The 144179-nt window shown below is 46.0% G+C and overlaps 3 protein-coding genes across 5 annotated transcripts in view; 1 reads left to right on the top strand and 2 right to left on the bottom strand.

Annotated features, from left to right (window-relative positions):
* Positions 1-30767: 30767 nt before the first annotated feature.
* LOC146858798 (uncharacterized) lies at positions 30768-65181 on the bottom strand. Its single transcript, XM_085647124.1, has 3 exons — positions 64921-65181; positions 62995-63962; positions 30768-30791 (listed from the first exon to the last, which is right to left on the bottom strand). The coding sequence occupies exons 1-3, from the start codon at positions 65051-65053 to the stop codon at positions 30768-30770; spliced, it is 1125 nt and encodes a 374-aa protein (XP_085503250.1). The 5' UTR covers positions 65054-65181.
* Positions 65182-76852: 11671 nt separating this feature from the next.
* Positions 76853-82382, bottom strand: LOC146858797 (uncharacterized). The gene is made up of 2 exons (XM_085649375.1): positions 81704-82382; positions 76853-79037 (listed from the first exon to the last, which is right to left on the bottom strand). The coding sequence occupies exons 1-2, from the start codon at positions 81942-81944 to the stop codon at positions 78487-78489; spliced, it is 792 nt and encodes a 263-aa protein (XP_085505501.1). The 5' UTR covers positions 81945-82382; the 3' UTR covers positions 76853-78486.
* Positions 82383-119457: 37075 nt separating this feature from the next.
* TRIM37 (tripartite motif containing 37) overlaps positions 119458-144179 on the top strand; it is a 1106152-nt gene continuing 1081430 nt past the window's right edge. For all 3 annotated transcript variants that reach the window (XM_085649381.1, XM_085649379.1, XM_085649380.1), the window contains exon 1: positions 119458-119904. In XM_085649381.1, the coding sequence (XP_085505507.1) occupies positions 119725-119904 (180 nt within the window). In that variant the 5' untranslated portion in view covers positions 119458-119724. The remainder of the gene's footprint in view (positions 119905-144179) is intronic.

Here is a 144179-nt window from a genome sequence, read left to right as displayed (position 1 = left end):
TGTTCCACTGGTATGTCCATTTCCTGCAGAAGACTAGGGAGGACGCAGCTGATGATTAGGGGAACTCAGTGCATAAATAAGGGGTGATCTAAGAGCAGACAATGAGAGAGGGGTTTGGCAGAAGAAGTAGAAGTAGGGGGAGCTGTAATTTTACAATTGCTATACTCAGTCCTTGCTGTTGCTCGGAACACGTGTAAAAGTGGTGTATGACTGCATGGTAATGTTCTGGAGCTGTGTGTCATAATGTTGGCAACACTTCAATTAAAAGATTTGATCCTAGAATGTTGTTATTATATTAGCTTGTTTTCCTGGGACAGGCACCACCCTGATAGTATCTCTCTGTCCATAAAGAAATGCCAAATATCTTTAGCTCGCTCTGCTAACATCAGGGATTCATAATCCCGGTGAATCATACATTAGACTGCTGATACACAGTCCATCTTCTCAAGATACAGTTGTCTACTCTGCCTAAAGCCAATGCTTTCACTACAAAGGAGCCTGCTGATAGTTCTAGACAATGTATGTGCAGCGGTAACTCTTCAGGACCTTTTGTGGCTATGTCTCTGTAACGTGCACCCAAGCCGTATCTGTTGGTAACTGTTAGATTTGGGGGTCTCTAGTTTGCAGAGGTAGGTACCTTTGACAAATATTGACCCTTGTGTCTAATCAGGGTAAGGGGGTACACTCCCAAAATAACCCCTGCTCACCCCCTTGGTAGCTTGGCACGAGCAGACAGGCTTATCTCAGAGGCAGTATGTAAAGCATTTGTGAACACATATAGTAACTCAGTGACAACACTACAGATGGACACCACACAAGTTGTAGTATAAAAATAAGTATTCTTTATATAGACTTATCACAAGACCACAAACGACAAAAATCCACAATACTGTACTTAAAATGGCAGAATTAGCTTAGTTCTGTTTAGATGTTAAAATGCCACACTTTGAGTTCAATGTACCTTAAGATGCGTAACGCTATACAATGAAAGTGTTGCAGGGAAGGTGATGGGTCAGTTCCTTACACGCAAGAACGGTGATGCTTCGGGTCCCTACTGCTGCGTAGGGGATGTGTCGGTTCTTCTCTTCAAGGGGAGGTGATGCGTCGGTTTCTTACTGCGCTTCCATGGCAATGCGGCATGCAACGCCGTGATGCAATGAAGATCCGGTGCAATTAAACAAACATGGCATCTTTTTCTTGATGCAACACGATGCGGACCGCAACAGGCACTGCGACACGCTTCTCGGTGATGGGGCGGCATCTGCTGCGACATCGATCCTCTTCTCCGGCGATGCGATACACTTTGGCAACCATGCGAGCCGCAACAGGCCCTGCGACACGCTTCCCAGTGATGCAGCGGCATCTGATGCGACGTCGATCCTCTTCTCCGGTGATGCGAGGTGCTTTGACAACGATGCGAGCCGCGACAGGCCCTGCGACACGCTTCCCGGGCATGCGGCGGCGTCTGATTCGATGTCGATCCTCTTCTCCGGCGAGGTGCTTCGGTGACCCTGCGATGACTCAACGGTTCTTCTGGGCTGCGACAGGCCCTGCGACATGCTTCCCGGTGATGCGGTGATGCGGCGGCGTCTGATGTGACGTCGATCCTCTTCTCTGGCGATGCGAGGTCCTTTCTCGTTATGAAGCGGCAGTTCGGCGACACGCTTCTTGCTCGTGAGTCACGCTTTCAGCTCCTTGCGACACGCAGTCCCTCAGAAAGCCTCGCAAAACAGCAGGCACTTCCAAAGATCTCTGGAGAGCTGGTTGGTGAAGTCTGTTGTCCCTGAGACTTCAGCAGGAGGCAAGCTCTTTTCTCAAGCCCTTGGAGATCCTTCACAAGTTGACTAAAAGTATACACAAAGTTCCTTTCTCCTCTCTTTGGCAGTCAGGCAACCACTGCAGGCCAATCCCTCAAGCTTAAGGATAGCCTCTCCTCAGTCTCTCTGGTTCCTCTCCTCAGCAAAGGTTTCTTCTTATTTCCCAAAGTGATCTAAAGTTCTTGGGTTTGGGTGCCAGTATTTATACTCAGTTTCTCTTTGTTTCTCTGAAGGCAGAGAGGCCTTTGCCTAGTCCAAACCAGTTCTGGTCAGTCCTGGAGCACTCTGTTTACATGACTCCTTCTTTCCTTTCACAGTGCAGGGCAGAGACATCAGACGCACCACAGGAGGTGGAGGCAGCATTGTTGAGGGAAGGCACAGCCCTATGCAGGTCCCAGGTGCAACACCTCCCACCCATCTACATGCAGATCTCTCTATTCAGCCCAGTGCTGACTCACCCTGTCTCCTGGAATCCCCCAGCCTCTGTCACTCAAACTCCAGACAAGAAATATACAACCTAGCACAGGCAGGCTTGGATGGTTAGAAAAGAAAATACCTACTTTCTAAAAGTGGTATTTTCAAACACAGAATGTTAAAACCAACTTCACTAAAAGATGTATTTTATCATTCTGAGTTCAGGCATACTAAACTTGAATTTCCACTTAGTTCCCTGAGTCAGTTAGGATTATAGGATGTAATAATCAAACTGCCCATTCTGGCCTATGGGGAACCAGGTAGCCTTGCAATAGTGAAAAACGAAAATGGCTGTAATTCAATATTAGGACATGCCCACACACACCTCCTACCTTATACTTACAATGCACCCTGCCCTTGGGCCAACCATAGGGGTGTCTGATATGAATAAAAGGGAAGGACCAGACTGCACTCTGCAATGGCAAGCCTTGGACACACTTTAACAGGCTGCTTCTGGGGATGGCACAAACAGTGCTGCAAGCCCACCTGCAGCATTTGGTTTACAAGCCCTCGGCACTCCTGGTGCACTGTACTAGGGTCTGACAAGTAAACCAAATCAGCCAATCATGGAATCACTAATCCATACATTTACAATAGGGAGCACTTGCACTGTGGCACTGGCCAAAGCATCTAACACCAGCAAAAACACATGAGGCAACAGCAAAAAAATGGAAGGGAGACCCACGCCAAAGTGCCAGGTCTAACAGTAACTAAGTCTATTATTAGTTTTAGCAGGGACCCAAACTAGCTCTCCTGTTTTACACTTCTATGTGTTCTAACCACCTCAGAATCTCAGTTTTTGCTTCATTAATGCAATCTTCTCTATATAGGACAGAGCTCTTAAAAGGTCCTTAAATTTTAGTACTCTGTACAGCCAACTCACCTGCATTTGTCGGGTATCATTCTCTTTTTACCCGTCTCACACACAAAAGGTCTCCTTAGACTTCAATAGAGGCACAAACTTTGCAACTTTTATCACCCTCCAATAAAGTGTCCATTTTCCACACACCTTAGTAGGATCACTCTCTTAACACTAAACTTCACCTAATTTTTTAATCAAAAGATTTGACAGCGACATTTTAGTCTTAACAGATCTGATATGAAAACATGCTGTTTATATGTACTACATGTTTTGTGCCATAGATTTTCCAAAAGAAAAGTTTAAGTTTTAAATTAAAGTTAAACGGAAAACTACAATAGTCCATAATTTATTATTTTTTGTTGCAGCAATGTGTCCTCTGCTCCAGGACACCCTAATAGAAACTATAAATGATGCTGTATATGACTCAGTATGCAGGCTAGCTGCGCACACTTCCAGATGTGTGTGCGGCTAGCTGAGTATACAGAGTCATAAACAGCATCTTTGACAGTGCCATAGATTTTCAAATATGCAGCCACAGGCTTCATTGGTTTCATGAAGGCCCATGACACTGATGAGAGACCAACAGAAAATCATAAATTTCCTTGGCAGAAATTCCAAAGGAATTTTATTAACTAATAGTGTGGTTTGAATATCAATTAACGTCTATTGAATTTATTTGCTGTATTTTGCTACTAATATTAACATTGCAGGATCTACTCCAGGTGTAGCTGTCACCTTACCATCCACTGAAGACCTGCCTGGTGTACTTCGCTGTGATGCGATTTATTACCCTAGGCCTTATGCAGCTTGTTATCCACATACTTTTCCACCCTGGGAATTAGGGTCCATTGAGATGATCTGGGTGACAAATCTTCAGAATTAAACACTGGCACCCCATTTGATCCTTCCCCTTGGTCCATCACTCATCCCGCTTATTGTCTGGAGAATATCTTAGTTCTTTGACTCTGACAGAGTGTTTCATAGGCAGAGATAACACTTTCTTCCTGTGTGCCCAATGTAACTTCCTGAGGAGTTTATTGTGATCAAATTTGTCCCCAACCGTACTGCATAACATTTAATGCTCCACAGTCAAAGTATGCAATTTTCCCTGCTCCTGGACAGCAATCTTGTGAAGATGTTTACTGGTTGCTGAGATGTCATTCTTTATCGTGCCTTACAATCCACCGTGGGTGTTGGGTTTGACTCCAACATTGCAGTGCTTCATACAATAAAGTACCCTCATTCAGAAACAAAAGTGCATTATTTATAATGTCGTTTAGATCGAGAAGCAACACTGATATTCTGGAACAGAAGTAAATTGTGTGCAATGCTGGTATTCTAACATCAACAGTGGAGCCATGGGGCGAGTTGGATATTGTGTTTGGGAGTTGCTGCTTGAGGGGTTGCCTCTAAGTTATTGACCCAGAGAAGCAGAACTTTTTCCATTACAAACTTGGCGACGAGCTTCAGGCAACACCGAGCTTTAGCGATTAGCTTTGCTGCTGATTAACTGCTGGGCACCACCCTCCAAACTGCATCCCACGGAGAAGGCCTCTTGCAGGGGTTATTCGCTACCCTGTCTCACCTTCATCCTGTGTGTGGTTGACAGCTGTTCTTGCTATTTTTCTTGCTTTCTGATCTACCTCCATCAGTAGCGTCGTACTTACATTACTATCTTGCCTTTCAATGTAAGCGTGAGTGTTCTTCTTGCAGTTTCTCCCTCTCGAGTTCATCCTCATTGGTGGATCTTCTTCCCTGCAGCGTCATCACGCATCTCATTTTGCCGATGCACTGTAAGAACCATTTTGGTTTGGGTTAAAGGAACTCCACAAACCAAGAAACTTCATTTATCGACGTTATGACGATTGTGGATTGCTTTGAACAGGAACTTTTGCCCCAGGTTACACTTCTGAATTTGTGCACCTCTGAGGGAGGAGTGATTCATCCCTCAGCACTGAGAAGTAAGATTATTGCAATTTATAATGAGGGTCATTTAATGATTATTAAAACTAAAAAAAAACATGTAACAAGCAGGGATCCACCCAAGCAGACAGTGATGCAGATGCTGACAGACTCATATACGCTCTGATGCCTGCAGTAGTACTCCCAGGTTTACAGTGATATGTTTCCTAGTCGTACACACTGCATACTTGACCACCGGTTACTTACTGAACACGGTACTAATTGATTGAGCCTGGACACATAATTGTGCAATTTCGGGAGCAACCGTCAAATGCAAATGACCTTATGATTCACATAACTGTATTTACAAAATGTGGCTTGAAAATTAATTTTTAAAACTCTGACGCTACTACTGACAAAACTATACGGCTTTGTCATCAGACAAGTGTGGATTTTTTACTTTCTCTGTGATGGCGTGGAGATTTTTGCCTTTATATTCTGTTGTGCCCTGAACAAGCCTTTTGTAGGGGAAACACATTGGCTGTGTTTTTCTGCTTATCTGGGACGAAAAGTACAAATAAAAAAATACATACAAGCAGAGGATTGACTTGTCTTGCTTATATATTGGTGTATATTGTATAAGTATGTTTGAATATCTGATTTTTTGCCTTTCGAATATTGGTAAAAAGCACAGTGATATGTACACATACACACCCAAGTAGAAGAGTGATGGATATACTAACAGAGTCAGGAATATTCTCATGCATACACTAACACACCAAATGACATACTTATCCATACACTGTCATACCCAGACACACACTGATCCATACACTGATACACCCAGGCAGACACTTAAGCATATATTTACACACCTAGGCATATACTGATGCATGCGCTTAGATACCCAGACACACCAACCCATATGTGATACACCCAAGCATATACCGATGCATACATTTATACACTCAGTCACACACTGATGGATACGGTGACCGCAGGCACACTCTGATTTAAATATGAAAAGTAAGAGACTTAGAGTGCCTATAACATGACTGTTTCTATTAGAACTTAAATGCTTACAAAATGTAATTTAATAGTATGTAATTAAAAGATAAATATATTGATTTTTTATTTTATTTCAGAAATATATTTGTGTACTAAAAAAAGACAGTTATAATGCCTAAAAAACAGAAAGAAGAAAGAAACAGAGAATATGATACTATCTATTTTCAACTGAGAAACAAAAGGGACAGAATGTGGTCAATGTGGCTAAAGAGAAAAGAGCTTTTTTGTTACTTCTTCTCTTCATAGATAACACTGTTTTATCCAGTGTTCTCCTGCTTCTCAGAATCAAAATAAATTGCTTCCTCTTCAGGGCAAATGCATTATCAACTACAGCCTCAACATGTTCCTTTTGTTTGACTGCTTTTCTTCTCCTTTTATTCTGCTCATAGTTCGTACGAGATTCTGAATTACCCTACTACGAAACATTCTGACTCTTATTTCCTTAAACTGCCTGTGTTTTCTTGTTAAATTTGGAACAGACAGTGATAAGTCTGTACTTTCTTGCATAGAACAGTAGGGACATGCGCCATCCCAAAAGACAGTGGTGAAAAATGCCTCAAACAGCAAGTTTTGCACTTTCAAACACATAGTTGTGGCAAGTAATGCAGTCGAAAATACAGATGCAAAGGAACATTTTACACAAGATGTTGTTTTGAATTTCCACAACCTGTCATTTCCCAAGGAAGAGTAAACAGATTTTGCAGTCAGACATACACTGACACTAAAATCACCGAAGAACACACACAACCTCAGAAGTACAGAGGTCTTCAAGTATTATAATGACTATGACTCTGGGATTCTCAAAATGTGGAATTCTAATATGCTAGACAACTCCATGGCTGTTGCTCGTTATGTCACTACATATATTACAAAATCAGACAAGACGGGGGTGTGGCCTAACCTAACACGGCGCCTGACGTGTAAATCCCAAGCTCCTGCTGCCACTGGGCCCTAAAAGCCTACATAAGCCTCTTTTCCAACCAATACTGGCCCACGGTGGTACAGAGCCTCTACTTACCGAGATTCACCCGGCGGAAGAGCTGCTGAGCCTTGCCCATCTTCTGGACCCACCGCTCTGCCACAGTCACCGAGGATGAGGCCTGTTTCCGCCATTTTGCCCTGGATGGTCCTGGATTGCCTCACCACCGGGGAATGCCTGCCCAGACCCCGTGGTGCCTGAAGGCCTCTGTGACACTGCGGGGATCACTTGAGAAGTTGTCGCGGCCCTCTGGGCTCCTGGACCTCTGGTGTGACTGTTCCTTTGGGGACCGGTTCCACTGCGGACGTCGCCCTGCTTGACCGACCTGGAGGCCCGGCCCTGCCGACTCAGTGGGTAACCGGCCTGGGTCGCGTACATCCAGGGGTCTCCACTGTGCTGCCGGTGTGTCCTGGGGTGCTGCCATTGCTCCCTGGGCCTCTGGACCTCCTGCCTGACTGCCTCTTGACCCTGCCGGCAGCCTTTCCGGCATCTCCTCCTGGCCGGTCCTGGGGCGCACTGCTATTAGTGGTGGATGCCCGCTGTGCCATGCTGACCATTGGCTCTTCAAGTGCTGGGCTGCTCTGCTCCCGATCCCCACACAGCGGCACCGGAGCCCCCACCCTCTTGGACCATTCCGGCAGGGGCATCACTGCGGCTCATCCACCTTCCAGCCTCAATGCCCTGCTTCCACATTTGTGACTGTTTGGCCTGTGGCCTCCATCCAGCCCTGGCCTATATGGTGATCTGGGGGCATCTGCCTAGGCCTGATGGTGCTCTGGTGGGCCCCTCCCTCCATGTGGAGTGGGATGGATCACTGGTGTTACTGGTGGATTTTGGAACATCTGGCTCTGAATGGCCTGGGGCACGGCTTCTCCCAAAGAGTGCCTCGCCTGCGCTTTCATCGGGGCCTCACCTGCTGTGCCTCCTTGGACCCGTGGATCCCACACTCTGCTCTGCCCTGGCCACCCGCCGGCTGCAGAAATGTGTACTTCCTCTTGTTCGCCCCTGAGGGCCTCCTTACCAGGTGTTGCCCCATGCATTACGCTGCTGGTCGACTACCCTCCAGCTCCCAACTTTCAGACTCCTGCTGCCTGGCATGATCCTGAGGCCCCAGGCAGAATTGGCCTGGGGCCCCATCTGTGACTGCAAGAGGGAGCTAACCTTGGGGCGCTGGGCCCCACTGCTCCCTGGTTTTGAATAGCAGGCCTAACAGGAGGACTTGGAGAATCGAGAATGACGCAAAAACCTCAGTATGAGGGGCATCCCTCGCAGGGTGGAGGGTGAGGACATCAATACTTTCACCTGGGCCCTCTTAACAGCCATTCGGCGGTTTGGAGGCAGGCCCCTCTCATCCTGGACAGGGAGCACCGGCTCGGTGCCGCTCTGGGGTGCCCACAGCCCCCCCGAACTTTCTTACCAGGGTCCACTTCTTCCAGAACAAAGAAGCAGTGCTTAGGGCGGCAAGGGGCAAAGCGGACCTGGTCTTCCAGGGTCACACCATACAAATTTTTCAGGATCTTTCCCCCTAACCTTAAAGAAGAGGCAGTACTTCAAGCCCATACCTGAGCACTTATGCTCTCAAATTGTCAAATACCAATGGACCCACCCTTCTGGCCTGCTCATCACCTGGAAAGACAAGCACTGCATGCTCAGCTCTCTCGCAGGGGCTAGGTCACTCTTGGACCTCCCAGGGGTCCCAAAGATGGGGGCCCCTGCTCCTCCTCCTCCACACACTCGGATTCCTGGTGGCCCAAATGGCACATGGTCCATCGGCGGGGTCGTTCTCGCCCCACTAATTCCACTCAAGCCGCAGAGTCAGCGAAAGCAGACATCATCGCACACCTCCAGAAGATGAAGCCAGAGGGGGCAGACACCCCAGCCAAGGGGGAGTGACTAATGCACCCAAGCCTGGTTTCCTGCCTGCTGCTGCGCGGCCAGCTCCATGGCTCTATGGGCAGTTGCTCGTTCAGCCGAGCTCATGGCACGGAGACCAACCTACTGTTGCTTATTGGTTGGTGTTTCTCACTGGTTTCTTTCCCTTTGCAGGATTGACTTCTGGACCACACTGCCTACCCGACTTGCCATGGGCCACCCCCACACACATCGAGCTCTCTACCATTGAGGCTTACTCCTCTTCCGGGCCTGATACCCTTTTCCTGGCCCCTTATGGAGTGGCTTGCCTGGTTGGGCCCTGTAGGCCCTTATACCCCTCTCCTGTGCCCTTGCATGCCTTTCCAGTCCCCTCAAGGTCTCACTTCCACAGCCCTACTCATGTCCCTTCTTTAGGCACAATAAGGCCCCCCCCCACCCTCAGCCTCTGCCTCCCCTACCTCTGACAAGCTTTCCGTCTCTTGGTCCCCTCACATAGTCACAACACCTGACCTCAAGCTACTCTCGCTTAATGTATGGGGGTAAACTCCCCCAGAAAGCGGTGTGGCAATATCTCCTACAACAAGACCCAGACATTATCTTTTTGCAGACCCACCTCATTCATGCGGTCTGTCACCGTATGGCTCATCCAAAATACCTACATCAACACTGGGCATACACTACACCAAAAATTCTGGGTTTTGCCATTTGAAGCAAACAACTTGCCTACACGAAGGTTCTTAAACTCACCAGGGGTCCAGATGGGAGGTTTATCACTCTCACAGTGGATAGGGGACGGGACGCCCTGACACTGCTTAACCTCTATGCCCTTAAGCTCGAGACACTTTCATACGTCGCACCCTTTCGGACCAACTTGGTGCAGCGAGCGATGACTTAGTATTGGGGGGCAATTTTAATTTGGTCTTGGACCCTCTGCTAGACAGAAGCACCCCCCCACATCCAGGGTACTGGGGCGAGATCCGGAACACTCAAGAAAAACATTTGGTATGTATGTCTGGTGGACGCCTGGCGCTACTTTTATCCGGCCTCTAAAGACTTTTCTTTTTACTCGCATGTGCACCTGTCCTGTTCCCGCATCAACCACCTATTAGTTTCCTCCTCCTTACTGCCTGCTCTTACCTCAACGCATATATACGACATTTCCATCTGAGATCATGGCCACATCGAGGTCACGACCTTGCACTGGTATTTTTGCCACAAACTCCTTCCAGACCCAGTTGGTAGGACACCATCACGGAGTATTTTTACCTCAACACAATGCCTGAAACCACCCCTCATGTCCTGTGGGATGGCTTCAATGCCACCATAAGCACGGTGCTGGTTTCCATCTCCATAGCCAGGACTCGGGAAGCAAGCCTCCTTAAAACCAAGCTTGAAGTAGACATTGTCCCCCTTGAGTGCACTGACAAACATAGCCCGACGCTACGAGCAAAGCGCCAACTGGCTATCCTGAGGGGCCAGCTTCGGGCCCTCCGGGTCAACAAGGTTGAGCGCTCACTCCTCGCCCTTAAGCAAAAGTACTACGAGGGGGGGAGACAAAGCAGGCTCACTCCTGGCATGCAGGCTGCATTACCAGTGCACGCTCTCCCTCATTGCCAAACTTCAGAAAGCAGACTCTGCCTGGGCGATCCGGTAGGCAAACAGACAAGAAGTCTTTCAGGACTACTATTGAACCCTCTATGCCTTGCGGGGAGAAGAACCCGCCGAGATAGACAACTACCTCCAGAACTGTCCCTGGCCCTCTCTGGATCCCTCCCACACTTTCGACCTGAAAGAGCCCTTCTCGGCCACCGAAATCCGCAGGGTGCTCCAGGAGCTCCCTAAGGGAAAATCTCCTTGTCCCACTAGCCTCCCGCCGTCCTTTTATATGACTTTCCTACCACAGCTCCAAGCTCCCCTGCTCCCCCTTTTTAATTTTCTTACTCTTTCCACCGGCCTTACACCCACCATGTCCAATTCTGAAATCGTTCTGATCCCTAAACTAGGCAAGGACCCTATCCTATGTTCCTCCTATAGCCCGATTGCCTTCCTAAACACTGACGTGAAGCTTTATGCCAAGATTCTGGCTAATCGATCTGAGGACCTTCTTCCTGGGTTAATAGAGCCAGACTAAGTGGGGCTTATAAAGGATGGACAAGGCCCTGACAATCTCCACCGCTTGGCTCACCTGGTCAAAAAGGTGCAGCACCACTCCATTCCCCCTCTCCTCCTTTCCTTAGAGGCACGAAAGGCCTTCGACAGGGAGAGCTGGGCCTTCCTCAGGGTGGTGCTGCTGAAAATAGGGCGCAGCCTTCTCATGATAAGTAAGATCATGCCTCCTACATGGCGCCTACTTCCTCCATTCGCATTAATGGCATGACTACCAACTCTTTCTCGTTATCCCGAGTCACACGTCAGGACTGCCCGCTGTCCCCTCTACCCTTCACCTTGGTGGTAGAACCCTTGGCTATTCAACTCTGATGCTCGGTTGACATCAGATGCATTCCCTTCGCTGGTCAGGAACACAAGGTCCTGCTATATGCTGACGACCTCCTCCTGGTGCTAACAGAGCTGGATACCTCCTTCCGGGTGGTCGTCCAGATCTTGCAAACTAATGAGCGTGCTTCCGAATATAAGATTAACTTAGCAAAGTTGCAGTCGCTCAACCTCACCCTTCCGCCGCAATGCCTCTTGCACCTCCAGGCACTCTCCCCCTTTCAATGGGCCTTGCACTCCATACTGTATCTGGATATCACCATCACAGACTCCTTCTGGACAAGGGCAAATTGGGCACGCTTTCGGAAGGCGATTCGAGAAGACCTGTGTCAGTGGAGGCTGCTCCATATCTCCTGGCTGCGTCACCTCAATGTGGTTAAGATGAATATTCTCTCCAGGCTTCTCTACCTATTCCAATTGTTCCCCACGCCCATCCCCACCGAAGACATCACCAGGCTTCAGACTGATCTCCTCTCCTTTATCTGGCAGGGAAAGCATCCTCACATATCTGCAGCACTTCTAATGCTTCCCCGCAACCGTGGGGGGCTGGCATACCCCAATCTTCTGGACTTCTATTGGGCAGCTCACCTATGCTTCATCTCTGAATGGTAGCGAGAAAGTGAAAAGCATTGGGTATGCATGGATATAACGGTGGCCTGCAGGCCACTGTGGGACCTTGCTTGGCTGCCCAAACACTCCCGACCATGCAGCGCTTATGCCACTACTCCGACATGTGCTGTTTTGGAGATCTGAAACAAACTGGCTATAAGACACGGATTGACCTCATTCCCGTCGCCATACACCCCCATAGCACATAATCCCGACTTCTCCCCAGCTCTCACCCGGGTGTCTGTCCCGTGATGGGTGTCGGGCGAAAGTAGGCTACTACTAGATCTCTTTTAAGGCCGGACCATCAAGTCCTTTGAACAATGCATGTGGGACTTGCATCTGTCCGAAATTGCTTGTCACAAATATTTCCGACTTCGGCACTGGGCTCTTCATCCCCCCAATGCTGAGGGTGCTACTTGCCCCCTCACACTCTTCAAACAACTTGTTCACAACTATACAGGCTCCCGGGGATGGGTATCTAAAACATATGCAGTCCTGCAACAATCACGCCTTCTCTCCCGCCATCGATATCAGTGGAAATGCTCCCCGGATGTCGCGCCCATCATCACCCAGAAACAGTGGGAGGAGCTTTGGCAAGACATCCCGTGCATACACAGAAGCCACACAGAAGCATTCCCCAGCAGGTGGCAGTCTACAAGGTGATGGTTCAATGGTATTATACCGCCACCCGTTTACACTCCCTGCTGGTGCTGCGGGCCCCGCGAGGTGACTTCCACCACATATGGTGGGCATGCCCTACCCTGAAGACCTTCTGGAAGTAGATCTTGAGCCACATCAAGGGCACTCTGGGATATCCAATACCAGACGACTATCATACAATTATCCTAGGTGCTCGCCCCACATCCCTGATAGCGATGACCCACGCAGACTGGTACCTGACAGGTGCAACTAAGCAGCTCATAGAATGTTCCGGGTGCTCCCCATTGTCTCCCCCCACAGCCTCCTAGTTCACACAGCTCTGGCATATCATTGCACTGGAGCAGATGACGCACAACCTCACACACACTGACAAGAAATTTCAGCGACTCTTGTCACCCCATTTCCACTGCCTATCGTGCTTGGAGTACTCCTTAATCCAACTCCCTAGGTTACGAGCTCTCCATCTTTTCGAAGATTAGATGCAGAGCGCCCCCTCCCTTCTTCATGGCCCGCCGGAGCAGTCCCAGCAAGCTACTGTTTTGCGTACAGTAACACCCCACTAGTATCATGTATAATATTTAGCCCCCCTTCCACTCCTCCCAGGTTTATCCCACTCTCCTCATTCACTTGCCCCCTGTTTGGTGTCCACAGCACTTAAAAGACACTTAAGCCCTGGCACAGCTCCTTGGCGGGTTGGACCTTTCTCCCCCTAGGTTTCTCCTATTCACTCCGGACTCTCAAATAGATATGTCAATGTTGCATGCACGCGCTGTTGTGGCAATATGTCTGCATATTGAATGATTTTTTTTAATGTAATGACACCCTATTTTGTTTTGCAAAACTCAATAAACAGAATTTGAGCAAAATCAGACAAGACACAGATGAAGGAGATGTAAGAACTAACGCAGGACTCCTGAGGCGAAAAGCCGGGAGCGTGGATACTTTGTTTTTTAATTATTTTGTGTGATACTTTGTTCTTAACTTACCCAGCATACTCGCACTCTCTGGCATTTCCTCAAACAGCGCGCTGACGCTGCAACGAACCACCTCATCCTGGTCGCCATTCTCGAGGGCGAGGTGTGCCACGTGACACGCCCCCTCGGTTGGCCACGCCCCCTTACCAGACCTATATATAGTGCGCGCAGCTCTCACAGCGCGACACTAACGCAGGACTCCTGAGGCGAAAAGCCGGGAGCGTGGATACTTTGCTTTTTAATTATTTTGTGTGATACTTTGTTCTTAACTTACCCAGCATACTCGCACTCTCTGGCATTTCCTCAAACAGCGCGCTGACGCTGCAACGAACCACCTCATCCTGGTCGCCATTCTCGAGGGCGAGGTGTGCCACGTGACACGCCCCCTCGGTTGGCCACGCCCCCTTACCAGACCTATATATAGTGCGCGCAGCTCTCACAGCGCGACACTAACGCAGGACTCCTGAGGCGAAAAGCTGGGAGCGTGGATACTTTGCTTTTTAATTATTTTGTGTGATACTTTGTTCTTAACTTACCCAGCATACTCGCACTCTCTGGCATTTCCTCAAACAGCGCGCTGACGCTGCAACGAACCACCTCATCCTGGTCGCCATTCTCGAGGGCGAGGTGTGCCACGTGACACGCCCCCTCGGTTGGCCACGCCCCCTTACCAGACCTATATATAGTGCGCGCAGCTCTCACAGCGCGACACTAACGCAGGACTCCTGAGGCGAAAAGCCGGGAGCGTGGATACTTTGCTTTTTAATTATTTTGTGTGATACTTTGTTCTTAACTTACCCAGCATACTCGCACTCTCTGGCATTTCCTCAAACAGCGCGCTGACGCTGCAACGAACCACCTCATCCTGGTCGCCATTCTCGAGGGCGAGGTGTGCCACGTGACACGCCCCCTCGGTTGGCCACGCCCCCTTACCAGACCTATATATAGTGCGCGCAGCTCTCACAGCGCGACACTAACGCAGGACTCCTGAGGCGAAAAGCCGGGAGCGTGGATACTTTGCTTTTTAATTATTTTGTGTGATACTTTGTTCTTAACTTACCCAGCATACTCGCACTCTCTGGCATTTCCTCAAACAGCGCGCTGCCGCTGCAACGAACCACCTCATCCTGGTCGCCATTCTCGAGGGCGAGGTGTGCCACATGACACGCCCCCTCGGTTGGCCACACCCCCTTCAACGCCCCGACCATTTAGCATAAATCATGTGTCTTGGGAGGAAGCGCAGCGGACGAGCGCAGCGGGCGCGACGATTGCGCGCCAAAGGCGCGCTTAAGGCAAGCCCGTCTGCGCCCGTCCGCGACTGGCCGGGGCTAGGGGCATGTCACTCTGCCCCGCGTATCACCTACTCCCCGGACCAACTGCGCAGCCTCCAGGGACCCTGGCCCATTATGGCCTCCACACGCTCTCGCATCTCTTTCCTTGGTCTTCCCCCCACTTTCTCCCTTTCCATCCCCCCTCCCACAGTTGCCCCCCCCCTCTCGCCCTGCCGCACAGTTCCTACGTCAACCCCTAAAGCTCTTACGGCCTTCTATCTTAACACCCGGTCCGCTGTCGCCCATGCGCATGAGCTTGCGGTCCTGTTGGATCTTCATGCCCCAGATCTTCTTTTCCTAACAGAGACCTGGTTCTGCGATGACTCCCTCCCTGCCCTATTATCCATCTTACCGGCCACTTACTATGCCCTCAGGGCGGATCGCCGTCCTCGCAAAGCCGGGGGCGGCGTAGCGGTCATCGCACGTGTCGATCTACTTTTCCAAAGCATATCCCTGCCTGACATTGCGACCTCCGAATTTCTGGTGATTCGCACCACCTCTACCTCTCCTCCTCTGACCTGCTTTCTCACTTATCGTTCTCCTCAATCTCCTCTACAGTTTCTCTCTGATTTCCTGGAAGTCTTGGCCACTATCACAATTAATAACTCCTCCATTCTGGTTCTTGGCGATTTCAATTTCTGGCCATCCGACCCCGCTGAATGTGCGTCCTCTAAGGAATTCTCAGAAACCCTCCAATCCCTTAACTTTACATCCTACGTTCACTCACCCACTCACATCAAAGGTCACACACTTGACCAGATCTGGTCCCTGAACTGCCCTGTGGAATCTCTTTCCATCTCGCCTTGCTCATGGTCTGATCACCACTTGATTTCTTTTTCCCTTCCTATCCATCCCCCAACTAAGCCCCCCCGCCCCAAAAACACCTGGGTTCGATCGTGGGGCCGAGTTAACCCAGAAAGTCTCTCCTCCCTTCTCAGTTCCTCCCTCCCTCCCCTGCACGGCCTCTCCACCCTCTCCCAGGTGGATGCCATAGATCAATGGCTTTCCTCTGGCCGCGACTCCATTGCCCCGCTCAAACGCATCACCTCCAAACGTGAGAAGGACGCCAACCGATGGTTTAACGTCGAGCTTAAGGCCACTAAACTAAAAGTACGTCGCGCTGAACGGGCATGGAGGAGAAGCTATTGCCCCACGCTAAAACTGGAGTATACCAACATTCTTACCCAGTATAAAATAGACATCTTGGAGGCCAAAACATCATACTTCTCCTCCAAAATCTTAGCCGCGGAAAACCAGTCAAAGGAGATATTTACAATCGTCCACAGCCTGGCGTTCTCGGACAGAACAACCCTCAAGCCCGCCCCGTCCGAAGAACTCTGTCTTTCTCTTAATAACTATTTTATTCATAAAATTGCTACCATCAAGGCCAACATTCCCCCCCCTTCTCCCTCCTTTGTGGACCCCCAATGTCCCCCTCCCAAGGGTGAACTCACCACCCTCCCCCCTATCACTAGAGAATGTCTGACCTCCTTAGTGCCTTTGGTCAAGTCTGGCTCTCCTCTTGACCCCTGCCCGGCCCACATTCTCCGCCATATTTTTGTTACCTGCCCAGACCCCCCCCTTCACCTCCTCAACAGCTCTCTTGCTCAAGGCGTAGTTCCCTACCCCTTGAAGTCGGCGGTTATTGTGCCTATTTTGAAAAAACCCGGGGCAGACCCTTCTGTCCCTGCCAATTTCCGCCCCATCTCCCTCTTGCCATTTCTGGCCCAGGTGCTCGAGCGCCATGTCACCTGCGCTCTGAGCTCCTTTGTGGAGACGCATGGAGCCCTTGCCCCCCGCCAGGCCGGCTTCCGCCCCGCACACTCTACGGAGTCCGTTGTCATCTCGGTCCTGGACAACCTCAGGGAGGGTATGGACACCAACCAGCACCAGGCCCTTGTGCTCCTCGATCTCTCAGCCGCCTTTGATACGGTAGATCACACCATCTTGTTATCCCGTGTCAAGGCGGCAGGAATCGGGGGGACTGCCCTGGTCTGGCTATCCTCCTTCCTGAGCGACCGCACCCAGGCCGTTCGCCTGGGTGACTTTACAGCGGACGTCCGGAAAGTTCAGTGCGGGGTTCCCCAAGGCTCTTCCCTTTCCCCTCTCCTGTTTAATCTGTATGTCGCCCCCCTTATCTTTTCCCTTCAACAGATGGAGGTCGCCGTATTTAATTATGCGGATGACCTCCAGCTTGTTTTCAACCTATCTTCTTCTCCCTCCTCTGTTCTAAACTTTCAATCTGTCATGCTCCATATCAGGGATTGGATGAACCACAACCACCTCAAACTCAACCCCGACAAGACCGAGCTGGTCTTGACGGGTGGTTCATCCAGCCCCTGGTCCTTCCTCTTCTGGCCTCCCTCTCTTGGCCCTTCTCCTGCACCCTCCTCCTCTGTTAAAACCCTAGGCATAAAAATCAACTCTCAACTCACCCTTCACTCCCAGGTTAGCTCTGTGGTATCTTCTTCTTTCCTTTTCATGCGCACTATACGCAGAGTGTCTCGCTTCTTTACTTTCTCTGCTCTCAAGCTTATAATTCTGGCCATGGTGGTGTCCCGCCTGGATTACGGCAATGCTCTATATGCCGGCATTCCTGCTTATAGCTTGCGGCGCCTACAGCAGATTCAGAACCAGGTGGCCCGCCTGGCCTTCAAACTTCCTAAATCTCACCACTCTACCCCTCTTCTGAAATCTCTACACTGGCTCCCCGAGCGAGCCAGAGTCCAATTCAAACTCGCCACCATCACCTTCTTGGCCCGACTTGGCCTGGCTCCGGCCTTTATCTCTTCTGAGATTACCCCATACGTTCCCACCAGGGAACTACGCTCGTCCTCCCAATCCCTCCTCACCGTCCCCCGCTTCCGGAGAAAGAAGTGGGGAGGTTCTAAATTTGCCACCCTTGCCCCGACCCTTTGGAACTCCCTTCCCCTTGAACTTCGTACCATTACTCTTTACTCACAATTCCGTAGACACCTCAAGACTTATTTTTTCACGAAGTCTTTTGAATAATCCTCCATCAACCCTCCCTGCCTATTAGCCCCGGATCCGGTTAGAGTTAGCGCCAAGAAACCGCTGGTATACGTGCGCTCTAGAAATAATTTAAATCAAATCAAATCAAGAGGATATTTCTGAAGGAAAGACTCTAACCAAGAAATTGTACAGCTTCAGCTTGAAAATGCTTATCTATTGAGAGATTCGGTCCGATGAATGTTATGATTGTTTGAGCTTGGCCCGTTTGTTCTCGAAGTCAAAGCAAATTGTTTGGGTAAGTTTAGTAAAAAGCAATCACACAAAATAGAGTGTTGAAGTCTTTACCGGAAATTCAGTCTATAGCAGAGTTTGACCCGGAAATTACAAATAATGTGAAATCAAATATGTTGGACACGTACTATCCAAGAAGAAGTCCGCATCTGCTAAACATGTGCCTTTATGAAGTACTTCAACACTACAGATATAGAAGCAATGTAACAAAAAACAGAAGAAGGGAAATATTCAGTAGTTGGATGTGACAGGTGTTTGGTGACACACAAAAGGAAATCTAATGAACCACAGAATACGTAGTTGCCAAACTCCAGACAGAAGAGATTGTTTTCAATTTGGTACTTCTACAACTCTTCAAGCCTTGGCATGCTGAATCGGAATTACTCGTTAGACTATGACTGCTATGAAGATTCTTTTTCAGTGCTGCAAATGACAGCATTCAGATTACAGTCTTTCCAAACGATTTGCAAATGTTAAATGATTAGATTAATAAAGCTGAAGAGAGATCACATAGCAGCCAAAGTTCTATACCACAGAGTCAAGATCCTGTCGGACAACCAATTATTAAAATGAATTTGTAATAGCCATGAATGGGGTGGAAAGTGCAATGGAACAAGCAAGACAGTAAAGATTTGATTTGGAACAGCTAGTTGGACAACTGAACGACGAACAGAAAGAAATGTATATGGAGGTAAAAGAAAAAATAGAGCATGGATTCCTCAACGAGAAGAGAGAATGTGAATGCTCATCATTTGAACAAATACTTTTGTAGATCAGTGGTCAAGCTGGTACCAGGAATAACTTTTTAATTAACATTCTCACCGCTTATCCACAGAGGTCTACAGAATCACATATATTATGTGTAGTAACAGCACCAACTGGATTAGCGGCACACAACATTAAAAAAATTACTTTACATCCACTAGTTATACTACCTGTTGAACATGACAATAAACCGGAATACCAGACGTGATGTGGGGAAACTTCTCATGCAGTCTCAAGAGTACTGTAAAAATTGAAGCTTTTAATCATCAATGCGGTGAGCATGGTCTCAAACTTAATGCATGCCTTTGTACTCTTGAGAATGAAACAGATTTTTAAAACATAGTATGACGTGCTGTTTTGAGGAAAGCATTTAATTGTCTTTGGCCAGCTACTGCAACTTACCCCCGTAAAAGGACAGCCTGTTTTCAAGACACTTCTCAATGAAGAAAGTAGGAATTCTTTGGAAAGTATTGGCAGTGTAACATTTGGCTAAACTTCCTACACAAGGAACTACTGAAGAATATGGTAAACAACCTTTACAATGCAGTCATTACATCGCACTACATTTACAACGCAGTCATTACATCGCAACATCCTTTACAACGCATGTCACTACAACACAGCCATTACATTGCATGTCACTACAACGCATGACGCTACAACTCATGTCACTACAACGCAGGCATTACATCGCATGTCATTACAACGCATACCATTACAACGCATAGTACCCCTACACTATCCAACACTTACCCTACTGTTGCACCCCCTGGAGTTAGAATAGTAATTTTTACCACTACACTACCCAACACTTACCCTACTATTTCACCCCCTGGAGTTAGAATAGTAATTTTTACCCCTACACTATCCAACACTTACCCTACTGTTGCACCCCCTGGAGTTAGAATAGTAATTTTTACCCCTTCACTATCCAACACTTACCTTAAAATGCAATGTAATGGTATGCGTTGTAATGGTATGTGCTGTAAAGGTATAATGCGATGAAATGGAATGCGTTGTAAATGTTGTTTTAAAAAATTTGTTGTAATGGCATGCGATGTAAATGTATACATTGTAAAGGATGTTGCAATGTAAAAACTGCGTTGTGAATGCATGCGTTGTAAATGTATGCGTTGTAACGTCATACATTCGAAGAAAATGCATCAAATATCTGACATGGAATACGTAAATATTCTGAAGGACATTAGAGTAGGAATTTTGACAAAGGAGGAGAAATGTACCTTGGAAAGTCAACTTATTAAGAAATTATTTTCCGCTAAGAATACAGCAGCACAGCTGATTTTCAATTTCATTGAAGAAGGGAAATCCATGGTCTGTTTAGTGCCTACACTACAGAGGAGTGCTTCAATTTTAACAAACAATTACTAAAACTGGAGAATGAAGAAATGTTGGAAATTACAAACAATCGACATAATGGAACACCAGGGGTTGACAGTACTGCTAAGTGGAAAACTACTAGCAAAATTGGATTAATTCGATAAATCTGTATTCATGACTGCAGGATTAGAAAAGTGTTTATGTGTTTGCAAACACTGTAGAGAAATTTTGCAGCAAAAATTCCATGTTTAGGAAGAATTAGTACATGGTGCTATTGTTAAAGTGATTGATTTAATTAATTTTCCAAGTAGGGATGAAGTTGAATACTTAGCGATACATTTTTATCTGATTGATGGCGTGAAGCAGATTGGCCAAAGTGTTGTATGTTTTTTGCATCTATCTGGCAGCAGTAGTTCCCTCTCTAGCGTGTGCTGTAACTATCCATAAATCTCAAGGTTTAAGTGTAGGCGCAGATTTTATTAATATTGTTAGTATTGTATTTAAAGAAGGTATGTAATTTGTAGCATTGTCTTGACTAAGAACATTGTCCGATTTGTTTTGGTTGATTTTTATGATACCAAAGTTAGTGCAGATGCAAGTTGTGTCAGAGAATACAATCGGTTATGAAGTGTATACGCTCCTCATTTAGGACAGTTTCCCATTTGGTATTCAGACAGACTATTGAGTTGGAAATGTCGACTTACACAAATATCGAGCTGGAAATATCATGACACAGAAATATCGAAAGCAAGAATATCGTGGTCAAGAATATCGAATTTAAGATAAGAAAGATCATTTTCAAAAATACAGAAGTCATTAATATAGTTTGCAAAAATATAATTGTTTGAAATATCGTTTTTTTAATTAGTGTTATGTATTTTAGTTTATGTTTTAAATGTATTCGATGTATGGTTTTTTGTATAACTATTGTTTACCTTTTTTAAAATATGTTTTAATTTTTGAGTAGTTATCGATTTCATTTTAATAAAATTTAGCATTTTTGAGTTCCGTAGCGGGTTGTGGGTTTATAAGGGAACAGAGTGGGAAGTAATTTAATTATGATAAATTCATGATTATTATTATCATTTTTTTCAATTTTCTTTATTTGAGATTTGTAATGTACAATATTACATGTAAAGGTCTATGAAGATAAATGTTTTCAAATCTTCCAGAGTTGGTCATTAATAACAATTAAAAAAAACAACAATAAAAAACAAGGTACAGAGTTTTTCTCACATAATAATGACAGTCTTTTCATCAAGACAGTTCATCCAACTAGTCAGTTTCACCGTTCTCCTTGTACGTGAGATATATTTTCATCTGATCATTTCTTTTATGCCGTTAGGACCATGAGTGGAGAATGGTTTCTTACTTCCCCGATCAGGCGACCTCCATCATTCATCTACCTCATCGGACCCGAAAGTGGACCCATCAACATTGTCAATATATCTTAAACATCCAGGATAGTCTCACTGAAAAAGGAGTGTATCCTACCGCAACCCAGTCTACCTGTTAGTGTGCAGGCCAAGGTGTGTACTCTGTTAACTCTGCAGAAGCGTCAGTCATTTTCCAGGGGGTATGTCTGTAAATATTTTTTTAATGGCTGCCAGATGCCTCGTGAGCGCGAGGTTGGTGGCTGTAATGTGGCATATATTTCACTCGTGGTGTCGCAATAAACCAGGTCTCAGAGCCAGGCCTTCACTGTCGTGCCCGTCCTCTGCCCCAGTGCAGAGAAACCTGACGCTTCGCGATCAATAGGGCAATTGCGGCGAAACGCCTTATACTTTTCTTCAGGGGCTGGACATTTCCCAGCAAGCCATCAGTCGTGCAGCGTGTAACGTGTGCTCAATCATTAATGACAAATGCCGTAATGGGTCCGCAATTCCAAGCAAGATGCGAGAAATCAGCATTAGCGGCGGCACACCTGGCACACATATTTGAAGCGTCAGGATCCATTTTGGCTAGAAGGTGTGGCGTGATGTATGCTCGGTGTAAATATTGAAAGTGAAAGAGTTTATGGCGGTGGTTATTTGATACATAACTTGTTTGTTCGCAGCAGTAAGACTACATCTTGTCAGTTAATGGTAGACCTAAATCTTGCTCCCCGGCTGTACCTGCTTTTGTTCCGACTGCAGGGCGTAGAGTCAGAGATAAATGATATAATCGTGATACCAAATGTGCCCGTCCGGTGCAGTTATGACCAATGTAAGCGGGGGAAATCAGCGGGTTCCGTCGTTGCGTCTTGAAGTGCCCCCACCAGGGAGCAACGGTAGGAGGAGTCTGCCCATATATGATATATCTCAATGGGGGTGAGCTCCCCCGTAGTGCACAGCTGTGAATCCTTACAGAAATCTGCCACCTACCGCAACCCGTGTCTAGCCAGCGTGTGCTTAGTAAGGGCCTCTGTTGTGGGGGGTAGCCAGGGGTTATGTGCGCAGAATATAGGAACTCTGCTTGTAGATATCGCTGTAGTTTTGACCATGCCCAACACGCAGTGGGTAATGTCTGAATTTCAGTGGGGCTTCAAGGCAAGCCCTATGGTAGTTTGGCCGATAATAGAGAAGGATAAATCTGGGATTGTTCTGATTTTAAATACTGGAGACGGGCATCAGGGTGATACCAATATGTGAAGTGGATTTGAGCGACTAGATAATATAAATAGTAATCAGGGAGTCTAAATCCCTCTCGTTCATATGGCAGGGTACCCCAGCTTATGAGCGGCTGCTTGACAGCCTATATAAGTCGGAAAAGTAGAGTCCGTAGTGTATCGAAGAATTTCGTGGTGAGTGCAATGGGAATGTTTAAAAAAAGGTATAAAAAACAGGGAAGTACCATCATTTTCATGATGGTGAATCTACCTGCCATAGACAGAGGGAGCTTCATCCACTGCTCAACCTGCGTTGTTAGATTGTCAATCGCCAGCCCATAATTGAGGCAAATCACCTATGGCGCACTGCAGTGCAGAAAAATACCAAGATATTTAGGGGGGGTCAGTGCACCAATTTAGCGGGAATTTAAAATCCACCTGGGTGGTGGCCGGGGTCAATGGGAAGATCTCTGATTTGGCCCAGTTGATAACCAGACCTGAGTATACTCCGAAGTGGACCACCTGCCGTAACAATGGGGACAGGTTAGCGGCTGGCTCCCTCACAAACAGCATCACGTCATCGGCATAGAATGAGGCCACAAGGGGGCCCACATGAAATTGTTCTCTGCGATGGAGATGTCTTTCCTGGATGTGTCTTAGTCCATAGCTATAATAAATAATAGGGGCGAGAGGGGGCACCCCTGTCTGGTGCCCAGCGTCAGGGGAAACGGAGAGGTTATCTCACCATTCAGTTTCAGGTGGGCAACTCGAGCAGCATATAGCAGTCAGATTAGATAAACCAACTGGAATTCCCAGCTTCTCTAATACGGCGTGCAGCATCGAGTAGGACTGCGGCAGCTGGTAGGGTGGGTTCCAGCTGATTCATAACAGCAAATATGGCACGCAGGTTGACTGCAGTGGATCGGCCGGGCACAAAGCCCTCCTCAAAGGGGCACAGAATTGTGTCAACTAGTAATGATAGGCGGGTAGCTAAAATCTTGGCCAGATTTTATAATCCTGGTTAAGTAGGGACATTGGTCTGTAGGATGTGCAGCTGCAGGGGGTTTTACCAGGCTTGAACAGAAGTGTGACTATGGCTTACCGCATCGTGGGACCCCTCTGCAAGGCCTCATCGTATACTTCCAGCAGACGGGGGGCCAGTTCACTCTGATAGGCTTTGTAAAATTCTCCTGTTAGGTCGTCGAAGCCCAGGGCTCGATTACTGGCTAGATCCCTAATCACTTGTTTGCTTTCGTGTTCATCTATTGGGGCGGCCAATAAGTCGTGTTGCCCTTTCTATATCCACACCATGGCCACCTCCTGTAGCTAATTCGTTAGAGCCTGCTTCACAGGGGGATTGCGCGTTTTATATATATGAGTGTAGTAAGAGAGGAAAGCAGCAGTGATTTTGCTCCTGTGTGTCAACGTCACGTCGTTGTCGATGTCTAGATGCGTAATGTATGCTGACTGATAATGAGGGCAGATCAATGAACTCGGTCAGCAATATCGCTCGGTCATGTAATGATCGGGAGGAAGCAGCCGCCTGCGTAGCTGTATCTATATCTCTAAGCTTCCCTTCCACAACTTCTAAGTCTCTTCATATGGAACGTAGTACCCCAACGTGATTGGATATGCATACCCTTTTGTAAGCCTTAATGGTGTCCCACAGTGTAGATTGTAAAGTCACTGTACCCTCATTCCCTAATGGCCTCCCCCACCTCAGCATGAAAAACCGAGTCGAGCAGGGATTCAGCAGGGAAACTCCACAGGTTATGTGCCCATGGTATCGTGGACAATTCCATCGTGAGAAGAACCGGAGAATGGTCAGATAGTGTGCGGGGTAAATATTCAATTGTCTGGACCGCCAATAGAAATCGGGGTGTAAGGTACCAATGGTCTATTCGCGGCCAGAACCCATGTGGGGCTGAAAGGAGTAGTTTTGGTCAGTTGGGTGTTTAGCACGCCAGGGAACCATCAACAGTGCAGAGTCTAGTAGCGAGATGAGGCCCTTCATTGCATGTGGCCTCATAATATGTCCCAGTCCTGTTGTATCTGTCATGGGATCTAAAGTAAGATTATGGTTCCCCCCATGAGTATGTTGTCTACGTTTAGTTGTGTGATATGCATAGCTATCTTAGGGAAGAAGCCTGTCGTATCTACGTTTGGTGCATATATATTAATTAATAGAAGTGGTTCTCCACCCAGCGTGCCCGACACCAAAACAAACTTGCCCTCTTCGTCTGTCACTACCTCCTTGGCCAGAAAAGGGAGTGAGCGGTGGACGAGAATACACACTCCGCGGGAGTATGTACTTTAACTGGTAAAGAAGCAATTACTGCCCCATGACGATGCAAATCCGTGCACTGGGAGTGGTGCGTAGTGTATCTCTTGTAGGAAGAAAAGGTGATAGAATGCCCTCCTTTCTGCATCATTACTTCCGCTTTGCTTAAAGTTATTTAACTGTCACGTGCAGCCTGGACCAGCGTGCTCTGCCCTTGTAACACGCAAACGTATAGAATCCACTGAACCGGAGAGTTATTGCGCTCCCCTGCCAGATGCACAGCTTAATTTGTGACATTTCAAAAAAGTGTCGCAAATTTGTCCTTGTTTAACATTATTTATTTCATGTATTGCAAAGTTCTTTTGTCATTTATTACTCCATTCACATGTAAGATGCTTATGTTTTCCAATGTTTCCAGTGCAACAGATATGCCTATCCAGGCCTTTCTCTGGGGCGCGCAGGAATACATAATTCATCCCTGGCAGTTTGTTCTGTTTTTATCCGATGCATTTCGGCCTTTCATTGCCCTTCTTCAGGGGTTCACTATGAGCTGCCATTAGATTTATGTTCAGACCTGTATTCATCCAAATTCATTTTACATGCATTGCGTTCTGTAAAAAAGCTCCTACCATGTTTTAAAGCCATCTAATGAACAGCACTTTCCCTCTGCAAACATGTTTTTAAGCGCATCCAAAATGTGACCAAATTTGCAACACTTTTTTGAAAAGTCACAAATAAAGCTGTGCGTCTGGCAAGGGAGCGCAATAACTCTCAGGTTCAGGGGATTCTATTGTAGGAAGGCTAGTTGGATATCGTGTCTGGATATATAAGCTAAGACTTGACGTCCTTTTCTGGGGTTTGAAAGTCCTCTAACATTCCAAGATAAACATCTGAAATGCAAATCAGCGTTGCGTGCATTTTGAGAGCTCATGTAACAAAGTGTCCCAATTCACAACATATTGCAAATTTGTGATATCTATACAATTATCGAAGCAAAGAAACATTACTCTGTACCAAAAATGAATAAAACTACTAATACCCACAAACATTTAACGCACCACCCCCCACCCACATCGGATACACACAAAAAAGCACCCAGTGAATCCCATTGGAAATCTTACAGAAGGAAAAGAGAGGGGAAAGGGGGGTAGGAGGGAAAGATAAACAGTAGGAAAACTTCCTGAGGGGGTAAGGCAACACTCCTAAGGGGCCGTCTATTAAAGGGAAACAAGATAAATAAGTTCAGTTCCGCCAACTTGAAACCAGTTATGCGACTAATAAAGTTTGTTTTTGTACACGCAACCATGATGTGTTTATAACTCACAGACTGTTCACATTGTTCCATTATCGCAGATGCGGCTAACGCACATGGATCGTGCTTGTGCTCCACAGGGTGAGGGGACAACCGCAGCGGTCCAGAAAAGCAAGAGCCAGTTGCTGTTCATTAGGAGTCGGGTTCCTTGTCCTCTCCATGTTTCTGAAGCTTGTTCGTGCTTTGATGTTGTCTCAAGAATTTTGCTGACTTGTCAGGGGTTTTAAAAATATGAGCGGTACTGCTCATTTGGATATGCAGGCGAGCTGGATACAGCATTGCAAATTTGATTTTCGCCTTTTGCAAGGTGTGCTTGATATCTGCATATTTGCGTTGTGCTTCTTGCACCATTGGTGTAAAGTCTGGGAAAAACGCTATGTTTGACCCCAGATAAGGGGGGGAGACACGCTCTTGGGCCAGTCGTAGCACCACATCCCGGTCTTGATAATTAAGGATTCTGGCTATTATCAGTCTCGGAGTTGCTACCGGTGATGGGCATGACCCCAAAGTTCGATGCGCCCTCTCCACTGCAAATGTATTGGAAAAAGCATCTCTTCCAAAGATGTCCGCCAAATTTAGCCATGAGGTCAGTATTCGTGGATTCGCCAGGCCCGCAATCTGGAAATTATTTCGGCGCGAGTGTGCCTCTAAATCCTCTGCCTTGGCAGTCAGTGTCTTGAGCAGGTTCTCAGTTCTCTCTAGTCGCTTGTGAACATTGGGCTGTGAGTCTTCCAAGGCTGAAATTTGTTGTGCAGCCTCTCCAATGCGGGTGTTCTGGGTCTCTAGGCGCCCGTGGATATCATCTAATCGGGTGGTGAGGGTATTCAGGCGTGCGTTGATAGCCTGGAACCTGGCCCTTAGCTCAGCCATAATTGCGGCAGTGCCATCTAGCTGTTGTGTTTCAGTTTCAGTGGTGCCCTCTGTCTCTTCATGTCTGGGAGTCCTCCCCGCTTAAAAATTGAGCTGGTGCTGCTTGGGGTCCGTTTGCCCCATCGTGGCTGGCCACACTGAGCTAGGCCCGTAAATTCTGAGCCGAGATTGCTTGGCAATAAGATGTTTGGTGTAATGTTGTCGGCGCAATCTCTGTGCGCAATCACAGATCAACCCCTCCAAGGTCACACACCGACATTTACCCGCCCGGGAGGGGGCACAAGGCGCAGATGTGGCTCATAGTCACTCTCTGTTGAGAGTCCCATTAATATCGCTGAGGATTTCGAAGGGAAAATGAATTGGGGCTCTCGCTGCCGATGGCGCCATACAGACGCGCTTGAGACCCTCCAGGTTGTCAGGCACTTCCAGCCACTCACGCCCTCCGCAATATGCGCACTCACTTGTGGACGGGTGAAAAGTTCAAAAGCGGGTCTCAGCATACCCACTCCTCCACTCAGGCGCCATCGTGCTCCATTATTTGTTCGCGCTGCAGGATCAGCTTCTCGGCCCGCTCCGCACTCCTCAGGCCCCGCCCTCAGGCTCACCCAAGACACCTATCGTCTCAGGGTCTCCGTAGGCCGCGCCAGGCCCAAGAGCACGTCGGCCCCAACTCGCCACCTCGGTCATTAATCAGTCCTGCGGGCAGCTCAACCTGCCACCGCTCATTTACGCAGTCATCTCCTGTGCTTTCACGCTCATCAGTCGCCTCTAAGGATGCGGTGGGCAGATACACGTGGGCGACGGCTCCGGAGCTTCAGAGTCAGGCGGCCATCTTGGTCGCCGGCTTGGCCATGCCTCAATTCATGATTATTTTTCATTTATTAATATTTATTTATTTGAGATTTTATAGTGTTAATTGTGGGAAGTAATTTATTTGTAATTAATTAATCGGTTGTTAATTAATATTAATGTATGAATTGGTAATTAATTATGTAAATTTGTAAAACAAATTGGGTGCAGGTTGTGGGGTTTATAGGGGTAAAGGGTGGGAAGTAATTTATTTTTGATTATTTAATAATTAGTTGTTAATTTATGTTAATTAATTGATTGTAAATTAATTATGGATATTGTGTAATTAATTTTATGTGCTGGTTGTGGGGTTTATAGGGGTAAAGAGTGGGAAGTAATTTATGTTTGATTAATTAATAATTAGTTGATCATTAATATTGATGAATTAATTGATATTTAATTAGGGTAATTGTTTATATTTTTTTGTGTGTGTGTTTTACTTTTATAGGCGTAAAGGGTGGGGAGTAAATAAATGTTACTTACTTTATAATTGGTTGTTAAATGCTATTAGTTTTTTAATTGAAAATAAGTTCTAATTGTGTGATTAACTTTTTTTACAGTTTAATTTTAGCTGCGGGTGTGGGGATTATAGTGGTAAAGTGTGGGAAGTTAATACATTTTATGAGCTTTCATTTGTTTTTTAATTAATAATATTTAATTGGTAATTAATTATGTTAATTATGGAAGTACATTTTTGAAAATTTAGATGTGGATTGTAAATTGTGTGGTGTTATAGGGTAGGAAATAAAAAAGTAAATGCATGTAATCATAAATGTTTTTGTTTCAAAATAATTTCTAATTAAAATTATTTATTTGTTTAAAAAGTTTTTTTTATTTTATTTAATATAATATTTGTAGGTATTTGTCATATGTATTTAACATTATAATATGTTTTTCAAATTTTTAATATTAAATACATTTGTATTTGAATTTTTAATATATTTGGATATTTTTTATTTATTTTGTTTTTTAAATATTTTTGTTGTTGTTAATATTTTGTTTCTTTTTCATTTTGAACTGACTGGGGTGAGAATATTAATTGTTATCCCTCCGCAATCCAACACTTTCCCTACTGTTGCACTGATTGGAGTGGGAATAGTAAATGTTATCCCGCCACTATCCAACACTTTCCCTACTGTTGCACTCACTAGAGTGGGAATAGTAACTTTTTACCCTCCACTATCCAACACTTTCCCTACTGTTACAATAATTGGAGTGGGAATAGTAATTTTTATCCCTCTGCAATCCAACAATTTCCCTACTGTTGCACTAACTGTAGTGGGAATAGTAATTTTTACCCCTCCGCAATCCAACACTTTCCCTACTGTTGCACTCATTGTAGTGGGAATAGTCATTTTTACCCCTCCGCAATCCAACACTTTCTCTACTGTTACACTTATTGGAGTGTGAATAGACATTTTCACCTCTCCGCTATCCAACAGTTTCCCTATTGTTGCACTCACTGGAGTGGGAATAGTAATTTTTACCCCTCCGCTATCTAACACTTTCCCTACTGTTGCACTGACTGGAGTGGGAATAGTACATGTTATCCCTCCGCTATCCAACACTTTCCCTATTGTTGCACTCACTGGAGTAGTAATAGTGATTTTTACCCGTCCGCTATCTAACACTTTCTCTACTGTTGCACTAACTAGAGTGGGAACAGTAATTTTTACCCCTCCGCTATCCAATACTTTCCCTACTGTTGCACTCAACGGAGTGGGAACAGTAATTTATATCTGTCCGCTATCCAACACTTTCCCTACTGTTACACTCACTGGAGTGGGAATAGTAATTTTTACACCTCCGCTATCCAACACGTTCCCTACTGTTGCAGATTGGAGTGGGAATAGTAATTTTTACCTCTCCTCTATCCAACACTTTCCCTACTGTTGCACTGACTGGAGTAGGAAATTTAAGTTTAAATAGTTAAATTTTTCAATTTATAATAGATTTTTTTATTAGATTTTGTTATTGGTATATATATATATATATATGTATGTATATATATATATATATTGTTTTGTACACCTATATATGATTTTAAAATTATACAATTAATTACAATTCATAGTTTATTCATTGTTTTAAAGTAAATATGTATATATATATATAAATTATTATGTATGTGTTTAACTTTTTTAAATAAGTTTATTTGTTATATTTGCTAAAATGTATATTAAATCTACTTTATTTTTTATAAAATTAATTGTATTATTTAATATATTTATTATTCTATTATATATATATGTATTTCGATATTTTGTACAACTATATTTATGACATCAATAGTTGTTTTTCTCAAGATTTTTGTACACACCTGTTTAAGTATAGGGAGTCGATATTTTTGCATTGTATATTTTTTCATCTATATTTTTTACATTTATATTTTTTACATCAATATTCTGTCAGTGAACCATCTCATTAATGAGAAACGGATAATCTGTCCAAAGCAGAAGCTTACAAAATAATAGATGGATGTTCCTGAAAAGAAAGAAAAGAAGGAGAACAAGGAAGGTGTTATGAAGCAAAAACTGGAAAATGAGGGAGATATTGTAAGTTACCATTTGTCAAACCCTTTCGATGTCAACTGCTGTGCCAATGTTGTTCTCAATGTAATCTTTCATTCACCACATTTTATAAATGCAATTGAACAGAAACCACTGAAGAGATTATGTTCTGCACTGTCTGGTTTTCTACACGTCAACATAGTGATAGGACTTTAATACATTGAGCTTCAGTCATTCGACATCCATTAGATATTTGTAGTGGATCAGTAAAATTTACTCTCAACAGTCAACAAGATGCACAGTTTATAATTATCATCCTTGGAGTTTTAAAAGAAGAAGAAACAAGTAATGCGAACTTTTTTGGCCAGAGTTACACATGGAACAATGAGTGTGAAGATTGCTCTTTTATGTCACTCAAATTCATTCTGAGCAATTTCTATACTTAACACTACCAGATTCCAAAACTGTGTCTTTAGATAGATTGATCAAAAGGGCTGACCAAAATGTTACCTGACCAAATTGTAGATCAGATGTTATGTCTACATTGCATATATGGTGGGAAATACATTAATTGAATGCTTGAACAATGCAGAGCAGATGATTCTAAATTGGAAACCGAAATTACAAACTTTAAAGCTTGACAAATACCAATTTCTGGCAGAATTTATACTACTTTCGCTATCATCTTTCACGAAGTACTTAATGTAACAGACAGGTTACTTACCTTCGGTAACGCTCTTTCTGGTGGATACAGTATCTGCCTGTGGATTCCTCACCTTATGAATATCCCCTGCACCAGTATTCCGCGCTCTCCACGTTGACGAGGACATCGGCTCCGCTCGCGACTCTGCATGATGTCACCGGAGCAATAAGAGAGCCTCGTCGGCGTGATGACGTCAGTTCCAACCATTTTTTCCGTGCCTCCGAGGCGAACAGGTGGACCGACAACAGATTCAAAGTATACACAGTACACAACATTTGAACCAATATACACAGTACAAAATCAAAGAGGATAGCTAAAGAACATACGCATTTCCTATAAATGTACCAGATAAAAAGAAGATACAATGTAAAACAACAAGCCAAATAAGGCATCCTTTAAGGTATACAAAGGTGGACAATGGGGAGAAGGGTGGGTCAGTGAGGAATCTACAGGCAGATACTGTATCCACCAGAAAAAGCGTCACCGCTTCTGATGGATACATCTGCCTGTGGATTCCTCACCTTATGAATAGATTCCCACAGCAGTACCGCTCCCGGAGGAGGGTGTCCACCCTTTTATGCCAAAAAGTCCTGCAAGACAGAGCGCGCAAAGTGGCCCTTCCTCCTCATTTCGGAGTCCAAGCAATAATGCATTGCGAAAGTGTGGAGGGAGGCCCAAGTCGCTGCCTTACAAATGTCCAGTACAGGAACACCTCTAGCTAAAGCAGAGGTGGAAGACTTGGCTCTAGTTGAATGAGCTCTAATACCCTCAGGTGGTTTCTTACCAGCAAGGGCGTAGCAGATCTTGATGCACAAGATGATCCACCTGGATAGAGTGCGCTTGTGCACAGCTTTGCCTTTTGAGCGTCCAACGTAGCCCACAAAGAGCTGATCATTCATACGCAAGTCCTTTGTCCTGTCCAATAAAAGCTCGCCGCTCTTTTAGGGTCCAGGCGTTGAAGTCTCTCCTCCTCCTTGGAAGGGTGAGGGGGAGGATAAAACACAGGGAGAGCTATGGACTGCCCCAGATGAAAGGGAGTAACTACCTTAGGCAGAAAAGCAGCCCTGGTCCTGAGGACCATCCTTTCAGCATGTATGGTCATACACGGGGGTTTTGAACTAAGAGCTTGAAGCTCACTCACCCTCCTTGCTGAGGTAATGGCTACCAGAAAGACTGTTTTAAAAGACAAAAGTCTCAAAGGACAGCTATGTAAGGGTTCAAACGGGGAACCCATCAAAAAAGTTCAAACAAGATTTAGATCCCATTGGGGCATAAGAAAGGGCGTAGGCGGAAACCTATTGGTAAGGCCCTTGATAAACCTCAAAACGATAGGAGACTTAAATAAAGACGGCTGATCAGGTAGACACAGAAAAGCCGATAAGACCGACAAATAGCCCTTAACTGTGGCCACAGCACAACCTTGCTGAGCAAACTGAAGAACATCCGACAAATGGGCCTTTAAAGGATCAATGGATCTCTCTCTACACCATTTAACAAACTTAAATCATCTATAGGAATAAATCGACTTAGTGGAGTGTCACCTGGGGGATAAGATAACACCCACCACATCCGGCGGGAGAGAGAAGGAACTCAGGTTGCCCCGTTAAATCTCCAGGCATGAAGGTGCAGGCCTTGGAGGTGGGGGTGTACAACCTGCCCCTACGATTGCCAGAAGAGGTCTGCCCTGAGAGGGAGACGGAGCGGAGGGTGCGATGAGAGGTGAAATAGATCTGTGTACCACACCCTTCTTGGCCAATCCGGGACGATCAATATGACTTGGGCCCGGTCTTGGCGAACCTTCCTCAGAACCCGAGGAATCAAGGGTATGGCAGGAAACGCGTAAAGGAGTTGTGAGCTCCAATCCAATTGAAACGCAGCTTTACTTATAACCATACGGTAGGGAGCTACCTCTTGAGGAGGAGAAGCCCTTGGTGAAGAGAGTTCCCACTCAGGAGAGGTATCCAATCCACTCGCCTCCTGAATTCCCTCGAATTCATCTAGAGACTATTCCACTTCGCCCTCCTCTACTTCCTCTCTGCGATACTGCTCCTCTTCCAATAGCCTCGGTGCCTCTCTCCTTGAACGAACCCGCGGACGCGGCATCGGTGGCGTCAAAAGAGGTTCCGAAGGAGGCATGAGATCCGTACGAGGCCGAGAGGAAGACTCAAAAGACGGCACTGTGGGTTCCATCATCGGCGTCGAGACTCTCGGTGCCGTAAATTTCCATGACGGCGCCATTGGCATGAAAGGCACGAAGGGCGTCTGGGCATAGTGCTGGGGCATGCCCAAGTTAAAAGCCAGTGGACCCACGGGACCAGTAGGTGCTCCGGATGGGAAAGCCGCTCTTGCAAACACTCCGTACATTGCATTTAAAAAATGCGACGGATCAGAACCTGGATTCGGGAACTGTGGATACGGATTCGAGCCAGTATCCAAACGGGGAGTATCCGACGTCGGAACAATCGGATCCACTGCCGAATCCACCGGTTCATATTCAGGCACAGGAGAAGATGGATCATCCTGAAGCGGCTCGGCTTCTGAAGCCGGTGAATCCCTCGGCACCGGAGCGGCTCTAGGCGAAGGAGACCTCTCCGAAGTCGCATGAGGTGAAGGCGAGAGCGAAGGAGATACAAAGTTTTTACGGCGACGTTGAGGAACAGGCTAAGGCGACCTCGAAGCCTTACCCTTCGTCAAATGGCGCCGAGATCCATGTCTTCTTTTTTTCTTATGTTTTCTCTACTTCGATGTATGCGAAGTCGACGACTTCAACTTCTCTCTCTTACGCCCTCTTCCTTCTTTCTTCGCCTTGGCCAGAAACAACTTGGCTTCCCGTTCTTTAAGTGCTTTTAGATTCCTTTTCCTGCAACAGGAACAGTCCTCCACGTCGTGATCCTATGACAAGCACCATAAACAATCGTCATGGGGGTCAGTGATGGACATGTGACCCTCACATCCCCTACAGGGCTTAAACCCAGACTTCCTTGAAGACGACATCGCAACAGTAACAATTAAAGCTGAAGGAACAACAAAGTAATTCTACAAAATATGGAGAGTGCTAGAAAACCATTACGCGTCGACGGCATGGAAAAAAGGGAACTGACGTCATCACGCCAACGAGGCTGTCTTAAGGCTCCGGTGACGTCATGCGGAGTCGCGAGCGGAACTGACGTCTTCGTCGACGTGGAGAGCTAGGAAAACATTTTGTGGAATGCTGCCGCAGGGGATATTTATAAGGTGAGGAATCCACAGGCAGATGTATCCATCAGAAATCGGGACACTATACTATGTATTTAAAGAGTTAAACTGGTTGGACGGAATGTAATGACAGCAACCTTAAATTCAAACAAAAATTGCCTTTCAAACTTCCAAATTGTTCCTTTTTGTTTCTTCAACCAAAGTTCTATGGAGGATTTTTTGAAAAAAAGTGGTGTACGCTGTTTCTTGGACGTGGATCGTAAGTGTTTAAGACATCATTCGGCCAATCAGGGGTGATTTTTAGGTCTCGCCTTGCTATCGCGTAAGCGATCGCGAAGCGGGACTATAGAGAGCGGGTTTAAAAAGTGCTCCCAAAAAGCGGATTGCCTTGCTAGCACACGCACAATCACGCGCATTGGGCCGCCATGCAATCCGCATTTTGGGAGCACTTCAAAGGGTCCGCACCCCCGCCCCAAGCGCGCGCGTGCCACGCTCCGCCGCGCTTGTCTTTTTTTTTTTATAAACTTTAAGCGCGAGTCGCGCGTGCGGACTATGCTTGTCCTCTGAGACTGCAGTGCTACAGCTGCACGTTGCTTCGTTATTTAAATCCAATCGGTTGGATATCTTCTTCATCCGAAGGATGTCTGCGGTAAGGGGAGGGCGTTGGAATCTACCGAGCATGCAGGGGAGCTTTGGGGCAGGTCAGGTCATGACCGACCGTGCTCGTCGGCTGCCGCAAGCACCTTGTTTAACTCTGTTTCTTTCATTTGTATGTTGCCATTGCACACTGCCATGTAAAATCCCACACGTTTTTCAAACAAAGATGCAACACACAAAGAAGGTATTGTGACGTTATGCTTGTCAGGAGGCTTATTTGTACTTTGTCACATAAAACCGACACTTATCTGCTCCCTCCTGCAGCGCTGTTGGGTCGCCGCAGCGGCCGGTCAGTCCCCGCGTCCAGGGCGCTCTAATTACATTTAGCTGGAGCAGTCACAGACTCGCTGGGCCTCGTCGGCTGCCATGCGGTTGATCCCCAGCCGATTACTTTTGGGCTCCTTCACCCATGCACATCTCTGGGAGCTTACGCAGCACCCCCCCCCCACTCGCTACTCGCTGCCGGTTGTCCTTCCACCCGAGGCTCACTGCGACATCTGCAGCAGCGCCCCAAGCGCACTCCTTCACCAGAAATCTCCATTTCAAGACCGTTGAGTCTGCAAGCCTGCATGCTGCATGGAATAGAAATGTTAATATGCAGCTATGTAGCTGAGCCGGAGCCACGACCCTCAAGCATGCCCGGCGGCCGCCGTTGCTCAATGCTGCGGGCGGAGTCCGAGTGAGTTGGGCTGCTGGAGGCCAGTCAGCACTACCTTTCGCCGGCCCTCCAGGCAGGAAGTGCCCAGCGTTGCCCAGGTATCATGATTTTAGAGTTTTGTGGTCCAATGTGCTAGCACGCAGAGCCTGTGTGACGCGATACATTACTCTTTAATTACGGGCCTGTTTCACAGCTCATTCTAGGCACATCACGCACCGCCACCTGCTTACTTGCAGAGAATCCAGTTAATTATAGGCGAAGATTGCCGTTTCTGTTGTGGCCATGCTGCACTGCCTGTGTTTTGCTTGTGTGTTTTTATTTTTATTATTTTTTTTTTTTTAAACGGGACGATTTTGAGCAGGCCGTCGGGAAAAGGCAGCCAGCGCTGCCGAGACCCTCAGAGCTGAGGACACATGACCAGCCACCCAGAATCATGAATGGCCAGTCATTTCCATTCATGTCACCCCGGCCGGCTGGTGGTTCTAGTCCGAGCTGTAACTATAATGAAAGTCACGCTGGCCTCACCAAATTGCTCCGCTAGTCTCGCCTCGCTGCTAAGAAGTATGTGCCTCGCGAGTGTCGACGACTTTTAGTATCAGTTTGCTAATGAATTAATTGGCGCCCGTCAGTAAAGTTTAGCAGAGTTGAGCGAGTGGCTGATGGCGGCACTGTGCCTGTAGCTTGTGTGATCTAGTGCAGTTACGGCCGGGGCTCTGTGTCTGGCTGACTGACTGAGCCTGTAAAACAGGAAACAACTTCGGAGTTTTTGAAATACAGCTAGCCCGAGGTCGCCTGGCTGTGACCTATAATGTAACTTAGTGACGGTGTGGATCAGTCTGTCTTAACCTCGTCGGCACTGACTCTCTGATGCTTAATGTCTGGTGCCTTATGCAGCGCGGGCGGCTCGAGAAACTCTGCTGACTTAGACTGACTCTAATTAGACCGCAACTGATGATGAGATCAGACCGTGTTCATAGCTACCAAGGTTTCAGATTGCTGTGTGACATTTTCATGATTTCAGTGTGGTTGGGGCCTTTAACATCGTCTTGGAGTGGAAACTCGATTGTCAGAGAGCTCCTGGAGTTCAAAGTGGTGTAATGTATTTTCATGCCATTATTATTGATTGCCAGTGCCCGGGTAGGAGCCAGAAGGTCCAGTTGCCGCAGGCTGGCTTAAAGGAAGGATGGTCTGATGCACCGTCATGAATGATCAGATTAATTAGATCATATTCAGACCAGCTGCAGTGCCAGCCTGCCCTCTTTACCTTATCTCAGCAGTCTGTCCTCAGGCAGTGCCCTTCCTTTTCTGGTGCGTTTCAGCGGTTTTAAGTGCTTCTTAGAGTTTCTTGTTTTCCAATTCCCCTGCTTGCAGTTGCAGCTGTGTGGGGTGCCACCGTCATTACCCAGTTGGTTATGGGGCACGGCATTAGGGATCATGCAACTATTACCCAGCGCTTGGATGCATTTGGATCTTCAGCGCGTTCTGAGTAACTTTTGTTTTGGAGGCGTTATAAAGTCAAACGACAAAAATGTAGTTATTTTTCTAGCTTTGAATTCAGTTATCGCGCAGTTCGGGTTAAATGTGATTGGATGTGACCTAACGGCGAGAGCTGCCGACTTTGGCACTGGGGAACCAAGTTCTAGTCTCGGCGTCGGCTCAACCATAAAAAAATAAACGATAACAATGTAGTTGTTTTCTAGCTTTGAGTTCAGTTATCGTGTAGTTCGGTTTAAATGTGGAGAGGATGTGGTCTGACGGCTAGATTGCCGACTTTGGAGCTGGAAGACCAAGGTTAGAGCCTCGGGGTCGCGTTCACATCCAGTGATTCTGGGCAAAATCACTTATTCTCCCGGTGCCTACCAAAAAAGATGAATGTGTCCTCGTGTAATAACCGGTGCTCATGTAAAGCGCTCCAATACTTTCGGGTCGAGTTTGCGCTATATAAATATGCAACAACAACCCCCGTGCCTTCCAAAACATGAATGTGTCTTTGAGTAATGTAACTGGTGCTCGTGTAAAGCACTCCAATACAAATAAAACTGCAAACAAATATAAAATAAATCTTGAGTGAAAGAATACTACCTTCCCAATTCACGCAAGTGTGTATGAAAAGGTTCATATAATAACATGATGGGTCCATAATAAAGATGCCAGGAGTTGGTTGCAGTGCTGAATAAACTTGGTTGGATTTGATTACAATTTAGTTTAGTTTCCAAACGATCCTTTTAAAAAAATACGTTGATCTTGCTGGGTTCTACACTTTGTAATTGTTACCTAGTCACAAAGGCGGGTTGAAGTACGTTAAGTAGTAGTGTAGCTGCATTGTTACAAGCTCATGTATTTTCCGCAAATTTCTACAAACGCTAGTAATGCCAATTGGGCTCTCTTATGAATGTACTGTCAAGGTAGACTTAAAATAATTATTGTATGTTCATGACTACCCTCTTCCAATCAGTGCTGCTGCAAGAAAAAAATGCACTTCATTTCCTAGCTATCTAAGACACTCTAAAAGCATTACAGTGGCATGTGTGTGCCCCTGACAAGCTCAGGCAGTTGGATAAATAAAATGGGGACAGCTATGTGGAAGGCAAGCACTTTTTTTGTGGAAGCTCACAACTTCTGCCCAATCAAAGCATGTACTGGTGGGTCATTACATGAAGGCGGAGTCAAAGCCCCTCTTCCTGGGGATTCTCTAATAATTATCTGGTGACAGCTGCGCTGTCAATTTAGACCATAACAATTTGAATGTTCAGGGAATAACCATGTACAACTAGTACGAACGGAAAAGATGGCCCCTTTTGCACTTTCTACTACTAAAGAGTTGGACTTTTTAGCGCCACGTCACAAAAGCATTTAAGATTATATAAAGTAATGCACTTACAAAGCTACTTCCTTTACCATACATGGTAACGTTTGCAATGCATAACAAGCATTTGCAATGCAATAAGTCCCGCATTTATAGGAGTTTGAGCTATTGGCATTGTAAATGACAATGCTTTTTATTTAAGTTTGGTTTTTTAAAAACATAAAAAAAAAGGCACTGTCATTTATAATGCCAATAGCTCAAACTCGTATAACTGCGAGACCTATTGCATTGCAAATGCTTGTTTCAAAGGGGTCTCCGAAATTCAAATGTACCTTTTATCTATTAGTACCATTGTACCAGTTATGATAACAACACAGTTATCTTTAACATATGTTTGTTTATATTAGCTTAATAACTGTAGGTAAAACAATTGATTAAATAATTGTAGTGAGTTCAATGCATAGTGTCACTTACAAAAAATTGGTTTCCCCAGCACACGCTAATGTCAACATCAATCAAAGCATGTACTGGTGGGTCATAACATGAAGGCGGAGTCAAAGCCCCTCTTCCTGGGGATTCTCTAATAATTATCTGGTGACAGCTGCGCTGTCAATTTAGACCATAACAATTTGAATGTTCAGGGAATAACCATGTACAACTAGTACGAACGGAAAAGATGGCCCCTTTTGCACTTTCTACTACTAAAGAGTTGGACTTTTTAGCGCCACGTCACAAAAGCATTTAAGATTATATAAAGTAATGCACTTACAAAGCTACTTCCTTTACCATACATGGTAACGTTTGCAATGCATAACAAGCATTTGCAATGCAATAAGTCCCGCATTTATAGGAGTTTGAGCTATTGGCATTGTAAATGACAATGCTTTTTATTTAAGTTTGGTTTTTTAAAAACATAAATAAAAGGCACTGTCATTTATAATGCCAATAGCTCAAACTCGTATAACTGCGAGACCTATTGCATTGCAAATGCTTGTTTCAAAGGGGTCTCCGAAATTCAAATGTACCTTTTATCTATTAGTACCATTGTACCAGTTATGATAACAACACAGTTATCTTTAACATATGTTTGTTTATATTAGCTTAATAACTGTAGGTAAAACAATTGATTAAATAATTGTAGTGAGTTCAATGCATAGTGTCACTTACAAAAAATTGGTTTCCCCAGCACACGCTAATGTCAACATGTATTACATAAATAACAGATATCAACAATTCTTGTTTAGTTTTTTTTTAGCTTCTTTTTAGCGGGCTAAAAGGGGCTACAAAAAGTACTAAACAAGAACATATGAGAATAAACCTAACAAATACAAAGAAATACCAGAATTGTTGATATCTGTTATTTATATAATACATGTTGACATTAGCGTGTGTTGGGGAAACCAATTTTTTGTATAAACTCGGTGATTTTGGTCAAACAACTGGGGAGTGGGTGATCTCTCCACCTCAAAGCACCCCACAAAAACAAGTTTATGACAACTTTCAAGTGTACTTCTGTAGAGCGCCACAGAATATTCTGCAAACCTCACTTGCACTAGCGCATGGTGTCACTTACTTTTTTTTGGGGTACAATCTGTCTGATTGTTTTTTCCCCCAGTGTTCAAGTAAGAATCTTTATACAGTGCAATGTTTATGGTGTACAAGTATAAACGCTTAGAACAGAAAAAAGGGAAAATTAAATGTTTTACTATAATGTGATATACTGTTACAGCATCCCCAAGGTATACTGTTTCATTTCTGGAATTTTGTAAATATAATACTAACTTATATTTCTGTTATGTTTCTTTTTTTAATAGTGGTTGGAATGATCTGTCTTTAGTTGTGTTAAAATACTTGTAGTGCAACACAAATATTTCTTATACGTGACCTTGAAGAGGGTCTTGATGCATAAAGAGCACTTGACATGCTTTGCCACCACTTTCTTTTGCCCGGACGGCAGTGGCGGTTCCTGTGAATGGGCTGAAGGGCTGCGCCCCGTTCGTTTTCAGGCCCACTTTGTATTTGTTTTTGTTATGCCAAGAGTGAATAATAATACACTATTCACTCTTGGTATAACGAAAGAAAAACACAGAGCTCCTTCTATTCAGCAGCAACAGGCTCTCTCTGAAGGCTAGCGCAGGGATACAAAGGTGCCTGCACCAGCCTTCAGAGATGTCCGGGGCTGAAGAAATTCCATCCCAGGCCTTCGGGCCCTGTCACGCCTCCGTGCCTCCCCTATATGTGACGTACATCGGCGTCACAGATAAAGTTAGCCATGGGCGCTGCAAGCTTAAGTCCAGCAGTGCCTGTGGCTGCACGTCAATCACCTTGTCACTCCACCTTTTCCCAACTCGACACAGAGTTGGGAAAGGATGGGCGAACAAGCAGAGTGAAGCCTGGAACTTGCAACCTCCTGCTCATGTGCGCGATTTCAGTTTCTTTCAGCGCTGGAATCAGAAAAGAGTAGCTGTCCAAATGGGACATGTGCAGGAAATAAGGTGAGGGTGAGCAAAATGAAAACTTTTAAAATATTATCTGCAGATGGGTGAGAGTGATTGTCTGTGGGTGAAAGTGTGTGTCTGTGTATTAGTTTGTCTGTGAGATATAGCGTCTGTATCAAGGTAACATTCTACTATATGTTTTAATATAATGAGACAAAAAAAACGCTTGTTAAGTGATATAATTTGGTGTTAAATATTGTAACATTTACTTTTTCCAGCCACAGCGCTTCCCTCAATAAATGAATGAGCCCTTTGAGGCAGTTAGTGAAACACGCAGAGAGTGCTTCATAGTTTTAAGAATTCCCACAAGTAAAAAAAGGCTTAAAAATCTGTTTTTCTTAAGTACAAGTGTAATTACATTGATATTTCACCTGAGAACAACAGGCTGGAAAATAAGAGATTAATATTCAGGTATTTAAATAATGGCTTTACGCATGAAAGGTCCACAATATTCCCCATTTAGGCATTAGTGGTTTCTAAATTTTCTCATTTGCTGTTGTACTTCTCTCTAAGTCAGATTGTGTAAAATTCAAGATACCTTGCACAATACCATGAACTAAATTAGACAAAGGGACGGTGTTAGTTAACACCAATGTGTCTAATGCGCCAGATTGTGTAGTGGGTGGAGAACAGATGTGCAACAGCAGTTTTATCTTTTACTCGGGCAATGCGCTGCATGAATAAAGCGATATGTATATAGGTCCAAGACATGTTTGTGCAATTAAACATGTTGTAGCACCAACATTGCAGTGGTATGTGGCTGGTAAGTTAGAGCTATTTAATGATGTGCTATGGCTAGGAGTGCAATACAGCAGACAAAGTAAGTCATTAGACTCAATGTTTTAAAACACGGTCCTCAGATAAGCATACAGGTAGTAGGTTTTGTGTGCATTTGGCCACAAATTTCTTAGGAAGGGGAGTGGGCGCTAACATTTCAAACAATTGGGGTGGCGGTCTCTTCAGAGTCCAAGCCAAAAATATCTGTGGGTACTTTTACTTAATATCGCGTAGTGTTAGCTATTTCCAGGATTGCTCTTGTGCAGTGCGTACTTTGAACTGAGTTGCACCATGTGTTTATAACAGGTGGCATTTGAGACGTCTGAAGTTGAGGGCACTGCGAGATTCCCACAGTGCCTGCCAGTGAGTCAAAAAGGTGTCCAGGATACATGGCCATTCATTCCTCGGCCGCCCTGTAGAGTGCACAGGACAGCAGTGGCCGTCTATTCCAGTTGTGTTTGTGATTCTGTGCTCATGGGTGTGATGGGGTATGCAGTTTTCAAAATAATGACAAAGCAAAGTAAAAGAATATGCAGTGCTTCCTCACCACTTAAGAGTCCTCCCTTACTGGTACGCTGTACCACTTTCAAATGTCATCAGCCGCCACTGCCGGACGGGATGCTGAAAAACTCCAATGGAATTGAATGGCGCATTTGCTGTGTTGCTCCTCCAAAGATCTGTATTCAACAGGGTGTGGCTGCTTCTTCTCCTCACTGCCACCAGATGCCATTTTATTTGCAAATGATTCAAAGAACACCAAAATAGAATTTTGAATAAGAAAAGAGCATGTGCTAAATTGGGAGTCTTTATACAGTATATTGAGTATAGTGTACAAGTTCAAAAGCTGAAAACAGTGAAAAGGAAAAGGAAATGCTTTACTATAATGTAGAATACTACTACAGCATAAAAGGTCTACTGTTTTGTTTAGAATAAGAACTTATGCATTGCAGAAAATAAATGTTTATTGTAGTATTCTGTAAAACGTAATACTAACTTACATTTATGTTCTTTTTCTTCTTAAACAGATGAATGACACCATCTATTGGAGTAAAGCGATTTCTTAATTACTTCTTTCTGTGTAGTTCAACAAACTTACAATGTCATGGTATATACCAAGATAGAATTTCATACAGCCACTGAGTCATCCAGACACACACCGATACAGATACCCATATAGCCAGTCACGTACCCACTCACTCACCCACACAGTCAGTAACATACTGACTCACTTACCAATGCAGCTACTACCACATGCACTCACCCATACAGATACTCGCACACCCACTCACTAGTTCATACAGCTGTTATCAAATATACTCACTCACCCATACAGCCAATCATACACACACTCAGTCACCCATACAACCACTAACACACCCAGTCACTCTCCCATGTAACAACTGACACATCCAATTACTTACCTATACAGTTACAAACATGTCCACTCATTCACCTAAGCAGTCACTCGTATACCCACTCATTCACCTATACAGCTACTAACACACCCAGTCACTTACCCATTCAGCTAGTGACACACACATACTCAGTGTCTCATACATTCACTGACACAGTTACTCACTCACCCCTATAGGCACTCACACACCCACTCACTCTCCTATACCGACACTCACGCACCCACTTACTCACTCATATACCCACTCATGCACCCTCTCATTCACCATTTACAGCCACTCACACATCCACTCACTTACCTAAACAAACACTCACACACTAAGTCACGAACTTATATAGCCACTCACACACCCATTCAGACATACATATATTCACTCACACATCCAGTCACTCACCCATACAGCCACTCATGCACCTATTCTCAACACATGTACACCCACTCACAAATCCACTCAGTCCCAATACAGCCACTCATGCACCCACTCACCCATACAAACACTCACACACTCATTCATGACCCCATACACCCACTGTCACACTCACTCACTCAAACACTCACACACTTACACAGCCACTTACTCACTCATACACCCACTCACACACTAACTCAGAAATGGACTCACTTGTACTCTTTCTTATATATACACACAAATACAATGTATTTTTTTAAACCAAGAAAGGTGGTTCTCACAAGAACCTTTTTTAGTTTTTTTGATTTTTCAGAACTAGTTTTTTAGTTTACCAAATCCAGTTGGCCGCACACTGCTCGTCACACCAGCATGTTGCCCCAAGGAACTCTGGTAGATGTAGTGGCGACGGCGAGTACGCCTATGCCACAGTGTTGAAAAAAAGTATGTATCGCATTAGCCATACCTGGACACGTGTTTCGAGGTAGTTGCCTCTCGTCAGCAGGGAGTAGGTAAGTGTAAAGGGGTGCCGCATGGACTGCCAATAACGTAAAAACAGGTAGAGTACCTCTCATGGCGCGCAGGTGCTGGTCCAGAGCTCGTCAGCCCAAATGGCTCAAGGGAGCCTTTATATAACAAATCCAGTTGGCCGCACACTGCTCGTCACACCAGCATGTTGCCCCAAGGAACTCTGGTAGATGTAGTGGCGACGGCGAGTACGCCTATGCCACAGTGTTGAAGAAAAGTATGTGTCGCATTAGCCATCCCTGGACACGTGTTTCGAGGTAGTTGCCTCTCGTCAGCAGGGAGTAGGTAAGTGTAAAGGGGTGCTGCGTGGACTGCCAATAACGTAAAAACAGGTAGAGTACCTCTCATGGCGCGCAGATGCTGGTCCAGAGCTCGTCAGCCCAAATGGCTCAAGGGAGCCTTTATATAACAAATCCAGTTGGCCGCACACTGCTCGTCACACCAGCATGTTGCCCCAAGGAACTCTGGTAGATGTGGTGGCGACGGCGAGTACGCCTATGCCACAGTGTTGAAAAAACGTATGTGTCGCATTAGCCATCCCTGGACACGTGTTTCGAGGTAGTTGCCTCTCGTCAGCAGGGAGTAGGTAAGTGTAAAGGGGTGCCGCGTGGACTGCCAATAACGTAAAAACAGGTAGAGTACCTCTCATGGCGCGCAGGTGCTGGTCCAGAGCTCGTCAGCCCAAATGGCTCAAGGGAGCCTTTATATAACAAATCCAGTTGGCCGCGCACTGCTCGTCACACCAGCATGTTGCCCCAAGGAACTCTGGTAGATGTAGTGGCGACAGCGAGTACGCCTATGCCACAGTGTTGAAAAAAAGTATGTGTCGCATTAGCCATCCCTGGACACGTGTTTCGAGGTAGTTGCCTCTCGTCAGCAGGGAGTAGGTAAGTGTAAAGGGGTGCCGCGTGGACTGCCAATAACGTAAAAACAGGTAGAGTACCTCTCATGGCGCGCAGGTGCTGGTCCAGAGCTCGTCAGCCCAAATGGCTCAAGGGAGCCTTTATATAACAAATCCAGTTGGCCGCACACTGCTCGTCACACCAGCATGTTGCCCCAAGGAACTCTGGTAGATGTAGTGGCGACGGCGAGTACGCCTATGCCACAGTGTTGAAAAAAGTATGTGTCGCATTAGCCATCCCTAGACACGTGTTTCGAGGTAGTTGCCTCTCGTCAGCAGGGAGTAGGTAAGTGTAAAGGGGTGCCGCGTGGACTGCCAATAACGTAAAAACAGGTAGAGTACCTCTCATGGCGCGCAGGTGCTGGTCCAGAGCTCGTCAGCCCAAATGGCTCAAGGGAGCCTTTATATAACAAATCCAGTTGGCCGCACACTGCTCGTCACACCAGCATGTTGCCCCAAGGAACTCTGGTAGATGTAGTGGCGACGGCGAGTACGCCTATGCCACAGTGTTGAGAAAAAGTATGTGTCACATTAGCCATCCCTGGACACGTGTTTCGAGGTAGTTGCCTCTCGTCAGCAGGGAGTAGGTAAGTGTAAAGGGGTGCCGCGTGGACTGCCAATAACGTAAAAACAGGTAGAGTACCTCTCATGGCGCGCAGGTGCTGGCCCAGAGCTCGTCAGCCCAAATGGCTCAAGGGAGCCTTTATATAACAAATCCAGTTGGCCGCACACTGCTCGTCACACCAGCATGTTGCCCCAAGGAACTCTGGTAGATGTAGTGGCGACGGCGAGTACGCCTATGCCACAGTGTTGAAAAAAAGTATGTGTCGCATTAGCCATCCCTGGACACGTGTTTCGAGGTAGTTGCCTCTCGTCAGCAGGGAGTAGGTAAGTGTAAAGGGGTGCTGCGTGGACTGCCAATAACGTAAAAACAGGTAGAGTACCTCTCATGGCGCGCAGGTGCTGGTCCAGAGCTCGTCAGCCCAAATGGCTCAAGGGAGCCTTTATATAACAAATCCAGTTGGCCGCACACTGCTCGTCACACCAGCATGTTGCCCCAAGGAACTCTGGTAGATGTAGTGGCGACGGCGAATACGCCTATGCCACAGTGTTGAAAAAAAGTATGTGTCGCATTAGCCATCCCTGGACACGTGTTTCGAGGTAGTTGCCTCTCGTCAGCAGGGAGTAGGTAAGTGTAAAAGGGTGCTGCGTGGACTGCCAATAACGTAAAAACAGGTAGAGTACCTCTCATGGCGCGCAGGTGCTGGTCCAGAGCTCGTCAGCCCAAATCGCTCAAGGGAGCCTTTATATAACAAATCCAGTTGGCCGCACACTGCTCGTCACACCAGCATGTTGCCCCAAGGAACTCTGGTAGATGTAGTGGCGACGGCGAGTACACCTATGCCACAGTGTTGAAAAAAAGTATGTGTCGCATTAGCCATTCCTGGACACGTGTTTCGAGGTAGTTGCCTCTCGTCAGCAGGGAGTAGGTAAGTGTAAAGGGGTGCCGCGTGGACTGCCAATAACGTAAAAACAGGTAGAGTACCTCTCATGGCGCGCAGGTGCTGGTCCAGAGCTCGTCAGCCCAAATGGCTCAAGGGAGCCTTTATATAACAAATCCAGTTGGCCGCACACTGCTCGTCACACCAGCATGTTGCCCCAAGGAACTCTGGTAGATGTAGTGGCGACGGCGAGTACGCCTATGCCACAGTGTTGAAAAAAGTATGTGTCGCATTAGCCATCCCTGGACACGTGTTTCGAGGTAGTTGCCTCTCGTCAGCAGGGAGTAGGTAAGTGTAAAGGGGTGCCGCGTGGACTGCCAATAACGTAAAAACAGGTAGAGTACCTCTCATGGCGCGCAGGTGCTGGTCCAGAGCTCGTCAGCCCAAATGGCTCAAGGGAGCCTTTATATAACAAATCCAGTTGGCCGCACACTGCTCGTCACACCAGCATGTTGCCCCAAGGAACTCTGGTAGATGTAGTGGCGACGGCGAGTACGCCTATGCCACAGTGTTGAAAAAAAGTATGTGTCACATTAGCCATCCCTGGACACGTGTTTCGAGGTAGTTGCCTCTCGTCAGCAGGGAGTAGGTAAGTGTAAAGGGGTGCCGCGTGGACTGCCAATAACGTAAAAACAGGTAGAGTACCTCTCATGGCGCGCAGGTGCTGGCCCACAGCTCGTCAGCCCAAATGGCTCAAGGGAGCCTTTATATAACAAATCCAGTTGGCCGCACACTGCTCGTCACACCAGCATGTTGCCCCAAGGAACTCTGGTAGATGTAGTGGCGACGGCGAGTACGCCTATGCCACAGTGTTGAAAAAAAGTATGTGTCGCATTAGCCATCCCTGGACACGTGTTTCGAGGTAGTTGCCTCTCGTCAGCAGGGAGTAGGTAAGTGTAAAGGGGTGCTGCGTGGACTGCCAATAACGTAAAAACAGGTAGAGTACCTCTCATGGCGCGCAGGTGCTGGTCCAGAGCTCGTCAGCCCAAATGGCTCAAGGGAGCCTTTATATAACAAATCCAGTTGGCCGCACACTGCTCGTCACACCAGCATGTTGCCCCAAGGAACTCTGGTAGATGTAGTGGCGACGGCGAGTACGCCTATGCAACAGTGTTGAAAAAAAGTATGTGTCGCATTAGCCATCCCTGGACACGTGTTTCAAGGTAGTTGCCTCTCGTCAGCAGGGAGTAGGTAAGTGTAAAGGGGTGCCGCGTGGACTGCCAATAACGTAAAAACAGGTAGAGTACCTCTCATGGCGCGCAGGTGCTGGTCCAGAGCTCGTCAGCCCAAATGGCTCAAGTTTTTTAGTTTATTAACTTTTTGTATTTTATATTTTATGTGATTTTATTACAGATAATATGACAACTGGAAAACATTTGAAATAAAAAAAAAACACAAAACTGGGTACACAATCATTATTTTAAAAAAACATAACACTTTGACCATGGGCCATGTTTACACGATAAAACTATCATAATTTGCAACAACATGTTGTATAGGTTTTTGCAAGGTATGGAATCCTGCATGGATCTGAGCTTGCTGCAGGCAATGGGCCTGATTCACAAAGGGCCTTCGCAGCCATGGCGGGGATCCTGCAGTTGTGGTGGAACTTCTGCAATGGGAAACTGCAGTGCGGAGGTTCCACCATGAGTGGGGGACCGCCACCATGACTGCAGGCCTCTGCCACAACTATGGAGGCCTTTTCTGAACCAGGCCCATTGCATGCAGCAAGCTCGGTCCCATGCAGGTTTCCATACCCTGCAAAAACCTATACAGCAGGTTGTTGCAATTATGACCGTTTTTATCTTGTAACAATGGCCCACTTTTTTTTACAGTCTCCTGGGCCAGTGTTTACTGTTGATTTCACTTTAATTATACCTATGCAATTCACAAATGAGGGTCACTTTTATTTTGGTGCCTGGCCTATTTTCTGTACCAGCCAGAAGCTGGATTTTGTTTTACTCTTGAATACCCTGTGGTTTATTTTTTTCTAGAAAGTTGTGTTTCTGCAGTTATTTTCATGCAATATATTACTCTTGTGTGCAGTACTGTGCAATACTGTGAAAAGAGCTGCCTCCATCTATGTGTGCGTTCAGGTTGTGCACAGATGTTTAGAACAGGACACAACTGAGAACTGTGCAGTTTGTCGCATTGCTGTTACACCTGATTTTGAAATACATTATTGTCTGGTAATGTTTTAAAAGGGTGGTGCTTTTTATTTTGTCTAGTAGCCCCGCCCTCCACTCGACCTGACCCCGCCCTACCTGCAGGGCCATCAATGCAGCCCTCTGCAAAACAACAGACAGACTGTACCTTTGGCCCCTGAGAAAACGTTTGTGAGTACCCATGCCCTACAGTGAGGACTTTTTTGCAGTCCAAACTTAGGGGCTGATTAGGATGGCGGGCTGTTGCGGTGCTGGGACCGGCTGCCATATGTGCGGCGGTCCCGTACCACTAATTAGGATACGACCGCCACCTTGGCAGTCGCATTCTGCACATTTGACATTGCGGCGGGTGATGCTTTAAGCAGCACCTGCCGCAATGCCAAGGTGCCTTGTTGTGCATTGCAATGCATAACGTGGCAGGCACCGCGCGGTGCCTGCCACCTTGTGCATGGCAATGTAGGGGGTACCCCCCAAATGCAGCCCTCTACCCTCCCACCCCCCTGGGGGCCCGCAACGGGCCCTCAAAGCAATTTCTCGCCAGCCTTTCACTGCCATGGAAAGGCCTGTGACATCCTAATATGGATGGCAATGCCTGCTAGGCACCACCACCATATTGAGGCCCAAATTCGCCTAGCTGGCAATCGGAACGATTGCCGACTGGCGGAAAAGTGCGTCCGCTGCATTACCCCCGCCATCATAATATGGCGGGGGTAAATCGGGTTGGGATGGCGGGCAGATCGCCACAGCCGGGCCGGCAGTGGCGATCTGCCTGCCATCCTAATGACCCCCAACATGTCCCAATTCTTTGGAGCTCCAGGGACTTCTCAGGAGAATGTTGCTCAACCTCAGTAGGTACAAGGTCCCCTGGTGCAATAAGTGTCCCACCTGATGCTGATGTATCTGCTGCACTGTGCTGGCTCTGGCCAAGTGCTTGGAGTGGTATGTCTTTAGATGTGTCAGCATACTCTTGTGCCACACGAATATTTCTATGATGTATCCCCAGAGAGGGTCTTAACACATAAAGAGCACTTCACGTGTTTTGCCATCTTTTTCTTTTACCCGTGGGGATGGTGAAAAATTCCCACATGATTAACTAGTGCTTCAGTGGGGGTTCCTCCTCTGATGAATTGTCTTCCACAGTGTGTGGCTCCTGTTCTCCACTGCCACCAGATGCCATTTTATTTTTCAAAAGTAACCCAAAAAATTCAAAAATGGATTTCCAATGGGAAGACACCAGGTGCTGGAATAAGAACCTCCATTCTCAGCAGTAGAAATATAAAGAAAAGAAAACTGGGTGAGTATTTCCTATCTAGAATAATGAAAAGTGTCTTGTTCAATGAAATCCATTTTTTCAGTAGTCATGTGATATTTACGATTGCCAACGTATTCACGAACGCCGACGTATTCGCAATAACGGGAAATAGAATAAAACAGTGTTGAACCAAAAAACTACTTATGAAAATGTCAATTTATATGTTATATTAGTAAACTTCTGATCGCAAACATTATTTGTAATATGTGTATATATGTTTTTTAGATTTTTGAAAAATCACGTCAATTTTGCAAATAACAGCAGTACCGAAATCAACGTATCACTAATTTATGCTACAAATTTACAATACTGTGAAAAACAAATTAGAAACAAATGCCTTTTGGCCTTTTTTTTCTAAGATAGAATATCTCAGTAAAATGTAACTGATTCTAACTTATTGGGTCTGGCAATGGCAAAGTAAGTGCGTTTTATGCAAACATTCCACATTAAAAACATATTTTCAAATGGTAGCATGGATGTAAATACATTATTCATCTTTCAGCGTGCAAATTGTATTAACTGTGAGAAGTAGGTTGTTTCTTTTCCTATCCTGGTGAGAACAGAATACCTAGTTCACCCTTTATATTTTTACAAGTATATAAATATTGAAAAACACCAGAAGGCATTGGCCATTTGGCCCTGCCCCATATACCTTAGTAGTATGGGAACTTCATCCCACTTTTTCCCAGGATGATATACAGCTAAACAAACAGTTGCTCAGCACATTTTCTTTAGATTTTTTTATGAGTATTTGATGCCAAAGAATATGACATCACCACCAAACAAATATGCACTTACTTTATGTATTTGAGAGGAAGTACCCTTGTTTTAGTGTTATCACATGTTTCATTATAAAGATGTACGAAGAACAATCACATTGCCGAAATGCACACCAGGTCACTGGAGACTTTTCATCCTGGTCCATTACACACCATTACTGTAGAATATGCACCACATATTTGCGCAACCAATTAGCACTTACTAATTAACCAGTTGAAAATGACTCTAGTTGAGTAAATTTTTAGCAAAACTGTAGACTCTTATTCAATAAAGGAACAAATAAGCCTTCATTCTCCTCAAATCACGTACAGAGCTACTGATACACCCACTCAGAGACTGAAACAACCACGTATACACCCATTCTGCCATTGTGATATCCACTCACAGATCCACACAGATACTCACAAATTCACTCAGCTGCCCATTCAACCACTCACAAACCCACTCTCAAACATTAAAGCATACAGTTAGGAATTACAATTTAAAAAAAGATTTAAAAAATCAGACGTTACAGGGATGTTATAGATGAGAAATAGACTTTAAAAAACTTTTGAAATTCACTAAAATACCAAAGGTTACAAGGACATTATAGTTAGGGAATAGAATATTTAAAAAAAAATCGACATTTACTTAAAAAAAAAAGGTACAGGAACATTATAGTTAGGAAATTGAATTTAAAAATGTCGAAAATCACTGAAGAGAACAAAGGTTACAGGGCCGTTGTAGCTAGGCTCAGATTCCACTCGTACAAAACCATTAAAATTGAGCAGTTATAGTTACTGGAGCTAACCATAACTTACACCCCCCAATGCACTGCTTATGACCTCATATATTACATCACTCATGATATGATCAGTGACATCACTGATGAGATCACTGGCGCTCGGATTGCCGAGACCTATTGGCATTGCCAATTCTATTTTTTAAAGAAGGCTCTAGTATTCCTTCATGAAAGGAAGAAGCTACTGTACACACTATTTGCACGTTTTGGTCATGACAGCACATTTACAAAAACAGTTTGTCCGTGTACGTAGTGTTGGGACATCATTATTTTATTTGCTGGGTAACAGCGCACACCCTAAATCAAATTTGAGTCACTTTTGAAAGATCAACACTGGCAGAAGGTGTCCATATATGTACAAGTTGCAGTACATGAAATAAGAGACCATGCAGTACTGTGAAACAGCTGGTGTGGGATCTCCTTTTCAATGTGAACTTAACTGATCTTGTTGATGACAGCATCTAAATAATAGTACTTACTGTTCTCAGAGTTGTGATATCATCATATGAAGGACTCGTTGTCTAAGGGGGCAGGTATCATACATAATGGACTGTTGTGAAGCCTGACAGAGTAAAAGTGACAGAAAAGAGACTGGGTTCTGTCATTGAAGCAATTAAAAGCAAAGAGGGATTGTCTTTTTACTCCTCTCCTCTGTGTAAAATAAAAAGGAGTGTCTATCCTGAAGTTTTGGTTTAGGAGTTCAAATTCTAAGAGTATATTGGCATTCCATACAGAAACAATCCCTTGCACTAAATGCAATGCCTTGCAACAAATTTTTCAGACCAAATGTCACTTTTCTTAATGAGGATGTTCTGCACGTGGAGCTTCAAATGGCTGCATTAATCGTGACAGTGGCACACTGCTATTCTATCGAGGTGGTCAGGTGATACAAAAAAAACCACAAAACACCCAGATCTTTGAAAAGGAGAAGAAAGGAAAAGCCAAAAGTGAAAGGATTCCTCATTCCCATTAGATAAGATGATAATGCAGCAAAACTGGAAAATTGTATAGAATTCATGAACAAAATAATTATATTAAGGACATGGATATGAAGAATATGCAGTCTCTTCTTTAGATTTATTTCAGCTGCTAAGATATAATGTATAATAAAAAAAACTACAAAACCCATGAATACAAGAAACTATAATTCCCAATGGTGCGTCATAGTACACTTTGTCAATTTATGAAATGTAAAAAGTAACTCCTGCTGGGGAAAAATACCTACCTCTAAGATCAAGAGCTCTGCTGTCTGAGAATCTCTTACAAGAGGCTAGACAAAGTAGAGTAGATAGGTTGGCAGAAAATAGTTTTCTGGAAAAAACGTATTAGGCCACGTTTGAAGGAATTTTATAACTATAGAAGCATCCCACAAGGTTGAATATTTGGGATAAGGTGGAGAAGTATAATAAATACCTCTTGAGAGTTTAGAAGTGAGAGGGTGTTCACCAATAGGGTGATCGGCTACTGAAAGATGACCTCCTGAAATTGCAGAACAATAAGAATTATTAGTCCTGTGAAAAAGACCTTCAGAAGCTAAAGATACCAAGAAATGTGCTACAAAAGAGACATCCATTGCCACGAGATCCGAAAGTTCCAAGCACTCGCCAGACCATCTGTTCGAGGCTGAACAATATCTTTTGTGTGTTGAGTCAGATGGGGCTCTGTTTTAGGATTAAGAGCTTGTTCCGAACGTCCTGCCATTTGCCAGTATCTCTTTGAAAGTCTCTCAGACATAAAGCTGAGAAGTTGGGTTATCGATGAATCAGGGTGATTCATTAGATCTAGAAGAAGGGAGGCCCCACATCTGCATTATCTTGGAGAATAATGAAAAATTAAGTTTCCACTTGCTGAAATCTCTAAAACGTCTTGAGTTCCATTCTGCTATTTTATTCTTTTTCTTGGGGAGATGAACTGCTAGAACTGAGATGTTGTCCTTGAGACTAAAATTTGACTTCTTTGTCTATTTCAGCCAACAAATGTTATTTAATCCGTTCCATTGCTGAGAAATCTCTTGGGATGTACAGTAGTGAATGAAATTGCTTGTTTGCGAATCCAAGAAGCTAGTTCATGATCTATGAATGTTTTTTTTGGGTGGGATGGTCCGTGAAATATATCTTTTTTGGCCAAGTTGTTTGAATGGGAGTTGAATAAAATTCCAGAGGAAAACCTAAAACAGTGTGAAGAACCCATGCATCTTTTGTTAAAGCTTTCCATTTGTTCACAAAATATTGAATTCTCCTTCTTAAACTTGGAGAGAAAGAGAATTGTTGACTCTGGAATGGAAGAATCTGAAGAATTTCGACAGAAGTTTCCTCTGTATCCCTGGCCTCTTGAAGAAGAGAATGCGGTTGATCTTTGACTTTCAGACCAGGAGCCTATATGCATGTGAAACCTCCAAATAGAGCCTGATACAATAAAAGGCAGCGCTTTTGGCATTGTCAGTGTTAATGTCTTTGTGGCAGCCCCCAATCACCACTCTCAAGAGTATCTCAGAGGCTGATAACAATCGCACAGAATTGGTGGGAGGGTTGGGGCATTGCAAGGGTTCACTCTCTCAAGCGGACTCACTGTACTGGCAGCACCACTGGCACAGTAGTGGAAAGCAGCATCGTAATAACCGCTGAAACAGCTGTAGGCATCTGCACATTTTAGAAGATAAGAGGATGTAGGAGGAGCACAGTGATGATTCTATAGCATACGAGCTAATAGAAACAGAAAAAGGTGTTGAGGAGCGTCCCACTTTGTTGTGAGTCATTATGGTGGCCATCTTTAAGAGTTGTAGAGGTAAAGACAGCGTCCAACATGATGGGAGGTGGGGAAGAATTGTGCTGTTGACCTTGGTCCCACTTACTTTTCACTCTTGCTTTGGAAAAATGTCTCAATTTCAAACAAATTCTTAATACAAGAAATGCGATGTTCATTCAACACGTATCATATTTTATAATCATCATTGTCTTCTGAATTGTCCATTTTATATCTTATATACTTCAAGAAAGTCATCGTTTTTCCACCCATATGGTGTCCTCGTAAGAGCTACGGAGGGAGCAGCAGCCTCAGTGAAAACACTGAGAAGCAACGATGGGAAAAGCAGTGATGGAGGAGGGGTTGGTCTGTGGATGGGTAATGAGAAGCAGCAGCATTTGTGAAGAACAAGATTTACAGCTCGGAGCTCGGACTGAGTGAAAAAAACAAGTGCTCGTGTTAAGTTCTCCAAATGAAAGCAAAAAATTGTTCCAAAAATATTTGCTAAAACGGGACCTGGGTATTGATAGTATTTCTCTGGGAGGTTTATGGGCAGGCTGAAGCCTACAAAGTATTTACAACATGTCTCTTCAAGATAGCACATGTGCTTTCTAGAGCCGATATCGAAATAAAATGTCTGAATAGCCACTTTCCAGTCTTCTCAATGCAGCACCTTTAAAATCCTACAAACAGCACAGCCAAATGTTTCAATATTGTGCTGCAAGACATGCCTGAGTAACCCTCATCCAGTACAGCTGTCACCATTAGAAATATCACAACATCATCTTTACTGTCTCTCTCATAGTTTCAGACCAGCGTCAACTCTGCTGATGGCCGGTGTGACCCTGGGCAGAAAGTGGGAAGATTTCAAAAGTGCAAACCACAGTTTCACAAAGTTCTTTCACAGTTGGCTTGTATTCCAGCACTTCCTTCCTACCTTCTTGTGCTGGATGTTTCTCCAGAATCTTTTCCAAGCACATTACCTCTGTGCAGCTACCACTTATTTTTCCAGCACTTTCACTATGCTGCTTTACCATGATGCTATCTAATGATGATGACACTGGTGGAGAATCCTAATCTTTACTCTACGTCTTCTTTTAATTTCTTTTACATGCATGAATTATTTAATCACACTGCCAGTGTAATGAGGTCCCATGATGTAAAAACCAGCCTAGACTTCAAAGTGCAAACAAGTAGCTTCTTTGTTCAAAGAACAGGGTACGTTTAAGCTACATCAGGATCAGTTAAAAGTTTATTTATACAGCATATCCCACCCGGAGCATGGGATAGCCCTGCTCAGGCACTGGACTCAACTAGTGTAACTGTTAGACAAACCCTCCAAGTGGCATTGCAACATCATGAGCACTATCATACTCATGGTGGTGCTGGCACACAGAGAACATGGTGAAAGCAAGTCACAACACATAGGTTTTCTAAAGTACTTGTGAAGTGATAATCTGTGTGCCTTTGTTTCCTTCCATTGCATTGACATCTAGGTGTTAGGCTCCAGATAGCTCCCTGCCAGGATGATACTTGAACAAAAGAATGACTGATTGGCCTTAAATCAGGACTTTGTTTTGGGCACAGCTGGAAGTGAAATTGGAAAGCCCTCTTGCTGCCTGCACATTGCTGCTCTGAACAGAAAACAGATAACATGTGGGTGCTGTTGAATTGCATCCCGTGTTGGAAAATTAAACCAGGACAAATTCAGCATATTTCGCTGGGTTGATCAGATCATAGATCATGCTCGGAAATTGGTCCCAGACCTGGGATCTGGCTGGATCCCCATCATTTCCTGCAATGTCTCCATTCCTTTACCTCATGAGCTAAAGGAATATGATGAGTGGCGTGCAACACACAAGCCAACAGACTTGATTCAGACAGAAGTTGGTATTGCGCCAAGGAGAGCATTAGGTACCCAGAATACTCGATCGCGTGGTTGACTGAGGAGATAGGAGACATGTGATCTAGGAAAGAAATTTGCTCATAAGGAATTCTTTTACTTCTTTCTTGAATGAATTAACTGAGGGGTTCGATCTGATTTTAGGAGTCCCAGAGAGTCCCAGAGAAGGCACGGTTGTACGTTTTCTTCTTGTGGAATCTCTGAGGTTTCAGAAGAAAGGTGGTGGAGCTTCTGGATGCTCTAGCGCAACTTGAGAGTTTGAATTTCTAGGTGAGATAGTAAGGGGTATTGTAATGTACTACATGAAACGTTTTGTTTCAGAGTGTGTACAACACAAATGTTGCTGTTATTCCATAACATGGGAGAAACTGTGTGGTACTACGATCTCATATGTTTAGGGTTAACACCCTTCTCAAAGAAAGATACCATTCATCTGTTCACATTGTAAGCTTCTGCAAAGGCCTGGATATGATACTTAAGTAGAACTTTATATAAAATCGTCTGTATTAGTTTCTAACTTGCCTTTCTGTCTTTATTTACTTTAATTTTATTGTATTGTAATATTTGTTTAGTGCTTACTATCACTATGCGAGGCTCTTGCCTACATGAGCAGCATGCTACACTGTGCAGGATGTGTGGTTGGACGGATGTTGTCTTTGCTTTGATCCTAAGTGGAAAGTGTTTCTTTATGGTGTAGGTTATCGTGAAATAGGTGAAATGGGATGCAGCGCTTACCAGTGTGATGGATGAATAAGTGTGAGAGATAGCCATGCAGTATATAGTTTTCAGTAGTAGTAGTAAAAGAAATAGTTTATTTGGTTATAAATAGCAAAGGGTGCACAAGCCAAAATACAATAGTATAACTACACCACACATGATACAATCAATCACATTTAAAAGAATATGTTTAAAAAATAATTATGATCATCTCAGGTTTCTGCAATAAAATATTTCTAGTTCATCGTCTTTCTTTAAAACAAAATAGAAAACAACATAACCAGATCCTGCAATTTCATAATCAATATACCTCCAAGAGCGGTATCCAACAGAGCGATAGGTTGATAAAGTGACCTTGCCTAGCGCAATCAGATCTAATGTGCAAAAACTAGATTGTTAGAATACATATTTCATCAAAAATTATAGGAACATATCCAAAAACAGTACGCCGTAAATAATTGTTTTCTTGACCAAAGCCGTGTTCTAACATTTTACCATCTACAATCCACCACAATCATATCATGACGCATCATACTCATTAAAAATACTAAAAAGGTCCGACAAAAACATAAAATGACCATGCATAGTGCAAAAGATGTTGATGTGCAAGGAGCAATCCAATTAAAAAGGTATAAGCATATTCAATTGGCACAGTATTTACACATCTTTAAATATTTAATTTTAAAAATGTTGTTCTCCTAAACCGAACAGCTTGTAGGAATTTGCTGACTGCAAATACTATTTTTATTGATGTATCACTTTTTAAAATTCTAAAAGCTGCCAAATGACTATTTGTTCCCATACCACGGAAGATGGGCACAATCCATTTACGATGTGGTTTACAATACTCAGGACAAAAGAACATAATGTGGATCTCCTCTTCATAGTTTAAACCACATACATGACAGATTATAAGATCTTGATTTAGATACCATTTCCATGTGAAAGATAGTAGAGGGAGAGAACTGTGTCTGAAGCGAATATACAGGTTCCTAGTTAAAGGCAGGTATATTAGACCTAAAAACTTCTCGAATACCGGGAAATACCGGGGAAAACTTAAACTCTGAAAACAGGGTAGTCAGAGACCCACTTGGGTTATTAGTTATGCATCTCTCATTTATGTAGACCCATATTGAACTTTTATCACCTTGAGATCAATTTTACAAACAGCAGTTGGATCATCTGAATAGCTCTGCATGCTGAGTTTACCCAACCAACCTGAAACAAATTTAACCCATGGGATATTCCTAGCTCCTGGGAGTTTTAATAAATCTATCAACGAGTCTCTATAAACTCTGAGTTACGGTGTGGTCCAAAGTCGAACCCAATAGATTATAGTTTTTAGCACGGCCAGATCGGCAACTCTTTTCAACCCCACATCGAAGTACATAGGGGTAAGAGGTGAGCTAGATGGCAAGGCAAGCAATTTCCTAATAAAGTTATTTTTTGGAGTTGTCAATGAGTGAAAGTCAGCGTAACCCCAGATCTCGGCCCCATTAAGCGCCGTGCCCTGAGATGGTGCTCAATAAACTTCCAGGGCGGGTGAAATTACACATGACTTTGTTTGATTATAAAACCTTATGATCTGTGTTCTATCGTTGGTGTGCTTTTGTTCATTTGACTTGTCCACCTATAGTTGTCCATAAGTCTAACAGGCAGATAAAAGTTGTTAACTCTTTCAAGAACCTCTCTACCTGCACAGACAGTCCGGGTTTTCTTTTTCGACTTCTCAAACACCATGTACTTTGTTTTGTTTTCATTCAGTCCCATAGGTGTTTTTGAAATCAGGAGGGAATCATCGGCAAAGAGGAAAATTGGTATCTTCCTAGCGTTCAGGATTGGTGAGTCCTTTCTACATTGCTCTAAGATTTCTACAACATCATTAATGTATAAGGAGAACAAAGTAGGTGCAAAAACGCAGCCCTGATGAACTCCTCTCTCAATAGGGATACGATCCGTTAGTTCTCCATTAGAACCCATCAGACTTGAGCATAATTATTCACATGTAGTTTATTAATTAAATATATTAAGGGGTCTATTAGGATGGCGGGCGGAGGTACCACCGCGGTGCTGGCGGTGGCAGAAAATGCTTTTTTCCGCACGCCAGCAGCGGTCCTCATGCCATATTAGTATGGCCAAACATATCCCATTTCCTGTCCCTCGCGGTGCGACGCAAACCGCCATCAAAGTGGGCCCACCACCGCGGTGGTGTGAGCCAATGGAGACTCACCGCCGTGCAGAATGACGTCCCGTCTGCTGTACAAATCAGGATGCCCCAAACAGCCAGTCGCACCGCAGCGAAGAAACCGCCCAACCAGAGACGGGGGAAGCACGACAGCGGAGCGCAAAACCAGAGTCCCGGTCCCTTCCACCCAGTCCCGACCGCAATGGACCCAGCTCTACACGTCTTCCCGGTGCTGTACCTGATACACTACCAGCAACTCATGCACCGTCGCGGACGACGCCGCAGGTACGCAAACGCACAACTCCGCACACAACAACAACACATTATCCATGTGCAGATTTAGGGTCCCTGTCCACACCAGACACCCTGGTGGGGACAGGAACACATCCACAAGTGTACCCACACATGTCCTACCTGTCACCAAATCACCCCTCCGCATCCAGGTCACCCATCTACCGCGATCTTGAAGTAATGTCCCTGTCACGTCACCGCAGTGGTTAAGACGCGGGAAAACATGCGCACAATGCAGAAGGCAGGGCCAGCGCCAGGCATGGGCAGTCCACAAAGATCCTAGGGCCACACCTCCACCCTCCACACACTAGGCCCCCCAACATGAAGGGACATGCCATGTGCCCCTCCTGTGCTCCCCCATGCACAATAACCAGCCAGATGAAACCACACCCTGCACCACACACCAAACAACTAGGGAGACAGCATAAGCAGGTGTGGCGGCAGAGGAACACAAAGCACAGAAGCACAGGGCCAGGGCTACCCACACACCACAACAACACCACACTCATGGCAAGAAAACTGAATGCAAGCACAAAATGAACACACACACAGATAATGAACAATCACTCAACTGGACACACAGCCTGCCAAGACACATAGACATAGCCCACACAGCCACATACACAGACCACATGCCAGCAGCAATGGAGGACAACAAATAGGAAACCTAAAGTGAGGTGCACACAAATGGAAGGCCAAGGAGCTAACCACCAAGCATGTGTACATCACATACAAGAGAAGGAACTTATAACAACACCCTCAGCCCATCAAATCCCACATGGCTGGCACAGTGAGTGAAATCAAACCACAGTCACCTCAGTGCAACAACTCGGGGAGATAGCAAGGCAGCCCATTTATAGGCACAGGGATGATAGGAAGTCTTTGAAGTCAAACAGTGAACAGCCACACATCTGTATCCAACTACTTGACAGGAGTATGTCAGCAGCACAACACACAGGGCCATTGCAACACTCCATGACTGTCAAACACAAGTAGGAACCTTCACACATACCCCCCCCCCCCCATCATCACACCTGCAGCACACAACACCAGTGTCAAACACACGGAAGGGAGCCAATAATGTTCAGTCAATACACTGACAAACCATCACACTCCCCGGGGGGTATCCACAAACATCACACACACAGGGATGCCTGAACCAATGTTTACACAAAAACAACAGCCAAACACATAACTCCTGTGCAGCAAAACTGTGGAAAGGCAATGGGAGCACAGACAGAACAGGGGTACACAACCTCATCAGTCAGGAACAATGCACAGACAACACAGACAAGAAGTGCATCATCACAAAACAATCATTGACACAAAATGAGAGAAATGGAACTACAATGACACACAGACAGACATACCACACCACCCATCAAGTCAACATGGTGTCATAGTGTACCACATGCCTGTACATGCACAAGAATGACAAGAGACAGCTCAAATATGAGAGGAGAAAACACCAAGGACGCACCAAAAACAAGCACAGAAACTCGAATAGACCTAAGTTCATGTGACAGACACATAAGTAAGGCACACCACACTGGCAACACACATCTGAATGAAACACACAATAACAACAAAACACACACACTGACATGCAAATAGAACACCACACACAGAGCATCTGTCATCTGCAAGAGACAACACAGCCCAAACACTGCACACAGCCACATCAAACACACAACAGACGCACATGCCAATAAATCACATTGCAAACACAGCAGGACATCAGGGGATGCACACCAGGCAAGGACATGGCAACATACACTCACAGCACTGCATGCACGACAAGCAGTGTGTGCACATCAAACATACCAGTACCACACAGATATGAGTGACACACCATGAACCCCCACAACACTAATCAGCACAGCACACAGACAACATCACACTCAGGAAGGGAAGCAGTACCCCAGCAAATACACATGCAGCTAACCCAACACCCACAGATGCACAAGTCTGGGACTCCAAGGTGACAACAACATGAACAGAGGACTGTGCAGCACAAACAGTTGAACTGCATATGAGCAACCATGGCTGCAAAACAAGACAAGAAAATCACATATAACCAATTGGTAAACTGTCCTGAGTGGCACATTGCTCCTGTGCACAGATCTGCACCACAAAGCACAGTGTTACAAATGAAGTGATGGGGAGGCACACACACAGGCAACCCAAGGGAACAGCTGACATGAAAGTGAAGTTTGTGTACGTCAGTAGTGGACATGGCAGGAGTGTACCATACACAAATAGATGGAGTGCAGACTCACTATGGGTAGGCATCTGGAGCACAGATAGGGGATGGCATGACACCACACACCACATGCCATACTGGAGGCAATAAAGCCCCATGTGACAGCAATGCATGAGAAAACACACCCACAATGTCAGTGTGGCTGAACAGGTCTGCACAGTGACCACAAACAGTATCAAGACACATGGCTGATCAACAAAACACAACAATGGCTTGCCAGTCACACACTCTGCATACTCACAATTGCCACCACCAAATAGTAGGTGTCCCCCAGAAGTGCAAGGACACACCAACACACTGCACAGTGCACAACCTACAACTCCCACATGTGCACACAATCACAAGCACAGGGCTGACCAATACATATATCAGACATTCAACTCCTGGGTGACACGTGTGCAGTTGATATTGCAGGGGCACACACACATCAACACTACTGACAAAGTCACCCCCTTCACACTTCTTGACCACCCAAGTGCACACATTGAAATTTGCCCATGTGACTAGGATGCTTGGCCATCGCAAGATGAGCATATGCCAACACTGCTGGTCACACATCAAGAAAGATCACACAGATATGAAGACCCTGGCCAGCCAGCCTGCAATACTGTGGATAGAATCCCATGTTGTGCTGGCAGTGCATACAAACATGACATGTGTACAATATAGCTAACCTGACCAAAGAGTGACCATGATAACAGTAGTTCTTCACAAACCAACATCATTGCACCCCCAAGCCTCAGAATCAAGAAGAACTGAAGTGCCTGTAACCTCTGTAAAAGCCTGAAAAATGAAACAAGACATTGGCAATGTTGAAGTGGCATTTAGAGCATGTGTCACAGTAAACCGTACCCACACAGCAAACCCTTTATTTAGCAAGGAAACTTACAAGGCAGCCAGCAGGAGTAACTGTCTTTATTCACATATTACACAGATAGGCACCAAAAGTTTACCAGGTGTACCCCCTACAGAGCCCTCCTTTCCCTGCTTCACAGAGCTTTGGATGGGAGTTGAGGTTGTGGGTGAATCTGCCTTGGAGCTCTTCTTATGTGTACTCTCAGCAGGCACCACCTTCTCTGCGGGCACAGAAACTGTCTGCTTGTCTTTGCGAGACGCTTTTGGGACAGGAGAGTCCTTGGCTGGGGATGACTCTGAGGCATGTGACCCTGAGGCTTGCTTCTTGGCTTTGTGGCCCTTGGTGTTGCCTGACGGGCTTTTGTCTTTGCGCTCTGGGGTGGCTTTAGTTTTCTGTAGGGATGGTGTCTGCGCCCTGGACTGCTTGGGCTGCTGCTGCTGTGTGCTGCGTGTGCTGTATCTTGCCCTTGAGGTCTGTGGTGTGTGGTCACTATCGTCAGATGTGGCCACTGGCAGGGGGGTGGACAAAGGGACTGGAGCTGGACTCTGAGATTGTGCCAGTTGAATGGCTGCCATCACTGCAGAGGACAAAGACTGGACAGTCCGGTGTAGCCCACCCACGTCTGAATCTATGCCCTCCATGAAAGCAACCACCTTAGCCAACTTTTTGTCGTGGTCTAGGAAGGAATTGAGGAGAGCTGTCTGTCCCACACACAGCTGGTGCAAAAGGTCCATAGACTCAGCACTGATGGCAGCAGGTGGGACAGAGGCAGGGGCAGTAGTGCCTGGGGTGAAGGATACTCTTCCCTTCTTACTGTTGCGAAAACGGTCAGCAACAGTGGAAGTAGCTGGTAGGGTAAACATTGTACGCTGCGTGGTGGAAGAGGAGACAAAGTCCCCATTCCCTGTTCCGGCCAACATAGCTGCATCACCGCTGGCGTCAGATGATGTTGAGGTTTGCGTATCTGGCTGTGATTCCTCAAGAAGACTCCTGTCCCCCTCCGAGGTGCTGGTCACATCTGTGTCACTGTGCTCGTGTGCAGTAGTTGTGCTTGATGCCTCACCACTAGTGTCCGTCCCCTGTCCTTCCGTGGCCACGGGACATGCTGCATGAGAGAGAGAGATGTAGGGTCAGTTCATTGGCATCAACAGAACAATCATATGAAATGAAATGAAAATGAAACACCAGTATTTGTAAAGCGCACAGCTACCTCTGAAGTTGTATCCCAGCGCTGGGGGCCCTCGGGAAGATTAAGGAAACTATTGCCCAGAGTCACATGGTGCTGGGCTAACCTGCCGCCGGCACCGGGGATCGAACCGTGAACCCCGTAGTCCAGAGTCAGGCGCCCTGGCCGCTGCGCCACACCTAAAGATGATGAAATCTCCATGTTGCACACCACCCTGTGAAATAACATTGTGCGACCTCAATTTTGAACTCAAATTTTGCGTGTCAACAAGCAAACGGAGCATAAGTGAGCCATGTGATGACCACACAGCACAATATCCTGCCGGTGGCTCCGTTCAACCAGACACATAAATAGCTCTGAGCACACCTAGGGCCCTGATGGGGGCAAAGATGTACCCCACGACATGTTGCCACTGTCATATCTGGATGGAGCAGAAGGGGACAACACAGATACAGACTACAACATTACAGTCCACAATGGCCATGAGCTTATGCCATCCACCATGCTGTACTCTGGGGCACAACTACTGTTGCACATTGGTGTCAGATGTCTAAGCCTCACAATTCTGAGGTCAGGCAATGCACGCATTGATGAAAGCACACTCAGATTATGCTGCCGTTCCCTTCCTTGGGATTTCCCAGACTACCCCAATGCAGACGATACCTGAAGCCCACGTCTCAGAATGCAATGTCAATGCCCATTACTCAAATTACATTAGGAAATACAGGTAGGGAAAATGCATTACAGCTGTACCCAACATAGAGACCACTTACAAGCCACTGTATCACACTACCAACATCATGGTGGCCAGCACTGGCCCAGGCTGTGAACACATGCAGCCACTCATAACCAAAGTCACCCTTCCCAGAATAATCACCCCCAGCTTGCTGCTGATGCTCCTTCAAACACGCATCCAGCTCAGGCTGTGTCACAGCTAAGATGCGGGCCATTAGTGGTGTCATGCTCCAGCGCGCCAACCTGCCAGCCCGAGGGATCAGCCCCAGTGTCATCCTGGCCACGTTCTTGCTCAGCCGGCAGATGTCATCCCACCTCTTGTGACAGTGTGTGCGCCGTCGGTTGGAGACACCCAGAGCCCGCACCTTGCATGTAATGGCCCTCCACACGGCCCTACACTGGTGGACTATGAGCTGCAGGCATGGGAGAGAAGAGGGGGGGAAAAAATCTGTGAAACAGTGTAATGTACCACTATCTACCAGTACAGGAGTATGATACTGACTCATCCCAACTTCACCGATATGTCTAGCAGAGACAATAATGCATCTCACATGGTACATCAGCATGGGAGAATCATACATAAATGCATGCAGGTAAGTGGGTGGACACTGTACCTGCCCATCTCATATCCATGCAGGATGCCAGCACAGAAAGCTATGTGTATGCTGACCACATCTACTGTCCATTTTTTGGGTGACCAAGACATACAGTACATCTCAATATATGTTCATGGGAAGATTCACTGTGTCCAACACTGCGCAGTACTCAATGTCCTTGCCCTGTGAATGGCTCACTGTGTCATGGAGATCACATTGAGGGACATGGCTCATTAATGTAGAGTCCCGAAAAAAACACTCTGTACATTCAGTGATGTGTCCTTGTCAGATTGGGCGGTGACTGTGCAGGCCATGTGGGGTCACACTGAGGTCAAATGTGGGGCATCAGATATGTTACATGAAGGGACAATTTGAGAGCACAAACAGTGCCTACACATGGGAGTCTGTATACATGCTGGTGTAAATGGAAGGGTCTGCGCACAATAGTGCGACAATCTGCTGTGTCATAGGTGAATGGCCACCAAGAGTGTCACGCTCGGGTATTGAGGTCCTGAACATAGTGCTGAACTGGAGATGAGGCACATTTTGAGTCAGACACAATTCCATCACTACCCTCTGGACAACAACCCTAGCTAAGGCCACAGATGGGCCTGTGAAGGACATCAGGGACCCACACAGCCATTCACACAAGCAATCACTGTCCTGACTCCTGCATTATAAACTTGCTGCGTCACTGCATGGCGGACAAGACAATACATATCCCTCCAATCTTGATGTGCAGGCAGGGAAACGTGTGAAATAGGCTACACATCCCTTTCCCCTGGAGACAGCATGCTAGGCAGTGCATGACACAACCCCACACTCTCAGGCACATACTGCAGCAGATCTACTTCATGTGTGCCCCCCTGCACTCTCACTCCCACTCTGGAAGACTTACCACGACATTTGGTGCACCATATAGCCTTGGATACTGTGTGCGCACCTCGTCCACCATGACCTCCAGCTCCTTGGTGGATCTTCTCAGTCCTCGCCATCACTGTGGCCAGGAGACAACAACAGCAGCAGTTGGTGTTGAGGGGTGGCAGGCAGCAGTCCCTGGAGACAGCAGCAGCTGGTGTTGAGGGGTGGCAATCAGCAGTCCCTGGAGACAGCAGCAGCAGCGGTTGGTGGTGAGGGGCAGCATGCAGCAGTCCCTGGAGACAGCAGCAATTGGTGGTGAGGGTTGGCAGGCAGCAGTCCCTGGAGACAGCAGCAGTTGGTGTTGAGGGGTGGCAGGCAGCAGTCCCTGGAGACAGCAGCAGCAGTTGGTGTAGAGGGGTGGGAGGCAGCAGTCCCTGGAGACAGCAGCAGCAGCAGTTGGTGGTGAGGGGCGGCAGGCAGCAGGCTCTGTGAGCTGTGGAAATGTGAGGCTCTTCCCCACACATATATAGCCCCCTGGGGTAGTTTCAGTGGTTCTAAGCTGTTGCAATTGGTGTTCCAGGTCAACCTTTTTCAAATGCATTCAATGACCGGCTCTGCGGCGGCGGAGCATGCCTACCGCGATTTTCAAAATTGCATTAGGCTACCGTGATTGCGGTTCCCATTGGCTGTAAGGGAATGATCCATGGCGGTGACACACCGCAGGGGCCAGGCGGGCGCTACCGTGATGGCGCATTTTACAATTTCATCTAATGACCAGCTCCGCGGTGGCGGAGCACACCTACCGCGATTTTCAATATTGTATTAGGCTACAACGATTGCGGTTCCCATTGGCTGTAAGGGCATGGTCCATGGCAGTGACACACCGCTGGGTCCAGGCGGTAGGTACCGTGATTTGGGTGCCATTCATTGCTATGAATGACCGTGATTTGGGTGGCGGAGCATGCCAACCACCATTTGGCAATACTCATATGCCTATCACTACCGTGATTGAGTGTTGGGCATTGGCGGTGACACACCGCTGAGTCCATGCGGTAGCTACCGCATTTTGGGTGCCATTCATTGATATGAGTGACCGTGATTTGGGTGGCGGAGCATTTTGACAGCACCTGTGGACACATCATGCTGTGTCAATGGCCAATGGACGGTTATCAACAGTGCACAGTGGCCACATGATTAATGGCACATCATTGTGCACACAATGCCAATGTAACATTTACCCCACTGCTGACTACACATGCTATGTTTGTGTATGTGATTTTGGACATTGGAATGTACTCCCTCACATGTCACTTATGATATTGCTGGGCATGTACACAGAACAGTGTTGTGATGGACTCTCCAATGGGTCAATGTGTGAAAGGACTGAGAAAATCACAGTGATGTATGTCTTAATGGACAATGTGCAGATTGACTGTCTACTTTTCTTGGATCATGCACACACTTGTTGTTTACGCACAGACTGTGCTCATTGTGTTGTTGATGTGTGCCCTGTTCAACTTATGCCTGAAGGTGTGGCAGGTACAGCAGCTAGGTATGAGGCAGTAGTGTTGCAGTTTCACACATATGCTGTATGAAATACTCTCAGGCCTGCTCATGATAGATGTGGCCATATCCCTTTGTGCATTCTCATAGTCAGATATTGTTTTGGAGGTACTTGCTGTGTGAAAGGGGACAAGTGTACGAGTAGTGTAGCTGAAGGTGTCCCTACATGTAAGGTGGTCTGTAACTCAACTGTGATGACAGTCATTGTTGGCGTTGTGTCAGTCAAAACGTAAGATGTTGTACACATCTCATGGTGTATTGCATTGATAGGTGTCCACTTTCATCTCAACTAGGAGGAGACCAAATCTGCATCGTCCCTTCACAGTGCTGGCAGACATGGAGAATGATGGCTAATCTGCTTCCTGAGCGTGCATGGATTGTGGGTGAGTTGCCGAGTCAATTAGCGTGCTATGTGTGACATGCTGTCCTCTGCCACAGTTGTATTACAAAGTAGGTCTGTGCATCTCACACCTAGGTGATTCTACATATCTGTGATGGTCGCCACTGGTTGGGGCTGACCACTTTGTTTTTCCGTGCAAACTTAAAAATACACTGGAGGAATTTTAAGAAGATTGGTATGAGGATGTTTATTAACAGAAAATCAGCCAGATATCCCAATACGTCTTGGATGACTGTTGGTTGTTCCCTTTTGTTAGGGGAACGTAGAAGTGAAAAGGAAGTCAGGGAATTTGGGCAAGGATTTGGCAAAAATCAGTCTGCGTCCACTGGTGGTGGTTTCCTCCTTGTTGGTGGCGTCTCTGTCTTGCTGGGGTTCCTCGGGGTGTGGCGGGAGATGGATGTCAGCAGTGGACAGCTGTCACGATCACTCACCGGACCTCTGCCCCCTCGACATACCTCATGGAAGACGCGGCCCGTTGGGATCGGGCCGCGAACCAGTTCCGTGAGATGTGAGTCAAATGGGGGACTACCGCAGCCGCCACGGAACTACAACTCCCATCAGCCTGTGGGCCGGCGACGCACGCGCACATGAAGTGACGCGGCGCGAGAGCCGGGAACCCATTTAGCCCGGAGAGCGAGGAGATACGCTCGCAGATTATCCTGGAGCCTGACCTGAACCTCGTCGCTGAACAGTCGTGGTGTTCCCCGGGTGCGGTAAGGGTGTCAGTGACACCGCCAAGAGTCCTTTTGTGCACACGTTCGTGCTTTCTTCAAACTGGTAACTGCCAAACAAACTGCTTATTCGTGAGACCTTAGTAGGGAAATACTTATCCTACCTGAGTGAGTGCGTGGAGCGCTCGGAAACGATTGACATTTACCAGGTGGTATGACTATAATACCACGCTGTGGATTTCATTGTTCAACATTGTTCTGCCTTATCAGATGTCAAAGCTCAAAGCCTAATGTTATACGTGAAGCCTACCATGTACCGATGATATGTGTGTGTGTTTGTGTCGTCTTCTAGCTGGGTGTTTATAGAGTGGCCGCTAGGCTGCAGCATAAGACCTTCTTTCCCCAGTGAGGCCTCCCAGCACACCTTTTCTGGTGGGTACATGTTTACGCCCTATAAAAGACACAAAGGTATATTCATCTGCTGTATAAACGGGGGGGTTTATGTGTTGTTTGTTTCTCAACAGTCGTGCCATTTGAGTAACGTATATAGACCTGAGGCATCCCTGAGCACCCTGCATCTAGCTGGCCTTGAAGAGGCTTTGACAAACCTTAATCGCCCTTCTTCTGGCAAAGCTAGATTTGGTTCTTTTCCTTTACAGGTAGACCTAATCGTTTATAAGAGACAAGTGGGTGATATTATTGTTTAAGGTAAAGGCGATAGTGCTAACAAACCCTGTGCTTCCTTTACAGATCTCCCTCCCCGCTGTTCCCTTCCTTTCCTTCCCCCCGATTGACCCCCTTAAGCTTCCGTGCCTTTACGGCAACTCGGAATTAAGGTTGTCAATAGGGGGGCCCCCATTGAGCAATGAACCGATCCTGAGAGGCCTTCGCGGGACCTGACAGAATAATCTGCCTTACTTTAATACCTCTCCCGGTCGGTTCATTGTCACCATGACCACCCTAGAACACGTTTTGGCCACCCTAGTAACTCTCCAACAGGAGATAGCGGATTCCCGAAATGAGGTAGCAGCCTCTAGGGCTGAGACCGCCGCGCTACAGGACTCTGTAAATAGGTTACAGCGGAACCCCTTTGACGCCCAGGTAGGGCGTGGAGCGAGCGGTGGTATGTTCCAGTTCGGAACCTCCGCTACTCCCACGCCATTGACGGTTGAACTACCCACTCCCATTCCCTTGGCTGCCCCTGAACGTTTTCAGGGAGACGCAACTAAAGTACAAGTCTTTATGACACAAGTATTGCTACATTTTTCATGCAAACCTAAAGCCTTTCCCACAAATCAGGCCAGAGTGGCCTTTATGATATCTTACTTAACAGGAGAAGCCGCTCAATGGGCCGTGCCCTATGTTCGTAGAGACGACCCCCTGTTATATGACTGGGAGGAGTTCAAGAAGGAATTTGAACTGTATTTGATCGCCGAGCGGCATCGTTTACAGCAGATAGAGAGCTGCTAGAATTAAGACAAGGTAGCAAGGACATAGTTACCTATGTTAACACCTTTCAGAGGCTTGTGGCCGAAACACAGTGGCCTGAGGAAAAGAAAGGGGCTCTATTCTATCAAGGGTTAAAAGACGACCTGAAGGACGTAATAGCCCAGATAGACCCCAAACCCTCCACGTGCATAGACCTAATCAATCTGGTATTGAGATTAGATTATCAGTTAGGAGAACGTCGAGGGGATAGAAAAAAGGTAGAGAGACAACCTATGCGCTTTGACCGCAATAGGGGCCTAGGCGGGGGGTCGGGAGCTCCCGTAGAACCTATGGATATAGGGGCCGTAAGGGCTCCGCTCACACAAGCTGAGAGAGACAATAGACGTAAAGCGGGTCTATGCATGTATTGTGGTAAGAAAGGCCACTTTGTCCGGGAGTGCTTGGCCAAACCAAAAACTGGATTTGGGGTGGCTAAATCACTAGGACGCACAACTGAGGAAATTCAGGGAAACTAATTCACTCAGGGAAAGCTGAAGGGAACTCCTTGAGTGGTATTCGTGTCCCTTCGTTATCTAAACAGACAGAATACGCTACACAACATTTTTTTCTTCCGGTACACCTCAGGACCCTCAAGGGATGGCAACCTATAGACGCCATGATTGATTCTGGAGCCACAGGGCTATTCATGGACCGAGGTGTGGCTTTAAGCCTGGGACTCGTGTTATTGGCAAAAGACCATCCCGAGGAGGTTTTGGCGGTCGATGGAAAGAAATTAAGTACCGGTCCCATTGAATACCACACTAAACCTTTGTTAATGCAGTGCGAACATGACCATACCGAGACGGTGCGGTTCAACATACTCCAGGCTCCGCAATACGGAGTGATACTGGGGCTCCCCTGGTTAAGAATGCATAACCCTGCTATTGATTGGAAGGAAGGTAAGGTGAGGTTTAGCGGGTCCTGGTGCAAGGCTCATTGTATGGGCATTAGTCAGGAAAAAGAGGTAACCTTGCTCTCCTCCTATAGCTTAGCGACGGCCGCAGAAACAGATGTCCAGCTTCCCTCTTGGTATTCGGAATATCAGGACGTTTTTTGTGAAAAGCTGGCAGACACTTTATCCCCACATAGGCATTACGATTGTCGCATAGATCTGGTACCGGGGGCGTTGATACCCTGTGGACGCTTATATGCATTAACAGAGGCCGAGAACACACACTTACGGGAATATTTAGACAAGTACCTAGAGAATGGGTTTATCCGTCCCTCAAGATCCCCGGCGGCCTCTCCCCTCTTTTTTATCCCTAAAGCCAACGGCGAAAAGAGGGCTTGTATAGACTATCGCGCCCTAAACGATATCACGATAAAGAACAGATACCCCTTACCATTGATACCTGTACTATTAGAACAGGTCAAAACAGCAGTCATATACACTCGGCTTGACTTAAAAGGGGCATATCACCTTGTTAGGGTACGAGAGGGGGACGAATGGAAGACTGCCTTTCGTACACGTTATGGTCTGTATGAATATACAGTGATGCCCTTCGGCCTGTGCAACGCCCCCGCTGCTTTTCAATACTTCGTGAACGAGGTGTTGCGGGAGTTCTTGGACAGGTTCGTAGTTGCCTACATCGATGACATCCTCATTTACTCTTCATCGGTTGAAGAGCATCGGGCGCATGTCTGTCAGGTATTCGAGGCATTACGAAGAAACAACTTGTATTGTAAACTCAGCAAATGCGAGTTCCACGTGGATAAGGTGGAGTTTCTGGGGGTAATGCTGACACCCACCAGGCAAGAAATGTCCGATAGAAAGATCTTGGCGGTAAAAAACTGGCCCAAACCTGCCAACGTGAGGGATGTCCAATGTTTCCTTGGAATCGCGAACTTCTATCGCACGTTTATCAACGGCTTCTCTAACATGGTGGCACCCATTACAGCCCTATTACGAAAGAATGTATCGTTTTGCTGATCTGCAGAAGCAGAACAATCCTTCCAAAGCTTAAAAGATGCCTTTGTTACCGCTCCGGTGTTGGCTCACCCTGACCCCGAGCGTCCCTAGAGGCGGACGCCTCTGATGTCGCCATAGGAGCTATTCTTTCACAGAGGCATAAGGTCACCGGACAACTACATCCAGTAGCCTACCTGTCCAGGAAGCTAAACCCCGCTGAAACCCGGTACACCATAGCTGAAAAAGAACTCTTAGCCATCAAAGAAGCCTTCATGGATTGGAGGCACTGGTTATTAGGAGCCAAACATGTAGTCACGGTCTATACCGACCATCGCAACTGCAATCCACCCGCATGTTATCTCCTAGACAGTTGCGCTGGATGTTGTTTTTCTCGGAATTCCACTTCATAGTGACGTATCGCCCAGGGACAGAAAACAGAAAGGCCGACACCTTGTCAAGGCAGACAACCCCCCTAGAGCCTAAGACAGAAGCGCAGCAGGCGATTTTGGACCCACAGAAGGTCATTGGATTATTACATACGGATGCCTTCCTCCAAAAGATAATCGTAGGAATCAAAACCAGTTTCTGGAGACAATGGTTGAAAGCACATCCACAATGGAACCTCCACCAAGGTCTCCCGATGAAAGGCAACCAATTGCTTGTACGAACCCAGTCCTTGCGTGAGGAGGTATGGCATATGTGTCACTCTACGCCCAGCGCTGGCCATAATGGTGTCAGAAAAACACTCGACCGAATCTCACGACAATTCTGGTGGCCATCCGTAGTAAAAGACACCACGGACATGGTAAGGCGCTGTGAGACTCGCGCTAAAGCCAAAAGAGATCATGGGAAGACTCAAGGTCTACTGCAACCTCTACCCACACCTTTGAAACCGTGGGAAACCATATCCATCGATTTTATAGTGGGTCTTCCAAAGGACCAAGGCTGTACCTCCATAGTGGTGGTGGTAGACAGCCTCACAAAGATGGGACATTTCATCGCGTGTGCCAAAGAACCAACTGCAGGGCAATTAGCCAAGTTACTTCTGGTCCACATTATCAGATTACACGGACTCCCGGCAAATATCGTTTCAGATAGAGGCCCTCAATTTACAGCTAAGTTCTGGAAGGAGTGGTGTAAGGCGTTACACATGAAGTCCTCCAAATCAACTAGCTTCCACCCCCAATCCGATGGGCAAACGGAGCGACTAAACCAGAATCTAAAGCAGTATCTACGATGCTATGTCAAAGACAATTCGGATTCTTGGGTTGAATGGCTCTGTTTGGCCGAAGTGGCCTACAATAGCGCCAAGCACCAATCTACACAGTACACACCCTATTATAGCAACTATGGCTTTCATCCCCGTTTTACCTCATTGATCCACCCCGTGGTAGGGCCTGAGGTACCGGAAGTCGGTACCCGAACCAAACACATCCGAAGGGTTCTACTGAGCACGTACAAAAACTTGGCTAAAGCAAAAATAACTTACAAAAACATGGCGGATAAGCACCGTAAGCCAAATCCTCCTTATCAGAAGGGTGATGTAGTATGGTTATCCACCAAAAACATACGATTCAGGAGATATAGCATATTCAACCCAAGGTACATAGGGCCCTACAAGATCAAGAAAGTTATCTCCCCGCGGGCTATGATGCTAGCGCTGCCAAAAACGCTAAAAATACATCCGGTGTTTCACGTATCGCTTCTGGAGCCATCCTACACCCCGGTAAAAAAGAATCCTTCTCCTGTCTGGATAGACAACGAGCCTGAGTACGAAGTCCGGGCCATCCTCGACTCCAAAATGCGGGGATCCATACTCTGGTACCTGGTGTCTTGGAAAGGATACGGAATGGAAAACGATTCGTGGGAACCTGCCACGGGGGTACATGCTCCCCGGTGTGTAAAAGCCTTCCATGCGAAACATCCCCACAAACCTGGCTCATGGCAGAGGTCTCGGGGAGAGGGATGTGCTGTCACGATCACTCACCGCACCTCTGCCCCTCGACATACCTCATGGAAGACGCGGCCCGTTGGGATCGGGCCGCGAACCAGTTCCGCGAGATGCGGGTCAAATGGGGGACTACCGCAGCCGCCACAGAACTACAACTCCCATCAGCCTGTGGGCCGGCGACGCGCGCGCACAGGAAGTGACGCGGCGCGAGAGCCGGGAACCCATTTAGCCTGGAGAGCGAGGAGATACGCTCGCAGATTATCCTGGAGCCTGACCTGAACCTCGTCGCTGAACAGTCGTTGTGTTCCCCGGGTGCGGTAAGGGTGTCAGTGACACCGCCAAGAGTCCTTTCGTGCACACGTTCGTGCTTTCTTCAAACTGGTAACTGCCAAACAAACTGCTTATTCGTGAGACCTTAGTAGGGAAATACTTATCCTACCTGAGTGAGTGCGTGGAGCGCTCGGAAACGATTGACATTTACCAGGTGGTATGACTATAATACCACGCTGTGGATTTCATTGTTCAACATTGTTCTGCCTTATCAGATGTCAAAGCTCAAAGCCTAATGTTATACGTGAAGCCTACCATGTACCGATGATAGGTGTGTGTGTTTGTGTCGTCTTCTAGCTGGGTGTTTATAGAGTGGCCGCTAGGCTGCAGCATAAGACCTTCTTTCCCCAGTGAGGCCTACCAGCACACCTTTTCTGGTGGGTACATGTTTACGCCCTATAAAAGACACAAAGGTATATTCATCTGCTGTATAAACGGGGGGGTTTATGTGTTGTTTGTTTATCAACAGTCGTGCCATTTGAGTAACGTATACAGACCTGAGGCATCCCTGAGCACCCTGCATCTAGCTGGCCTTGAAGAGGCTTTGACAAACCTTAATCGCCCTTCTTCTGGCAAAGCTAGATTTGGTTCTTTTCCTTTACAGGTAGACCTAATCGTTTATGAGAGACAAGTGGGTGATATTATTGTTTAAGGTAAAGGCGATAGTGCTAACAAACCCTGTGCTTCCTTTACAGATCTCCCTCCCCGCTGTTCCCTTCCTTTCCTTCCCCCCGATTGACCCCCTTAAGCTTCCGTGCCTTTACAGCAACTCGGAATTAAGGTTGTCAATAGGGGGGCCCCCATTGAGCAACGAACCGATCCTGAGAGGCCTTCGCGGGACCTGACAACATCACAGGGACAAAAGAAAAAATGAAGAAGAAAACATAATCTGACCTCCTGTTTTGGGGTTACAAACAAGTTGGGGAAATAGTGCTCCCGTCACCGGTGTGTCCCTATCGTGCGGTGCCTAGGTGTCAGGGAACGTGCAGTGACTTAGGGTGGTGTGGCTCTTGACACCCGCCCACCAACCCCTTAATGCAAAGAATCCACTCTTAGGCACTTGTCTGAACTCACGACCCTCCTGGGCCGTGGGGGTGGAAGTCGCAGCCTCTCCACCCAAGGTTGGAGTGCTGGACTCAATCGTGTTGCTCCCTGAGCGGTCGTCAGTGCTCTGCTCTTCCTCGTTGGCAGGAAGCATGTCCTTGGGCACCTGCTGTTCTTCCTTGTCGGTATCGACTCCATCTTCGTCCGCTTCAGTCTTTTCCTTGTTTTCCTCCTTGTTGTCTTCCTTCCTCTCCGCTCCTTATCCTGGGCTCTTTGGTGTCTCGAGTGCCGCCCTCTTGTGCCCCAAGGCCCCGCCTGGCTGTTCCCTGATTGGTTCAACACTGGCAATGTCCAGTCGGCCTGCTAGACTGCTGACCCGACTTCCTTTGTGCCACATGGCGGCCGCCATGCTGGAATGGTCGGGCGGTTCGCGTTGTACTGGAGGGGACTCCTCACAATATCCCAACCGTCCTTGGTTGTTGAGCCCACTGCGGAATCCCCGGACACCGGGTAAAGTCAGCTACAATGATGCCCATGGGAGGACACGTCGTGTGGTGGAGCGTACTTTTGGTCTCCTCAAGTCACGGTTTCGCTGCCTGGACAAGACCGGAGGTGCTCTGATGTACTCGCCCAAAAAGGGCATGTCAGATCGTTGTCGCATGCTGCATGCTCCACAACCTGGCCTTGCGCAAGGAAATCCCACTAATCCTGGACGGTGATGAGTAGCCAAGGCCCCCGCCTGCAAACCAGCTGGCGCTATGAGACCTTCTGGTGATATATGCGCCTTACAAATACCAATACATAGACATAGACATAGACATGTCCAGTGATGAGGATAGTGGAGGAGGAAGGTGTCGACCTGCGACAACAGCTCATCAACCGCTGCTTCACTTGAAGGTGAGTAACAATGTACAACAGGGCCATTGTCTGCTGATGTTGTTGTTGAAAAGGTCGATGTGAGCTTTGTGACTGCAGCCTGTTGTTGACTGCCAATGTTTAGGGAACAGGGTAGTTATGCACAGCAACAGTATGTCTATGTTGGTACTGTTGCTCATTGTAATGTGTGCATATTGGAGTACCTTGATGACAACTGTTGTGTGATGGCTGTGATGCCATCGCCTGACTAGTGACTATTGTTCTGTTGTGTTTTCCTAGGTCCCTTCAGCCTCTCCTTGCCTACAGACAATCTGTGCTCCTGTGACATTGTAATCATGGTTAACATTGCACATACTGTGATAAACATGGAGCAGACACAACAACATTGGTGTGTAAGGAGTGTTTATTTACAATGGGTATATGTGACAGGGGAGTGAATATTTACAGAATTGTGAAGGGTGGAAAAATGAGTTGTCAGTGATGGTAGATGAGACAATTGATTCCTCACCACATTGATGTGGTGACCCAGTCAAACAGATGGATGCCATTAACATAGCTGTGTGGGGAAGGACAGTTGACAAAGTCAATGGCAGGGTGAAGATGTGTACGAAAGAAACAATTGATGGACGGAATGCTGGACAATGCAAACATTCACCCCCAGTCACAAGGACCTGGGTTTAATCCATCATTCTTTTGCTCACCACACCACCCTAGTTTGGACCCAGCCATATGCAAATCAGTCTTGACCCTGTTTCTTGTGGGAACAGTCCAGCCCGAACTGCCAAGTCACCCCTAGTGGATCGGGTATGCCCAGACGTGGGTCCCGTGCTCTCCATGCCACTGGAATCAAGCTATACTGGCTGAGGAGGGTTGAAACCCCGAAACCGGTCCTAGGATGCTTGTTTCCAGTCCAGGGAGGACCTGGCTTGGCAGTTCGGCTGGACTGTTCCCTTGAGGCACAGGGTCAAGACTGATTTGCATATGGCTGGGTTCAAACTGGAATGGCATGGTGAGCAATAAAATGATGGATTTAGGCCCAGATCTCTGTACTGGGGTGAATGTATGACATTGTTCTGCATTCTGTCCATCATCTGTTGTTTTTGCTTTTGTCACACCGAGTGGGACGGGTATGCCCAGACGTGGGTCCCATGCTCTCCATGCCACTGGAATCAAGCTTTCCTGGCTGAAGTGGGGTGAAACCCTGAAACTGGTCCTAGGATGCTTGTTTCCAGTCCAGGGAGAACCTGGCTTGGCAGTTCGGGCTAGACTGTTCCCATGAGGAACAGGGTTAAGACTGATTGCATATGGCTGGGTTCAAACTGAAATTGCATGGTGAGCAAAAATACGATGAATTTAGGCCCAGATCTCTGTAGTCGGGTGAATGTATGACATTGTTCTGCATTCTGTCCATCAACTGTTGTTTTTGCATTAGTCACCCCGAGTGGGACGGTTATGCCCAGACGTGGGTCCCGTGCTCTCCATGCCACTGGAATCAAGCTGTCCTGGCTGAAGAGGGGTGAAACCCCGAAACAGGTACTAGGATGCTTGTTTCCAGTTCAGGGAGGACCTGGCTTGGCAGTTCGGGCTGAATTGTTCCCATGAGGCACGGGGTCAAGACTGATTTGCATATAGCTTCAAACTGGAATGGCATGGCGAGCAAAAAAACGATAGATTTAGGCCCAGATCTCTGTACTGGGGTGAATTTATGACATTGTTCTGCATTCTGTCAACTGTTTTTGCAGGGTGAAGATGTGTGGCATCATGGCTGGCTCCTTGGATGGCGTTTGGCAGGTGCTTTGCCAGGGGTTCCTCCCAAGGATTTCTTTGGACGGCCCCTTGTTTTTTTGGCAGGGGGGGGCCACAGCTGCTGGGCCAGTGGGGTCTTAGGAGTCACCCCTCTCCGTGTCCGCAGGGAGGATGGGGAACTGGCATCCTGCATGCCACAGGAGGGAGGTGGAGGTGTTGTTTGTGCCACAGGCCTGACCCTCAGTACTGCCACTAGCTGGGCCAAGATGTCCACTATTTGACCCATGCGTTGTCTATGGACCTCAGCAGCTGTTGGAGCTCACAGGCATCTTGATGAGCCTGGCCCGTTTGTCCCTGGACCTTTTCATAGGCCCCAAGGACTCTGGTGATGTTTGCCAGGGCTTCGGTCCCAGGGTCCTGTTGTCTTTGACTGCCACTTGTTCTCCCACCTGCACTGCTGTCACGGACCTGTTGCCTCACCACTGTATGCACACGCCTACTCTCCCTGCCCTCCGCAGTTGTTGGGGTGGAGTGGTCATCCTCTGGGGCAGTGCGAGGGTTGCAGCCAGCACTGGTGGTGGTGTTGGTGGTGATGGCCGCACTGGTCGTTCCAGCAGCGGTCAGCGTTGTTGTTGTTGTTGGTGAGGGGGCGAGGGTGGCAGTGGTGTCCTGGGACCTGTTGCGCCCTGGCATACCAGATGGGCTGGCTTCGAGCACCAAATCCTCAAAATCCAGGGAGTCTGCATCAGAGAGTCCATGTTCTCGGGGAGGAGACTGGCTCTGCAGGTTGATGTTGTCGTCCTCTGCAGTCAGTTCCTGGTCATCTGTGGGATAGAGGGGAGATGGTCATTGATGTGCACACCTCAAGCTTGCTGTTCAATGTCTCTTATTTACTGGTTATGCAACATACATTTAACTATTTCACACATTGTATGTCCGCACAGTGATGTACATCATGACATGATGTGCGGGTACATACATTATTTTTCACTGGTGTGACATGTCAATGGATACCAGGACCCACGTGAAGATTTTAGGATTAGGATGAAAGCTTGTCATCTGACAACTGGTGGCTATACAACTTTATGTGAAGCATCTTTGCTGATTACTCTGACTGGCAGCCATTACAGCTGGGCATGAACTAGCCATTGTCATATCATGCATACCTTTGTCCTGTCCTGTGCTTTGATTTCTTTGTTCCACAGACCATGCTTGTTTACTTTTCCTATGGTCCTTTATGCTCAGCCCCCATGGAAGTTACAGAGAGCATTCGTTGCTGTGCATGTTTGTGCCCTGATTTGCTCCAACCTGCGATTTGGTGAGTCACACTTCTGTTTCTGTGACGGTTACATACGCTTAGCTGTCTGCACACTGTAAATTGGGATTGTATCTGTGTCAGTTTTTGTGTGATGTGGGGCCGTGTGTTGTCATATGTCTCCATGCTTTTCTTGATGAATGCTGGGGTGCATGCACTGTCTGCTTACCTGTCCTGTTGTCACATTTTTTTTTTAAACAAACTTTATTGGGATTTTCATGTGGGGGTACATCATAATACACATCACATTGAACATTTAATTATTCAGAGAACACAGGATACAATGCAGGCATTGTGCGCCATCTGTTCAAATTGTAGTGTTGTCCATGATATATTACAATAATATCCCAAGGCCGCTAGGAAGGCCACCATTCTAACACAGTGCTGTGCTTTACATACCTAGCCTACGAACAATTGTATTCAAGGGGAGCGATGTCCGCTCAACTGTCCCACAACCCCCAATTCCACCCAGAACCCACCCTCCGTACCCAACCATGCCACAAAGAAAGCAATCTTAGTCTGGGGGACTCAGAGCATACCCCTGGGGGGGGGGGGTGAGGGGGGGGAATAAGGGAGGGCGGGCCGGAGCAGAGGTCAACCCCACCCCAAGCCCACGGAAGGGGAAGGAAGGAGGCCGGTCCATACCTGTCCTGTTGTCACATTGTGGTGGACTTTCTGGCACATGCTTCTGGGTGTGTTTGAGTGCTCCATCCCGCTCAGGGGTGGGCAAGGGGTGCATGGTGGGAGTTGTAGTGCAGGCCTCCCACCCCCACACAACCCTCCCTGGGAAGATGGCTACCTACCTGTTAGGTGAGGGGGAACCATACAATGGCTGCCACGTGCTTCTGGGTGGGGGAAGTGCTACAGCCTGCTCAGGGGTGGGACAGGGGTGCATGGTGGGAGTTGTAGTGCAGGCCTCCCACCCCCAAACAGCCCTCCCTGGGAAGATGGCTACCTACCGGTTAGTTTGTTTGTAGTGATCTGGTGGGGGGGGGGGTGCTCCGTCCTGCTCAGGGTGGGACAGGGGTGCATGGTGGGAGTTATAGTGCAGGCCTCCCACCCCCAAACAGCCCTCCCTGGGAAGATGGCTACCTACCTGTTAGGTGAGGGGGAACCATACAATGGCTGCCACGTGCTTCTGGGTGAGGAGATTGCTTCATCCTGCTCAGCGGTTGGACAGGGGTGCATGATGGGAGTTGTTGTGCAGGCCTCTCACCCCCAAACAGCCCTCCCTGGGAAGATGGCTACCTACCTGTTAAGTGAGGGGGAACCATTCAATGGCTGCCACATGCTTCTGGGTGGGGGGGAGTGCTCCATCCTGATCAGGGGTGGGACAGTGGTGCATGGTGGGAGTTGTAATGCAGGACTCCCACCCCCAAACAGCCCTCCCTGGGAAGATGGCTACCTACCGGTTAGTTTGTTTGTAGTGATCTGATGGCTGCCACATGCTTCTGGGTGGGGGGGGGGAGTGCTCCGTCCTGCTCAGGGTGGGACAGGGGTGCATGGTGGGAGTTGTAGTGCAGGCCTCCCACCCCCAAACAGCCCTCCCTGGGAAGATGGCTACCTACCTGTTAGGTGAGGGGGAACCATACAATGGCTGCCACGTGCTTCTGGGTGAGGAGATTGCTCCATCCTGCTCAGGGGTGGGACAGGGGTGCATGATGGGAGTTGTTGTGCAGGCCTCTCACCCCCAAACAGCCCTCCCTGGGAAGATGGCTACCTACCTGTTAGGTGAGGGGGAACCATTCAATGGCTGCCACATGCTTCTGGGTGGGGGGGAGTGCTCCATCCTGATCAGGGGTGGGACAGTGGTGCATGGTGGGAGTTGTGCAGGCCTCCCACCCCCCAAACAGCCCTCCCTGGGAAGATGACTACCTACCTGTTAGTTTGGTTGTAGTGATCTGATGACTGCTACATGCTTCTTGAGTGTTACATCCTGCTCAGGGGTGGAACAGGGGTGCATGGTGGGAGTTGTAGTGCTGGTTGCCTGGACACATACAACCCTGTAAATGTTGGCTACCTTTGGGGTGATTCAGATGGAGTGAATGTTACATCTGTGAGACCTGCGTTGGGTATTGTGATGCAGATGTATGTACTTGGGCCTCGGAGATGTAGCTTTGTAGTTGTGCAAGACAGTACATAGCAGTGTAATGGTATACATTTGTTGGTACTTACCAGCTTGCACTCCAACGGCTATTCCTTTGAGACTCTGTGGCTGCAGTATGGCAAGAACCTTCTCCTCCAGTGCAGTGAATGTTCTTGGTGAAATGGGAGGGCCACCGCCAGTCCTCTGAGCCAGCTCACGGTTCTTGTTCCTCTTCTTTTTCACTACACTCTTCAGGTAATGCCACCACTTCATGATTTCCTGTTTGTTGCGCGGGGTGGTCCCTACTGCATTTACCCTGTCAACTATCATTGTCTACATTTGTGTTCTGGTGGCTAATGGTGTCTGTTGGACCTGGGTACAAAACAATTGTGGCTCTAATCTTATTATCTCATCTACCATGACTGACAATTCACTCTCTGTGAACTTGGGCATTTTCAGTGGTGCCATGGTGTGTGATGTGCAAAGGGGTTATGGGTGCAGGTGTGGAGTTGGTGGTGGTAGTGCTGTGTGTGGTGTGTGTGTGTTGTGATGGTATGATGATTTCCCTCTCCTTTCAGCTGTGGTGTTTGTCCCTTCACTTCTGGAGTATTGCAAAGCATTGTGGTCAGGGAAGGGACTGGTTTTATACTCAGCTATGTGGGTGTGTTAAAATGGAGTATTGCTGTCAGGTGTGTTGTGTGGGTTGTCCTGGGATTTGTATTTTTGGAGTTGCCATGGGGGGGTGTTAGGTGTTTTGAGGGCAAGACTGGTTTGCTGTGTGCACTTGGTGGCCTTGTTGTGATTTTTTTTTTTTTTCGACCGCCACATTTGTCACGGAGCGTCCGCAGTTATGGCTATGCTACAGCTCTTCCGCCGGATCTCCCATTCGTCACTGTTTGCGACCGCGGCGGTCTGGGTTTTGGATGACAGAAGGCTGGGGAGCCAGAGGGGCTCAAGATAGGCTAGGTAGGTCAGGAAAGGGCTGAATAGACCTGGGCTGCGATGGGGGAAGGGGAGGAGATTTCCTTGTACCTCAAAGGGCCTGGTCTGCCTCTGACAATGCCGTCTCCACCTACTGCCAGGAAATCACACCAGAGAAGGCCAAACTGGTTCTGGCCAGGCACAGACACCCTCTCAGTGGCGGCTGGTGACATTTGTAAATGGTAGGGCTTAAAATTTGTGGCAAAGCGCACTGTGGCTAGCGAGAATAGTGAACCCGAGTGACCTACTTGGGGATTCTCCCCAGTGACATTTTTTTAAAAAGAATGGGCAAATGGTGCATTTTCAAGCAATTTGGAGAAATCAAGGTTTAATAAAGCAATTGTGAAAGTGCAGTTATTACATTAATAAATAGATTTCATATCATATAACAAAGGTAGTTGCTTATTCAGTATATGTGTCTTTGCTCTCCCTGCGCCCTTACATGTCACTCCTCTGTGTCTTTGCTCTCCCAGTGCCCTTACATATCACTCCTGTGTGTCTTTCCTTTGCCCTTGTCCTTACATATCTCTCATCTGTGCCTTTGCCTCTCCATGTGCTCTTACCCAGAGGGTGGCCCGTCTCCACGGGGGAGGGGGTGTGGTCTCCTCAGGTGGCCCTGATCTCCCCAGAGAGCCCCTGACTCAGCTAGAGTAACCCCTGCCCGCCCCAAGATGTCTCGCAGGGAGCCCCTTGTCTCCCTCAGAGAGCCTCCAGTCTGCCAAAGTCTCGCACCAGGTGTCTCTTAACATAGGGAATAGCCAGAGCTGCCGACTTGGAGCTAGGAATTCAGGTTCGAGTCTCGGCGCCGACTCAACATACTCTGATTCTGGGCAACTCACCAAATCTCCCCGTGCATACAAACAAAACAAATGACCGTGGCTGGCGCTCGTGGAAAGTGCTCAAATGCCCTTGGATTAAGTTTGCTGTACATAAAAATGCAAAAAAAACACATCTTCAAATGTACTCTTCACAAAATGACGTCACTGTAACAAGGGTTATTTTACTTCAGATTGTGCTAAATCGATCAATTCCCCGACAACAGGTACCAGGCTAATTCGACATGTTTCATGCGTTACATACATTATATGAATTATGTACTAGATTCTTTAAAATCAGTTTTTCCAAAACGGGATTGTTTTTATCGTGGTTTTGAGGAAAAAACGAATTAGATTAAAATCTCTCTCTTTGCGACCCCCCGCCGCCTGGAAATCAATGGATAACGCTGTGATCAAGTAATGTTTTGAAAAGTTGACGCAAATGAGCCTCAGATGTCGTTTCACGCATGCCCCCCTCTACCACCCCCTCCTCCCCACAGACAATCACCTCTAAGTTGGATGCTGACAAGACACTGGGTAGTACTGCTCAGTGGCAGTCGCGGCTCGCACTGCAGTACTCGCGGGGGTGGGGGGCCGAGGGAGAAAATTTTAAAAATGAAAACTTACCTGACCGCCTCTGCTCCTAGTCCGCGTTGGCAATGGCGCATCTTGGAACAGGACTGGAGTGACAGCCCCTCAGCCAATCCTGGAGCTGCTGCAGCACCAGGATTGGCTTAGGGCACGGTTGCTCTTTGCCCGCCGCCTGCCCATTAGGAGACCGAGGGGCTCCTAATGGGCATGCACGAGCCACGGGTGAAAAATTCGCTCACCTTCCCCACTCATGCGCACTTGTGCTGCTGCCTGTCCCTGGCTGGTCTGACATTAAAATGCATGTCAGTCAACATGACGCCGGCCCGCCCACCCCCTTCAGACTCTGAAGTGGGTGGGCAGTCCGACGTCATGCTGACTGACATGATTGTCAGTTCTCTCTCGGTGATCTGAACTTAAGTAAACTAAGTTCAGAGACGCCGAGGGAGCTGTGGGCGCGGGCGGGGGGCAACACCCCCAATGGACGCACCGCCACTGCACCCTCTGCCTGCAAGATCTAAGGATTTGTTGGGTACAAATACTTGGGCCCAGACCCCTGAACTTTAGAACTCTTTTGGATCAAGAAGACTGCCAAGCAGAAGAGCTGGAGAAGCTGTGAGGAGGAACTACCACTCTGCTGTGTGCTTTGCTGTGTTGGCCTGCAGTGGATGCTTCTGTCTTGGGCAGTGAAAGGATTGGACTGAACTTTCTGCAATCTACTTTTGTGAGTTTCTTCAAGAGCTTGAGGTAGAGTTTGCTCCCTGTTCAAGAAGTCTCAGGAACAGCAAAGACTTCCAGCTCGACGTCATCTATGACGCCGTTGTTGACTCCGTGTCCTGAAGGCACTGCAGAGGGCACCGCCGCAACGCGACCCTGGTCTCACCGCCGCCGCCAGCTGACGCTGCCACTGAGCCGCTGCTCGCACCGTGACCTGTGGGCTCCGCACCGCCTCGCTTCACGACGATGCCTTGGTATCCCCAACAACGTCGCCCCACGCCGGACTCGACGCCACTGCTTGCACCGGGGTTTGAGCGCACTACTTGTAAAGTTACACGACACACCGCCCTCATACCGCACCGCGGCCTTGGCCTTCCGACGCCGGTGCCATCGACTCCAGTTCGTCAGCCGATGACAGCGCTCCAGCAACGACGCTGCCGCTGCTTGTACCGTGACCTGTCAGCACTGTTACGAGCATCACCTTCATCTCACACCGCGACCCTGGTCTCACCGACGACGCCATCTGACGCCGCCACCGAGTCGCTGCTCGCACCGCGGCCTGAGGGCACCGCACGCTGCACCGCTGCACTTCGCACCGCAGCACCCGACGCCTGCCGACGCCAGCGCTCCTGACTTCAGCAAAGAGGAGTTCGATCTGCAACGCGTGTGACTTCGAGGGCCCCGACGACTCCTGCACCGACCACCGGAACCGATGCCTGCGGACGCCGTGTGTTCGGAAGCTCAACGAGAGGCCATCGACGCCCTGCATTTCTGAAAGGTACTGTTTGCGGGTCTTCCCGACGCCGTAGCTGGCCCGCGACGCCGCAGTCAGCCAGAACTGTTTGGATTTGTTTGCTCACGACGCCGTGATAGCCTCGGACGGAGCTATCGACATCAAGGAACTGTTTTACAAGGTTATTTATATAACTGAATATTTTTAAATACTGTATTGTGGATTTTTATCGTTTTGGTCTTGTCTTATGTATATAAGAATATTGGATATTTTTCTAAACTGGTGTGGTGTCCGTTTGTAGTGTTTACACTGCATGACTGTTGGTTATGTGCAAATGCTTTACACACTGCCTCTAAGATAAGCCTGACTGCTCGGGCCAAGCTACCAAGGGGGTGAGCAGGGTTTATTTTAGGAGTGTAACTCCCTTACCCTGACTAGGAAGAAGGGTCCCTATTTGGACAAAGGAACAAGCTCTTGCCAACTAGAGACCCCCCATTTCTAACAGCGTGATAAACCAGCAGGGCAGGCCGGCTCGCGGCTGAAGGTAGCCGACTTGGCTCTCAAAGTTGAGTTGGTTTTCCTCTGGAGCTTTTTTTCCAAAGTTGCTCCAAAGTTCTCCAAACTTCTGGAACTTCTTCCTGAAGTTCCTCTGGGGGTGCTAAAGTGTCCAAAACATAAACCTAGGGTCTGAAATCTCCAAAACGGTCCTTGAAAATTTGGGACTTCAGTTCTCACAATCCACGTGGACAAAACCCTTAGAAATCCACTGGACACACTCCAGGCTGGCGATTCTTGGTGGTGATGGTCCAGGTAAGCTCTGTTAATCTGTAGTTTTCAGGGAGTCCACTCTTTATTCTTCTTGAAGCAAGGTACATCCAAAGAGCTGAAGTCCCAGATAATGCTGCAGGTGCAGTCAGTCAGAATGTAGGGCCTGATGGTGCAAAACAAGTGTCCAGCTTGGAAAGCCTTCTCCTCTTAGTTTCAAGCAGCAGATCTGAGAATCTCTGCATCGCTCACAAATTTATTCAGTTGTTTCTGGAGTCAAGGAGAAGAGCATTCCTGTCCAAAGAGGTGCAGTACACCACTTCCTCCAAAGTGTAGCATAATCTTCTCCCATAAAGCACTATTTCTCCAAAATTCAATATGGCTGATCTTGCAGCAAAGGAGGATGAACTTGTTAAACCAACGTCCAGTATGGCTCATTTCCATAGCTCTCTTCCCGCTACCATCTGCAAATTTCTGCCTTATTCCTGCCATCTGGCTAGGTCAGGGGAACTGATGGGTTGATCAGCTTGGCAGTCCCTGACTGTCCTAACCCCCTTTGAAACTCCATGGTTTACGACCCACCTGCTTTGGCATTCCTGTGTAGTAGAATTCTCTTCCAAAAGATAGCCTTTCACTGGGTGAGCCACTTACCGCTTCATCAAAGCAGCCTGGCTAATCCTCTTGACCAATCAGGGGAGACCACAGGAAGGCTGAATTTTGGCTTACAGACAAGACTTATATAACTTCTTTTCTGTACGCTTTAGGGCAAATTTAACAATAGCATATTGTTGGATTTATTAATACCATTCTCCTAAGTCCTTGAATGATATTTGCTTTGATTCCTACCAATAGTTATGCATTAATAAACTATTGCCACCTTAACCTATGTGGCTGGGGATCTACAATGGGGAAAATGAAAGGTACAATTTCCGGAACACCAGGGCCTATAAAACATCTTTTACATCTAGTTACATGACCCCCAACCTTGGGACACCTAGGGGAGACTTTAGGGGTCCTGAATAAGCAAACGTAATGTAGAACCTCACTCCCCAGTGCTCCTAGCATAAAAGTTAATTTTAGGAAGTAGTTTACTACAATGGGGGAAGTGAAATGTGCAATTTCTCTATCTCCAAGGCATATAAAACCTCATTTATAAGGGCCCTCTTTATAAGTACCTGACCCCCACCTGTGGGACACCTCAAGGACACCCTGGGGTACCTAATATGCCACAATATTGTAGTCTATCAATGTTCAAGTGCCCCTACCATCAAAGTCAAGTTTGGGCACAAGTTACATATAAAAGTGGTGCTGCAACACAGGACTCCTTTGAAAATGACCTCAGGCTCTCACCAGTGCACACATGCAAGTGCAGGAAGAGCTGCTGGCCTCTAAACTGCCATGCCCTATTATATACTAGGGGGCTTAAAGGTAGTTTTAATCCCCCTGCCCCATTATGTATTAGGGACTTATAGGGTAGGTCATTACAATTATAGGTGTACCCTAATATATAGTGCACCCTCATGTATGTGTGTCTTTTCACCATATCACTGGCCCTGGTTATGCAGAGCCCAAGGACAGTCAGAGTCAGTTATCGCCAGTACCAGTCAGCCCAAAATGGGGTTGCACAGGATGACTTTACAACACTATCAGTGTGAGGTATATATTGTATTTGTATTGTAATTGTATTTATATACCGCTTACTACCCCAAATGAGGTGTTGTATCACTTACACCAGGCAACATGCTTTTTTGGATCCGAGGTTTATTGGGTTTTTGGTGATTAGGATTAGGCTTGCGCTCTTAAGGAAAGCATAAAATACTTTTTCTCCAGTTTCTACGTGGTAGATTAAATTAATAGGAATTAGGTATGATATTTAGTGAAGGTGTGGGGTATGTGAACTCATGCATTGGTTGGTGGTTTTAACAGTCAGGGGTCATTAAGGCAGTTATAGAACACATTTTGGCGTTTTTGTCTTACATGTACTGCTTAAAGTATGTTCTTGACATTGTGCAGCATTCTGTCCATCAATGGTTCTTTTTGCATTTGTCACCCCGAGTGGGACGGGTATGCCCAGACATGGGTTCTGTGCTCTCCATGCCCTGGAGTCAAGCTAGCCTGGCTGATGAGGAGTGATGCCCCAGAACTGGTCACAGGATGCTTGTTTCCAGACCCGGGGGGCCCAGGATTGGCAGTTCGGGCTGGACTGTTCCCATGGGGAACAGGGTCAAGTCTGATTTGCATAGGGCTAGGTCTGAACTGGAAAGGCACGGGGAGCAAACAAACTATGGATTTAGGCCCAGATCCCTGTTCTGGGGTGAATGTTTGACATTGTGCAGCATTCTGTCCATCAGTTGTTCTTTTTGCAAATGATAAGGGGGAAATTACCGGCTTAGGCTATTTTCCTAGTTTTTAGGTCTCGACTGCGTTGCAGCACAGCTATCGCTTGCGAGATCTATAATCGTTGGTTTTCTGTCTGGCTTCTTTGGAAGTGGGGTTGGTGCACGCCCTGTCTCCCTAAGGCCCCGCCCATCCGTTGTCTGTTGCTCGTCATGCCTGCATTGTGAAAGCGAGATCCACCGACACACAGAATCAACATGCGACGTGTAAAGGGTGAGTAGGTATTAATGAGCATCTCTCGATCGGATCCAACTTTCGTCTTTTCAGGGAGCATGGCAGGGACTGTCGAGAGAATGGGAGGTTCGGATGCGAGGAAATTACTATTGCCGTTCACGCAGAGCCCTGAGGTAAACTGTCCCCGCATCTGCTGTTCATGCAGCTCCGGGAGGCAGTGAGAGGTCTCCTGACATTAGAGTAGGCTGTTGTGTGCTGCATGAAATCCAATCTTCAGAGACCTGATAGTGAAAATAAACTGGAGGAATCCATCCTTAAGGCTTCTTATGGAGACAGGGCTTGACCTGTGGCCCACCATGTGGTATAAGACCAGTGCCGTAAGCATGGATGTCTCGAATAGAGGCACTGCCCAGTGGCATTCTAGCATCTGAGGCACAATAGAGAACAGGGCACGGGTGACCCTCGGGTCAAACCACTTAAATGGAATGTCAAATCACTCTTTCAGAATCACTACCATAATATGAAATCTCTCGACAGAGAGTCCTTCACTTCACCACTACCCCTCCACCCGCAATCCCGCACATGTCCACTGCCTGTGAGAAATTTGAGTGGCTTACATTCACACACTTAGAATGGCAATCTAAATATCTGCATTAAGAGGAAGAGGCATGTTAACATCTTTACCTACCCCAAGATCACAATGGGAGTCGGAGGCTTTTAAAAGGAGAACGGTGCAATCACAAGCTGGAATTACCGAAGGCCTTTGCTGTGACTGCACTCTTGGAGTACTCCGGGCTTACTCCTGAAATTCAGGAATAAGTCCGGAGTACACTGACACACCAATTCACAGCAAAACCTTTATGAATCTTGGTACCTGTGTGCAGGCAAAGAATAAATGAAGGCACGTGTCTGTCCATCTGTCACTCTCTGGCCTGTCCTTATTAGCTTGCCATTTAAATTTACTCCCCGAACACTAGATTATGCCTCACATTGATGGAGTGTCGCAGATTCACTCACCTCTCCCAAATTCACCACTGTCAAATGGGTGGGTAGGAACACCTCTTTTCAGGGTGCGACTGCAACCATCACGTTAAGAGCAGGGCACAAGTCCTAAACAAGCATTTGCAATGCAATAGGTCTCGCATCTGCAAGAGTTTGAGCTATTGGCATTATAAATGAAAATGCCTTTGATTTATGTGTTTTGAAAACTTGCAATCGGTGCGTAAACACGGACTTTGTTCTAATAGACTTTGCTTACGAGAAGCAAGACTGGCAGTTAAGAGGCGCAGTTACTGCCAGCCTTGCTTCTCATAAGCGATGACTATAAGTACAAAGTGTGTGTTTATGCCCCGCTTGCGAATTTTCAAAACACATAAATAATAGGCAGTGTAATTTACAATGCCAATTGCTCAAACTTTTGCAAATGCGAGACCTATTGTATTGCAAATGCTTGTTGTACTAGAGGGGACACTAAGATACTGGTCATGCCATTATAAAACCAGCCAGGTGGCAACCCTCCACGTTATATAAAAGTTAAATAAAATATGGTAAATATAGACAGCTCCAGCATTTATAGTATCCGGTTGCTGGTCCCTAGTGAGACCTTTGTTTATTCTGGTTTGCACAGCCTTTTACATTGATGGAGCAGGTAAAACTAAATTTTGTATACCTCCTCTATTTTGCATGAAATTAATTACATAACTATATTAAACATTAACTCATACTAACTAGTGTGGAATGGAATTACTAATCAACTTTTGCACCTTGATAAACATGAGATTCACATGGGACTAAAATGCTAGTTGCATGGCAAACAATTAAATGATTAACTGTGGTACGTAAACTAACTGAAGAACGTGGTAAAATAGAGAATTGCATGATTAATGTTGCTTTTGTGATGGTTTGTGCTTTCAGCAGTGAAGAATGGTGAGTATTATTGCTTTAAATGTTGCTATACGCTAGAAAATACTAATATACATTGGGATTAGTGTGGGTTTAAACATTAGAATGTTCATTTCTATATTTTAATTACTGTTATGTTTGTTTTTGCTTTTAAGTTGGCATTCGGGCCTACTAGGCCGCAGTACTTAAGATGGATTTCTGAAGGTGCCACCGTCATGTGAGCGCGACGCATACTGCGCAGAATCGGATGGCTCTGGAGATCTCCAAGCGACCTCCAACATGAACCAGAGTGTTCCTTGTCAAGGATAGGAACATGGAGGACTGCCAAAACAAAGAATGGTGCGAACGATCGAGGGGACAATGAAGGACCTGTACAAGAAGGCTTGCATGTTGTTACTTCGGAACTTTTTGCCTGTGAAAAGAATACAATTGAGAAATGTCATGCCCGGTCTCATGGGAAACAGGCAAACCTGGGAACATTTGGGAGACTAGCCAATCAGAACACTTTCTACCCCTAAATTGTTGCACATTGACCTAAAAGTAAGGAGAAAAAAGTTATAAAAGTCCATGATCTGGCAGAGGGGGTTCGTTCATTCGTTGGTTAGTTCGTTAGAATGACCGTCTTTGGCGTTGGGACTGCGTTGAACTGAAGGAGATTTCCTGGTTTACCTGGGTTTTCTTTTAATTCAAGAGAACGATTCCATCTGAAGGGTTTTGATTATTGCTGTGGGTAGACAGGTTCTGTGTGGTCGGAAGGTCGCCAAATGTGCAAAATTCGGTAAATATAAATGTTATGTAAAATTTTATGCTAAGGATCAAAAGATTGGAGGTCTCTTAAATATATGAACTATTTGAATTATAACCCTGAACATGCTAATGTAGAGTGAACTAAACTGGATAAACTAAAATTGCATTAATAAGAAATTAGTTTGTGATTCTTTAATAAGGTATTGAATTTTAACCGAATGTTTCCGAAGCTTTAATTGTGTTTTAGCTGGTTCTAAATCACCATCAACCAGTCCAACTAATTGTGGAGTGGTGGAGTGCCTTGATGTAAAAGTCAGGATTCTATAGGAGCTAATGTATATAATGTAAAATAATTATTTCCGATAGGTAACAAGGTACCCCCACATGTCCAGCGCTTCTTTTCTCCTGTGCACAGATTCAAGTGAGACGTATGAGTGTTGGTGTTATAGGCCCCACCAATGAATGAATGTATGAATGAGTTAGTGTGGTGACGAGTCTGTGACATAGGGGGAATATGTAAATTTGCCCTTTTCCGCTGGAGCAGTTTTCTGGTAGCAGAGTTATGGTTATTTTTGGCTAGTTTGGTGATTAATGGTTTATGTTTTAACACTTTGTGTTGAGTCGTGTTGCGTTTTATGGTGTCAAATTGTTTGGAAGACTTCCGGGAAGTAGGAAGTTGGTTGCCCTGTATGTAGACGGGTAAATGTGTGGCAAGTGAAGTCGCATAACGCATTGTCTGGTTTCAAGTGGATAACATCGTTGTGTGTTATCAGTATGGACATTTTCCGTATGAACGTGTGTGGGTGAAATAGCAACAGGTTCTCTCGTGAAACTCTGGCCTTAATTCTCAGGAGCATTGTAGTCTCCACATGTGTTTTATCCCCAGAGAAACGGTTAGCCTTTTTGCTTGTTAAAGTGCTACTTTATCGGTGAAACGGAATAATTCTGTGGTAGGGTAGAGGTAAGCGCTGCGCACTGGAAATACAGAATTCTTGTGTAAATGAACAAAACTATCTCTTTGGTTGAGCGAAACAGGCAATGGTGGTGTTTTTATGTTGTTACAAACAGATTTGATTAAAATAAACATAAGAAAAGTTTGCCGATAAAATTTGTAAAGGAGGGGTCAGCAGAAGCAGGAGTAGCAAGAAAAGCTGACGTCAGAAAGACCGCGCTGGGATTGGCCAGCCGTAGAGAGATAAAGATTTCACGGATTGGTGCGTTGGTGTGAGCCGCGCTAGGAGTGGAGAATTTGCCAGTGTGACGTAGACGCCCAGGATTGGTGCGTTGGTGTGAGTCACGCTGGGATTGGAGGAGCATACGGAATAGCCGCAAGGGAAGTGATTTGAAAAGTCTAGTGATTCAGAACAGAAAAAAAAAAAATGATGTACTATGATCCACCTGAGAAAGAGAAAAAATCATGGTTTGGGAAAATTAAAAATCTATTTAAAAAGGATAAGCCGATTGTGACTAGGGAAGGACAGATACTTTCTCCCCTGAAATTGCCTGCATCTTTTATGGTAGCAAAATATGGGTACCATACATGTATTTGGTTAGAGAATTGGGCAAAGTATACAAAAGAGGATGGAGTACCAGCGTTTCCCGAAAGTGGTTTGTTTAGTTTGGCTGTATTAAGGAACTTAAGAGAAAGAATGATGAGGTTAGAACCGAGACCTAGACCTACTCAGTTCGAGGCTTTGACAGAGTGGGAAGAAGAGATGTATGAAAGGGAACGGCATCGGAGTGGAAGAAGGTATAATTCCATGTTTGGTAGATAGTGTGGGCAGGAAAGTCATGATGACAGAAGGAGAAGATGGCGAAATGCAAATATGACTGATGGTATGTTTCCTCTGAGAAATACTGAAGAGACAAGTGGCAGAAAGTGTCAGAAAAGAGAAATAATCCAGGGTCAGAAGGTTATAGATATGGTGTGAGTGAACCGGAGGATGAAGTGCTGGAGGACATGTTTTATAAAAATCCTCCCCCGTATCAACCAAAATCTACGTTGCTGACGCCGAGTGCGCCGGGAAAAGAAACCATGCTAATCAAAATCTTGAGCAAACGCCACCTGATTTGGGAAAAAGTAATCCATTTAGAGATTCTGAAATGCCACAACCTGTTAGGACTGGAAATGAAAATTCGGTTGAATTAGCTAGAACTACTCTGGAATTAACTGAGAAAATTAGAGAATTAACTAAAAATATGGAAGCAGTGACTGTACCTGTAACTATAGGGCCGGTGATGCCTGTCTTTGATAAACAGAAAGATAGTGAGCATTGTTTAACAGTTCCCTACAATTGCGGTAGACAAATCGAGACAGAAAGAAGTGGATCTGGAGGAAATGCATGGAAAAATATGGCAGGAACATCAGGTTTAAGTACTCCCAAAAATGTGACTGTAAATCAAAGTCCAGCAAGTAAGGCACTGATGACAACAGAATCAGCAACAGAAAGCCCAGAGAGAAATACGGATAGAATAAGAAGTGAGACAACCCCTGTAGGTCCCACTTCTGAAGAATTAAGTGATTGGTTAAGAAGTTTACAGTGAAAAGATACAGAACCTCAAATTTTAGATGTGGCAAAATTAAAGGTAACTTTGAAAGAATTAATAGAAGGGACTTTTCCAACTGAAAAATTAAAAGCATATCAGGATGAGGAGCTAATGTTCCTCTGCAAAAGTATAACTTGGAGAGCGAGGAATTTGCATGAGAAATTGAAAGAGACAGCGAGTGAAATGGGTATTGACTTTAAGAAAATAAGATCATTACAGAAACCATATAGGGTAGGTTTTTCTGAAAAGGATATTGAAAATCTGAATACTGCGGGGAGAGTGACTCAAATTAAACAACTGATTGCCTTATTAAGGAAATGGGGTGATGTAGATAGGTGGAAAAGTAGATGGTTCCGAAAGAGAGAGGATACGACAGATAAGGCGTTTTTGGCATTTCCGGTTAGAGAAAAGGAGCCAGTGGTAACTGAATGTCCCATGAGGGAGATCCCAGGAGGGGGTTATGTAAATGTTCCCTGGACTAGGCAGGATATTTTGTCATTTACCAATGATTTTCCGAGGTTAAGAGAAAAAACAGTTGAATGGTACCAACAGGTGGAAAGATTTGTTAAACTGTCGAAAGTGTTGTGGATAGATCTGAATGGTCTTTTTGATATAATTGTACCTGCAGATTTCTGGGCAGAATGTAAAATTATAACAGGTTGGCCACCTCAAGAGTACCCTAGGGGCCAGGGGAGTCGGGGGACGGCGCCTGAAGACCAGGCCCTCGAGGTGTTGGGGTGAAGCCTGGTGGTGGTCTGGGACGCCGGGTTGACCCCCCCTCCCATCTCCAGTTACCTACTTATACTTGGTTGTCCCCCCCTGCGACGCAACATCCCTGGAAGACATCCTGCTCGTGGGCATGTGAGGCGGGCCTCCCTGTAGACTCAGAGTACATCGTGGGGTGGGCTGGTGGGACAGTCCTGTGTCCCCCCCCCCTCCCTGGCCAGACCACGTCCACAGGCCCCGGGGACGGCGTGACTGACCCCAGACCGAGCCATGGGAAAGGACAGGGAACCGAAACCACCTCGACAGGGCAAGATGGATCAGTATGCGAAGGTCATCCCCCCCCCACCTCCCCCCCTCCCCCCCAGGTGGAGCGCCCGGGCGCCTGCTCGGATACGGATACCCTCCTCCAGGCGATCCAGGCATCCAGGACGGCGCTAGAGGGTCAGATTGGCGCGGTGGGGGCAGAGGTGGCACTCCTACGCCAGGACCTCAGGAATCTAGCTGGAAGGGTCACGGAAACGGAGACGCGATGGGGCGAGACGGAAGACTCAGTACAAGACCTCCACAAAGGTATGAAGGAGCTCCAGTCCTCACATAAAGACTTGCTGTGGTGGGTGGACGATGCGGAAAACAGAGCAAGACGCAACAATCTCTGCTTTGTGGGTTTTAGAGAAGGAATGGAAGGGACAAACATGCCGGAATTTCTACACACTTGGTTACGGAGCACCTTCCCAGCGGACAAATTCTCCTTTTGTTTCGTCATAGAAAGGGCCCACAGGGCGCTGATGGCCCGACCCCTTGTGGGAGCGCAGCCTAGGCCCGTGATAGCGCGCTTTCTGAATTTCCTGGACAAGGACATGATACTTAGGGAAGCCAGAAAGCTAGGGGAAATACGACATGAAAATACTCGCATAATGATTTTCCCAGTCTATAGTAGGGAGGTACAGAAGCAGAGACGCACCTTTGACTCAGTGAAAGCCAAATTGAGAGAACGCAAGATACAATATATGTTGCTTTTCCCCACCAAACTGAAAGTCCTGTTTCTGGGTACATCCCACTTCTTCCAGATGCTTGACCGTATACCCCTCGAGGATGGACTGGCAACTGGCCCCTACAACGTTCTTACGTGGAACGTGAATGGTCTGGGGGAAAAAATTAAAAGAGGGTTGGTAACAGCACATATTAAACGGATACACCCCGATATAGCCCTCCTCCAGGAGACCCACCTGAAAGGAACGAAATGTGGGTTTCTTGCAAGAGGAGCCTACAAAGTATTGGCACATGCGGGATACACAGCGGGCTCACGGGGAGTAGCTATCTTGATTAAAAAATCCCCTGCCTTTACAGTAAATTGGACCTGAACGGACCCCCAGGGGACTTATGTAGGAGTATCAGGAACATGGGGGCGACGGAGGGTCACAATAGCCTCGATCTATGCGCCCCCAAAACTCCAGGCCAGGACCCTCTCCGGATTGGCCGATATTCTGTTAGACACACAAGATACGTTACATATCATAGGAGGTGACTTCAATGACGTCATGTCCATCCCCATGGACCGATCAGGGAACCAGGCTGACAGCCCCCCGACTACGCCTCTGGCTAGGGTTGTGACTACATTGGGCCTGACAGACGTATGGCGGCTGCACCCGGATACCTACCAGGAGTTACTCATATTATTCAGGGGAACATAAAGTACACTCGAGACTAGACTATGTCTTCCTCCCCCGGCATGCACTTGGGGCTGAGGATGAAGCTGAGTACCTGGCAAGGGGGATTTCGGATCACTCGCCCCTCTTGGTTCGGTTGGGTGGGCGGCCTAGGGCCAGCGGTGGGGGCTGGAGACTGACGGCATGGGATCTGCAAACTAATGAGCTACTGCAGGGCCGTCGGGCTGACACGAAAGTGTACTTTGCAGAAAATGTGGGATCGGTGCAGTCGGGCGTTGTAGTGTGGGAGGCCTACAAAACAGTGCTCCGGGACAGGGCCCAAAATCGAATCTCATGGGTGAAGCAGAGAGCGCAAGAGGAGCTTACCTCCCTGGAAACCCAAATATTAGAACTAGAGCAGCAATACCTGTCCGACAGGGACCCACAGGTGCTCCGGCGCCTGACTGATACCCAACAGCAGTATAAAACCCTAGCAACAGACAAAGCCAAAGCACAGGCACTAGCGACCCAATACAGGTTATATGACGTTGGGGACAAGTCTGGGAAGCTGCTAGCATGGCTAAGCCATAAGGAAAGGGATGCCAGGTGGATAGAGGGCGTGGTCGATGGGCAGGGACAGCTGCAGAGGGGGGACGCCCAGATAGTTCAGACCTTTGCTTCCTACTTCAGGGAATTCTACAAAGCCAGGGAATTGGGTGAGGCAGACGAGATTATGGCCTACCTGACTACAATTCAAACCCAGATCTTAACGGACGAGGACAGGGAGTCCCTTGAAACTGACATATCGGCCGCTGAAATTAGAGAGGCAATAACCAGACTCCGTCCGGGGAAGTCCCCAGGTCCAAATGGACTCCCAGCTGAATTTTTTAAAAAGGGAGCCGATTTGTTGATGGTCCACCTGCTAGCACTGTTTCAGGACACGACCCAAGAGGGCATCCTCCCACTTGACCTGCGGATGGCCACGATCATACCCATATATAAACAAGGCAGACCCCCTGAGGAATGCGCGTCTTATCAACCAATCTCCCTCCTGAATGTGGAGGCTAAGCTATTGGCGACGATCTTGGCCCTCCGACTGCGCCAGGTGATTTCAGGTCTGGTGCATCAGGACCAGACGGGATTCCTGCCAGACAGGTCGACTAGACAAAATTTACGACGGACCCACGATTGGCTCATGGAGGTGAGGGGTTGGGAGGACCCACATATGTTCCTCTCCCTGGACGCTGAAAAAGCGTTCGACGCTGTACACTGCCCCTTTCTGGAGGCAGCGCTGATCAAGTTTGGCGTCGGCCCCAAATTCAGGAAATGGGTGGGACTACTATATGCAGACCCCAGAGCCCGGGTTAAGGTGAACGGGACCATATTTGAGGACTTTCCTATTAGGAGGGGGATCCGGCAGGGATGCCCTCTATTTCCACTGCTATTCGCCCTCACCATCGAAATAGTGGCCTGTGAGGTCCGACAGACAGAGGAGATACGGGGATTTCAAATATCGCAGACTGACACACAGGAAGAAAAAATCTCGTTTTACGCAGATGATATTCTGCTATATGTTGCCCAACCGGCCACTACAGTCCCCGCACGGTTTAGGCTCCTGGGCAGGTATGGCTCCTTCTCGGGGTACACGATAAACTAGCATAAATCAATCCTGTATAGCCCACGACAGGAAGAAACGTGGCACTTTCCTCTCCCTTACCAGAATATGCCCCGGTGGAGGGTCGTCTGCTGCAAGAACAGATACCCAATAAGTTAGTATCCCTGACATATAAGACCCTGAATAATAACACGCCAGATAGATTGGGGAGACTGAGAGCAACCTGGGAACAGGACTTGGGCGAGCTGGACACAATAGATTGGGAACCAGCCCTGATGCACCACAGGGAAGTCGCGATTAAATCCCAGCTACGACTCATCCAATATAAGATCCTGCACAGGGTATATTATGATAGGGTTAGGCTACACCACATAGGTCGAGCCTGTGACTCCTGTTGCCTTCGATGCGGACACCCGCAGGGGGACTTCTACCATGTTATTTGGGACTTCCCCATTATCCACATTTATTGGACACAAATCCTGGGTGAGTTGAGTAAGGTGTTGGAGGCCACGCTCTCTATGGATCCAAAATTTGTTTTATTAGGGATAACTACTGATGTAGATTTGAGCCGCCCACATCTGATCTTTGCAATGCTGGACCTCGTGGTGGCAAAAAGGGACGTGGCGCGGGCGTGGGGATCGTCGATACCTCCCCAACTGGGGGAATGGAGGAGGGGAATGGACCTGTATATGGCGGCGGAAAGGGTCACCTACAAAGAGAGGGCCTGTCCCCGGAAATTCCACAGAGTATGGGGAAAATGGAGAAGGTACCATGGTCTTGATGGGGGTCTGGGACCCGATTGACACGCTGAGAGTCCTACTGAGCAAGACCTTGTCCCAAGCTGATGGGGGACGGTCCGTGGGCCCTAGGCCTGAGGGGAGTCATTTGAGAATAAAAGAGTACTATGGAATTCTGCCTTGTGAAAGGAAGCCGGATATTGTCGGACTGATGATCATGATGTTGTCACTACGGGTGGTGGGTGGGGGCACGGGGGGCGCCTGGGTATGTGGATAATCACTTGTGACTTGCCAGCTGTGTTTGTGTTGGTTAAAATGCAAATAAAAAAATATTTTTTTTTTTAAAAAGAGTACCCTAGGGATCCTAAGACGGGAGCCCCTGATCCGGAGGTAATGAGGAAATATGAACAGGTAATTACCTTTTTGAAAAATAAAGTGCCGCCAAAAGAAACTGACTGGGTAAAAATTGACAGAACTCACCTAGAGGTTAAAGAATCTGTTCATGCTTACTATGAAAGGTTACTGTTAGCCTTTAAGCAATACAGTGGAGATGAGAAATTAAGTGAGAAGGACCTAAGTCATTTTGCATATCGATTTGTCAATGGTTTAAGATCTGAGGTAAGCGAAATGATCAAACAACATACAGTAGATTGGCAGAATAAAAAGATAGATGAAGTGTTACGACATGCAAAATATTTTAGTGAATAAATCGAAGCTAAACAACGTAAACTGAAAGAGAAGGCAATGTGGGCACAAGTTAAGGTAGCTGAGAGACAAGAAGCCCAGCTGATTGAGCAAGCTAATGGCATGGGCCAAGCTAGACAAAAACCTAAATTTGTAAAAGGAAAGAGACATATCAGCCTAGAGGAAGCTAAAAAGAAATGGCCATGTCATAATTGCGGAAAATTAGGGCATTGGAAATCCGAGTGTAAATTGCCCCCGAGTGCTAATGGTGATAATGCATCATTGAATCTACAGGTGCAGAATGAGGTGAGTTGTCAACCGCCGCGACAGCAGCAGGTTGTTACCCAACAGTGTCAGGTGCCAAAGCCACCTTTTCCACAGAGCGTAAATCCTCAGAGATCCAGTAATGAGACATGATTCTACACCGAGGAACAGGTAATGAAGCTACCGCGCGCTAGTGCTGTTTCGCAGTATTTGCAGCAGCGCGATGAGAGTGAGTTGAAGAGAGTTATTGATGGTGCCTAGGAAAGGAAGAGGAGTGCGTACTTGGCGCAACTCTAGAGGTAGACCAGACAGGACCCTTTGTGGATGGAAAGATAAATGATGAAAATATTACTTTCCTAGTGGATACTGGTGCAACTCGTTCAACTGTTAGATCAGCTGACGTTAAAAATCTTCCTCTCTCTGGTGACACAATCCCAGTAGTTGGAGTTTCAAATAGACAGATAAAAACTTATCTTACAGATCCCGTTAAGGTTAAAATAGGGAAATTCACCGACATGCATCGATTTGTCGTGTGTGACACTAGCCCCGTGAATTTGTTAGGGAGAGATTTGTTGTGCAAAATGAATTGCACTATTTTCTGTACCCTTGATGGCATAGCTTTTGAAACTCCTGATGAGGATGTACTGTATAGAATGACAATGGCAAACTTAGAACCTGAAACTACTGAGGCATTTGTTGTATTTGATCCGGAGGAATTGCCTCAGGAATTGAAGAAAACAGTAAAACCCGAAGTATGGGATTTCACAGGAGAAGATATGGGATTGATGAAAAGAGTAGATCCTGTGAAACTAACAGTAAAAGGAGTAAACTACCCGAAAATTCCTCAGTATAACCTGACACCAGAAATTATTGCAGGAGTAACGCCTGTCATAGACAAGATGATTGAACAAGGAATTTTGAGAGAAATAATGAGTAGTCCATGTAATTCTACGATCATGGGTTTAAAGAAGCATAATGGGACTTTCAGGATAGTGCAAGATTTGAGAAAAGTGAATATAATCGTTCCATGCTGTCCCATTGTACCGAACCCTTCGGTAATCCTATATCAGATTCCCCATGATGCGGAATGGTACACAGTCATCCACCTATGTCATGCTTTCTTTTCTATCCCGTTGCACCCCGATAGCCAACAAATGTTTGCGTTCCGGTTCGGTGAACGTACTTTGGCATGGTGCCGTATTCCACAGTGGTATACAGAAAGTCCATCAATATTTAATCAGATTCTAAAGAAGTCCCTAGAAGATTTAAAGATGCCCGAAAGTTCAGTGCTCGTGCAATACATCGATGACCTATTGGTGGCATCGAAGACGCAAGAGGCATGTGTGGCGGACACAGTTGCACTGTTGAATCATTTGGTGGATGGAGGACTCAAAGTATCCCCATCAAAATTACAATTTTGTAAGAAGGAAGTACAATACTTAGGTCATAAGATCGAAAAGGGCCTGAGGAAAGTGACTGCAGACAGGATCAGAATAAAAAAAGGAGTGAGAGCACCAATGACTCAGAGAGAAGTGAGAATGTTTCTTGGGATGGTGGGATATTGTCGCCAGTGGATCAGCAACTTTTCGCTGATTGCGAAACCCTTGGTATGCTTGACAAAAAGTGATGTGAAAGATCCCCTTGAACTGAATAAAGAGGAGATGAAGGCTTTTAGACAACTGAGAGACAGTTTGTGTGAAGCACCAGCTCTTAGAATGCCTGATTACGAGAATTCGAGCTCTATTTCAGTGAGAGAGATGGATGTGCACTCTCTGTGCTAGTACAAAGGCATGGAAAACTAAGTCGACCGGTTGCATACTTTTGGGCTGTACTAGATCCCGTAGCCGTAGCTTTCCCTGGTTGCTTGAAAGCAGTGGCTGCTACATGTAAGAGTTTGGAACTGAGTGAAGGAATTGTGATGGGATATCCTGTGAGAGTGTTTGTTCCCCATGATGTTGCAATCCTTTTGACAAGGAGACAAACTCAATTTATGACGCATAGTTGTCTAACTAAATATGAAAAGGTCATTCTGGGTGCTACAAATGTGAGCCTTGTAAGGTGCCTTAACGTAAATCCATCGACATTGCTACCTGATGCTGCGATTGTGGAAGTGAAGGATGATGTGGATCATGACTGTTTGGAAGTGCATGATTTTTGCACTAAGCCGCGTCCGGACATAAAAGATGTGCCTCTGAAAGAAAGGCACTATATGATGTTTGTGGATGGGTCATGTCTGAGAACTGGAGAGGGAATTTTGAGTGCTGCATATGCTGTGTGTACTGTTACGGCTGTGGTGGAAGCATCTTGCCTGAAAGGAGTAAAATCCGCTCAAGTTGCTGAATTGTTTGCACTGATCGGAGCATGCAAGTTGGGAAAGAACCTACGAGTCACTGTGGTTACTGATAGTCAGTATGGGTTTGGAGTGGTGCATGATTTTGGACAGATCTGGTCCCAAAGAGGTTTCCTGACATCGAGTGGAACTCCAATCAGAATTGCTGAAGTGGTTGGAAAATTGCTTGAGGCGATACAGCTGCTTAAGCAAATTGCAGTTATAAAATGTGCGGCACATTCAAGGGGCACAGACTACGTGTCAGCGGGCAACGAATTTGCGAATGACATAGTGCAGTATTATTCACGGAATCAAAATTCCCTAAACCGGAATCAGGAAAAAGAAATGAACTCATGTCCCTTGCTTTTTACTAACACTGTGAGTACATGGGATAAGGTGAGGCAGTTACAGGAAGAGGCAGGAGAAGAAGAAAAGAAACAGTGGATAAAATCAGGATGTGCACCACGCGAGGTAGACAGAGTTTGGGTTTATCGTGATGGAAGACCAGTAATGCCTGATAGCATGATCTCTACCATGGCACGGATGTACCATGGGCAGGATCACATAGGTAGGGATGCCATGATTAGACTTTTCAAACAGACCTTGTATAATGCCAAGTTCCGGCTTGTAGCTGAAAGCCTTTCTCAAAGATGCCTTATATGTCAGCAACATAATCCAGGAAGAAAAACGGTGGTGAGTTTGGGAACCATAGGACGGGAGGGAGGTCCTTTCACCAGAATGCAGATTGATTTCATTGAAATGCCCCCGTGTAATCGGCTAAGATATGTCTTAGTAATCGTCTGTCTGTTTTCACATTGGGTGGAGGCTTACCCGACCAGAAGGAGTGATGGAGTTACTGTAGCCAAACTTCTATTGAGGGAGTTCATTCCTAGGTTTGGTTTCCCAGTAACGATTGAATCAGATAGAGGAAAGCATTTCCAAAATGAAATTATAAAATTGATTTGTGAAGCATTGAATGTACAACAGAAACTACATTGTGCCTATCGCCCAGAGGCTTCTGGAGTACTGGAACAAATGAATGGCACCATTAAAAACAGATTGAGAAAAGTGTGTTTGGCCACAGGTCTAAAATGGCCAGATGTCTTGCCTCTTGTGCTCATGACTATTAGGCTGATTCCTGATAGGAGCACCGGTCTGAGCACCCATGAAATAATTATGGGTAGAGCAATGAGACATGTTTTCATTCCTGTCAACAAACTACTGCCTATATCTGATGACTTCGTTTTGGATTATTGCAAGGGGTTGGCTGATACCGTTCATTCTGTATTTCATCAGGTTGGACCAGATGCAACCACTCTTGAAAAGAAGCCAGCTCATGATTTGAGTCCTGGAGACTGGGTACGAATCAAAGTACATAGAAGGAGAAATTGTCTGGTTCCACGCTGGGGGAAACCACATCAAGTGATTCTGACCACAACGACTGCTGTGAAGTGTGCCAAGGTAAAGAATTGGATTCATGCTAGTCACACTCTTCGAGTCCCTGGTCCTATAAATAGACCTGAAGAAGAGTATTTGGAAGAGTCTGATACCAGTTCTGAGTCAGAATCAGAAGAAACAAAAACAAGACAAACCCCAAGAATGGGAGAAGTGGATTTGAGCCAAGTTGTAGAGCAGGAGAATATACCACTAAGGAGACGACTGGAAATTTCCGATACTAGCTCCAAATCAGAGACTGAACAGGTGGGAATACAAGGAAGGATAAAAGAAAATATTGAAGAAACTGAACAAGAAATTTTTGATAAAGAAGCACCAAGTACAAGCACAAGAGAAATTCCGCCTGAAATCATAGAATTAGAAGGTGAGGAATTTGATACAGAGAGTGAGGGTAAGATTATTGCGGAAAATCCCAGAGGAGGTGTAGGGACGACACACATCCAGGTAGAAAAAGGGACAGTTAGTCAGCAGGACGATTGTGTGGAAGAAACACGAGGAGGGATAAACGTAGATAGTGAACCTGAGGTCCTGAGAACAAAATCCAAAGAAAGTAAAAGCCAGACCGATACGGAATCTGAAGAGAGTGAAGAAGAAAGCCAAGGAGGAAGAACTTTGAGGAAAAGAGCTTGGAAAACGGAGCGAGGAGAGAAGGGGAAAAAGTTGAAGAGGCCGTCGAGAGAAGAAATTTGGCCTAATAAACTTAAAAGATTGAGATACCGACTAACGAGAACAAAATATTCTAATGCTGAACAAGTGAATGAAGTGTTTAGACAACAGAAATCAGAAGACACTGATCAGGCACACTTGAAAGGAGCAAAGAGGATAAAGAAACCAAACCAGAAGTACAAGTCACCAGAGTGGACGTATGTGGCACTTCCCGATATACAAGAGGAAGCAGATAGCCAAGAAAGTCTAGGAGTGACTGTGCAGGAAGTGGTTGAAGAAGAAGAAGATTTGGAAATCCTGAGAGTTATCTTATCTGATATCAGAGAAGAGACGGATGATCAGGAAGTTCTGAACCAAGATTGTGAAAACAGAGACAAAGACGATCCATGCACGGATTGAAATGACAAAGAAAGATGCAAGGAATTAAAACGCCGGAAAAGACACGTGACTGAAAGAACCAAGTAGGCAATTGAAGCCTCAGGTTTAGACGAAAATCAGTTGTGAATGAAAAGAGGTTAGGTCAAAAGACACTGATCATTTCCGAAATGGCAAACAGAGATTGTTATGTTTGTATGTAGTTACCTGCATCTGTGTCAGAAGGTGTCATCTATCATCACCTTCCTTTGACATATGGGATAACTTGTAGTGTGTTAGCAAGTTTGTTCTATAGAACAGGGAAATTAGAATACTATTATACTGATGTAGATAATGTTTTCTCACAGATACCTGTAGTCCCTGAACTAAACAAGGTGATTCCTGGTAGAATTTTAGGTGAATTTTTCTTAGAAACAAGGGAATTAACTTTAGAAGAAGTGTTTAAGAATAATCTTACTTGTAGTCTGAGAAAAGAAGAAAAAACATTCTTGGACATGGTAGAGGAGAGGAGAATTAAGTTGCAAAGAAAAGTGCCTGGGGAAAAGATGGAAACAACATTTTGGGATGCTGAAAAGGAAAACCATTTAAAGGGAGAAACAAATCCCGCAATGGCTTTAGATTGGCTTCAGAGAGGGAAATTGTGCATCAGTAGAGATAACACTGTTTATGATAATTACTTTGTAGGTGCAAGTGAATGCCATGACTTATATAAAATCATGGGGGGATGGGGATTTAAAGGAGGAAATGATCCGGTATTCCCTGGAATATATTACATCTGTGGGTGCTGGAGCAGAGTTTTCTGTTGAAAATTTATCGAGTTTTGAGCTCCAGTTTTGTTTATATGTTATGATTAAAATTACTGATTTATAATTACTAATTATTAGTTTTGTTAAATGTTTTGACTAACCAACATTACTAATGAGAAGAAACAACTACACGTGGGATGCATATATGTTGCTTAATAATAATGTGCAATTTTATTAAATGAGTGTCGTAAAAGTGCTATTTGTTTCGTGTTTATGCTTTTAAAATAACGTGTGCTAAAGCTTTATTGCGTTGGAGAAGGCTAGATAATTACATACACATAAGGGTATTAGTGGGGATTAACACTGTTTAATCATTATGATGTGGTAACGTTGTTTTGTGTTTCTTTTAATTAAGATGGTCCGTTTTGGCCTAAACAAGATGGCTGCCATTTACAGCCTGCACTCGAGTGATTGAATTTTGATGAGAGGCCTTGCTGAACATGGTTGAAAGTCACCTGACCACAGCCTCTGCCTGAATTAAAAAAAATTCCGTGAGGACAGCAGCTCTGGGCATGAATCCAATTGTCCTTGGAGAGGGATAAAGCCACAATGAACAATGATCAGTCTGCGGTGGCTCTGCTATGATACCAAGGAAGAGCATTCACGAAAGTAACACTTGCAAACTCGAGTTTCCTTCTTCCGTGGTTTTTTTTTGTGATTTTTCCTGAGCGGAGATTTTCTAAGTGTAACCAAGTGACATCCTTTCCTGCTCGCTCTGCTCAGTGGCCCAACGGATATTCAAAGTTTGTTTGTAACTTTTATTTTTGTTATTTTTGCTATAAATATGTTAGACTAGAGAGGGTCCGTGTTCATTGCGCTCATTACATTCATTGAGTTCCTTGTGGTCATCGCGTTTTGGACTTCTTCCTGAACCTATGCTGAGGATGGCATTTCGAGAGACTTTACCGAGAGGCCTGTCCTGACCCATTTAGCTAGAATAGGTAACTATGAGAATAATGATCTTGCTATTGATTGACTTTCATTTGAACTAATTTAGATAAATAAGCATTTGTTTGAATTCCAGTGTTGGGTGGTTATTTCTTTGTCATTTATTGAGTTTCCAAATGTTTTCCCTATGTTTAAAATTATGACTCAGGACAATGTCATTAAGGTCGCATTGACCTCATTGTAGATGCAGATTGGTTTAGGTTTTCTCTCCTATATTCAGTGTGGATAGAGTAATAGTATGAATTTTTAGTGTGATGAGCCCTAGCGTATGATGAGTGTATGTGCGTGTGACTGTGGATTTACTCTGTCCGTGGAAGTAGGGAGAATTTATATGCGCCGATCTGCAGCAGTTTCCTGGTAGCAGAGGATGGTTTGATTATTGTCTTGATCTGATTAGATTGCTTGTACATAGGCTTTTGATTCATTGATTTATTGATTGATGTTGGTATATGTACTAATACTATATGTTGAAGTCGTCGTGTTGAGTTTTATGTAGTGCTTCTGGAACTTGGGAGCTGGTGTCAGTTCCGTAGTAGGGCAGAGGGAAGTGTGTGCTGCTCTCGGGAAAGACGGGATTGTTGGAATTACCTGTACGTATCCAGGAAAAACGTGTGACAATTGAAGTTGCGCGTCACATTGTCTGGGTTCGGAATCAGTGACATCGTCGTGTGTTACTACTAGAGACATATTTTCGGTATAAAAGGAGTGTGTATGGTAGCGAAGGTTATCTGTGAAACTCTGGTCTTAAGTCCCAGGGATCCGTAAGGTTCGCCGTTAAAGCTTTCTGCTGGAGAAGTAATAGGTATTCTCTGAGTTTGTCTGAAGGACTGGGCAGAGGTAAGCGCTGCTTGGCTGCTTGGTTAACGTGTGTTCTAATTCTGTAGTGGGACAGACTGTTCGCTGTTCTCAGGAAAGGCAGGATTCTGTGTGCATGTGCTACATTGTCTGGTGTGATAGTGCGTGAATGTATGAGCATTTAGTTGATTGTAAGACTTTTTGGAGCAGTCCAAGAGGAAACAGTTAATGGATGCATGTTAGAAGGGCAGAGTAGAGGGATGTGCTACTGTGTCAACAAAAGTAATAATTCCGTAGTGGAGCAGAGGTAAGCACTGTTCTAGAGAGAAGCGGGATTCTTGTGAGAAAGAATTTTCTTTACTATTCTGTGGTTAGCGAAGCAGACAATGGAGATGTTTATATGTTGTAACTAATAGATTTTGTAGAATCTGAAACGAAGTCTATCAAGAAGGCTTTGTAAAGGAGGGGTAGACGAGTGACAGGAGACAGGAGCAGAAGCGACTGCAGCGATTGCTGACGTCATACAGACCGCGCTCTGATTGGGTAGTGGATCAGAACAGTGCTCGCGCTGGGATTGGTGCGTTAGTGTGAGCCGCGCAGGGATTGGAAGGAGTACAGGGTGACGTAGACGCTCCAGGATTGGTGCGTTGGTGTAAGTCGCGCTGTTATTGGACAAAAGATCGTACAGTTGCGGAAGGGACTAGAGAATATTGGTAAACGTTAAAATGTATTACCAACCGGAGGAAAAGAAGAAGAAATCCTTGTTCGGTAAAATAAAAAGGTGGTTCGACAAGGATCAGAACATAATAACTAGAGAAGGTGAATTGTTACCTCCAACGAGAACTCCTGCATCCTTCATGATTGCGAAATATGGGTATCATACCTGTATATGGTTAGATAACTGGGCTAAGTACACTAAGGAGGATGGTGTTTTAGCGTTCCCGGAACATGGTTCATTTAATTTGGCCGTGTTGAGAAATTTACGGGAAAAGATGATGTGTCTAGAGCCTAGACCAAGGCCGACACAGTTCGAGGCGTTGGTGGAATGGGAAGATGAGGTGCATGAGCGAGAAAAACAGAGGAGTGGAGGCAATTATAGGTACTTTTTTGGGAGGAAATATGATCGTGAAACTCATCATGATCGAATGAGGAGATGGCGAGATGCTAGTATGTCAGAGGGATTGTATCCTATGAGGACAGTTGAAGAAACGGAAGGGAGGAAGGGTACAGAAAAGGTGCCTGACACAGAAGTGAGAAGGTATGGAGTTAATGATTATGAGGATGAGGTCTTGGGTGACATGATTTACAAGAGACCACCTCCATATAGACCAGAACCAGAAGAGAGCACGCCAGTTGCTACTCCAATAAGAGATACTTTGCGAATTGTGAAAACTGAGGTTATGACACCTGATCTGAAAAGTGGTAGCTCTTTCACGGAAAGGGAGAGAGAGAGAGAGCGAGAGAGAGAGAATCGAGTCAGTGATGAGAAAACAAGAGAGTTAGCCAGAACCACATCTGAGCTGACTGAGAAAGTTAGGGAGCTGACGAAAAATCTGGAAGCTGTTACAGTGCCTGTAACTATTGGTCCGGTTGTGCCTATTTTTGATAAGCAATGGGTGAAAATAGTTTGACAGTTCCTTATGTTGGAAATGGTTTGGTTGGTACTTGCACTTTGGAGGAATCAAGAATGAGGACGTGTGAAAATAATTTGAGGCAGTCGAGACATGACATATGTAGTGGAGGATTAAATGTGCAGCCTAATTCAGGATTGAATACTGGTTGTTTGGGAGGAACAATTTTGGAACCACAGAGGATGGCAGAACAAGTGGGTGCAGTGAAAAAATCTACAGAAATAACAGCTGAAGATTTGAATGATTGGTTGAAAGTTCTTCAAAAGAAGGATAAAGATTCACAGGCAATTGATGTAGCCAGGTTGCGCATAGAATTGGAGGAGCTTATTGCAGGGACAATTCCTACAGATATACTGAAAAACCATCATGATGGAGAGTTGTTATTTATGTGTAAAAGTATCACCTGGAGGGCTAAGAGTACACATGACAGGTTAAAGGCAATAGCGAGTGAACAAGGAGTTGACATGGATAAGGTGAAAGCTTTGCAGAAGCCTTACAGGGTGGATTTCTCCGACAAGGATATTGAAAATCTAAATGGTGCTGGTAGAACAGGGCAGATTAAAGAAATGATTGCTTTATTGCGAAAATGGGGTGATGTGGAAAAATGGAAGGATAGGTGGTACAAGAAAAGGGAAGATTCCGTGGATAGGACTTATTCAGCTTTCCCTGTGAGAGAAAAAGAGAAAACAGTGGATGCTTATCCTATGAGAGAGATTCCTGGAGGAGGAAATGTACATGTCCCATGGACTAGACAGGATATTTTGTCATTTACGAATGATTTCCCTCGACTGAGAGAAAAGCCCGTCGAGTGGTATAGGCAGGTAGACAGGTTTGTGAAATTGTCAAAAGTACTGTGGATTGACCTGAATAGTCTGTTTGATATAATCGTTCCAGCAGACTTGTGGGCAGAGTGTAAAATAGTTGTAGATTGGCCTGCTAAGGAGTATCCAAGAGATCCGAAAACAGGAGCACCAGATCCAGAGGTTATGAAGAAATATGATCAGGTTATTGTGTTCCTGAAAAATAAAGTACCCCCGAAAGAGACAGACTGGGTTAAGATAGATCGAACACATCAGGAAGCAAAAGAATCAGTTCATGCTTTTTACGAAAGGCTGATACTGGCTTTTAAACAGTTCAGTGGAGATGAACACCTGGGAGATAAGGATTTGAGTCATTTTGTATACAGATTTGTATATGGCCTGAGACCTGAAATCAGTGAAAGAATACGTGAGCACACAGTTGATTGGCAGAGTAAAAAGATTGATGAAATCTTGAGACATGCAAAATACTTCAGTGATGAGATTGAGGCAAAACAGAGAAAGCTGAAAGAGAAAGCAATGTGGGCACAGGTGAAGGTTGCTGAAAGACAAGAAGCACAGTTGGTGGAACAAGCAAATAATCCAGGAAATAGACCCAGATATGCAGGAAAGGGAAAGGGGAATCTTGAGGAGGCAAAGAAAAAGTTCCCTTGTCACAACTGTGGACAATTGGGGCATTGGAGATCCGAGTGTACCAATCCACCATTAGTGAGTAATGAAAATAAAACCTTAAATCAACAGGTGCAGAACGAGGGGTGTAATCATCAGCAGCAACAGCAGAAGGTTGTCAGACAGCAGAGCCAAGAGCCAAAACCGCCCTTGCCGCAGAATAGAGGGTCCCAAAAGTATAACCAGGACTCAGGATTCTACAATGATGAGCAGGTAAACAAACCGAGACGTTCTAACCCGGTACAGCAGTACTGGTTAAAGAACGAGGGGAGTGAGTCTGAAGGGGACTATTGACGGTGCCGAAGAGAGGAGGAAGAGTGCGTACTTGGTGCAACTCTAGAAATAGACCAGGCAGGACCATTTGTAGATGGGAAAATAAATGGGGAGAGTGTTACTTTTTTGGTAGACACAGGAGCGACGAGATCAACTGTCAGGTCAGCAGATATTAGAAATCTTCCTCTCGCGGACGAGGCAATCCAAGTGGTTGGTGTAGCCAATACACAGATTAAGACTCGTCTTACTGAACCAGTAAGGGTGAGAATAGGGAAATTTTCGGACATGCACAGATTTGTAGTCTGTGACACTAGTCCAGTGAATTTGTTAGGTAGGGACCTATTGTGCAAAATGAATTGTACAATTTTCTGTACTCCAGATGGAATAGCTTTTGAAACACCAGATGAGGATGTTTTGTACCGGATGACTCTAGACAATAGAGAGAGTGAGATTGTTGGTACATATGCACAGTGTTTAATCCAGATGATTTGCCTCAGGAGTTGAGACACACCGTGAAAACAGCAGTTTGGGATTTTACTGGAGAAGATGTGGGATTGATGAATAATGTAGATCCAGTGAAGATTTCAGTGAAAGAGGGGATTGTTTATCCTAATATTCCTCAGTACAGATTGACACCAGAAATAATTGAGGGAATAACTCCTATAATTGACAAGATGATTCAACAGGGTGTTTTGAGAGAGATACTGAGTAGCCCGTGTAATTCACCGATAATGGGGCTGAAGAAACCTAATGGAAAATTCAGGATTGTACAAGATTTGAGAAAGGTTAACAAAATTGTGGTGGCATGTTGTCCCATTGTGCCAAATCCTTCAGTGATTTTGTATCAGATTCCTCATGATGCTGAGTGGTACACGGTAATTGATTTGTGTCATGCTTTCTTTTCAATTCCATTGCATCATGACAGCCAGCCGATTTTTGCATTTCGGTTTGGCCAGCGTATTTTAGCATGGTGTCGTATCCCACAGGGGTATACAGAGAGTCCTTCGATATTCAATCAGTTATTGAAGAAATCATTGGAGAGTTTGATCATGCCTGAAAGCTCAGTACTAGTGAAGTACATCGATGACTTACTTGTGGCATCGAAGACACGTGAAGCTTGTGAAGTAGATACCATAGCTTTACTGAATCATCTGGCAGATGGAGGGTTAAAGGTATCTCCAGCCAAATTGCAATTTTGCAAGAAAGAGGTGCATTATCTTGGACACAATATTGAAAAGGGTCTGAGAAAGGTGACCGATGACAGGATCAAAATTATCAGAGGAATGAGAGCCCCGATGACCCAGAGAGAGGTGAGGATGTTTCTGGGGATGGTGGGTTATTGTCGTCAGTGGATAAGTAATTTCTCCCTGATAGCAAAGCCACTGATTAAATTGACTAAAAGTGAGGTGAGAGACCCATTGGAATTGGATGGAGAACAAATGGCAGCATTTGAAGAGTTAAAGAGTAGAATGTGTGAAGCCCCTGCTTTGGGAATGCCAGACTATGAGAAAGAGTTTGAGTTGTATTGCAGTGAGAGAAATGGTTGTGCACTTTCAGTGTTAATTCAGAAGCATGGACAACTGAGAAGGCCGATTGCGTACTTCTCATCGACACTTGACCCCGTAGCTGTGGGTTTGCCAGGTTGTCTGAAAGCAGTAGCTGCTACATGCAGAAGCTTGGAACAGAGTGAGGGCATAATAATGGGATATCCTGTAAGGGTATTTGTACCTCATGATGTGGCTATTCTTTTGACAAGAAGCAGGACTCAGTACATGTCACATAGTTGGCTGACTAAATATGAGAAAATCATTCTAGGAGCATCAAATGTGACTCTTGAGAGATGTGTGAATGTGAATCCAGCAACGTTGTTACCGGATGCTGACAATGTGAATGTGGGAGATGATGTTGATCATGATTGTTTGGATGTGCTTGATTACTGCACAAAACCTAGACCAGATATAAGAGATTTACCATTGCCTGAGAGTGATCATGTGTTGTTTGTGGATGGATCATGTCTGAGGACTGATGATGGTGTGCTAAGTGCAGCATATGCAGTGTGCAAGGTTTCAGAAGTTATGGAAGCTTCGCCTTTGAAATGAGTGAGATCTGCTCAAGTGGCTGAATTGGTGGCATTGACGAAAGCTTGCAAAATTGGGAAGAATTTGAGAGTGACTGTGATGACTGATAGCCAGTACGGATTTGGAGTCGTTCATGATTTTGGCCAGCTTTGGCTACAGAGAGGTTTCTTGACGTCGAGTGGGACTCCAATAAAGAATGCTGAAGTGATTGGGAAGTTGCTTGAGGCGATACAGCTGCCTAAAGAGCTAGCAGTTGTGAAGTGTGCTGCTCATGGACAAGGAGATGATTTTGTTACTCTTGGTAATCGTTTTGCCAATGACATAGCACAGTATTGTGCAAAGAACAATCATTCGATTAATAGGGCACGAGAAAGGGAGATGTCTTTTTGTTCTGTGATGTTTACTAATGTCCTAGAAACGTGGGATGAAGTGAAACAGTTGCAGGATGAGGCAGGAGATGAGGAAATGAGAGATTGGATCAAGGCAGGTTGTGGCCCAAGAGAGACAGATCATGTTTGGATCTATAGAGATGGTAGACCAGTCATGCCCAATTCCATGCTGTCGACAATGGCAAGAATGTATCATGGCCAGGGACATCTGGGGAGGGACGCAATGATTAGGTCATTCAAGGAAACCTGGTACAATGCAAAGTTCAGGTTGATTGCAGAGAGCATCTGTCAGAGATGTTTGATTTGTCAGCAGTTCAATACTGGAAAGAAGACAGTGGTGAGTCTAGGAACAATAGGCAGAGAAGGAGGTCCTTTTACCAGAATGCAAATAGATTTCATTGAAATGCCCCAAGTGAACAGATTGAGGTATGTTCTAGTGGTAGTCTGTTTGTTCTCAAGATGGGTGGAGGCCTATCCGACTAGGAGGAATGATGGAATAACAGTTGCAAAGTTACTGTTAAGAGAGTTGATTCCTAGGTACGGGTTCCCAGTGACAATTGAGTCTGATAGAGGTGGACACTTCTACAATGAGCTCATGGGTTTAATTTGTGAAGCATTGAGCATACAGCAGAAGCTACATTGTGCATATAGACCAGAGGCTTCTGGCGTCGTTGAACAGATGAATGGCACAATAAAAAACCGAATTGGTAAGATGTGTTTAGCCACTGGAATGAAATGGCCTGATGTCTTGCCTCTAGTGCTGATGACTATTAGGTCTACTCCAGATAGAACCACAGGTTTGAGTCCGCATGAAATCTTAATGGGACGTGCGATGAGACATGCTTTCGTGCCTGTCAACAAGTTGATGACAATAACTGATGACATGATTTTGGATTACTGTAAAGGCCTGGCTGACGCAGTTCATTCTGTGTTTCACCAGGTTGGAGAAGACGCTACCACTCTTGAGAAGAAGCAAGCCCATGATCTGAGTCCAGGGGACTGGGTGAGGATTAAGGTGCACAGAAGAAGAAATTGCTTGGTTCCAAGGTGGGGAAGGCCAAGACAAGTAAAGTGTGCTGGTGTGAAAAACTGGGTGCATGCGAGTCATACTCTGAGAGTTCCAAATCCAAAGGATGGGACTGGTAAGGAGTATTTTGAAGAGTCAGATTCGAGTGATGAGGAAGAAACTGAGCCAGTGAGAAGGAGAAAGAATCCTGAAAGGGCTGAAGGAGAAAGAGAGTCAGGTGATTCCTTCTTTCCAAGAGAGGTTTCAAGAGAAACATTGAGAGTCTCAGAGGAGAGATCGGATTCTGTAAGAGTGCCTGAAGTTCCAACAAGCAGTGGAGGAGAAAGAAGAGGAAAGAGCAATTCCACAGAGACTACTCCTGAATCAGATGAGGAGGTTGAAAATCCACTTGAGATTACACCTGAAGAAGCAGGGTCAGAAGAAGATAGAGAGGGACTGATTGCGGAAGTTCCCCGAGGAGGTGTAGGGAACATTCCTGATAAGCTAGGTGAAGGGACAAGTAGACAGCAAGAAGATTGCGTGTCGGAGACCCGAGGAGGGACAGAAATAGGGAAGTCTCAATTGGTGGTGGGAAAAACTGTGGAGCAAAAGAAAACTGCTGAAGAACAAGAGGCAAATGAGACGGAATCAGATGAGAGTGAAAATGAGAAATCAGAGGGTCAAGTTCTGAGAAAGAGAACTTGGATTGGAGAGAGAAATAATAAAGAAGTGAGACCAAAGAGGGTTGTAAGAGGAGATCTTTGGCCTAACAGAATAAAGAGATTGAGGTATAGACTGACACGAGTAAATTCATCAAAAGCTGAACAGGTGAACGAGGTGTCGAGTCAGAATCAAGCAAAGGGTGAAAAACAAAAGGTCTCAAAAGAACCAGAGGAGATCAAGAGAATCAGAAAACCTAACCAGAAGTATAGGTCACCGGAATGGACGTATGTGGCACTGTCTGAAGGTGAAGAGGCAGAAAGTCAAGGAAATCCAGAGGGGACCGTACGAGAAGTGGTTGAGGAGAAAACTGTTGGAATCCTGAAAGTTATCTTGACTGACATTGGAGAAGAGTCAGATGCACAGGATGTTGTTGATGATCTAATACAGTTTGATGTTGCAGAAGAAGAAGTGAAAAGTGATGAAAATCCAAATTGAGTGAACTAAAGGAGTCACTTGGAGAAAAGTGAAAAGAGAAAATCTGAAATTAGCTGTGTGAAATAATCTAGAGTTCTAAATCTCAGTAGTGGAGTAGAAGAGGCTAAGTCAAAAGACACTGCCAAAGTAGTAAAATGGCTAACACAGAGAATAATCAAAGTAGATGTGCCTTCTTGAAAAGATGGTGTAGAATGTGCTGCTGCTGTACTGGATTATTAATGCTATTATGGGGTGTACTAGCTTTATTAGTTACTTTTAGAGTTACAATAGACACTTTTGGAATACATACTGAGAATGTGACTAATGTAGAGAAAAGTTCACAAAAAGTAGTTCCAACTAGAATTAGTAACATTTACATACATAAAGATAGGTCAATTAATGATTTTTCTAGCAATGTTTTTTCAAAGTTGTTGTACGAGTACGTAAAGACAATGGAAGTTAGGGATTGCTACGTCTGCATGCAGTTACCTGCATCCGTTTCAGAGGGTGTTACTTATCACCATTTACCAGCTACGTATGGAATTTCCTGTAGTGTGCTAAGTAGTGTTTTTTATTTGTTAGGGAAAATAGATTATGAGATGTCTAACAAAGATAATATTTTTGGGCAATTGCCTATGAATAAAAAGCTGAATCCAGCTAGAGAAGCTAACATTTTTGGTGAGATTTTTATTGAGAAAGAAGAATTAACATTAGATTACATTTTTAGAAACAATTTAACTTGCAGTTTGAAAGAAGAAGAGAAGGCTTTCCTAAATATGGTAGAGGAAAGGAGAATGAACATGCATGAGAAGGTAGGGAAATATAAAATGAGTGAGACAATTTGGGACATTGAGATGGGAAAGGAATTAAAGAATGGAGCTAGTCCAACTTTAGCTTTAGATGCACCACAGAAGGGTAAACTATGCATTACCAGAAAGAAATCCCAATATGATACTTATTTTGTTGGGACTAGTGAGTGTCATGATACATACTTCATTGCAACAGGATGGGGTTTTAAAGGTGGAGAAGATCCAGTTTCCCCAGGAGTGTATTATGTTTGTGGGAACAAGGCTTATTACAAGTTGCCTGACCATTGGTATGGCACGTGTTATGTGGGCCTGGTCTTTCCAAAGATTTATCATATAGATAGGATAGAAGATGTAGAACACATTAATTTACTAACACGTTTTAAGAGAGAAACTTGGTCAGAAATCGTAGGTGATATTTTTGGAGCTTTAATTCCGGCAGTGGGAATTTCTTTAAATGCATATGGAATTCGGAAACTGTCAACAGTGGTGGATCGCTTATCGACAAGTACCGCTGGAGGGTTTCTTTTGGTGAATACGGAGATGATTGCCGTACGTGCCATGTCTATGCAAAATCGACTTGCTCTTGATATTCTATTGGCCAAGGAGGGTGGAGTCTGCGGAATGCTGAAAGTTCAACATTGTTGCACTTACATTCCTGACGAAAGCATAGACCTAAAGGTCTATATCAAAAATATTACTGATTTGCATGAAGAATTAGTACCACTGGAAGCTGTAAGTATCTGGACTAAAATAGCTAATAAGATAGTTGCTGTTAAGAATTTTATTGCTAAGATAGGTAGTACCTTTATTGGTAAAATATTATTTCCTTTGACATGTGTAATTGTTGCTTTATTGATACTAAGATTGGGGTGTTTGTGTTGTAAAAACAGGGGAGGGAAAAAGAGAATAATTAGAGGAAATACTGACAAGAAACAAAAGAGGTCAAAGAGAGATCCGCAAGAAATAGAATTAGAAGAATTGAGGGAGAGTGTTTATTTGGAGTCAAAGAGGGATGATGTGAGGGAGTCTGGTGTTTAATGTTGTGTTATAAAAGACATTTTCAATTTCTCCTAAAATTGGGACTAAATTTTTTTTTTTGGGTTGGTTTTTGTGGTGATAGGATATCACCAAAGGGGGGATTGCTGGAGCAGAGTTTTCTGTTGAAAATTTATCGAGTTTTGAGCTCCAGTTTTGTTTATATGTTATGATTAAAATTACTGATTTATAATTACTAATTATTAGTTTTGTTAAAAGTTTTGACTAACCAACATTACTAATGAGAAGAAACAACTACACGTGGGATGCATATATGTTGCTTAATAATAATGTGCAATTTTATTAAATGAGTGTCGTAAAAGTGCTATTTGTTTCGTGCTTATGCTTTTAAAATAACGTGTGCTAATGCTTTATTGCGTTGCAGAAGGCTAGATAATTACATACACATAAGGGTATTAGTGGGGATTAACACTGTTTAATCATTATGATGTTTCTTTTAATTAAGATGGTCCGTTTTGGCCTAAACAAGATGGCTGCCATTTACAGCCTGCACTCGAGTGATTGAATTTTGATGAGAGGCCTTGCTGAACATGGTTGAAAGTCACCTGACCACAGCCTCTGCCTGAATTTAAAAAATTTCCGTGAGGACAGCAGCTCTGGGCATGAATCCAATTGTCCTTGGAGAGGGATAAAGCCACAATGAACAATGATCAGTCTGCGGTGGCTCTGCTATGATACCAAGGAAGAGCATTCACGAAAGTAACACTTGCAAACTCGAGTTTCCTTCTTCCGTGGTTTTTTTTTTGTGATTTTTCCTGAGCGGAGATTTTCTAAATGTAACCAAGTGACATCCTTTCCTGCTCGCTCTGCTCAGTGGCCCAACGGATATTCAAAGTTTGTTTGTAACTTTTATTTTTGTTATTTTTGCTATAAATATGTTAGACTAGAGAGGGTCCGTGTTCATTGCGCTCATTACATTCATTGAGTTCCTTGTGGTCATCGCGTTTTGGACTTCTTCCTGAACCTATGCTGAGGATGGCATTTCGAGAGACTTTACCGAGAGATCTGTCCTGACCCATTTAGCTAGAATAGGTAACTATGAGAATAATGAGCTTGCTATTGATTGACTTTCATTTGAACTAATTTAGATAAATAAGCATTTGTTTGAATTCCAGTGTTGGGTGGTTATTTCTTTGTCATTTATTGAGTTTCCAAATGTTTTCCCTATGTTTAAAATTATGACTCAGGACAATGTCATTAAGGTCGCATTGACCTCATTGTAGATGCAGATTGGTTTAGGTTTTCTCTCCTATATTCAGTGTGGATAGAGTAATAGTATGAATTTTTAGTGTGATGGGCCCTAGCGTATGATGAGTGTATGTGCGTGTGACTGTGGATTTACTCTGTCCGTGGAAGTAGGGAGAATTTATATGCGCCGATCTGCAGCATGGGAACAGGGCTTATTATAGGTTAAGGACCACTGGTATGGTACATGCTACATAGGCCTGGTCTTCCCAAAAATATTTCATGTGGGAAGGGGAGAGGACGGTTTGCACAAATCTAACTGAATGTTTCCGAAGCTTTAATTGTGTTTTAGCTGGTTCTAAATCACCATCAACCAGTCCAACTAATTGGTCCATCGACCAAGTGGTGGAGTACCTTGGATTCCATAGGAGCTAATGTATATAATGTAAAGGAATTATTCCCGATAGGTAACAAGGTACCCCCACATGTCCAGCGCTTCTTTTCTCCTGTGCACAGATTCTAGTGAGACGTATGAGTGTTGGTGTTATGGGGAATGAATGTATGAATGAATTAGTGTGGTGACGAGTCTGTGACATAGAGGGAATATGTACATTTGCCCTTTTCCGCTGGAGCAACATCACCAGTGTTTCAGATGATGTTTCTATCAAATTAGGAAACATAGTAGGATTCGCAGGAAAGCCATTATTGGCCTATAATAACATTTGCTTCTTTTCTACGGAACTTCGGTGTGGCTTGTAGTTTACTTTAACATGTTACTCTCGCTCCATTACTTACTGCGAGGCACACCGGACACCCAGTGAGGAACAGTTTGTAACCTTCGCATGGCTGCAATTCTGTCAGCCAGGCAGGCGCAGAACCGAGTGAAGCGTTTCCATGGTAACAAATAGACTCATTGTTTGAAACTAAACGCTGTCTGTCCACAGTGATTTGAGCGCCCGGTCCGCATTCGTCAGATGGATTTGAAAGGATCGTAGAATTGATTCAATCGAAATGTACTAACATAATGACAATTTATTTTTCCAACTTATTGTTATTTAATATCGATAAGTCGAAACTTTGTTTAGGCATGGAAAGCACAACCTAAGAATTCGTAGCGTTGTTTCGTGAAGTGATGCTTATCACTGGGAAACTAATTTATTCCTGACAGTTGCACAGTAGTGGGCTATTGATTCTTAACCGATAACGTGCAATAGCCTTTTATTGTTAGTACTTTCTGCTGCACTGAAAGGGTGACTCAATCACTTTAATATGGCCGCCTTATGAGAGATTTCAGTGTTGGCTCTGCCTTGGTGAGGCCGTAAATCTTAACCCGTAACTGGAGAGAAAGGACAGGAGAGGGGGTGAGAACTGAGCGCGAGAGAGAGAGAGCCAGAGACGGCGCTATGGGTAGAGCAGGTTCGGCCATGTTAGGTGAGGGGGGAGCCCAGTGTCCACCGAAATGGAGCCGACATTGATCTGTTGACGTTCCTCCAAGGAGCACCATTGAACTCTTGGTTACATTACATGTGCGAGTTTCTGGTAGAAGTAGCGGTCCAGTAACATGGCGGCATAATCTAAGAGAACGTTGGTGAGCCATTGAGGAAGAGCATTACTGACACCCTGACCGAGGCAGAGCCGGGACGCTGCATGTCTGGGCGGGGCGGCCTGACAGACCAGCTTTTCACCTGTTTCTGCGGCACCCTACGTTACCTGAGCGATTTGCGTGCCCTGAAGAGAGGCGAGACTGGTCAGGGTGGCGGCGGTGGCAGACCAAGGGTTCGAGCGCTCTGTACCAAGCTGGAGACCATGGACGAACAGAGCGTGGAGGTGAGTCAGACCAGGACTTCATAAATGAGTTGGGGTGCTTGTACCATTGACACATAGATACATTAACAAGGCATTCGTATTGTTATTTGGACTAAAGGGCGTCCAAGAAGAGGATGAGACTAGAGGACAGTGGTAAGAATACTGGTCGCAAGCGAGATCAGGCTTTGTAGAGTAGCATGCAAACGCCTGAGTGCATGGTACTGTTTAAGTTGTTTACGAAGAGGTGATTGTTTTTCAGTATGTTTTATTTACAGATTGAATATTGGTATCAATTGTTATGGCATCTCTACAGTACATTTTTCTCAAGTTCCAAAACACTTTAGTTACTCTAGTGTCCATGTCCTAACTTTCTTGCATATATTTACTATAGCAGTATTTTCACGTGGTTATATTTTTGGGTTAAATTTAAAATTTTCCATAGCTGGTGATTATGTTAATTGCCACATAGTCTTTGTTTTAATTTTTTTCAGATTACCGTTACTGAATATACATTGTATTGTAATTGCATTTATATAGCGATTACTACCCCTGACGAGGCGACAAAGCGCTTTTTCGGTGAGTAGCACGCTACTCCGGAACCCATAAAGGATTAGTGTTGAATTAGTATACTGAAATATGAATGTAATTTGAGTGGTGGATATTAGTCAGTTGTTTGGATTGAGAAGGGTGGCGGCAGAATGGAAGAGGGAAAAGTTTTGCATTTATATAGCGCTTGTTACCCTGGATGGGGTGTTGAAGTGCTTTTTTGGCGAGTAGCATGCTACTCCGGAACCCATAAAGGACTAGTGTTGAAGTAGTATAGTGAAATATGAAATTTGAGAAGTTGACATGTTAGTCTGTTATTTTGATTGAAAAGGATAGTGGAGGGATAGAAGAGTGAAGGATTTAGACTTTCTTCTTTTTTTGTTTTGGAGGTCATAGAAGTAGGAGGAGGCTTTGGAAGAAAACAAAAAAGAAACTTAAATACTATATGGTATGAAAAATTCTAGGTAACCAAACGACCATAGTACATTGTTGTCCAAGCAGAATTCTGCTAGTCATATAGGGAGGATTGCAGATGGTGGTTGAAGTGTTATACATCGGATCTGTTTTCAGAGTTCAAGATTTTCTACCTGTAATTATAATCTCATGTTCGTTGGTTAAACGTGTATTTCTCTGTGTAATACTTAAGCCTTGCTGAAATCGTATGTTTCTGTTGTAATTCACTTGGCAAGTCAAACATATTAAAAACGGTGTGGTAGTCAATGAATCCTGGCATGAGTTATGATCAATTAGTTTATGGTCAGTGATTTTAGAATCTGTACGGTGTGCTAATGGAGAAGGAGGTTTAGTGTAAAATAGTTTGATTTAGCCTATTCTACAATACAGTCGTAATTGTATGGAGTTTTCTTCTTCTGCAAGAAAGAACCCAGCAAGGCTTATGAAGATATTAAAGAAATGACTAGCGGAGGTTTTTCTCACCCTTTTTCACGAAAACCTTTTGCATTTTAAAGCATTTAATATTCATAACTAGAGACTGTTAAGCAATATAGTACTTTACCTTGCAACTGAGACCCAATATTGGTACTGTATTGTATAACCTTTTTTGTAGATCACATAAACACGTTAGTGGTTCTCAGCGTGAGGGACTTCAACTGAACAGTTGTGAATACTAAAAGAAATTATTTAACTTCATTATTATGTATTGATGCTTCGGGAGTCATAGTAGATTGAAGGTATTTTATTAAGATAAAGGTGATAAAGCCAACACAGCTCCGCACAGCTGCACTCCACCAGTAAATCTCCAACTGATCACCGATGACACTCGGGGATTCCGAGTATCATCAGTGATGCAATAAGGGTGCACGCTACAACACGTAGATTGATTCCAATTTAGACATAACACATCTTCCCCCTTAAAGTTTAATAAAGTTAAATTATATAACATATCCTCTCTCAATAACACATAGTAATAGTAAGCTTAGAAACATCAATACATCTTCTCCTTTAGATTAGTGAAACTAAAAATAGCAGTTGACTTTACTACAAAGTTCTTAATACAATTAACATTGCAATAGTGAAAAGGGATAAAGAATAAAGGAAAGAAAGAAAAAAATAAAACTAATCTGTGACAAAATCTTTAAGATAATCAGGTGGTTTCACTATTCTCCCAAATTTGTTGATGACAGGATCATTTCCCGTAGATGAACAGACACAATTCCATATTCATCTGCTTCCACCAACTCTGAGTGATCAGCATTGAAGAAAGCAGAATCATCATTAGTATCGTAATTGTTAATACCCTCAATAGATACAGAATCAGGAGAAGTTGAAACGTCCTCTTCAACCTGTACTGAATTAAGAGGATCCTCCATCTGAGTTGAAACTAAAGGAACTTCATTCTGTACTGAATTTTCCTCTTGCAGCGATTTTGACATAGTGTCAGATTTCTCACTACCACAATCGAGCCAATGAAAACTTCTCGTCCTTTGCCTGACTTCTTGGATATCTATGCACTTGTCAGATTTTCCATTGCATTTTACAATTCTAATATGCCAAACTTTACCGTCTGACAATTTAACTGAATTCTTAAAAATTTCAATTCCACTAAAAGGCTTTGAAAATTTGCTTTGCCATTTTCTCACTTTGAAAGGTAACTTAACTCGAACTAAATCTCCAACTGCTAGATTAACCTCTTTAGTGTTGTACTTAGAGTCATAGTATATTTTATATTTTCCTTGGTGAGACCTAATGTTGTATTTTACATGTTCTGGAGACCATTCAAGTAACCTAGAGTGTTTCAACCAGCATTGTTTATCCTTAGTAAATGGTACACGTCCTTTCATGATAGTAAAGGGACTATACCCAGTAACAGTAGGCGTAATCCGATCCATTTTCTTAATTCCTACCACCCAATTTTGATTCCTGAGATTGGCTAGTTGAATAGAGTCTTTGATTACACGATTGAACCTTTCTACTTCGCCATTCCCGCTGGGATGATAAATTGAAGTAACTTTATGTATTATGCCATTACGTTCAAGAAAATCATCAATAAGACAACACTTGAATTGTACTCCATTATCGGTTATGATTACTTTAGGAATCCCTTCTCTTTGAAACAAATCGTCCATAAACTCTAGAACACTGGCAGAATCCACTTTCTTCACTACTTTGATCTCCGGCCATTTCGAAAAATAGTCTACCGCAACTAAAATATACAGACTACTATCATCCTTCACAATTGGCCCAGTAATATCTAACCCAAGGGTTTCCCAAGGCATCTCAGGACAAGAAACCGGACACAAAGGAGGAATAGTGACTCTCTGAGATTTATCAGAATTCATACATGATGAACAATCTCTCACAACTCTCTCCACCTCAGTATCTACTCCAGGCCACCAGTATAGTTCCCTAATGCATTTTTTTGTTTTAACAATGCCAAGATGGCCTTCATGCCACAACTGAATAACTTTCATCCTTAAAACTTTTGGTGGAATTATCTTTTCACAGCTCAGTATATTGCAATCTTTAAGTGATAGCTCATCACGAACCTCCCAGTACTGTTTTAACTCTTCACACAACAATTTTTTAATAGGCCAACCATTAACAATGCATTCTCTGACTTTAGAAAGAAGTTCATCCTTCACCATAGATTCTTCCCATTCCTTGGGACTTAAAGTAACATTGTCCTTGTCTACATTTATTCATGCAACTTGGAAATCATCCAGATTCTCTGTGGAAGACTCTAAAGGTAATGGTAATCTACTCAGTCAGCTACTTGGTTCTTGACCCCTGGAATATAACTTACAGAGTATCTGTAATCCAACAGTCGAACAGACATTCTTGCTATTCTAGGAGTAGCATTAAGTAACCCCTCTGGAGAAAGGACTTTCACTAGGGGTTTGTGATCACACCTGACTTTAACATGATAACCCTAAATAAAGTTCCTGAAGTGCTCAAATGCCCATTCAACAGCTAACGCTTCTCTTTCGATAACAGAGTATCGTTCCTCTGCTGGAGATAGTGCCCTAGATGCATACGCAACAGCCTTTTCCTCACCGTTATTTCTTTATGTGATAACACGGCACCTAATCCTTTTTGACTAGCATCAGTAGTAATGATGCAAGGCAAAAAAGGATCAAAACCAACTAATTTCTTTGCATCACACAGTTCATTTTTGAGTTTTATAAAATCTTTTTGAAGTAAATCAGACCATACAAAGATAGATTTGCACTTTAGCAACTGACGCATGTTAAATGTTTTCTTTGAATTTTTTTAAACAAATTTGCTATAAAACTCTATGAGCCCTAAGAAGGACCTTAGTTCGTCTTTATTTTCAGGAGGTGGGGCATTCCTGATGGCATTCATCAGTTTAGATTTTGGTTTTATACCTTGGGCAGAGATTTCATGACCTAAATAGTCTAAAGAATCTACTCCAAATTTGCACTTAGAAAGTTCTGCAGTAAGACCTATTTTCTTCAGCACATTCAGAACAGAATGAATTCTCTCATCATGTACACATTTAGTTTCACCCATGAGAAGGATGTCATCCTGAAAAAATAAGATACCAGGTAAGTCGTGAAACAACTTAAACATGAGCTTTTGAAACACTGCAGCCGGTGACGCAAGGCCAAACGGCATACGCGTGAAACGATAACACCCTTGGGGAGTCATAAATGTGGTCATGCTCTTACTATCATCATGTAGTTGAATGTGATGATATGCCGACGTCAAGTCGATAACAGAGAACCATTGCATGCCCTTGGTAAGTGAAATTAATTCATTATTTTAGGAAGAGGAAATCTCTCAACTACAATATTTTTATTAAGGGACCTTAAGTCAATGCAGAGGCGGATCTTGCCATTAGCCTTTCGGCCACGACTAAAGGTGCGACCCAATTTGAAGCTTCTACCTCTTTGATGATGCCATCATCTAAAAGGCGTTTCAATTCTTTGTAACCTCATCTCTGGCAGACCATGGAATGTGTCTAGATTTTTGAACTGTAGGTATAGCATCATCTTTTAGTATAATTTTTTGAACATAGCCATTCAATTGTCCTACTTTATTTGAAAAAACCTCAGGGAATTTTCTTTTAAATTCACTGTGATAATCATCATTCCTGTCTAAAATCATTACTTGTTCAGTACCATTTGGATTAAGGATGATATTCCAGCTCCTTTGGTCAATCCATCCTAAAACAGGGGGGCCATCTAAAGCCACATATAATTTGCCACTACAAGATCTGCCTTTGAACTCAAAAACAAGTTCCCTGTAACCCAATAAATCTATTTTTTCTCCTGTAAAGCTCTCGGGTGAAATATCAGGAGGTAATAAGGTAGAACCTAATACATCAACAAAATCTTTTTCCCATAGTGTTTTGTCGATGGTTGTGTACGGAGAACCTGAATCCGCCACAATAAGTATTCCTACACCACCAATGGACATGGCACATACAGGTTTGGATTTGCAGTTAACATTCAACGAGTTGACACTATCTGATACCCCTAAAACCCAATCTACATTCTTAGGTGACACATCATCACAAAATGATGTTGATGAGTCAATACAATCATCCTTAACCCCTTCGCTGCTAGGCCTTTTCCCCTCCTGTGCTAAGCCCTTTTTGGGCTATTTGAGGTAGTGCGCGCTTAGGCCCCTGTAACTTTTTGACCACATTAGGTATCCACGCCAAATTTGCGTCCTTTTCTTCCAACATCTTGGGGATTCTAAAGGTACCCAGGGTTTGTGGATTCTCCTAGAGGGGTCACAGAAATTAGTCAAAATACAGCAATTTTTTTTTTTTTTGTGAAAAATGTGAAAAACGGGCTGCAAATGAAAGCTTCTGGGTTTTTCTCTGCAAATGGTATCAAAAAAGGGTTTGTGGGGCTGAAATCACAATTTCTCCAGCTTTTAGGGAATGACAGACTTTTGTTAGAAAACCAACATTTTTTACACAGTTTTGGCATTTTTCTGGGACATACCCTATTTTTGCTATTTTTTGTGCTTTCAACCTCCTTCCAGTTAACGGTAGAAAAGGGTAACAAAACAATACTGGATCCTGGAAAGCTATACATTTTTGAAAAGTAGACAAAATTCTGAATTCAGCAAGGGGTCATTTGCGTAGATCCATCAAGGTTTCTTTATAGAAATTTACAGGCAAATATAGGAGAAATTAAAAATTTGTTGAAAAAAGCAGCCTCTTGAGTCAACGTTTTTACCTGTAACTTCTTCGAATTATGACATCTCTTTGAAAGCAATGTACCGTTACATCCGGTAGACCTTCCTGGTTGTGTGGACATATAGGACTTGTAGGTTCATCAAGAGCCCAACGAACCCAGAGTAGAAAAATGAGCAGCATTTTGTAATGTATTTTTTTTTTGGTCCGGGTATATAGCAATTATTGTGGGAAAATGTATACTTGGAAAAATCGGTATGAAAGTCACCTATGTATTTCTGAAATGGGAACAAATTACAGAGTTCAGAAACAGTGCATATTTGCACATTTTCGAAATTGGGAATACTCATATTTGCATGACAATTATTGGTCATTTTTCAAAATGACTTTTTTTTTACACAATGTCTTTCATTTGGAAGGGAGAAATGCATCAAAAATCAACAGGTAATAACAGTTGCTTTACAAATTTGAACTACCCTAAGTCTCCCGAGAAAAATGGTACCTCACTTGTGTGGGTAGGCATAGTGCCCACGACAGGAAGTGGCTCAAAACCTAAGGTGAACACACCACATTTTCACACTGAAAATTTACACTTTTTTTGCAAAGAGTCTAGCTGTAGTTTTTGAACCCTAGCCCTGCCGGCACCTAGGGAAACCTAGCAAACCTATACATTTTTGAAAACTAGACACCCAGGGGAATCCAGGATGGGGTGACTTGACTGCCTCCCACCATGGTCTGTTACCCAGAATCCCTTGCAAACGTAAAAAATTGAAAAAAAAACCACATTTTCCCCACATTTCTGTGATGGAAAGTTCTGGAATCTGCGTGGATCCACAAATTTCCACCCACCCCGCGTTCCCCAAAGTCCTACGAGAAAAATGGTACCTCACTTGTGCGGGTCGGCCTAGTGCCCGCGACAGGAAACGGCGCAAAACGCAACGTGGTTTTGGAGTGAAAAATGACCCTTTTTTTGGCAAAGTGACTAGCTGTAGATTTTGTACCCTAGCCCTGCCGGCACCTAGGGAAACCTAGCAAACCTATACATTTCTGAAAACTAGACACCCAGGGGAATCCAGGATGGGGTGACTTGACTGCCTCCCACCATGGTCTGTTACCCAGAATCCCTTGCAAACGTAAAAAATTGAAAAAAAACCCACATTTTCCCCACATTTCTGTGATGGAAAGTTCTGGAATTTGCGTGGATCCACAAATTTCCACCCACCCCGCGTTCCCCAAAGTCCTACGAGAAAAATGGTACCTCACTTGTGCGGGTCGGCCTAGTGCCCGCGACAGGAAACGGCGCAAAACGCAACGTGGTTTTGGAGTGAAAAATGACCCTTTTTTTGGCAAAGTGACTAGCTGTAGATTTTGTACCCTAGCCCTGCCGGCACCTAGGGAAACCTAGCAAACCTATACATTTTTGAAAACTAGACACCCAGGGGAATCCAGGATGGGGTGACTTGACTGCCTCCCACCATGGTCTGTTACCCAGAATCCCTTGCAAACGTAAAAAATTGAAAAAAAAACCACATTTTCCCCACATTTCTGTGATGGAAAGTTCTGGAATCTGCGTGGATCCACAAATTTCCACCCACCCCGTGTTCCCCAAAGTCCTACGAGAAAAATGGTACCTCACTTGTGCGGGTCGGCCTAGTGCCCGCGACAGGAAACGGCGCAAAACGCAACGTGGTTTTGGAGTGAAAAATGACCCTTTTTTTGGCAAAGTGACTAGCTGTAGATTTTGTACCCTAGCCCTGCCGGCACCTAGGGAAACCTAGCAAACCTATACATTTCTGAAAACTAGACACCCAGGGGAATCCAGGATGGGGTGACTTGACTGCCTCCCACCATGGTCTGTTACCCAGAATCCCTTGCAAACGTAAAAAATTGACAAAAAAAACACATTTTCCCCACATTTCTGTGATGGAAAGTTCTGGAATCTGCGTGGATCCACAAATTTCCACCCACCCCGCGTTCCCCAAAGTCCTACGAGAAAAATGGTACCTCACTTGTGCGGGTTGGCCTAGTGCCCGCGACAGGAAACGGCGCAAAACGCAACGTGGTTTTGGAGTGAAAAATGACCCTTTTTTTGGCAAAGTGACTAGCTGTAGATTTTGTACCCTAGCCCTGCCGGCACCTAGGGAAACCTAGCAAACCTATACATTTCTGAAAACTAGACACCCAGGGGAATCCAGGATGGGGTGACTTGACTGCCTCCCACCATGGTCTGTTACCCAGAATCCCTTGCAAACGTAAAAAATTGACAAAAAAAACACATTTTCCCCACATTTCTGTGATGGAAAGTTCTGGAATCTGCGTGGATCCACAAATTTCCACCCACCCCGCGTTCCCCAAAGTCCTACGAGAAAAATGGTACCTCACTTGTGCGGGTTGGCCTAGTGCCCGCGACAGGAAACGGCGCAAAACGCAACGTGGTTTTGGAGTGAAAAATGACCCTTTTTTTGGCAAAGTGACTAGCTGTAGATTTTGTACCCTAGCCCTGCCGGCACCTAGGGAAACCTAGCAAACCTATACATTTCTGAAAACTAGACACCCAGGGGAATCCAGGATGGGGTGACTTGACTGCCTCCCACCATGGTCTGTTACCCAGAATCCCTTGCAAACGTAAAAAATTGACAAAAAAAACACATTTTCCCCACATTTCTGTGATGGAAAGTTCTGGAATCTGCGTGGATCCACAAATTTCCACCCACCCCGCGTTCCCCAAAGTCCTACGAGAAAAATGGTACCTCACTTGTGCGGGTTGGCCTAGTGCCCGCGACAGGAAACGGCGCAAAACGCAACGTGGTTTTGGAGTGAAAAATGACCCTTTTTTTGGCAAAGTGACTAGCTGTACATTTTGTACCCTAGCCCTGCCGGCACCTAGGGAAACCTAGCAAAGCTATACATTTCTGAAAACTAGACACCCAGGGGAATCCAGGATGGGGTGACTTGACTGCCTCCCACCATGGTCTGTTACCCAGAATCCCTTGCAAACGTAAAAAATTGACAAAAAAAACACATTTTCCCCACATTTCTGTGATGGAAAGTTCTGGAATCTGCGTGGATCCACAAATTTCCACCCACCCCGCGTTCCCCAAAGTCCTACGAGAAAAATGGTACCTCACTTGTGCGGGTCGGCCTAGTGCCCGCGACAGGAAACGGCGCAAAACGCAACGTGGTTTTGGAGTGAAAAATGACCCTTTTTTTGGCAAAGTGACTAGCTGTAGATTTTGTACCCTAGCCCTGCCGGCACCTAGGGAAACCTAGCAAACCTATACATTTCTGAAAACTAGACACCCAGGGGAATCCAGGATGGGGTGACTTGACTGCCTCCCACCATGGTCTGTTACCCAGAATCCCTTGCAAACGTAAAAAATTGAAAAAAAAACCACATTTTCCCCACATTTCTGTGATGGAAAGTTCTGGAATCTGCGTGGATCCACAAATTTCCACCCACCGCGCGTTCCCCAAAGTCCTACGAGAAAAATGGTACCTCACTTGTGCGGGTCGGCCTAGTGCCCGCGACAGGAAACGGCGCAAAACGCAACGTGGTTTTGGAGTGAAAAATGACCCTTTTTTTGGCAAAGTGACTAGCTGTAGATTTTGTACCCTAGCCCTGCCGGCACCTAGGGAAACCTAGCAAACCTATACATTTCTGAAAACTAGACACCCAGGGGAATCCAGGATGGGGTGACTTGACTGCCTCCCACCATGGTCTGTTACCCAGAATCCCTTGCAAACGTAACAAATTGACAAAAAAAACACATTTTCCCCACATTTCTGTGATGGAAAGTTCTGGAATCTGCGTGGATCCACAAATTTCCACCCACCCCGCGTTCCCCAAAGTCCTACGACAAAAATGGTACCTCACTTGTGCGGGTCGGCCTAGTGCCCGCGACAGGAAACGGCGCAAAACGCAACGTGGTTTTGGAGTGAAAAATGACCCTTTTTTTGGCAAAGTGACTAGCTGTACATTTTGTACCCTAGCCCTGCCGGCACCTAGGGAAACCTAGCAAACCTATACATTTCTGAAAACTAGACACCCAGGGGAATCCAGGATGGGGTGACTTGACTGCCTCCCACCATGGTCTGTTACCCAGAATCCCTTGCAAACGTAAAAAATTGACAAAAAAAACACATTTTCCCCACATTTCTGTGATGGAAAGTTCTAGAATCTGCGTGGATCCACAAATTTCCACCCACCCCGCGTTCCCCAAAGTCCTACGAGAAAAATGGTACCTCACTTGTGCGGGTTGGCCTAGTGCCCGCGACAGGAAACGGCGCAAAACGCAACGTGGTTTTGGAGTGAAAAATGACCCTTTTTTTGGCAAAGTGACTAGCTGTACATTTTGTACCCTAGCCCTGCCGGCACCTAGGGAAACCTAGCAAACCTATACATTTCTGAAAACTAGACACCCAGGGGAATCCAGGATGGGGTGACTTGACTGCCTCCCACCATGGTCTGTTACCCAGAATCCCTTGCAAACGTAAAAAATTGACAAAAAAAACACATTTTCCCCACATTTCTGTGATGGAAAGTTCTGGAATCTGCGTGGATCCACAAATTTCCACCCACCCCGCGTTCCCCAAAGTCCTACGAGAAAAATGGTACCTCACTTGTGCGGGTTGGCCTAGTGCCCGCGACAGGAAACGGCGCAAAACGCAACGTGGTTTTGGAGTGAAAAATGACCCTTTTTTTGGCAAAGTGACTAGCTGTACATTTTGTACCCTAGCCCTGCCGGCACCTAGGGAAACCTAGCAAACCTATACATTTCTGAAAACTAGACACCCAGGGGAATCCAGGATGGGGTGACTTGACTGCCTCCCACCATGGTCTGTTACCCAGAATCCCTTGCAAACGTAAAAAATTGACAAAAAAAACACATTTTCCCCACATTTCTGTGATGGAAAGTTCTGGAATCTGCGTGGATCCACAAATTTCCACCCACCCCGCGTTCCCCAAAGTCCTACGAGAAAAATGGTACCTCACTTGTGCGGGTCGGCCTAGTGCCCGCGACAGGAAACGGCGCAAAACGCAACGTGGTTTTGGAGTGAAAAATGACCCTTTTTTTGGCAAAGTGACTAGCTGTAGATTTTGTACCCTAGCCCTGCCGGCACCTAGGGAAACCTAGCAAACCTATACATTTCTGAAAACTAGACACCCAGGGGAATCCAGGATGGGGTGACTTGACTGCCTCCCACCATGGTCTGTTACCCAGAATCCCTTGCAAACGTAAAAAATTGAAAAAAAAACCACATTTTCCCCACATTTCTGTGATGGAAAGTTCTGGAATCTGCGTGGATCCACAAATTTCCACCCACCGCGCGTTCCCCAAAGTCCTACGAGAAAAATGGTACCTCACTTGTGCGGGTCGGCCTAGTGCCCGCGACAGGAAACGGCGCAAAACGCAACGTGGTTTTGGAGTGAAAAATGACCCTTTTTTTGGCAAAGTGACTAGCTGTAGATTTTGTACCCTAGCCCTGCCGGCACCTAGGGAAACCTAGCAAACCTATACATTTCTGAAAACTAGACACCCAGGGGAATCCAGGATGGGGTGACTTGACTGCCTCCCACCATGGTCTGTTACCCAGAATCCCTTGCAAACGTAACAAATTGACAAAAAAAACACATTTTCCCCACATTTCTGTGATGGAAAGTTCTGGAATCTGCGTGGATCCACAAATTTCCACCCACCCCGCGTTCCCCAAAGTCCTACGACAAAAATGGTACCTCACTTGTGCGGGTCGGCCTAGTGCCCGCGACAGGAAACGGCGCAAAACGCAACGTGGTTTTGGAGTGAAAAATGACCCTTTTTTTGGCAAAGTGACTAGCTGTACATTTTGTACCCTAGCCCTGCCGGCACCTAGGGAAACCTAGCAAACCTATACATTTCTGAAAACTAGACACCCAGGGGAATCCAGGATGGGGTGACTTGACTGCCTCCCACCATGGTCTGTTACCCAGAATCCCTTGCAAACGTAAAAAATTGACAAAAAAAACACATTTTCCCCACATTTCTGTGATGGAAAGTTCTGGAATCTGCGTGGATCCACAAATTTCCACCCACCCCGCGTTCCCCAAAGTCCTACGACAAAAATGGTACCTCACTTGTGCGGGTTGGCCTAGTGCCCGCGACAGGAAACGGCGCAAAACGCAACGTGGTTTTGGAGTGAAAAATGACCCTTTTTTTGGCAAAGTGACTAGCTGTACATTTTGTACCCTAGCCCTGCCGGCACCTAGGGAAACCTAGCAAACCTATACATTTCTGAAAACTAGACACCCAGGGGAATCCAGGATGGGGTGACTTGACTGCCTCCCACCATGGTCTGTTACCCAGAATCCCTTGCAAACGTAAAAAATTGACAAAAAAAACACATTTTCCCCACATTTCTGTGATGGAAAGTTCTGGAATCTGCGTGGATCCACAAATTTCCACCCACCCCGCGTTCCCCAAAGTCCTACGAGAAAAATGGTACCTCACTTGTGCGGGTTGGCCTAGTGCCCGCGACAGGAAACGGCGCAAAACGCAACGTGGTTTTGGAGTGAAAAATGACCCTTTTTTTGGCAAAGTGACTAGCTGTAGATTTTGTACCCTAGCCCTGCCGGCACCTAGGGAAACCTAGCAAACCTATACATTTCTGAAAACTAGGCACCCGGCGGCTTCCAGGGAGGTATGGCTTGCGTGGATCCCCCAACGTTTCCTTACCCAGAATCCCCTGCAAACCTCAATTTTTGCCCAAAAAATCACTTTTTTCACACATTTTGGGGTGGGAAAGTAGTGGCATCACCGGGCTCACACAAATTTACCACCACCCAGCGTTCCCCCAGGTCTCCCGGTAAAAATGGTGCCTCACTTGTGTGGGAGGCCCAAGTACCCGCGGCAGGCAAGGGCCCCAAAGGTAGTGAGGCCACCTCAAGATGGCCTATCGCCAAACCACCTGGTTTTGCAAGGGGGGTCACTTTGGTTTTTGGCCCGGTGCGCGGCGGCCATCTAGGGAAACCTACCAAACCCAGGCATTTTTGAAAACTAGACACCCGGCGGCTTCCAGGGAGGTATGGCTTGCGTGGATCCCCCAACGTTTCCTTACCCAGAATCCCCTGCAAACCTCAATTTTTGCTCAAAAAATCACTTTTTTCACACATTTTGGGGTGGGAAAGTAGTGGCATCACCGGGCTCACACAAATTTACCACCACCCAGCGTTCCCCCAGGTCTCCCGGTAAAAATGGTGCCTCACTTGTGTGGGAGGCCCAAGTACCCGCGGCAGGCAAGGGCCCCAAAGGTAGTGAGGCCACCTCAAGATGGCCTATCGCCAAACCACCTGGTTTTGCAAGGGGGGTCACTTTGGTTTTTGGCCCGGTGCGCGGCGGCCATCTAGGGAAACCTACCAAACCCAGGCATTTTTGAAAACTAGACACCCGGCGGCTTCCAGGGAGGTATGGCTTGCGTGGATCCCCCAACGTTTCCTTACCCAGAATCCCCTGCAAACCTCAATTTTTGCTCAAAAAATCACTTTTTTCACACATTTTGGGGTGGGAAAGTAGTGGCATCACCGGGCTCACACAAATTTACCACCACCCAGCGTTCCCCCAGGTCTCCCGGTAAAAATGGTGCCTCACTTGTGTGGGAGGCCCAAGTACCCGCGGCAGGCAAGGGCCCCAAAGGTAGTGAGGCCACCTCAAGATGGCCTATCGCCAAACCACCTGGTTTTGCAAGGGGGGTCACTTTGGTTTTTGGCCCGGTGCGCGGCGGCCATCTAGGGAAACCTACCAAACCCAGGCATTTTTGAAAACTAGACACCCGGCGGCTTCCAGGGAGGTATGGCTTGCGTGGATCCCCCAACGTTTCCTTACCCAGAATCCCCTGCAAACCTCAATTTTTGCTCAAAAAATCACTTTTTTCACACATTTTGGGGTGGGAAAGTAGTGGCATCACCGGGCTCACACAAATTTACCACCACCCAGCGTTCCCCCAGGTCTCCCGGTAAAAATGGTGCCTCACTTGTGTGGGAGGCCCAAGTACCCGCGGCAGGCAAGGGCCCCAAACGTAGTGAGGCCACCTCAAGATGGCCTATCGCCAAACCACCTGATTTTGCAAGGGGGGTCACTTTGGTTTTTGGCCCGGTGCGCGGCGGCCATCTAGGGAAACCTACCAAACCCAGGCATTTTTGAAAACTAGACACCCGGCGGCTTCCAGGGAGGTATGGCTTGCGTGGATCCCCCAACGTTTCCTTACCCAGAATCCCCTGCAAACCTCAATTTTTGCTCAAAAAATCACTTTTTTCACACATTTTGGGGTGGGAAAGTAGTGGCATCACCGGGCTCACACAAATTTACCACCACCCAGCGTTCCCCCAGGTCTCCCGGTAAAAATGGTGCCTCACTTGTGTGGGAGGCCCAAGTACCCGCGGCAGGCAAGGGCCCCAAAGGTAGTGAGGCCACCTCAAGATGGCCTATCGCCAAACCACCTGGTTTTGCAAGGGGGGTCACTTTGGTTTTTGGCCCGGTGCGCGGCGGCCATCTAGGGAAACCTACCAAACCCAGGCATTTTTGAAAACTAGACACCCGGCGGCTTCCAGGGAGGTATGGCTTGCGTGGATCCCCCAACGTTTCCTTACCCAGAATCCCCTGCAAACCTCAATTTTTGCTCAAAAAATCACTTTTTTCACACATTTTGGGGTGGGAAAGTAGTGGCATCACCGGGCTCACACAAATTTACCACCACCCAGCGTTCCCCCAGGTCTCCCGGTAAAAATGGTGCCTCACTTGTGTGGGAGGCCCAAGTAGCCGCGGCAGGCAAGGGCCCCAAAGGTAGTGAGGCCACCTCAAGATGGCCTATCGCCAAACCACCTGGTTTTGCAAGGGGGGTCACTTTGGTTTTTGGCCCGGTGCGCGGCGGCCATCTAGGGAAACCTACCAAACCCAGGCATTTTTGAAAACTAGACACCCGGCGGCTTCCAGGGAGGTATGGCTTGCGTGGATCCCCCAACGTTTCCTTACCCAGAATCCCCTGCAAACCTCAATTTTTGCTCAAAAAATCACTTTTTTCACACATTTTGGGGTGGGAAAGTAGTGGCATCACCGGGCTCACACAAATTTACCACCACCCAGCGTTCCCCCAGGTCTCCCGGTAAAAATGGTGCCTCACTTGTGTGGGAGGCCCAAGTACCCGCGGCAGGCAAGGGCCCCAAAGGTAGTGAGGCCACCTCAAGATGGCCTATCGCCAAACCACCTGGTTTTGCAAGGGGGGTCACTTTGGTTTTTGGCCCGGTGCGCGGCGGCCATCTAGGGAAACCTACCAAACCCAGGCATTTTTGAAAACTAGACACCCGGCGGCTTCCAGGGAGGTATGGCTTGCGTGGATCCCCCAACGTTTCCTTACCCAGAATCCCCTGCAAACCTCAATTTTTGCTCAAAAAATCACTTTTTTCACACATTTTGGGGTGGGAAAGTAGTGGCATCACCGGGCTCACACAAATTTACCACCACCCAGCGTTCCCCCAGGTCTCCCGGTAAAAATGGTGCCTCACTTGTGTGGGAGGCCCAAGTACCCGCGGCAGGCAAGGGCCCCAAAGGTAGTGAGGCCACCTCAAGATGGCCTATCGCCAAACCACCTGGTTTTGCAAGGGGGGTCACTTTGGTTTTTGGCCCGGTGCGCGGCGGCCATCTAGGGAAACCTACCAAACCCAGGCATTTTTGAAAACTAGACACCCGGCGGCTTCCAGGGAGGTATGGCTTGCGTGGATCCCCCAACGTTTCCTTACCCAGAATCCCCTGCAAACCTCAATTTTTGCTCAAAAAATCACTTTTTTCACACATTTTGGGGTGGGAAAGTAGTGGCATCACCGGGCTCACACAAATTTACCACCACCCAGCGTTCCCCCAGGTCTCCCGGTAAAAATGGTGCCTCACTTGTGTGGGAGGTCTAAGTACCCGCGGCAGGCAAGGACAACAAACGTAGTGAGGCGACATTTGGGATAGGCAATGTTGATGTTGCCTCACTACGTTTGGGGCCCTTGCCTGCCGCGGGTACTTGGGCCTCCCACACAAGTGAGGCACCATTTTTACCGGGAGACCTGGGGGAACGCTGGGTGGTGGTAAATTTGTGTGAGCCCGGTGATGCCACTACTTTCCCACCCCAAAATGTGTGAAAAAAGTGATTTTTTGAGCAAAAATTGAGGTTTGCAGGGGATTCTGGGTAAGGAAACGTTGGGGGATCCACGCAAGCCATACCTCCCTGGAAGCCGCCGGGTGTCTAGTTTTCAAAAATGCCTGGGTTTGGTAGGTTTCCCTAGATGGCCGCCGCGCACCGGGCCAAAAACCAAAGTGACCCCCCTTGCAAAACCAGGTGGTTTGGCGATAGGCCATCTTGAGGTGGCCTCACTACGTTTGGGGCCCTTGCCTGCCGCGGGTACTTGGGCCTCCCACACAAGTGAGGCACCATTTTTACCGGGAGACCTGGGGGAACGCTGGGTGGTGGTAAATTTGTGTGAGCCCGGTGATGCCACTACTTTCCCACCCCAAAATGTGTGAAAAAAGTGATTTTTTGAGCAAAAATTGAGGTTTGCAGGGGATTCTGGGTAAGGAAACGTTGGGGGATCCACGCAAGCCATACCTCCCTGGAAGCCGCCGGGTGTCTAGTTTTCAAAAATGCCTGGGTTTGGTAGGTTTCCCTAGATGGCCGCCGCGCACCGGGCCAAAAACCAAAGTGACCCCCCTTGCAAAACCAGGTGGTTTGGCGATAGGCCATCTTGAGGTGGCCTCACTACGTTTGGGGCCCTTGCCTGCCGCGGGTACTTGGGCCTCCCACACAAGTGAGGCACCATTTTTACCGGGAGACCTGGGGGAACGCTGGGTGGTGGTAAATTTGTGTGAGCCCGGTGATGCCACTACTTTCCCACCCCAAAATGTGTGAACAAAGTGATTTTTTGAGCAAAAATTGAGGTTTGCAGGGGATTCTGGGTAAGGAAACGTTGGGGGATCCACGCAAGCCATACCTCCCTGGAAGCCGCCGGGTGTCTAGTTTTCAAAAATGCCTGGGTTTGGTAGGTTTCCCTAGATGGCCGCCGCGCACCGGGCCAAAAACCAAAGTGACCCCCCTTGCAAAACCAGGTGGTTTGGCGATAGGCCATCTTGAGGTGGCCTCACTACGTTTGGGGCCCTTGCCTGCCGCGGGTACTTGGGCCTCCCACACAAGTGAGGCACCATTTTTACCGGGAGACCTGGGGGAACGCTGGGTGGTGGTAAATTTGTGTGAGCCCGGTGATGCCACTACTTTCCCACCCCAAAATGTGTGCAAAAAGTGATTTTTTTGAGCAAAAATTGAGGTTTGCAGGGGATTCTGGGTAAGGAAACGTTGGGGGATCCACGCAAGCCATACCTCCCTGGAAGCCGCCGGGTGTCTAGTTTTCAAAAATGCCTGGGTTTGGTAGGTTTCCCTAGATGGCCGCCGCGCACCGGGCCAAAAACCAAAGTGACCCCCCTTGCAAAACCAGGTGGTTTGGCGATAGGCCATCTTGAGGTGGCCTCACTACCTTTGGGGCCCTTGCCTGCCGCGGGTACTTGGGCCTCCCACACAAGTGAGGCACCATTTTTACCGGGAGACCTGGGGGAACGCTGGGTGGTGGTAAATTTGTGTGAGCCCGGTGATGCCACTACTTTCCCACCCCAAAATGTGTGAAAAAAGTGATTTTTTGAGCAAAAATTGAGGTTTGCAGGGGATTCTGGGTAAGGAAACGTTGGGGGATCCACGCAAGCCATACCTCCCTGGAAGCCGCCGGGTGTCTAGTTTTCAAAAATGCCTGGGTTTGGTAGGTTTCCCTAGATGGCCGCCGCGCACCGGGCCAAAAACCAAAGTGACCCCCCTTGCAAAACCAGGTGGTTTGGCGATAGGCCATCTTGAGGTGGCCTCACTACGTTTGGGGCCCTTGCCTGCCGCGGGTACTTGGGCCTCCCACACAAGTGAGGCACCATTTTTACCGGGAGACCTGGGGGAACGCTGGGTGGTGGTAAATTTGTGTGAGCCCGGTGATGCCACTACTTTCCCACCCCAAAATGTGTGAAAAAAGTGATTTTTTGAGCAAAAATTGAGGTTTGCAGGGGATTCTGGGTAAGGAAACGTTGGGGGATCCACGCAAGCCATACCTCCCTGGAAGCCGCCGGGTGTCTAGTTTTCAAAAATGCCTGGGTTTGGTAGGTTTCCCTAGATGGCCGCCGAGCCCTGGGCAAAAAACAAAAGTAACCCCCCTTGCATAACCAGATTACCTATTGTTACTACAGCGTGAGAATTTAGGAATAATACTGCAAAGAAAATGTGGCAGACAATTTGAGGTTTACAGGACAATGGGGATAAAAAATATTTTTCAAATCACTAGAGAGACATCACCATGAACTCCCAAAGGTTTTCGACAATATCTACAGTTGGTGGGTTATTCTTACATGGAAAGTGTACCTTGGCAGAGAAACAAAAAAAAAAGATTCCTGCACAACCATCTATTCCTCAAACACACACACATACTGGTTGGATTTGGCACGAGGGCAAGTCATGGTTCAGTGTATTAAATTTTATTAACAAGAGATTTCACAAATATGAAATGCACTGTCAATAATTAAATTCACAAAAAACCAAACCAATGACTTGCAGCTCGTGAGCTGTAAAGCCACGTCAAGGCACCAACCGCTTTACAGGCCATTCACACACCTTTCATACGTGATACAAACAAGACCATTCGCACCACCAGGTACAAAAGCAACACAGTACAAAAATCACCAAAAAGGGACAAGGTACACCCTGCTTCAAAAAAACAAATATTACTGCACAGTCATCTAACCCGCAAGCACACGCACATACTGGTTGGATTTGGCACGAGGGTGAGTGATGGTTCAGTAGATAAAATTGTATTACCAAGTGATTTCACAAAAAATGAAATGCACTGGTAATAATTGAAAGGGCAAGAAACTGAACCATTGACTCACAGCTCGTGAGCTGTAAAGCCACGACAAGGCACCAACCTCTTTACAGGCCATTCATACACCTTTCATACGTGTGAGACATACAAAACCATTCACACCGCCAGCCGCGGGCCCATCACATAACAAAACTCACACCGGCACACAGCGCCATTCAAGGGCCCATCACTTTCACACGCCCACAATCCAGACACAGCAACTACACAGGCAGAAGGATTGCGTGGAGTGGCACTCAGCTAGCAGTGTGTGTAGTGACCAGCAGAAAGTCACTACTCACACACAGCCAGCCAAGCACCGGTCGACACACACCGCTAGCCAAACGCCAGTCCACGCACACCGCTAGCCAAGCGCCAGTCCAGGCACACCGCCATCCAATCGCCAGTCCAGGCACACCGGCAGCCAATCGCCAATCCACCTACACCGCCAGCCAAGCTCCAGTCCACGGACACCACCAGACAAGCACCATTCCACGCACACCGCCAGCCAAGCTCCAGTCCACACACACCACCAGACAAGCTCCAGTCCACGGACACCACCAGCCAAGCTCCAGTCCACGGACACCACCAGCCAAACACCAGTCCGCACACACCACCAGTCCACACACACTGCCAGCCAAGAACCAGTCCACGCACAGCACCAGCCAAGCACCATTCCACGCACACCACCAGCCAAGCACCATTCCACGCACACCGCCAGCCAAGCACCATTCCACGCACACCACCAGCCACGCACACCGCCAGCCAAGCACCATTCCACGCACACCACCAGCCACGCACCAGTCCACGCACACCGCCAGTCCATGCACACCGCCAGTCCATGCACACCGCCAGTCCACGCACACCGTCAGCCAAGCACCATTCCACACACACCACCAACCAAGTGCCAGTCCACACACACCAACAGCCAAGCGCAAGCCTACACACACCGCCATCACATTTTGGATTTTTTTAGAAAAAAATAAAAACACAAACAAATTGCAAATAGATAAAAATCTTCTAACAGAAAATCAGCAACTAAATACATTGCACTAACACCAACATTGAAACAGAATCAAATTATCCAAAGAATACAGACCAGCCAGTTCACTTTACCACTCAAGAATCCTCCCAAAAATTTTTTCGCGTGTGGTACGCTCTAAAACAAGCAGAGAGACACAGTGCAGGATGAGAGGGACAATCGGGGCAGTACATACGACTCTCCTTCCGCGTACCTCTTCGCCAACAGACTCTACATCTCCTACTGGGAAAATCTTTTGCGGGTGTGGGAGGAATGTGATCTGGAAAGTGGCGTTCTTTCAATCTAGCAACATCCTCCACCAGTCCAACTCTAGGAACACTTGCCTGTTCCACTACAACAAGGCTGCCTATTACAGACTCCTGAAACTTAACAAAAGTCATCTTTGACTCAGGGCAAGAATCCTGGAACACAACAAAAGCATTAAACATTGCCAAGTGGAAAAGATGGATAGCCAACTTCTTGTACCAAATGTAAGCCTTACGAAGAGCAGTGTAAGGTTGCAACCTCTGATCTACTCTGTCAACACCACCCATGTACCTATTATAGTCTAAAACACATACAGGTTTGCGCGCTTCAGCGACCTGACCCCAAACAGTCACAGGTGCAGTGCTTTCATCATGGATGGAAGTCAGCATGTAGACATCTCTCCTGTCTGTAAACTTCACAGCAAGAAGCTCCTGGCAACGCAACGCACTGCACTGTCCCCGCACAAGCTTTTGACAAACAAGTTCTTTCGGAAAACCTTTACGGTTACAGCGGACTGTGCCACAAGCAAAAGTGTCCACTTTGGCCAATTCCCTGAACAACCGTACACCAGTGTAGAAGTTATCTACATATAAATGGTGGCCTTTGTTAAAAAATCCTCTTCCAAGTTCCCAAACAATTTTCTCAGTCACTCCAAAAGTGGACGGACAACCAGGGAGGTTAAACCTAGATTCCTTACCGGTGTACACCCTGAAATTAGAGACATATCCAGTCCTACTGTCACACAGCATATACAGCTTTATTCCATAGCGTGCCCTCTTACTAGGAATGTATTGCCTAAAAACCAAGCGGCCCTTGAACAACACCAAAGACTCATCCACTGCAATTTCTCTACCAGGGGCATAAATCTCAGAAAATCGATCAACAAAGTGATCAAGGACAGGCCTAATCTTAAAAAGACGGTCACAATCAGGGTGATCTCGTGGCAACGCTAAACCATTATCTACAAAGTGCATCATCCGAAGCAGAAGCAAATACCTGTCACGACTCATGACTGCCGGAAAAATAGACGTTGCCATCAAGGGACTGCTAGACCAATATGAAGCCAATGATGGCTTCCTTAGCAAGCCCATCAAAAAAGTTAAACCCAAGAACTTCTTCATCTCTTCAACATTTGTGGGAGTCCACCGGGTAGCTCTAGAGTGTGGCTTAAGACTGGCACTGTTGTCCCTCAAAAACTGTTCGGCATACAAATTAGTCTGCTCAACAATCTCTGCCAAAAACACATCGTCCATAAACAACTGAAAAAAATTTACAGGCAAAAAGTTCTCGGTATTCACTCTAGACCCTGGAACACCAGTAAACTCAGGAAATTCCGGCTGCACCATGCCAGGGGCAACCCAGAGGTCATCACTTTCAACGGGAAGACTTGCAGCCCCAGCCTGCAGCCCAGATGTCTCTTGCCGCACTACACCAACGGAAAGGCTTGCAGCCCCAGCCTGCAGCCCAGATGCCTCTTGCCGCACTACACCAACGGGAAGCCTTGCAGTCCCAGCCTGCAGCCCAGATGTCTCTTGCCGCACTACACCAACGGGAAGCCTTGCAGCCGCAGGCTGCAGCCCAGATGCCTCTTGCCGCACTATCGGCACATCAGTCTCCTCCTCTAACACAGGCACTTCATCCGCGCTAAGAGTATCTTCATCATCCGATGACCCCATACGGAGAGAAAACTCACTGCCAGAATCGTCCCCTGCCCCCTCTCCCTCAGAAGCAGAGTCAGTCTCTGACCCAATATCAGAGGAAGACTCAAACAGCAAACCAACAACCTGCTGAGCAGTCATCCTGCGGCTAGCCATTATACCTACTAAGATGGAAGACTGCACAAACAAGTCAACAACAACCAACAATGTGCAAACCAAGTAAGTAAAGAAATGTGTACCTTATATCAATAAGATCAATGTACTCAAAAACTATACAATCCAAAATCAAAAGAGACAGCTACACTCACCAGAAACAAACTCTGCAGTGACACAGCAAAGACCAACGATATCAAACTAGAAAGAAGAAAAAAAAACAAATTACTCACAAGACAACAAAATACACATCATGCACCAATGCAAAAAGTTTTTGAAACTCAAAAACCAAACATACTGCTATTATTACACCATTTGCAAAAAAAAACAGGCAGAGAAATCAAACACATTTGCATTGTACAAAAAAACAGTCTCTTACCAAACTACACAAACAGCAAAACCACCAGAACCAAAATGTCACCGTGAACAGAAGAAAAGCCTTCACCTAGAACAAAAAAGTAAACAAAAAAAACATTACAATTGGAAATCACAAAACATATAACAATAAACATTATAACATGCCATGTCACTACCCAAATGGTCAATCGGTTTGTGTGCCAGGTCAGGCAGAAAACAGCAGGAAAAAAAAGGCTATTCAGTCCCGGGGCAGGTGACCCAAATACATATAACAAATTGCACCCTGGAAGCGAGGGGTCACTTCTATTTCTAATTGAACTAATTCCCTGGTGTCTAGTGGGCTTTTCTGCCTCCAATGGGAGCAGAAACGGCAAAAAAATAAAACCGATCTGCCCACAGAGGGGGCAGAAAAGTCTTCAAAACATTTAGGGGCCCAAGGAAGCGACCCTTGCCCAAGGGGTCGCTTCCTACAATAATATTTATATCCCTGGTGTCTAGTGGGCTTTTCTGCCCCCCCCCCAAAGAGCAGAAACGGACAGAAAGACGACCAATCTGCCCCCAGGGGGGGCAGAAAAGTATTCTAAAAAATTAGGCCGCAAAGGAAGCGACCCTTGCCCAAGGGGTCGCTTCCTACATAAAGAAAAAGACATCCCTGGTGTCTAGTGGGCTTTTCTGCCCCCCCTGGGGGCAGAAACGGGCAGAAAGACGACCGATCTGCCCCCAGGGGGGGCAGAAAAGTCTCCTAATCACTTTACCACCCTAGGAAGCGACCCTTGCCCAAGGGGTCGCTTCCTACATAACGAAATAGACATCCCTGGTGTCTAGGGGGCTTTTCTGCCCCCCCTAGGGGGAGAAACGGGCAGAAAGAAGACCGATCTGCCCCCAGGGGGGGCAGAAAAGTCTTCAAATTATTTGGCCCCCAAAGGAAGCGACCCTTGCCTAAGGGGTCGCTTCCTACATAGCATAAACAATATCCCTGGTGTCTAGTGGGCTTTTCTGCCCCCCCCGGGGGCAGAAACGCGCAGAAAGCGGACCGATCTGCCCCCAGGGGGGGCAGAAAAGACTTCCACAAAATTTGCCCCCAAGGAAGCGACCCTTGCCCAAGGGGTCGCTTCCTACATAGTAAAAATAGCATCCCTGGTGACTAGTGGGCTTTTCTGCCCCCCCCTGGGGGCAGAAACGCGCAGAAAGCGGGCCGATCTGCCCCCAGGGGGGGCAGAAAAGACTTTGCCAAATAATCGTGCCCAAGGAAGCGACCCTTGCCTAAGGGGTCGCTTCCCAACCTCCAAATACAAAATCCCTGGTGTCTAGTGGGGCATCCCTACTCCACGATCGCGACGCTGTGCGCGATCGTGGAGCAGGAATGCCCTGTATTGAGAGATCGGGGGAGAGGAAATACTCTTTCCTCTCCCCCGATGCCTCAATACTAGAGATTTCACCGCCGCGGCCCCCACCAGACGCCAAACACCTACCTCTGCTCCCCTCGGACGCGCTGGAAGAAATGGATTCCAGCGCGTCCAACGCTTCCTGATGACGCCGGCGCGCGCTGTGCGCGCTGACGTCATCAGAAAGCGTGGGGGGGCTCGGGGGGGGTCGGGGGTGGCAGCGGAAGCTCTTCCGCTGCCACCCCCGTAAAGGGGGCCAAGATCGAGGGACAAGGGGGGGAGCGCCAGCGCTTCCCCCGGGGGCTGTCCTCATGACGGAACGGTTCCGTCATGA

The sequence above is a fragment of the Triturus cristatus genome, chromosome 3_2, assembly GCF_964204655.1.
Source record: "Triturus cristatus chromosome 3_2, aTriCri1.1, whole genome shotgun sequence".
NCBI lineage: Eukaryota > Metazoa > Chordata > Amphibia > Caudata > Salamandridae > Triturus > Triturus cristatus.
The sequence above is the reverse complement of the archived record's forward strand: the minus strand, read 5'-3'. Positions and strand labels throughout refer to the sequence as shown.

Excerpts from the sequence above, each read along its gene's own strand:
- LOC146858798 (XM_085647124.1), bottom strand. The coding sequence starts at position 65,053 with ATGACACTGGGGCTGATCCCTCGGGCTGGCAGGTTGGCGCGCTGGAGC. Across the intron at positions 63,963-64,920 it reads GCATCAGCAGCAAGCTGGGG|CATGTCCCGTGGCCACGGAA; the intron begins GTGATTATTCTG and ends TCTCTCATGCAG. Across the intron at positions 30,792-62,994 it reads CAACTCCCATCCAAAGCTCT|GAACATCCATCTATTATTTT; the intron begins GTGAAGCAGGGA and ends CTTTCTTTTCAG.
- LOC146858797 (XM_085649375.1), bottom strand. The coding sequence starts at position 81,944 with ATGATAGTTGACAGGGTAAATGCAGTAGGGACCACCCCGCGCAACAAA. Across the intron at positions 79,038-81,703 it reads AGCCGTTGGAGTGCAAGCTG|ATGACCAGGAACTGACTGCA; the intron begins GTAAGTACCAAC and ends TCTATCCCACAG.